Source organism: Saccostrea echinata, unplaced genomic scaffold (genome assembly GCF_033153115.1).
Source record: "Saccostrea echinata isolate AGI-Se365-2 ecotype Australia unplaced genomic scaffold, CSIRO_AGI_Sech_v1 ptg000022l, whole genome shotgun sequence".
In the NCBI taxonomy this organism is placed as follows: Eukaryota; Metazoa; Mollusca; class Bivalvia; order Ostreida; family Ostreidae; genus Saccostrea; species Saccostrea echinata.
This window is the reverse complement of record NW_026889771.1, coordinates 4,489,268-4,633,446: the sequence shown is the minus strand read 5'-3', so window position 1 is coordinate 4,633,446 and position 144,179 is coordinate 4,489,268. Positions and strand designations below refer to the sequence as shown.

The window sequence follows — 144,179 nt, the reverse complement described above, 5'->3', positions numbered from 1 at the left end:
TTGGGCAATAATATATAACAGAGTTAAAATGGTTTCTTTTTTTTCTCCTACTCTTGGATTTCTTTCTTCACATCTTCAAAAAGTTTATCAACAATCTCTTGTGGGACACACCCGACTCGAAAGTAAGAAATGACACCTACAAAAAATATGGTATTAGTTTTTTTATTTATTACGAAAGCCTAGAAGGGTCAAATAAAAAATAAAAAAAAATTTAAAAAGTCGTAATAACGAGATAAAAAGTCGTAATTACGACTTAAGAAAGTCGTTATTACGAGATAAAAAGTCGTAATAACGAGATAAAAAGTCGTTATTACGACTTAAGAAAGTCATAATAACGAGATAAAAAGTCGTAATAACGAGATAAAAAGTCGTAATTACGACTTAAGAAAGTCGTAATAACGAGATAAAAAGTCGTAATTACGACTTAAGAAAGTCGTAATAACGAGATAAAAAGTCGTAATTACGACTTAAGAAAGTCGTAATAACGACTTTTTATCTCGTTATTACGACTTTCTTAAGTCGTAATAACGACTTTTTATCTCGTTATTACGACTTTTTATCTCGTTATTATGACTTTCTTAAGTCGTAATAACGACTTTTTATCTCGTTAATACGACTTTTTATCTCGTAATTACGACTTTTTAATTTTTTAGCTCTACTGGTCAGAGACCAGAAGAGCTTATGCGATAGTAAGGTGTCCGTCGTCCGACCGTCTTTCTGTCTGTCTGTCTGTCTGTCTGTCCGTCTGTCTGTAAACAATTTTTCAAAACGCTACTCCTCCTACAGTTTTGGTCCGATTTCAATACAACTTGGCACACAAGTAGACTACACTAAGATACATAATTTAGTGCATCGGTTTTTGATTTCGATGGACGGCGTTGCCATGGTTACTAAAAATAGAAATTTCTGTGAAATTCCTTTAAAACGCTACTCCTCCTACAGTTTTGGTCCGATTTCAATATAACTTGGCACACAAGTAGACTACACTAAGATACATAATTTAGTGCATCGGTTTTTGATTTCGATGGACGGCGTTGCCATGGTTACTAAAAATAGAAATTTCTGTGAAATTCCTTTAAAACGCTACTCCTCCTACAGTTTTGGTCCGATTTCAATATAACTTGGCACACAAGTAGACTACACTAAGATACATAATTTAGTGCATCGGTTTTTGATTTCGATGGACGGTGTTGCCATGGTTACTAAAAATAGAAATTTCTGTGAAATTCCTTTAAAATGCTACTCCTCCTACAGTTTTGGTCCGATTTCAATATAACTTGGCACACAAGTAGACTACACTAAGATACATAATTTAGTGCATCGGTTTTTGATTTCGATGGACGGTGTTGCCATGGTTACTAAAAATAGAAATTTCTGTGAAATTCCTTTAAAACGCTACTCCTCCTACAGTTTTGGTCCGATTTCAATATAACTTGGCACACAAGTAGACTACACTAAGATACATAATTTAGTGCATCGGTTTTTGATTTCAATGGACGGTGTTGCCATGGTTACTAAAAATAGAAATTTCTGTGAAATTCCTTTAAAACGCTACTCCTCCTACAGTTTTGGTCCGATTTCAATATAACTTGGCACACAAGTAGACTACACTAAGATACATAATTTAGTGCATCGGTTTTTGATTTCGATGGACGGTGTTGCCATGGTTACTAAAAATAGAAATTTCTGTGAAATTCCTTTAAAATGCTACTCCTCCTACAGTTTTGGTCCGATTTCAATATAACTTGGCACACAAGTAGACTACACTAAGATACATAATTTAGTGCATCGGTTTTTGATTTCGATGGACGGTGTTGCCATGGTTACTAAAAATAGAAATTTCTGTGAAATTCCTTTAAAACGCTACTCCTCCTACAGTTTTGGTCCGATTTCAATATAACTTGGCACACAAGTAGACTACACTAAGATACATAATTTAGTGCATCGGTTTTTGATTTCGATGGACGGTGTTGCCATGGTTACTAAAAATAGAAATTTCTGTGAAATTCCTTTAAAACGCTACTCCTCCTACAGTTTTGGTCCGATTTCAATATAACTTGGCACACAAGTAGACTACACTAAGATACATAATTTAGTGCATCGGTTTTTGATTTCGATGGACGGTGTTGCCATGGTTACTAAAAATAGAAATTTCTGTGAAATTCCTTTAAAACGCTACTCCTCCTACAGTTTTGGTCCGATTTCAATATAACTTGGCACACACGTACACTACACTAAGATGCATAATTTATTGCATCGGTTTTTGAATTCAATGGACGGTGTTGCCATGGTTACTAAAAATAGAAATTTCTGTGAAATTCCTTTAAAACGCTACTCCTGCTACAGTTTTAGTCTGCTTCTAATATAATTAGGCATACAAGAAGACTATACTAAGATACATAATTTATTGCATTGGTTTTTGAATTCGATGAACAGTGTTGCCATGGTTACTTAAAATAGAAATTTCTGTGAAATTCCTTTAAAACGTTACTCCTCCTACAATTTTGGTCTGATTTCAATCTAATTTGGCACACAGTTAGAATAAACTACGATACATAATATGTATTTCTGTTTTTTTTATTTGGGTGAATGGTGTTGTCATGGTTACCGGTACTAAAAATAGAAATTTCCGTGAAATACTTTCAAAACGCTACTACTCCTAGTTTTCATTTGATTTCAATATACATGTAACTTGTCACAAAAGTAGACTACATTAAGATACATAATTCTATTTATTGTTGCATGTTGCAATGTTTCAAATCCAAGTGCTACTTTTCTTTTGTTATACAAACAGACCAGTAGAGCTACAGTCTCATCAGAGACTTCTGGTTTTTTATTTTCTTATTTGACCCTTCTAGGCTTTCGTAATTTATTAAAATTTTATACTAGTAATTAAAACATGTTTTAACATCACACTATGGTAAAAAAACAACAACAAAAAAAAACGAAGAGCATTAGAAAGCAAAGTTTAAAGGCGATATAATGCAAAGTGAAAAGGCTCCTTTTCACTTTGCCTTATACGTTTAATAACGCCTTTTCTTTCTATTTATATTACATCTTTTGAAGGCATACTAACGCCTTTATTTGTGTTTATACTCCTTTTTCCTTCGCGTTTTTATGTCTCTTTGAAAGGCGTATTAAAGCCTTTTTACTCTGCATTATTACACCTTTTGAATCGCGTCATAACACATATGTAACCCGTATTTGCGTTAAAATGTCTTGAATTCGCCTTATTATGCGTTTTTTATAATACGTATTGGTCTTTTAGAAGGGCGTAATAACGCTTTTTACTTCGCGATATTATGCCTTTTAAAAGGTAAAATAACACTGTCTTTCCGTTATCATGTATTTTTCGTGTTATTATACCTTTCTTTTTCGCGTTAGCTTTATAAGAAGTTCGAAATGTTTGTTTGTTTGTTTATTGTTTAACGTCCCTCTAGAGAATATTTCACTCATATGGAGACGCCACCACTTGCCGGTGGAGAGCTGCAAATTTTGACTTTTACTCGGCACTTAAGGCCATTGAGCAATGAGAGATCTTTTTCGTGCCAGCACCTACTGCGACACGGGACCTCGGTTAATACGGTCTCATCCGAAGGAACGGTCTCCACGTCCCACAGTGGGATTAGAACCCGCGACGTAAGGATCAGCTCCTTACTCCGCGACTCTAGAGCAAACGCTCTAACCACTGCGCCACGCGGGTGACAGTTCGAAATGTAAAGCTTAAAAACTACCTTCATCAATCTTCATGCAGTTGACCACAGTAGAAGCTACTGATTCATTTGACTCATCATCACACACCACACCAGCTAATTTCTCACCTGATGAATTAAAAATCGGAAGAATTTTTATCATTTCTTACCTGATAAGTTAAAAATCGGAAGAATTTTTATCATAGTTCATTAAACCGCTGAACATTTTAATATTTTCAAACTTCATAATAGAACTCACAGATCTCTACTTAACTTTACATCAATAAATGATTATTTCAAAACATCTGAATTTTAGATATTGTAAATTAAGGGATCATTACCTAGTGTATCAATAACAGTACTGTGATGTGTACTGTCCGGCTCCCCGCTCGGGTTGGCCGACGTTATGGATAATGGACCTGTCAGACTGACTAAGTAGGATAAAACAGAACTGTCGGGAACCCGGATGGCCACACTTCCTTCTGTTCCAACATATTCTGCTGCCTTACCAACCCCCAGGTTCTGCAGCCAATCACCTTTCTTAACAACGCACGTGATTCCTCCTGGGTAACACCTGTCCATGAATCTCCACAGTAAAGGACTAAAAAGAAACATGCTTATAGAGAAATGTCTATATCTTACTTTTGTACGTATCCTTGTATTGGACTTTTGCTTTGCATTACCTGAAGGGTGGATTGGCTGCCCTAAGCTGTTCTAGATTAGAAATACAGAGACAAATTGGTTTCTCTGGTGGTCTTCCTTTAATATGGTATATTTTAGAGATGGATTCGGGTTGAGAACATGATCCAGCGAGAGCATACACGGTGTCTGTGGGAACACATATGACCTCACCGCTTTTAAGGACCTCAGCAGCTTTAAACATGTCGCTTGCAATTCGCGACCGAAATGTCGGACAGGGCAATTTTGACATTTTTGGTTTTCTCATCTAAAATGGATAATAATTATTTTATATATTCCCATTTCACATAATCACTCAACTTTACAATCGACATTTAGAAAATCAAATGTGTCGTCACCTTAAACAAGACGTCGTTACAGTAATAAAAGATAAATATTTAAAAATAAATAATTTTTAAAAATACAAAAAATGCATACATAATAATTATTGATACAAACATTAACTGATTAATTCTTGCATTTTAGCTACTGTAAATGACATAGGTTAATTACAGACTAGTGATTGTTATTAAACTTGTATGCTATGACTTATGACATACTTATTGAAATGTTAAACATGTTTATTTCAGTAATTTTCTTAAAAGACATAATAGTTATGAGAATATTTACAAGTATACATTATATGTTACATTATGCAAGACTTCACTTCAACGCAAGTTTTAACAGTATTTATTGTCGTATAAAGTACATGTACCTTCAGCAAGGGTTCGCCCTCAGGAAACAATCTTTTATTTGAAATCCCTTTTCCGAGGTACAAAATAAATCCATAGAGACCAACCAAGCCTGTATTTAAAAAATAAAATAAAATAAAATAAAATGTTTTCAATCACTGGTACATTCCTTAATGAGTGAAGACTGTTTACATACCAACTAAAACTGATGATACCAGTGGATAATATTTAGCTTCCGCATTGTAAACCTTTGTGATGATGGATACTGCGTGAACCAGAAGAAAGCTGACCAGCACTGTCCACGTTCTTGGCATGCTGAAGGTCACTACTAGGGAGAGTGCACACAGTCCTACACTCGTGATCGCTGCTGCACTGTTCCCAGCTATCCCTGTTGCTACAATTGTAAATGCTTGATGGTTTATACTCATTATATCTCCACGACATCATATGTACAAGATAAAGAAAATAACAAGAGGTCCATGGGCCACAACGCTCAAATGAGTCCCCTTGCCCCTGATGCTCTTCATCAACAATATCTTATTTTTGCTATTTCTATGTAAAATCTTGATAAAATGGTGGACCCCACCCTACCCTCTGAGGGTCATGATTTTAACAAACTTGAATCTTCACCACCTGACTGCCTGAGGACGCTTCTGTATTAATATGACTAATTATAACTTTGATGTTCTTGAGAAGATTTTTCCTATCTATTTATATGTAAAACTTTGTGCCCTTTGTGGTCCCGCTATACCAGTGGGATCATGATTTGAACAAATTTAAATCCACACTACCCGAGAATGCTTTCATATTGATATGACTAATCATGCTTTGTTGTTGTTGAGAACGAGGTTTTTAGAGATTTTTCCTATATATTCCTATGCAAAAGTTAAACCTCTTATTGTGGCACCGCCCTACCCCTGAGGGTCATGATTTTAATAAATTTGAATCTGCACTACTTGAGGATGCTTCCATATTTTTATGACTAACCATGGCTTTGTTATTCTTCAGGGGATTTTTAAATATTTTTTTCCTATATATTCCTATGTAAAAGGTTGATCGTCTTTTGTTGCCCCGCCCTACCCCGACGTCCCTTCATTTATACATGTACAAACTTGAATCCCGCTACCCAAGAATGTTCTGCGCCAAGTTTGGTTGAAATGGCCGAGTGGTTCTGAAGAAGAAGATATAAATGTGAAGTAACCACGACAACAAAGACAGGCAACGGACGAATTTCGATCAGAAAAGCTTACCAGAGCCTTCGACTCAGGGTGTAAATTAAGAAGTTTCACAAAAAATAGACAAATGATTCACAGAAAGAGGTAAGAGTTTTATATGCTAGAATTTAATGGAGTTAAATTTGGAGGATTTTTTTTAAATATGAAAATGAAAGAAAAGTCAGTTTTGAAATATCATCCATAGACATTTGAAGTAAAAATTCAGTTTGACATTATTTGTGGGGTATGTATGATTCTAGAATATATTTTGAAATAAGTTGAAGATGGGATATTTTTACGTTTAGCTTACATTCGATGTTAATTTGATGATTAAAAATGCGAAATTCAAGTCTGTTTGCATACCGTGAAATATATAAATTGACCAGGCCGACCAAATCACACTTCCAGTCAAACATACAAAGGCATGCGAAAAACTCGCAGTTGCATATGAGTAGCGAGCATTTATTGCATTTCCAACAACACCAGCACTCAGCAGAAACGACAATGATGCTTCCTGATTGGCTATTTCTAAGGGTGATAAGGCAATGGCTGCTACCATATTGCAGAGGAAAAATAGAATGTTTATTATTTGAACTCTTTTGATGTCATCATCATCTTCTGAAGTATCATTTTCTTCTTCATTCCTGCAGATCAGAGTTTATTATTGTGTATAAATATATGAATAGCATGAGAATCTTAATAAATAATTTAAGTGACATTAACAATTATCTTACCTTTTTATTTTCTTCTTGCAACAGAAGAATAGACGTTCTTCGGACACTAACTCTGATCCAACAAATAAGACAGGTTTCTCGGCGCAAGAATTTAGTAGAAACGCAGTGGAAATGTATAATGTGAATGTCCATAACAAAACGGCAGAAACCCCAAACGTATAATACTGAATAGACTGGGGAATATGTTCTAACGACAACACTGAGGTCAAGGTTAGAAGACAATTATACATAAAAACAACAATTGGCTGGGTGGAAGAACACACTGTAATAAATACCAAAGCCAACACTGTTCCCCAAGAACCATAATAATCTACAGTTGATGTCATCTGATTCGAGTCAATAGACAAAAGATAAAAGAAGTAAGATTTCGATGTCCAAAATATAAAGTGTACCATAAACTGAACGCTATTAAAGACATCACCACGGAGAAAAGAGTAATAACTTGCTAGGAGCTGCATGAGAGAGCCACAACCGATACCGATGATCGGGACCCTCATATCCTGAAAGTACCCAAGACCAAGAAAACATACCACGGTGGCTGGTATGGTACTTCCCATGTAACCCATCCCCATTGGTTCAGCATACTTAGTGTTCTTCCGTTTTTCCTTTTTATTAGATCCCTTGACGTTTCTTTTTATAAGTAGTGGGTCTATAGGCGCATTTCCAAATCCCGGTAAGATATATCTCTGGCTTATACCCTTTGTTGTAATAACAATGACTGCGTAGATAGCTGTAAGAACTATTATAAGTTCAAATGCAACAGCAGCTTTCTTACCCCAATCATAGAAAAGACCTACAGATTCAAATATCAAGGTTAACGTCATGGCCACTAAAACGGGTGGTATGACAAAATTTACAAACAAGGAACACACGAATAGTGACAAAGCAATAGTGCCATAGGCGACAAGAGCTGGAAGAGCAGTTTTTGTAACATCGGTACTACTGTTTTTCATAACAATATTTGCAAAGCCTTGGAATGTCCATAGTGTGGCGAAAACAGTGAGAGCTGTTCCTGTCAGGTGATCATTTCTACGGAAACTCAATATTCCAGATGTTAACTGAAGGAATCCTCCAATCAGAATCAAATGGACTCCTAAAACAATTTTTTATTAGTTGTTTTCTTAGAATTACATTTAACGAGATATTTTACCAATACCCTAACTATACGAATCGTTGATATTAAAGAAAAAAAAAACACAGTGAATTTTAAGAACAAGCCTTCAGCTTTCCATAACAGTCAATTGATCTTCAATATTTAAATTTTAAAAAGGTACAGTGAGACAAGATCGATATTTAAATTTTTAAAAAAAAAAACTTCACCTGCAACAATCACAGCTAGCTCTGAAACCTCTTCCTTCCCTTGAATTATGTTCACGACGGCCACAACATATGCTGAAACAATGTTACATAATAATCCTAAAGCAACGGGCTCCGAGTACAGGACGGCCGCAAATGGCTCTGAACGACCGCTGCTCGCTGTCTTCAAATCCATTTAAATTTTTGTGGAATAATTTTAAGCGAGTTAAATCTACTGCTTAAGACATGTGTTCTTTTTCCTAGCTTTAACTCTAAGATACAGGGTAGAGGACCAAGTACATAAAGTCAATTGATAACACTTACACATGTATAAACAATAAAATTTGGAAATACCTCTCGTTTACCTTTTAAATGTGAACATGAAGTCGTTTCTAAATTAAGAATTCCATGGATCTTACTATGTTTAGTTGTCCAATGAATAAACTTTCTTGGACAAGGAAGAGCAAACTTATCCGAAACCGATAGCAAGCGGGTTAAAATAAATTGAAACTCTCCGCCCCCTAATATAGATGAATAATACAATCTGTAATTTTGCATAGCTCATACACATTATTTTTCTGTAGATCCAAACTTTGAGAGATAGAAAAATGTCTGCCATTGCGAGTTCTTTGATATCGCTGAGTATTCTTTTTGTTTTACATACTGTTAATTTTCTAACATTTGAGACGGAAGGCTTATTCTTACTAACACCACTTATTATAGGGACTGCCGAGTTGATACTTTCTGCTCTTGCTGCTTTGTGTGGTAAGTCTTGTCATTGTTTTCAATTATGTATGAATTAAAATTCAATATAACGGGGTTTTTTTTGTATTTGATGATAAGTTTGGTCTGTTTACTCGTAAACATGTATCTAACTATGACTAGTAATGTTCTCTTTTTCCCACGAATCTGAAAAGTGCTTTTTGTGTTTCTTGTTTGTTTGATTTAATTTTCTTCATGGTGAGATATGAACATTCTTTGATTTTGTTTCCATTTCTTACTGGCAATAAAAATGATTTTAAAAAAAAAAGATTTATAGAATTTCTTAATTAAAAATCGTTGCAAATAAAATTCTGTTTTCTCGACAGTTTTCACAAGGCCTTCAGTGAACACAGCAATCCCAGCCACCGTTTTACTTATCGTGTGTACCATCTGGACTGCAGTTGGTCTCTCAAATATTTCCGAAGAGATCACCCCAAAGTTATACGGAAGAAATATTTCGGTCGAAGCATATTCACAGAGAGACGTCGTACTTCCGGGTCATGGGGTTCTTGTACTTCTGTTTGTTGTTTTCTCTGTTTGTTTGATATTACATAACCACAAGAAGGATCTGGTTGTTTTCATGTTTGCGTCGTCTTTGTTATCAGTGTGTGTTATCATTAACACGTGGACAAACCTTAAAGGACATAGTTTATTATTCCTCTCATTAGCCTCCGTGACTGCCTACGTCAGTGTTAGGGCTGCATTAGAACATTTTACTGGGGATACACACACGAAATCCTCAGATAATAAAACTGAGTTTGACGATAAAAGAGTCATGAGATATGCTTTAAATATTCTTTCATTTTCCCCTTGGGTCTTGTATAGCTGTACAATAACAAAAAATACTGCCATTAGTTTTATTTGGCCATTAGCCTCTGGGTTATTTCTCCTCCTTCATGGAATATCTGGAATGAGGAGAGGTAACATAACGGTATCTACATTTTCTATTGTTGATGGTCTTTTCTGGGGCTCCCTAGGTGGATCCATGTACATAACAGTCATAAAAGGTTATTCGGAAATTCTGTTTCCGGCCGTTTCGGTCCCATTGTCTACGATTTTTCTTACGATAGCTGTTGTATCCTTGCACTCAGAAATTTTGCTATCATTAGAGTACGTGTTTCTTTCGGGTTTTATATTAACTTTAACCTTTAATCACGAGGTTTCATTAGCAACCTTTACTTGGATTTGTTTTGTTCTTTACATGTATGGGTATATTGCTGCTTTGTTGAAGTCCTTCTCGTTCAAAATTCAGCTTCCTGTTGGTCAAAACGTAATTTCAAAACTAAGACAAAAGTTTCGTAGGCAAAAAATTTTCACTGAAAACAAAGTGGATATAGTGAGCTCCAAAAACGTGTTTGAGTCTGACTCAATGCTCGGTTTCTCTAAATATGCTACTCTGGATAATATAGGCTATGTCTCCAATATTATCAGCGTCCTTTCGTTTGCCTGGGTCTCGCATGAAACAACAGTACTCTCTCTACCTTGGCATTTAATTTTTGGATGTTTCATTCAATTTGTTGTTGGGTTTATTGGTTTTTCTAGGGGAAAGACTTTCGAAAGTTCATTTTTTCTAACTTTTGCCTCGTTTTGGTCCATCTGGGGAAGTTTAAGGTCCTTAGACCTTATTGGAACTGAGTCAGGGATGTCATTTGGGGTTGGGTTAAGCAGTTTTTTGTTAGTAGGAGTAGTGTTTTTGGGCATGTCAATAACTGTGAGTAAGACTTGGATTGGGATATCTTTTTGTTTTGTTCTCTTTATGTTAGCAACTCTTCTGCAAGTGTTAGGCATATCTGATGGATTCATTTATGAGAGGACAGCTGCAGTTTTGTATTCTCTATCTCTTTTTTACGCTCTCTTATCGTCGACCTTTAATTTGTCCTTGGGAAGAGAAGTTTTACCTCTTGGAAAACCTATTCTACAAATTAGTAAGATAACAAAGTACAATGACCAGATTCTTTGGGCCTCATCTAGAAAAGCGAGAGGTGTAAAAGAAATAGCAGGTAACCCCTCTCTCTCTCTCTCTCTCTCTCTCTCTCTCTCTCTCTCATATTTAATCATTTAATCATTTCACAACTGAACATTTATGCGATATGAAACAGATATTCTGAAATAATGTTCACTTTGCCTTGTGGAAATCGTTTCCTTGTCTATAGACAAGCTGAAGGCCGGCGGTATATGTGGAATTCCCACAGATACAGTGTATGTTCTGGTCGCCTGCTGTCACCATCCCGAAGCTGTCGAGGTATCTTGAACACTACATATACACATACACAATTAACGAAGTTTATATTTACGGTCGCTTATTTAAAGTATCAAAAGATGTCGCATGCTATGAAACTTAAGCATCAAAGTTATGAAAGAGGAATTGTCACATGCACATTTGAAATTCATCGAGTTAGAACAACACAACGCTTATTTTATATATAATCTATTTTGCATTCAGTCCTAAAAGAAAAATAAGGGGGAGATGTTTTAGATATTTTAGATGCTTGAAATAGATTCTTTGTTAAGTTTTGATAAATCAAAAAGACACAGCAAACTCAGGAATTTCTTTGCAGAGAGCATACAAGACAAAAAAGCAGGCAGAAGACAGACCCATGTCATTATGGATATCCAACTTCAAACAAATAGAGGCTGCTCGCCATGAATTCAGCTCACTTCTTTGGGACTTCCTACATGAAATATGGCCTTCAAATGTTTCCGTTGTTGTGAAGAGAGGTTAATTAATTTCTTCTTTGTTTCGAAGATAAGTCTGAAAAAAATGCTAAAATAGACATCATTAAGATCGGTTGTTTATATTATAAACCAGTTATTATTTATGATATATTTTATTCGCGATGATTAATTTCGCGATTGAGAAGATATTCTACACAAAAACAAGGAAAAAGTCGTGGTATGCGGTGAGACTTATTCGAGAGTAAAAGAAGATCGCGTAACTCGCGGATATTTCTCTCACGCGAAAAAATAGTGGGTTTACAGTATATGTTATTTACCATATATAGAGAATATTACATACTAAAATCCATATCATATGTCATATCAGCCTGAGTGGCCCCCATATCAGCCCGAGGGCCGAAGGTCCGAGGGCTGATATGGGGCCCGAGGGCTGATATGACATATGATATGGATTTTAGTATGTAGTATTCTATTTATCATATATTTTAAATACTAATTATGCGAGTTCACATAAAGTTATTGAAGAATGTTTTGTGCATGTTTATGACCCTTTTCTTTAAAATCTAATAGAGCCAATTTTAGGTCTTTGAAAAAAAAATTAAGTCCACAAATGTTAGTAAAGAATTATTTTACATGTATGTTTAAATAAAATCAAGTTAATTAATTTTCAAACTTTATACAAACGTTACTTCCGGTTTGATATGGATTTTTGCACGCCGGTCCGATACGTGATATGGATTTTCGGACCGGTCCTTGATATGGGGTATTGTGACGTCACCCGTATCGCAGAGTGCAGAATCGGTGTATTTGATAATTTATATCATTGAAAAGGTTGCTTTTTTTGTCAGGTGAATGGGTAAAATCTTTGGGTCTTGGAGATTCGGAAAAGTACGTTGGTCGTTCAGATAGCATCGCCCTCCGAATTCCAGATAGTACTATTACCTGTCATCTAATTGACCAGTGTGGACCAGTGACTGTGACGTCAGCAAACCCGACAGGGGAGGGAGATACCACCCACCATCTCCAGGTTTTGGCAAAGCTTGGAATGAAAATGGTAATAAATTTATTTATCTTCTTTACGGATATGACTCTCAATCTTGTTCAAAGAAAGACATTTTAATTCCACGTGGATCGTATTTCTAATGTAAAGAAATGAAAGAAACAGCGCATTTTAATTCCTCTATAACCATTCCACCTAATTATTATATCAGAAACAATTAGGCTTGTTACCCAAAGCCTGACATGATACTTTAAATCACAAAGTTTCAGCTTTTCATTATGAAAATCAAATCATTTTAATTTAATGGAGATTGACTTTACTTAAAGCTTTATACAATTCCTGAGAGGGGCTTCAATATCAAAAAACTATTCCAAAACATGACTTTCTCAGTAGCCTTAAGGCAAAGTTAACGCTACATTTTAAAACCATGTAATGTTTCAGTGTGACGGAATCCTATGTGATGGTCCTTCTAGAGAAAACGCCATTTCAACGGTAGTGGACTGTCGTGATATAGACAATGGCAAACTCGGCTTCTTTAGAATTGGCCTCACGCCAAAATCTACAGTTTTAGGAATCCTAAACAAACTGTTGGAAAAGCGTTCTACAAAGAATGGAGACAGTCATATGAACGGCTCTGTGAACGCTGCTTTTGACACGGAAATGTAAATGGACTCAGAAACTAAAACAATGGTTTTTAACGCACTATCTGCATTGTGAATATTTTTTTTGTTTGTTTGTTTATAATTTTTGAAATGCTTTACTGTAAAATCACAAATTTTTGTGGGGGCTTAATTTTCGTTGCTTTCCTGGTAGATTCGTATCCTCCACGAAATGTGAAAATTACATACTGCTTTATAATGTTTCTCCTTTAACCACAGTAATTTTTCTTCAAACCACGAAAATTTTACCAACGAAAATAAGTGATTTTGCAGTACCTACCTTTCTAAGATATATTCTAGTTTATGCAAAATTTCAAAAGATAATTTATGTCTTAATGTATATCACCTAATATGTCTACAAACTATATTTAAAAATGTAAACTTTAATATACATATGCAAATCTTTGATGATGTAATAAATATGGTTTCACAATTGTAAACTATAGATAGAAATTCTAAATTTCAGTAAGCGTACTACATGCGGTCTGTCAATTATAGTTTACAACTCTCAGCTACAGTTTACGGCTTTCAAATATTCCAAATAAAAGAAAAATTAAGAAAATCGTTGTTTTGAAGCGTAGTTTAGAGAATGTATTACCTTGCATATTTTTCTGTAAAATTTGCATTTTACGAGAAAGATGTATAGCCTAACCCTACATTGCAACTATAGTTTTAAATGATTTTGTTTGTTTATCTTAATTTCGACTAGGAAGGATTTCAGTATCGATATATCAATGAACAATAAAGTACTGACTATCAACACATGTATATCCAAAGACAGTGAAAGGGCACTTATAATGGCATGATAAAGTTTTATTTCAAACAATATTAAACAGAAAACGGTCACCCTTGAATAATTGTGATAATATACAAAGAGAAAAAAATATATACTTTTGGCTACTCGATTTTTCTTTGACTTTACTCAAACATGAAGATTAAAACCAGCATTTTCAAAGTTTTCTATATCTAGGTAAACTGAGTCACTCAAGAAATCCAATGATCCGTCTTCATGCGTCACGTATTCTTCATGTGTCGTGCAATATGCGTAAACTGTGAACACTTTAACTTTGTACTCTGAAATCACAGAGCCAATTTAAAACCATTTCTTTAAAAAAAACGTTTATGCCCCCCTCAGGGTAGGACTTATATTGATTATAAATTTATAATTTATAAATACAATAAACCTTTGATTTTTTTTTTTTTCAAAATTGACATCTTGCAGACAAACTGTTTGCAGGATTATAAAAAAAAAAAAAAGTAGCTCTGTACCAAAAATTTTGAATTCATAATATTATCCTCTAGGCCAAAATTTCGGGTCTCGGGAGGAGGTATAGTTGTATTATATTGAAGATACATTACACATTCGAAAGGTTTTTCTTCGTTCGTGGGTTGACATCGATAGCAGGCAAATTGAGTTGGACTTTGATTCAACATGCATACATACATATGGCTTCTCGTATTCAAATGCAAAATGTGCTCCTCAACATTAACACATCAACTTATAGGATATCAATGAGTAAAAATAAAGATTTCCATAAATTCTGTGGTTTTGGTTCCAAACCACATTCCAAAATATAATAATTAATTTAAATATCATTAAGGTTCGATTCACTTTTGGAAAAACTTTTATCCACTGTACTTCCTTTTAAAAGTTGGGCCCTACGAGTACATGTATTTCAACCAAATTTTAAAATGAAGTTTATATAAATCATTCATGTGTAAAAAGGGATAAATAATGTTGTTGTCCTTATTCCCCGTGTCTTTTTTCTTCTGGGCTCTTTTCGTTGTTATTTTTGTTTTTGTTTCATATCGGTATGACAATGTTATTTTTTCGCCTAAAAGTGATATCAATAGCATTCTCTGCATAATATACACAGACCTTTACAGACATTCTTGAGATTTTCTTTGACAACACATGTGTTTCATCAAAACACACAGTAATTATAAACATGATAAGCTTACTCGATAGTTATAAACCTCGACAACAATATATAAAGAAAAAAAACCAATATAAACATAATATATTTAATACTGGAACAAAAATGTCAATTAAATTGATTCATTCGAAAAACTTGTCTATCTTATAGTTACTGTAGTAATGTAGCAGGTCTGGTGTTCCAAGAGCCAGTACTTTGCGTTCTTTTCTTATTATTTTTTTTAAATTTGACCTTTATATTATACTGGTATTATGTAAAGCATTAATTAATTAAAATGAAGTAAAAATGAAAGCAATTCTTTACAAATTTATTACCAGTACATCTAGTACAATAAAATAATTCATAGGTAAGCATATAAATCCTATATAAATCCCCCAACCCAAATAATGAAAGGGACCAACAGGGAATTTCCAGTATAGAGAAGATATTGCTAGGAAGGCCAACGTACTGTCTCTTCCAAGCGTTCTATTTTAGGGAGTGACTGATTTTAACTTTTAAAAGGCTACATTTTATAACCTAGAAATAAAAAAAAAATGGTTCATTGCCTTTTTCAAAAGGTAATTAAATTCAGAAAACGACGTTTTGTTTTAGCTTCGAATTCAAAAAAAAAATTATTTAGTCTGGATAGCTAGGAAGAAAAATAGTGAAAAAACTAAAGAAGGATTTGCAAAAATGATCTCAAGACCCTATGTATATCATGCATACTGAAAATCACTCAATTTTAGCGACACCCTATTTTCGCAAGATATTTAATATTTATAAGCGAGACAAAAATTTCATGACTTCTGGATTTTCTTGCATATATTCTATACTAATGAAAATAATTTTCGTGAGTAGACCGCCTCGTGTGCCCAAAAATAAAGTTCTCGCTAATAAAAAGAAAAGGATAACAGTATATAAGAATAAGAATGAGTTTTAACAATACTTCAATTTTTCTTTTATTTTTTACATGAGCATCTCTCTCTCTCTCTCTCTCAGAATAACCACACTTAACAATTTGGTAGTCTATTCCACGACAAATGTTTAATTTGTATAGTTTTATCAGGAGTTCCGTGATAATTTAAATGAAGTAGTTATCACAAATATGATACCACTTCTGAACCCGGAATTCTGACAATGAGGAAGCTTGATGCGATACTCTGGAACTATCTCAGGCAAGTAATCGCGTGATATTTGTTATCTTTAAATTGACAATGCGTCTATTTTGGGTCCCTCATATTGCCAATAGGCAAAAGGTGGTATAATAGGTTTTGATAATTTATTTATTTATATATTTATTGTTATCATTTCAACTTCACAAGGAGGCAATTACAAAGATAAACAAACAATATTTAAAATCAATTACTCCATGATTTCGCATTCTATTTTGATAAACGCAGATGCACACATTTTAATACAACTATGATATAGACAGAGTTTGTTTTAACATTGGTGATTTATAAGATTTGTTATTATTTAAATTTATGTGTACACCTTTAACCGAAATCGAAGATTTGTTTCCATCATCTAGCTTAACTTCGCTACAACGAGTACTATAATAACGTCATGTTTTACATATATACAAGTACAAATATTACATTAATTTTGAAAATCTGTTGAAATGCTACTTAAGAAAAAAAAAACGTAAACAATTTATAATACCCAAACAGTTTACAAATTCTTTTTTATTGCATTCTGTTCTCACCAGACAAATGAGGATATCTAATTATAAAACAAAACAAAACCAATTTTGGTATACATGCATTGGTTTCTTTAAACGGAATATATTTCAAACAGATGCCTATTAGGAATACGGTGAGTAAAGGACGTATACCACCACTGATGTTTAATAGTCATAAATATTTCTGATTTATTTCATTTTTGTTATCAGTTAAAGGTATTTGAGAGTAGCCAAAGTCGTTTTAAAATTAAGACCGATTACGTCAACATCTATATTATACCAGATACTACAGTCACAAATTTTATACCAGTTTTATACACAACATGACAAAAAGGAAAGTTTTACATTTATTCAGATGAACAAAGGCATATGTAATCAACACTATATACAAAGCAAATTTACAGTACAAATTAAAAAACAAATACTGTAATAAAAAACAAAAGTAATACAAAAAACTTTGGCATCTTGGGGGCTGCTCTCTCTAATTCAAAATCACAAATTTTATACCAGTTTTATACCAGACCCGGTAACGAGGTCCAAAAAGGTTGCAACCTACAGTGTTTGACTTTCGAATAAATATGTAGCTATGGGTAGATTGGATTGGGTCCAGTGCTAGGTTGTTGGGTATTCTGTAAAATAGTAATATGTATTTACCTTATCTCACCTATGATGTTTTAGAGGGCTGTGTTTGCTCTGCTCCTGATTTGTATTGTTTGAATGGACTTTTGAGCTTGAATACTGTTCGTTATCTCCATATTTTATGAAAAATATTTTCCAGATTTGACACTTTACTGATTTGAATAATTTTAAAGACAACCTACGTCGTATGACATCATAGTTAAGTGAACAAATGCAAGACTGTCTCAGCTAATGAATATACACAACTGTGATAATTTGAATGACAACTTTTTTGAAGGAATGCAAAATTGCTAAGAAATCTTCATTTAACTTTTATATAGTACAAATGATATGTCGTCTGATTAATAGATCTATTGATCTAATAAAGATTGTGTTTAATGTTCGTAATATCTATTAAGAAATGATATGCATTCATTTTCATAATTATTTCTTAATTATTCAAATGAATTTTGAATGGTTTGTGTATAATGATAATATTTCGCTAAAATATTTTTTTTAAAATAGAAATTTACATTTTTTGATAAATTTTCACAATGTTAATTTCAAAGTAACACATAAACATTCATTTAATCATTAAATGTGTAAGTGCAAAAGGTCAACATGAGTAGTATTGATAAAAAAAAACAACACCCATCTCTCTCATTAGTTTGCGGAGACAGGTATATATCTTAATAACTTGGGTGTGTTCTTCATTATACACTGCCACAAAGACGTTTGGTAAATAATTTCGGGTTGTAGATCGACTTAAAAGTCCTTTGAAAAATATTGAGCGCATTTGCTTATATTATGCCTGTGGATTTAATCTTTTATGTTAATTGAAGAAAAAAGAAATTGATTTTGAATAATATTTCTAACTATTGTTTAATTAATAAAATCTTTAATTGAAGATGTTTGAAGAAGTATTTTTGTGATTTTCTATATTCTTCTTATAACTATGTCCCCTAAAAATGGCTGAAAATCATAGTCGCAGTGTATAATTATCATTTTAAATTGCACCGGTTGCACTACATTTAATAACATTTTTAAAAAATGCCATTCACTTTTAATTGATTAATAAGCGAGTGCTAATTACTTATTTTGGAAAGTTTGAAAATCCTGTGACAGAGACTTTTCCGACATAGGTTCTACTTTATTAAACAGCTATTATGGAACTCCTTTCAATATACAATAACTATAAAATATATAACCTAGAAAATTCAATTTCAAGAATTTTACTTGTAATTTGTCCTCCAGTGCCTTCCAATTTATAATTGGATATTAAAGTAAATATCCCCTATTGCATTGAACTGCTCTGAAGGAGTCATTTCATTCACTCAAACAATCTGCTGGATTTCCTGTGGGTACTAATTACGACCCGTTATTAGCAGACATATTTTTGTATTTATAGGAAGCAGAATTTATTCAGAAACTTCTAAATGTGAAACATTAGTCTCTTGCTGTGGCCTTCAATACGACATTTAGATACATCGACGACGTTTTATCAATTAACAATATTCATTTTCATTCCTATGATGATTAGATATATATCAGATTTTTACTAGAGAAAGACATTGATGGCAAACTGACTGCAAAATCAGAATCTTTTATACATGCATGACCAAAAAACAGGCGGAAGATAGAGCGATGTCAGTATGGATGTCCAACTTCAAACAGAGAGAAGCTGCTCGCCATGAATTAAGCTCACTTCTTTGGGAGTTGTAACATAAAATATGGCTATCAAATGTGTCTGTTGTTTTGATTGATTGATTGATTGATTTTTCCTTAACGCCGAGTCAGCAGTATTTCAGCCATACTTCGGTGATACTGTTGTTGTGAAGAGAGGTTAATTAATTTCTTCTTTGATTTGAAGATAAATCTAGAAAAAAAAGTTCTAGAAAAAACAAAATTAAGATTCATAAATTTCTTCTTTGTTTTGAAGATAAATCTGGAAAAAAGTTCTAGAAAAGACAAAATTAAGATCAGTTGTTGTATACACTAGTATATGAATTAACATTATATCACTGAAAAGGGTACTTTCTTGAATGGGCAAAATCTTTTGGTCTTGGAGAATCGGAAAAGTACGTTTGCCTTTCAGATAGCATTGCTCTCCGAATTCAAGATAGTACTATTACCTGTCATCTTGTTGACCATTGTGGACCAGTGACTGTGACGTCAGCAAACCCGACAGGAGAGGGAGATACCACCCACCACCTTCAGGTTTTGGCAAAGCTTGGAATTAAAATTGTAATAAATTTATTTATCTTCTTTACAGAAATGACTCTCAATCTTGTTAAAATTAAAGACAATTTAACACTCCATGTGGGTTGTATTCCCAATGTAAAGAAATGAAAGAAATAGCACATTTTAAAATCCTCTGGAACCATTATGTCTAATTTTTATTGTATTTATCTTGGGTTAAATATTCGTTCCTAAGGGTAGGATTTAATTGATCAGAGTTCATACGTACATTGTATATTAAACCTTTGATTTTTTTAAACTTGACATCTAGCAGGCAAACTGTTTGCAGGATTATAAAGAACAATTAGCCCTCTACCAAAATTTTTAAATTTATGTCCTTTGGGTCCAAATTTCAGGTCCCGGGGTGAGGTTCAGTTGTAATGAATTGAAAATACATTACACATTCGAAATGTTCTTTTTTTTCTTCATTCATATTCATCTAGCAAGCAATCTGTTTGCATTAATAGTAGTATAGTAAGCACATAGATTTAAACCAACCTTAACTCAATTCATGACCCTTCTGTTCAGACCATTACTGGACACAATTTATTGGATGGTGTTCTAGCTAAACTTATATACAAAACAGTAGCAACTTCGGTTCAAATTGTCAACTCAAATGTGACTAATATGGTCATTCCTTTAAAAAAAATCAAATTCTAAACATGTTCCTTATTTCTCGACATCCAGAGTGTAAACTGTTTGCACGAGCAATAAGTGCTTATAACCTATTTTTTTCTTTCGTTTATGTTACCAGGACTTAGTCCCCAAGGTGGATTAAAATAATTGAAAATGCAATAAACCTTTTAAAAAAAACTTTTCGTAGTCCTGAGCATACAGGAAACAAACTTCATTTAACATTACACATTTAAAAAAAATCACGGTCACAGAAGTCAAGAGCGGTCAGGAGTGATCAAGAGTTCTAGTCCAGGATAGGACAAAGTGACCATAGCCTGAGAAACTCGCGAAAGCGTGGGGGCATTAAATTTCATTCGTCTGTCCGTCTGTTCGTCTGTCACAATTGTCAAATACATTAACCCTGGTCATAACGTTTGAATGAGAAGAGATAGGGCATATTCCACACGTACATTACCTGTGACAAGACATTTCTAAACATACTATGATTTTTGACCCTATGACCTTGACCTTGAAGTTTGACCTACTTTTCAAGAATTTGAACATTACTTTAAATTGGTCATAACTTTTGAAAGAAAACAGATAGGGCTTTCATATATATGTATATTACCTGTGACAAAACCTTTCTAAATATACTATGATTTTTGACCCTGTGACCTTGACCTTAAAGTTTGACCTACTTTTCAATTTTTTATTGCCTTATAACTATATCCCCTAGGGTCTCTACAGCCCAGTAACCTAGTACTTCGGTACTAGCTTGAAAATACGGATACATATTTAATCCCTGTGGTAATATTTAGAAAGGATGACTGCACTTAACGCCTGTTTTTGGGTCTTTTTCGGTTGCTTCTGCTGCTTTTATATCTAAACCTTATTTCACTTTTGTATGTTTATGAAAAAATCCTGTCAATTTGGAACCAAATTTAAATCTTAAAATGATTTTAAACTGTGATACAATAAAATGATTCAATGTTTTTTTGTCCTTACTGCTTTTCAAATATAGTGAATTTACACTTACCTGCCCTTGATTGAACATTAGATATGCATGAGAGGTGGAGCTAACATTGTAAGAATGGGTATAAAATTAGACTTGATAAATAACAATGACATGTTTGGGAAAAAAGAATGTGATCAATCTTTCCAATCTCCCTCTCCATTCTGTATGGCACAAATACACTTCTGACAAAGGTTTCAAAACGAAATTAACAATATGAGCACGTCAATCTAATTAAAGCAGATTTTATATCAATGCCAGATGACTTAACGTGTTCGAACACAATGTCCTAGTTAGCACAAAACATGCTACCTTACAAGTCACGTGACGGAATTTAGTATTCACAAAGTTACTTGAGTTAAGAAATCACGTGGTGAATTATAATATTCAACATGTCACAATCCTTGGTTACAACACAGAGAGCGAATGTAAGATGAAGCAGTTTTTTCTCTTTTTAACCATGAGCGCATGTTTGTCTATTAATCTCCTTTTGACACATTATTATTTATGCAAATATACAACTACTGTTAAACGTAGAACAATAGACAAACATGCGCTGACTATGTATAAAGTCAGTAAAAAAGTGGGCGTCCTCATTATCGAACGGAGATTCAAGAAATTGTGATGACCCCTGCCTTTGAAAACAGATTCGAAATTCGTAAATACACACTTTTATTAAACGTAATTACATAAAGTTGTAGACTGGATGTTGACCATTCTTGCAATGAAAAGAAAAATGCTTGTTTTGAAAGTTTATTTTGTCGCAAATTTCGCATGTCCTTAAGTGCAGTCATCCTTTATTTCAAAATTAAGGATTATCTCTCTCATGCATAGCTCTGATCCTTTGACGTATTTGGCTCCAGTCTTTGGCACCTCTTTTTAGCTCTTTCAATTCTTTTTATTTAAATATTTTGGATTCCCAATCTTTCGGCTTGAGCATCACTGAAGAGACATAATTTGTCGAAATGCGCACCTGGTGCATCAAAATTGGTACCATATATGATTTATATTGTAATAAAAACTGATTGTTGCCACAGAAAGTATCAATATTTTGTGCATTTTATTTGTGTTATTTCTATTCTTTTCTATGTTGAGGAATCCATTCATTGAGTTGGTCTTTGATTCAACATGCATAAACATTAATGGTAGTTTCGTAGTTCAGATGTAAACTGTGCTCCTCAACATAAACAACGGGAGATTCATTGAATTTACATTTCAAATTTATAGCATTAAAACCTACATTCTTAGACATAAGCAAACGGAGCTTAAACTTGAGTCAACAAAGCTTGAACTTAAGCCTCGGGTCCATATAACTTAGACGAGCTCACTTTGATCTCAATCTCAGTTTTACAAAAAGAATTTATATTGGAAAAGGGATCTGAACCCTGCACCCAGGTGTAATGAATTTGAGCCTTTTTGAAAGATGACTTCTCTCTCATTCTGATCAAACAGATAAACGTTTTCCTGATACATCCACAAAATGAAAGACGAGGAATTACACATTTAGGATGATTTATACAAATAGCCATGCAATGATCTAGAACTTTACAATCTTGGAAGATGGCTCATCGTTCAATTTTATCATTGAAATTTCTACTAGAGGAAATCCTGCGCAAGCGCGGGAAATTGAATTTTTACTATTGGTGACAGAACAACTCAACTTAGTAGGTTCTACTGACCGTAAAAGCAAGAAGAAATAGTTCAAATTATTCTCTGTTCGACATCCCTCAGTTACTGTCATAGCAGATGTAGATTTATATCACCCCCTATTTGAGGGGGGGGGGGTTAAACATCTGTGTTTCACATCTTAGCCTAATATCTAGTACTTACGGTAAAAATTCCAAATTTATCGATTACAGCACCCTGTAACTAGGAGTGATGATTTTCAACGTTTGTAGATGAGGACACATTGCTCACAATAATCGCGCAAAAAATAAATTTGCATGCTAGGTACATATGACTAAAGACAAAGACTTTCAAAGATATAAAGATATGTTGCACTTCATGACGAGGACTAAGTCCCTTGGAATACTAGACTTTTTGGAAAGAACATTACTCGTATACTGTAATAGGCAGCTCTCCTTCAAAATATTAAGGAGTAAAAATTAAAGATTTCCTTAATTCATTTGTTTTGGTTCAAAACTACATTCTCCGTGAACGGAAGACCGTGTGTTCGAATCACGGCCGCGACTGACCTAAGTCGATAAAAGAAATAGGTTGCAACTGTTCTTTTGCCAAGCGCTCGCGATCGGCACATTGAAGTGAAAGTTCCGGGTCCTTCGGATGAGACCTTAAAAACCGAGGCCCCGTGTCACGGTAGGCGTTTATATGAAAGTCAACTGATTATTTAATGGAAATGTGAGTGTTTTCGACGAAAAAATTGTCAAATCTAGTATGAAATCTTATAATCTATAATTCAAATCATTCAGTATCAACCAAAAATTTCAACTTATAGAAAATTGTAAAATAAGTTCTTCGAAAAAAAGATTCGATGTCTCAACATCCTCTGTCGGCGCAAGGATACACTTTTCATGAATTTTAACATGTACATCAGGCCACCTTCAATGCTTTAATAATTTTTTGCTCTTAAGGGTCCTGTGTTTTATCTATGAGTCGCTTTTTTTTTACAAAGAGTGTGTGAGAAAATTTTAAAATTTGTGATATTTGTAAAGGTTCCACATACCATTTTGTGAGTATTTGAATCGAATAGTTCTTCAAGGCGAAAAAAAGAGCCAAAAACAATACAAGAAACCCTCCTTTTGCAAGCCGAAGCATAAGTATACCCCCTCGACCCCAACGGTGTATTGCTAGACTGGATTTGAAAGCAGAGAGCAAATACTCTCTTTTAGTTTTGCAAAATTTCAAATTTTTAGAAATAAATGACCCATTTTAGTTCTACGGCAACGGCAGCTATTATTGATATTTATAAACCAGAATCCTGGAGAGACACTTACATTTCAATATTATGTACATATAGTTAGAAATAAAATTGGAGAAAAATATCCATTTAAAATGAAATTCCCTTTTGTTTCCATGAATATAGTTAAAAATGTGTCTCCAACCGATTAATTAAAACCATTTTTTTTCCAGAAACCAGTTTGACAAGATGAAAAGAATGAGGATTTAATGCTCCAAGAGAATTGGTTCGACAGTTACTCAGAAAAATGAGATTTTCAATGTTCATACTTCGTATGTTTAAATGGAACTAGTCGCTAGTTTGAAGAAGGGACACTTATATCAATGTGTCCCCTCTCATACAGTACAGCCATGATATTTTACTGGGGGGGGGGTTGAGCTCTGGGGGTAATCGCACTCTATAACTCTTACACAGAGTAGGATTTCCCCCCGAAAAATTGAATCTGGTGTGGGATTTCCGTATGGGGAAATCCTACTATAGAGTCATTTTTTCGTGGGGGAAATCCTACTCTAGAAGCTGTTTTCGGGGGGGGGGGGGTCCTACTCTAGAGCCAGCTTTCCGGAGGAGGGATTTTAGAGGGGAAACCCTACTCTAGGTTTAAACACTGTTATTTTATTCGCCTTTAAATGATATCACTAGCATTCTCTGCATAATATACACAGACTTTTAAAACTGTTCTTAAATATTTGATTTCTTTGTCAATACATATGTTTGATCAAAACGCACAGCAATAATAAACTTTATTAGCTTATTCGATCGATATAAAACTTGACAACTATATATAAAAAATGTCAAACTAAACATAACATTACTAATGCTCGAACAAAAATGAGATCGATTTTAAAAAATGGCTATCGTACAGTTTCGATAAAAAAAAAAAATCCTAGCATCTCGAGTTATGTATTATTATTTTTCTTTCTGAATTTGACCTTAAATAATTTAAATTATATTTTATAATTTGAATTAAAGTCAAAATGAAATAAGATTAACAATACTTTCCGAATTTATTATTAGTACAACAGTAATATGATGCACAGTAAGCATATAAAATTAAAGGGACCAAAAGGAAGATTCTAGCATGGAGAAGATATAGGTAGCAACTTAAGGCCAACTGTCTCTCCCAGGCATTTTTTAGGGAGTAACTGACTGTAATTTCAAAAAGGTTTCAAAAAAAGAAGGATTGGTAAAAATTTTCTTAAGATCCAATTCATATCATACACATAAGAGTAGGACTCCAAAATAGTTTTATTTTTTACGTGAGCACTGCTCCTTTTTTCTCAAAATAACAACACCTAACATCTTGGTTGTCTATTTCACGAAAAAATATTTAATTTGTACGCTGTTATCAGGAGTTCAGTGAAGATTATATTCTGAAATTATTTATTGCAAGTATCACGGGTAGCTAATGGCGTGATATTTGTTATCAATCAATTGACAATTGCTTCTTTTTGGGTTCCTTCATTTTGCTAATAATTTTGCTAATAATAAGTTTGAAATCGCAATAATAAAATACTTATTATGATTAAAATAAATTAAATGTTGTATCACTTCAACTAGAAGGTAATTACAACAGTTTTTAGAATCAATGATTCCATGATGTCGCATTCTATTTTAATAAAAGCACAGACACACATACTTTATTCCAATATGATAGAGAGCGTTTGGGTTTTTTTCTTCACTTTTTTTAATGGAAATTCATTATAATCAAAGTATTACAACGTACCTTTAACAAAAAACTAAACAAAACAAAACAAAAAACTAAAACAAAAAAAAAAAACACAAGATTTTTTAAATAACATAGCATAGCTAAATTTGGCTTAAACAATTTATATAATAACATTTCATGTGCTATAGATATATAACAAAAAATATATAGTACAACATAATTTCTTAACTCTGTTGAGATGTAACTTGAGAATTTATTGTAACTCTGTATTGCAGTAAACCATATTATTGCAGTAAATCATATTTCAAACAAACAAAACAAAAATTCGTAATACCCGGACAATTTACCATTTTTATAAATGCATTCTGTTCTCATCAGAAGGGTAAGAATATCTAATTATAAAGAACGAACAAAACTATTGAATACCTCTTTCTCTAAAAAAAAATCCAATCAGACTATAATCAACATTTATCCTTAATATGGATTTAGAAAGGTCTTTAATACAACAAATAAAATTAAAATTAAAGAGGTTAAGCAATCATGAAAACTTAACGAAATACACAAAATTACATTTTAGGATGCTTCACAAAGAAGAGTCACATATTAGGTATGTTTGAACATGGCCTTTACTTTTCTTTGGCTCCGTCCCTGTATTCAGCTCCGTTGGCCAATCGACGATATTCTTTCAATGTTTCGGTGTTTTTTTATTCGGAGTTCCCCTTCTCTGAGTCAGCTTTTACCTACGGATAGATTCCATGTAAGAAACTAGGTACTTTTGTGTGAGTGAAACAGTAAACATTATGAATCATAGTTAAACTTTTCTTTCACTTCCTAGTTGGGAGCCAGTATAGTGGATATTCCCTATCTTGATTGAAATTTGTGGATAGTTACAGTCCTGATAAATGTTCAAATCAGTACATTAAAATTTGTGTGTGTCCTTCCCAATTTAGGATGTGAAATTGTTTTATGTACCTATCTGGAAAAAAACAAAACATCCCTTGTCCTCTTTCAATATTTTGGAACTGAATTGTAAAATAACATTTTGTTGGTTCTATATTTTTTTGTGAGTCTCTCTTCTCCGATTTTGGAAAGAACCCCATCCGATTTAATAGTAGAAAAAATCACATCCACTGAATATTATGATCTTCTTTATTTCTTATAAGATTTACGGTCGTTCATCTATACTTGAACGCAACTTTGCAAGTCAAGGGTGTTCGATCCACACCGCACCCCATTAACAGTTGGAATAGCCACTGTATCGTATTCATAATGTATGTTTATTGTTTGCTCAAAACACATAAGGTGAAATATGAGGATACGATCAGTAATCAGGCTCAATAATCCATTGGAATATTACATGGGAGCAGTGCAAACACGGACCTCTTATAAACATCAGAGGGGGATCAGGTACTATGCAGGAGTAAGCATCTCCTGCCGACCGGTCACACCTGCTGTGCTCCTTGTCATGAAAGGGGCAGACGGGATGAGGGTCATTTTTCAACAGGGTTAATTTCTCATAGATAAAGCATGTAGAAAATTGACCTTAATGGTCTTTTTCTACCAAAAAAAAAATACGTTCTTCTACGGCTGTGGGTCATTTTTTCTACACGGCTCATTATTCGTCTTTACACCGACAGGAATTAATGTTGCGGCTATTGCAGAACAAATTACATTACACGCAGGTTCTGTATTTTTCTGCAACAGATGCAACATGAATTCCCATACTAACAAAGAAATCATTTATTGTTTAAATTACTTTTAAACGTAAACTTGTTATGCAATTTGTTTCTAATTTTACTTCACTGCTAGCATCCCCGTATTAGCAAATACAGAAAGACATTGATATATATTGCTTTTCGTTAAATCCTTATTAAGTATTTATATAAAGTGAAAGAAAGTACGTAAAAATAGTGTATTATCGATCCTAAGTTATGTTGTTGGAAGCACCATGAAACAATGAAAATGATTTTAGCAAAGTAACATTGTAGATGACCAAACCCAAGATATGAAAATTTGAGAGATCCATTTTTTATTGAGGAAGCAGTTCTCTATCATGAAATATGAAGATAACGAACAGTAATCAAGTTCGATAATCCATTGAAACGATACAAATCCAGAGCAGAGCAAACAAGGTCCTCTAAAACATCAGAGGTAGGGTGAGGTGCCATGGAGGAGTAAGCATCCCCTGTCACACCCACCGTGTTCTCATTGTCATGATCGGGCAAGTGGAAAAAATCAGACAATTCAGTGTTTAAATAATTGTGACAAAAAACTGCTCTTTGATTTATCGTGAGGAATGGTTGGATAAAATCAACATGTCTAATTTTTTATCATAGCTAATGTCAACCCTTGACCAATAGCAACCCTTTGACCTTCGGTGCCATGTAATTTTCTTTATTTAACTTAAAGGACTATAAAGGTAAAACATAAGATTAGTGTAAATACTTCGTTTCACACGCTTGCAATAGCGTCATTCCCTATATAGATATAGACATCAACCACTTCAGGACTGAATTATAAATATTTGCGTTCATTCATGTCTTAGTTCATATCAAAACTAAATATTCCAAAATAAATGTAAAGGAAAGGTTATTTCCCCCACATGATATTCGTACTTTATAAATAACTAAAGCAAAATAGTTTTATTTAATTTATTGCATTAAACATCATACATGTATATTACAAAGAAAATTTACAATTATATAAACAAAAATGATATAATTCCTACAGCAATTCCAAAGTGGAATCAAGATTTATCTCCCTATGGAGTGGCAGATATTTGTATTAAAGATGTTTTTAAGGTTTGTTTTAAGACTACCTCCGATTCTTCTGTATAGTGGCTACAATATAGAATTCTACATAGGATCCTCCCTGTAGATTCTTATCTTAAGAAAATCAATATAAAATCTACCGACATTTGTAAGTTCTGTGCTCAGTAAACTGAAACTTTACTGCATGTTTTTGTCAGTTGTGATCATATTGTATCTTTATGGAGGAACTTGAGTTTACATATATATACAGAACAATTTCAAAAAGAGTTGGATTCAATGTCAAAAATATTATCCTAGGTGAATTACCACTTACTAAGGACAACAGAATTGAAAACTTTATGATACTATATACAAAACAATATATTTTTTCATGTTTACTACGACCAAAAATACCTTCATTTACTGGTTTACTGAATTATTTGAAAATGAAACACAATATTGAAAGATGTATGTCTATTACCAACTCAAAACTGTTTTATTTTGAAGAACAATGGATTTTGTGGAAAAATATTTTTAAACAGATGTAAGATAATGTGACAAGTTTTTGATATTTAGTTTATGATAGAAACAATTGTTGATAAGCTGATTACTATGAAGCAACCTCCATATTAATTTAAAAGGCAAATGGATGTATGAATGGGTGTGTGAGTGCTAAATATCCATTGTAATTTTGCTGCTAATTTAACTTGATTTTGTATGTTATACAATAGATAATAATAATAATAATAATAATAAAAAGAAAGAAAGAAAGTAGAGAGTGGTTGACGAAAAAGTAGTAACAATCATTTTATTGCTCACTTAAAAGCCTCTTAGATCATCAAGAGACAATTTTCACAACCAAATTATAATCTGTCTCTGCAAGAGAAACCGTCTTTACGAGCTCAGTAAATTTGAGAGTTCGTTGGACATAGTCTTTGCAGACATATGACTAACAAGTTTAATAATTTTTTCCTGTTGGTACTTAGGGAGGAGACTAGAGTTTTCCATAAACTTCTTCTTCACGTCTGCGTCTTTCATGGGCTTTCTCCAGTGTCCATAAGGCTCTCTGCACCGAGCACTAAATTTCTCGCCATTTTTCAGTGTAACCAAAACGTCTACATACATGGTATCAAAGCAAGGCATATTGTCGCTTGGATTAATAATGGTCGTTTTCTGCAGTAAAGTATACAGATTCTTTCTTTCCACTTCAATATTTTGAAATTTAAATGTTGCAGGGGAAACAAGTCCATCAATTAGAGCTGAACAAGCTGTGAATTGAAATGAATGCCTCGCTTCGTGTTCTGTGGCTGGAACAGGTCTGTTAATGTATTTTGATTTGGGAGCAAAGATCTCTATAGATTTAACAAAACTTGCATCTAATTCTCCATAGTAATCTGTTATTTGCTTTCGGACTTGAAGTGAGGCATCAATCGCCCAGTGCATCCCAAGATGACAAGGGTAACTTTTAATGGCTATATCCTGATTATGAAGAATCAGATTTTCAGACATCTGTACTTCTTGTAAAAGGGAACATGGATCGTAGTCTGAGAAGAAAGCTCCAAATCCCGATTCCATGTCGAGAATATTTTTGTTTCCCTCAAAGTCCTTATCAGCTAGAAGGGCTGCCTCCAACCCACTTCGGGCTGATTTTCCAGCGTGGAGCGGTTTAGTAAGCGTTCCAGCATTAGCCATTGGTGCTCCAGCGAATGAAGCGGCAATTGCGAGAGAATGAAGACATTTCTTTGGACCTAGACCAAGAAGTTTTGCTGAAGCAGCAGCGCTTCCCATAACGCCTACAATGGCTGGTGGATGTAGCCTGAAATAATTTACAAAGAATGAATAAAACCTGAATGAGTTGTTTTAAAATCTTTCAATCATGCAGTATCAATGGTTGGTGCTGCTAATGATTGAGCAGTTTTGATAACAAAGAAAAAGACATGAATAATAATATTAACCTGTTTGGAATATTTTTGGATTGGGAAGAACACCTCAGTAAAACTCCCTGGATTTGAACCCCGCAGTTGAAAGCCACTAGAATGTCTTCCAACGAAGGTTTGCAATTTTCAGGAAGAAAGTCTGCCAAGGCAAGCAAAGTCGGCAAAATGGGACTACTTGGGTGAGTAGCAGGATGCCACGTGTCGTCAAAATCCATCGAGTGACAGTTCGATCCGTTGATGTAGGCCGCCATTGCTGGTGAAGCTCTTCTGTTGTTTGTGCCCCATATCAGCGCTGGTTCGCTACTGCTGATCCTGTCTGTTACCTCTACAAATTCCTGCATGTCTCTGGAAAAAACTGTCGTGGATCCAATCAGACCAACCCCGAGAATATCCAAAATCATTCTTTTACTTCGAGATTTTACGCGGTCAGAAAGATGTTTTGTTGAAAAATTGGAGACATGTTGGGCTGTCCAAGATGATAGTGAAGTCTCTCGAGCACTTTGAACTTGTACTGTCAGAAACAAAATAATTAAAAATAAATTAAAACTCATTTAAGAGTAAATTCACATATAAGATACATTTGCCTACATTTATCGTCAACAACAGACAAAAACAAAACAAAAAAGAATGCGATAATATTGACAACATTTGACTTTTTCCATATTTAAACTGACATTTGTGTAAATTTTGCTAAGGGTCTTTAATGAATTTTATTCAAAAGAATATCGATATATCTGTTCAATTATCGATGCTATGTGGAATAGAAAAAACAGACAGCAATTCGGTTCACCTTGTACCAGAGACTTAAATTTTGTGCATTAAGACACAAGGAAGTTTTCCGATATTTGCGGGGTATCATTATCAAGTAAAATCAAGAAGTTTAAAAGGGACATATAAACCGTAGAACGGTGAAACAAGTCACACACGTTTACAGTCAGAGTACACGACTTTAAAGAACACCTAAATATATTTCAAAGTAATCATGGGAAATAAACTTTAAATTTGAGAAATTCTTGCATCAGAAACCATTATGTATGTTAAAAGTAAAATAAAAGCATTTAAAAACTTTACAAATCATTGGCGGATTCAGAAGTTTGAAAAAAGGTAAATCGTTAAAAATTATGCTACACATGAACAACTTTCAAACTTTTACTTAATCAAGGTAACAAAGGGAAATTACATGTAATGTTTAACAGACAGAAATAAGATTGAGAGACAATACGTTTATATGTATATAACTTCCGTATATATTTAAATAGTTTCCGTATACAGTATATCAGGTTTTATAATTTCATGTGACAGAAATTGTCGTGCATTGCTTCTTGGTGCTGTTTCTTGATAAAAGAAAAGACAAAGTTCAACATCCTATAACACAAAATACGGATACTATGAGGTAATGAAAATTGTCTTTGGAAGTTTAATTTTTATTTTTTGTTTTAATAATGTTTACTTTGTAAAACAATATGTGGACCACATCCTAAGCATTTTTGACCCATTTATCAATGTTTATCTGATTTTAATTGCAAAATATATTTTTAACTATGGATTTCCATTGCAAATAATATCAGAAAAAAGTTTTTTTTTTAAAAAATTATTTAATATATATATATATGAAAAAGTTTTTTTAAGACATATTGATTTAATCTTAAAAAGGCACCTTGATAGGCATAAATAACACAAGCATTCGTAAACCATGAAAGAAAATCGGAAATTATGCTTCTTATCGATTGTAGTAAAACAAAATTACATGATTTATTCATATCTTTGTATGCCAAGAAGAATAAATCTGAATTTCAGAAAATAAGATAGAAATGAGGCCTACTTTGTGCTTCGGCATGTTGGTGCACAGCTCTTCTTAGAACTTTGAAACCAATGCATGACTGTTGTACCAATTTCCCAATCTGCGTTGTGCAGCTCTGTTTTTAAATCAATGCAATATCAACATTTCATTTTAGGCACGGTTACTTGAGATTTAAAAAATTAGCATGAATGGACAATTTTACATACCGTCATCTTGGATGTTTTTCACAGGACTAATCGAAAGTTAGTTTGTCGGTCGTTTTTATATAAAAACTGACATGTGACAAATTTCCGAAATCAACTTACGTCCAGGGTATTTTTAGCAAACAAGGAAGGCATTTGCTCACATCCATACTCTAATCCCTGTCCACTTATCCCGTGATTGTTTAGTATCACTTAGTGGTAGAATTTTCTTACAATAAGGTCAAAATATAACTCATAAATTCTTTTCAGTAATTGTAGATGTCAATATACCTGTTTTTGTGAGAAAGGACATTCAAAAATGAAATCTTCTTGCTTTTACACACTTTTTAAAAAAGGTTATTCGGGGTGGGCTCCAATCTGCCAGCGTTATACTCTTTTTCGAACAAAATCTTTTTATTTTTAATTATTCTTATGATAATAAATTTTTCAACTATAAAATTTCTATCCTAAGCTCGTTATGCAAAAAGGAAGTGAAATTTAAATGTAGGAATAAGTTTGGATAATATTATAATCTAACAACTTTTTATCTGTGAAAAAAACACGCCAGTTTCAAATCATTTGGTTTTTCTCATCAGTGCAGAAGACAAAAATCACGTTACTTTAAAATACCAAGGCTTATGGACGGGTTAACCCGAAAAACCCGAGTGCAGTTTGAATGCACTTTGCTCTTTCCTTTACCCTGTTGTAGTTAGTAAAAATATCTTTGTATTCCAGAGAATGTGCTCATTTTTGATCGATGGATTCTATTGGATGAATTATAAGCGGAGGTGTAAAGGTAGAAAGGGACACGTGTTTTAGAAATAACGGGATTAAATAATATTCAGCAATTGTTTGTTTGTAAAATTAAAAATAATTCAAATATTGACACTGGTTCGTTGATCACAGTTATTCATTTATAGAGAAGTGTTATGAGCAAATAGATAATTGTGAGATTTAAGTTATCTCCAATCTATCATAACTAGTGATCTAGAGGAACCAGAAGGTTAGGCTGTTCTTCAGATTTGTATCAATGGGAAAATGATAGAACTTGAGTAGTCATTACTGCTATTGAAGCAGGATGATTTTGGCTTTTATTTTCTTAGAAAGCATAACCGTCAATTACACTTTAGTAAGGAAAAACAAGGTTTCCATATGACTTAATCAGTAAACAAAGTTTGTGTTCAAAATTTCCATATTTACTATCTATACCCTCAAGAAGTGAGATATGGTATTTGAAGGTAAAGTTGAATTGAAGGGCCCTCTGTACACATCACACTAAAGAGTTCTGATTTTGTGGTATATTTATGCAAATAGAGTAATCTGCTCTTTGATCTAGAATAAAAATAAATTGAAATATGTATTACTTAATTTGTAATCATCTCAAACATTCATAACATTTTAATATGTCAAGATGAATAGATTGAACTCTTCATTCGCAGGTATTTTTCCCATTTGAGTAAACAACAGTGATTTCTTTTCATCTGTACTTCATTGTATTAGAACATTTTTGCTGGGGGTAAATGCAAAGTACCCTATGTTGAAGATGTGAGAGATAAGCTCAACATTTACATCTTTACACACTATAAGTTTTCTCAAAGTTTTTTTTGCTTTAGTGTATAGAGGGTACTTAATTAAGGAACTCCTCGTGGATGGAACAAACATGACCTGTAGTAATCAGATTTATTAGTTGCCAGCTGTCTAGTGAAACCTAAAGATAAAATATCAATTCGTTTCATGATTGTCAGTGATCAAGAACAAATAATGTACGAACTTTAGTCACCTCTAAAACTACAGCTAATCTATAGTCAAATGCAAAAGAATTGCTGACCAAGAATATGAGTAACAATGAACCAGATATAAACACAAGCATCATACATATTTGAAACTTTATGGGACCAAGATCCAGCATTAAAACCTCTGCAGAAACGCCTTAATGTGTACTCTAGATCAAAGACTGACCTAGCTAGGATCAGTATTCTGTTGCACAAAATTGACATAGGAGATTCACGACCAGTTAAACAAAAACGTGGACAACCTGGACGAATATCCCTTCACAAGAATGAAGCAGGAAGGAAAGAACCACAAAAATTCTCATTGCAAGTATAATTGAACCATCATCCAGTGTCTGGCCTGCACCGATTGCACTTGTAACTAAAAAACGGAAGCATTCTATTTTACATCAACTACCGCAAGCTTAATAAGGTATTGCAAAAGGATTCAAACCCTACACTAAGAATGGTCTTCTATCTAGACGAGATAAATGTGGTTCAGTTGCCTAAGAGTTGGCTAGTGTTACTAGCAGGTATTCGTTACTGCATATGGCTTCTACCAATTTTAGGTCATGGAATTTACCACATTCAAGAGAAAATGGAAAAGGCAATTATCTTAACATATTAAACATATAAGAGGTTGTACTGTGCGTGAAACAAGTAAGAATCGACCCAGGGCAGCCAGAAGAAAACTGGGTCAGTATTTAGTTGGCGAACCTCTGGAAAGGGTAGTGGCAACAGAATCCTTGGGGCCATTACTTTGTACGTAGAAAGGTAACAAGTATGTTTCATTATATAAATTGTGATCAACATAACTATTTCAATCTTGACCAGTGGCCAGAAAACAAACAGCGACCCATAATAAGATTAAGATGGTTAATAATGGTTAATAAGGTTAAATTACCCCATTCTCCTCCCATTCTCTAAAGGGACCTAAGGATATTTTCAATATTCGATAAGGGTCTTGGGTTTTCCCATTGACTGAGAAACTGGAAAAGGTCTTCTTCCTGGATGATAAGGATTAATCACTTGTCAGATAGAAAATAATGTGATCACCCTCATGACTATAACAACGAGAATATTCCAATAGTGGGCTCCACAGTATATAAAAGCGATAGCCTCAGTGAAGGAAAGTGCAGCCTAGGTCTTGTAACCATACTAAGCAGATAATATGTCTGTTGATTACCTCTCACTATACGATCGGGATGGCTTCATTCCTTGTGTGGACGTCCTCGATAAATTTGAGACTCAACGACTCCAAGAAAATTTTAATGAGTTAGAAAGGGAAGCAGGTAACCCGATTTCTCTTTTAAATTTGTTTCATATCTTATTTTGAAAAAGTAAAAGATAAAGTGACAGAAAAGTCAGAGTATTCAAGTTTATTCAATAAGATACGATACAATTTACTTATCATGTGATAATATTAATAGTCACTGGAGATATTCCCTCAATGCATGTCTTCAAAGTGTAATTTAATTTTCACTGAGTTAGTGAATTTTGTTGTAAGAATGATTTAAATAAATCCTACCATATCCACTGACCTAGATTTTTTTCCCTTAAATGTGCTCTGTTCAATTATAGGAAAGAAGTCTTCTCAATATTCATTCCACAACATCCACGTGAAGCACCAGTGGGTGTTACAAGTCGCCACACACCCGAATCTACTGAAGCCGATAAGAGAAATCTTAGGACCAAACATCATCCTGTTGGATTCCAGATTCATCTGTAAATATCCTGACGCAGAAATGCGTTCTGAGGGCGGAGATTCAGCATTTGTGGCATGGCATCAAGATATGAAGTAAATAATGATATGACTATGTTGATCTGACAAGGGGTGTTGATTTATATATATATATATATATATATATATATATATATATATATATATATATATATATATATATATATATATATATATAGAACAATTATTTCTGTTTTTGAGGTCAATACGATGATTTAGCCACCTGAGGAGTAAAATATTCACCGAGCCCGAAGGGCAAGGTGAATATATTGTACTTAGAAGACATTTAACATATTTCCTTACATCACGAAGTAAATGTTTGAATAAAATATTCTTTAGTACATTTTTAAATGATATGAAACGCTACAGGAATTTACAAAACAAAATTGTTACATTGTTGGATGCTTCGGATAGAATCAACTATGATTGACCGCACTTGATCACAAATATAAGTAAATGAAAGCAGTATATTATAGTGACGTTCACATTAAGCACGTAATGAAGCAATGGAAAACTCAAGTTCTTTCTGTTGGGTAGGGGAAAAAATTAAACCTTGTTGACATGTGTCATTTCAGCTTTTTTAATCTGGTCTATGGTTACTATGATGACGATGTCTTCACATCAAGAGAAAATTGTATAAATTAATCATGGATGTTGCAGGAACGACGAATCGAACTATTTTTTTCTGCATTATTGAATGAAAATTATGTATCAAGAAATAAACTCTGTGAGGAAAAGGCTGACGTTCCAAAATCGACTATTTGTCTGAAAAAAATATGATTCTTTACAGATACTGGGGAATTGAGGGTAGAGTTGTTACTGCTTGGCTCGCTGTGGATGATGCAGATGTGGAGAATGGATGCATGATAGTCATCCCAGGTAATATCATTTCCTTTCTAACGAAGGACAACTTAAATTTCATATTCTATAAGGAAGCAGCATCTTTTATATTACATTAAATGATAATAATATTATCTTTCTAATTAGGAACTCATAAGAATGGTCTTGTAGAACATGAGAATTGTATCGTTGGAGGAAATCTGCTTAGTTCAAACCAATCAATTCCTATCCAACTGGTTGATGTGAAATTAGCTCAACCATGTCCTGTCAGAGCTGGGCAAATGTCTATCCACGATGGGCTGCTCATACATGGAAGTGAGCCGAATACGTCATCAAGACGCCGATGTGGTTTCGTCATTAGGTACGTGGCTACAAGCGCCAGACCAATCCAAGACCCAGAAAGACCACGCACCTTCCCAAGCACGGTTCTAGTTTCCGGTAAAAATTACCACAAGAATCTTGAGGATAATAAACCCGACTGGTTTCAAATAACCTATTGAACATTTAGGTCGCTCTTGTTGAAGTTTTATTCTGAAAGTTGTTTTATGTAGTCATTTACAAACTACAAACTTTTCAACTGTACATATAAAATGCAAATTTTTTTTATGTAAAGTGTACATTTGTTGATTCTTGTAATAACTAGATTCAAGCCAATTCAAACCTATAAATATTACTTTGTCAATCATGTCAAATTTCTATTCAGTTTTCGGGAAGTAAAAACATATGTACTAAGTAGCAATAGAAAATATAAGTGCTCACACTTATAATAGGGAGGATAACCCTGATAAGTCATTTTATTAAAGAAATATTCACTCTTTGAAGATAGAAGCTTAATACATGTAGCTATCATATGGTATTAATAGTATTCGAATGGTTTATTTCGAATAGTTTTGAAGTCGATTTAATATTCTGTTATGTATATAATTGTAAAAGGTTGTTTTAAGCCGATTTGTTTCGTTGTTTATTTATCATTGTTATTTATTACCATTATTTTCATATTGCTTTAAACTTTACAATTATATGTACGATAATTAGTCAGTTGATCGTATTCTTCTTTATGGCAGAGGTTATAACCCGATAAACTTCATTTCTAACAGGGTACATGTGATTCTTTTACGAAGCCAGTCATATTTATTAATTTTTTTGGTGTTCATTTTATTTATTTGTAAATCATTCAATATATGATTTTAAAAATCAGCATGTTCTATGTTAATTTATAAACCTTTGGTTATATAATTTTACAGAATCCCTGACCCATTATGCATGAGGATTTTTTGAGTGCCAAATGTTTTCATTTATTTTTTTACTATAATTGGGAATCTAAGTTGTGTATTTTTAAAACTGTGATAAAACTTTTTAGCAAATGATAATAGTAATGGAAAATAAAAACAATTGAAATTTTATTTATTAAAATCCAGAGATGTTGTGATTTTTTGTTATATAATACTTTAATACAACTCAAATATTTGATTTTGCCATTGTTAAAAATTAAAGGTTTTGTCTTTATAAAAGTAAGGCAGTATAAGTTGTAATGTTGATCATAAGCTGTTTTTTATCCACTGTATTTCTGTTCTTTATCTTCGCCTTTTACGTATACCTTATTAAGACACCAATATGGTGTTTGTCATTAGGTATGTGACAACCAGCGGCGAGCCAGAGACCAATTGCAATCAAAGAGTTAAAGATACTTTCCCAGGCACGGCTCCAGTTTCAGGGAAAAATGACACGATAACAAACCCGACTGGTTTCAAATAACTCATTTATCATTAAACCCTCTCGTCCAAGAGTTTTACTTTTGAAAGTTTTAATTGTCATTTATTCCTTTTTGTGCTACTATTAATTATTTGTACATAATCCATATTTTATGTTATGTCACTATGTGTTGATTTTTCTTATAACTAGGTTTTAAAAAAATAATTGCCTTATGACCTGATGATTGATCTGCTCATGTAAATTCTGCTCTAAACATGTACAGTGTATATTACATTCTCATTCATGTCAAATTTCCATTAAGATTTCGGGAAGCCAAAACAACTGTACTTAGTAGCAATACAAAATATAAGTGCTCACAATTTATAGTTAGAGAGTGGTAACCCCGATTAGTCATTTTATTAGAGCTCCCGGTATGAAAATTTTAACTTAATAGCTATCAGTATATAATGTGTTTGGTTGTTAATTTTGAACAATATTGAAATCATTTTCAGTATTACGTTGTGTATTGCTTCTTTTAGGTTATTTAAAGCCTGATTTGTTTTGTATTCCTTGATTTGTTTTCATAATTCATATTATTTTTTAAAAAATATTCATATATTTGACAATTTGTTCGTGTTGTACTTAATGGCAAAAGCTACAAACAGATATATGAATATATACAAACAGATATATGAATAACAGGTACAGTACCTGGCCATAAGTGAGTCATAATTTTATTTTACCTCTATATATTTCATTTAAAAATCCATTTTTCTAAAATATTATTGCAATGTTATTGTTGATCATTTTTTTATGACTAAAACACCATAAAATGTAGAATTTTTCGCAGTTTCTTTTTATAATTTCAAAATAATTTTATCTGTAAGCACTGCGGTAATATCACACGTCAAATGCGAATTAAAAATTTACATCTCTAATTTGTTAAGAAATCATAGTAATTTGAGGTTAGTAATTTTTGTCTTGACGATTTAATAAATCATTCTCAATGATTAGTGTATAATTTTGTTAAGCATTATAAGACAAGAAAGTTTGAACAATTCTGCATGATTTGGAAAAAAATCATGGAAATTGAGCTAAAATTGACCTCACAATAAGTTTTTATAAAAATTGGTTTTTCAATGAAGTATATAGTGTAAAAATAAAATTATGACTGACTTATGGCTATATACTGTATTGTACTATACCTATTCTAAAACAGGGTACGTGTGATTTTTTGGCATTCATGTATTTTACCAAGCCAGTATGAATATATATATATATATATATATATATATATATATATATATATATATATATATATATATATATATATATATATATATATATATATATATATATATGTATGTATATATATATATATATGTATGTGTATATATATATATATATATATATATATATATATATATATATATATATATATATATATATATATATATATATATATATATATATATATATATATAAATTTTCCCCTTTTTTTGAAGATTCACAAGACTCGTAAAATCATTTTAATTGTAAGCGCTTTCTGCCTTTAAATGGCTTTTCAGACAAATTCATACAAAATGAATAACATGTTTGAATTTAAAAAGATACTTGAGTTTCTGATTGACAATTTCTATATGGTTTTTGAAGACCAGGTCTTCCACAATCTATTGGAATTCCCATGGGTACCAATTGCGCCCCATTATTAGCAGACCTATTTTTGTATTCATGTAAAGCAGAATTTGTTCAAAATCTTTTACGTGAAAAGAAGAAAACACTTGCTGTGGCCTTCAACTCGACATTCAGATATATCGACAACGTATTGTCAATTAACAATGGTTATTTCCATTCTTATGTCGATACGATATATCCCAGTGAGCTTGAAATAAAAGATACCGCAGAGTCTGACACATCTGTTTCATATTTGGATATTTTCTAACGACATTAATGGTAATCTAACAACCAAGCTTTATGATAAACATGATGACTTTAACTTTTCAATTGTCAATTTGCCTTACTTATGCTGCAATATACCTACATCACCTGCATATGGGGTTTATATTTCTCAGTTGATTCGATAGCAAGAGCATGCTCTACGTATGAACAATTTCTTCAACGAAGTAAGTTATTGACAAACAAGTCGATGAAACAAGAATATGAGCAGTCTCGTTTAAAGTCGTCATTTCGTAAGTTCTATGGTCGATACAATGACCTTGTCAGCAAATACAATTTATCACTGAGTCAAATGCTGACTGACGTTTTGCATACTTATTGGCAGGCCATTATTTACACACTGAATTGTCGACAGATTTTTCCGTTATTTCCCGATCACGACAAGGAACACACGGCGGGCATGACCGGTCGGCAGGGGATGCTCATTCCTCCATGGCACCTGATCCCACCTCTGATGTTTTAGAGGTCCATGTTTGCTCTGCTCCAAAATTTGTATTGTTTAATGGACTTTTGAACTTGAATACTGTTTGTTATATCCATACTTTTCATAAAAGACTGTAAGTTATAATGCTATAATTATATACTTGTATACTCCTCAGTATTTCGCTTCCGCAATCCAGTAACTTGGTTTATAAAGATGTAAATATTGATATACCAATCTTTTTTTTTTTTTAAACCTATACTATTCAAAGTGCTTAATATTAAATAAATATTTACAAAGACGTTCAAATTTTATAGTCTGATTTGGAAAGAAATTTAAACAATATGTTTAATCTTGCAGAAAGGGTTGGGGAAAATTATCTAGACGCAAACATTCAGGTAACTATTCAGTTGAAAAGAGTTCATAATAGTTCAAGTTTAATCTTGGTAATATGAGTCAGAACTTTTCAACATTTCAGGTTATTCTCTGAAAGCACAGAATTCAATGTTGGTATATTTAATTTGTTCATTTTTGGGTTAACAAAACTGCACGCTTACATTATTTAGATACCCACTTCGTAACAAAAGCACTAAAACTAAAAATGATGCTGATTGGTCACAAAAGCACTAAAACTAAAAATGATGCTGATTGGTCCGCAGATAGAAGGGTCAGAAATTCAGTTTATATATATATATATATATATATATATATATATATATATATATATATATATATATATATATATATATATATATATATATATATATATATATATATATATATATATATATATATATATATATCATGCGATACCAAACTTGTACGACAATATAAAGATAAAGCAAAAATACTAATAAGTTACATTAGAAGTTGATAATATGATAAATCAAACGAAATACTAGTATCATCAATACAATATTTAATGATAACGGTTTAAGACAAGTGGATTTTTCCGACTTTGATAAGATTGAAGCATTAAATTTGTACTTTTTCTATTTCCTTAATTGACGATTCAAATGAAACACTGCCAAACATGTATAATATATTTAATGATACAAAATGCAATGTTTTATTCTATCGATATCAAGCTGGATTCATATCTATATCAACAAGCATTCTGAGAGTATTGCATTAGCAATACTAGTCCCCTACCGGCAAGTGTAATCTGGTTCCCGTTAAGAATTGAAAATGCCATAATTCCGTCAAAAATTAATGAAGCGGGACGTAATGCAAACTTGATCTATAACTGATAAAGGTAAAGTCACAAACCAAAAATCAGCTCAATATCTACAAGCGTTAAGAAGAAAATTGCGGAAAACCCCTAAAAATTGAAAAGGCCGTAATTCTGTCAAAAATCAATGAAGCGGAACGAAATGCAAACTTGATCTGTAACTCATCAAGGTACACTCACATACCAAAAATCAGCTCAATATCTGCAAGCGTTTAGGAAAAAAGTGTGGAAAACCAAGTGGGACAGACTGACAGACAGACAGACGGACGGACGGACAGACTCAGAGGAAACCTATAGTCCCCTCCGATTTCACCGGTAGGGGACTAACAAGCATTCTGAGAGTATTGCATTAGCAATACTAGTCCCCTACCGGCAAGTGTAATCTGATTCCCTTTAAGAATTGAAAATGCCATAATTCCGTCAAAAATTAATGAAGCGGGACGAAATGCAAACTTGATCTATAACTAATCAAGGTAAAGACACATACCAAAAATCAGCTCAATATCTACAAGCGTTAAGAAGAAAATTGCGGAAAACCCCTAAAAATTGAAAAGGCCGTAATTCTGTCAAAAGTCAATGAAGCGGAACGAAATGCAAACTTGATCTGTAACTCATCAAGATACACTCACATACAAAAAATCAGCTCAATATCTGCAAGCGTTTAGGAAAAAAGTGTGGAAAACCAAGTGGGACAGACTGACAGACAGACAGAGGGACAGACAGACAGACGGACAGCTAGACAGACAGACGGACAGACGGACGGACAGACTCAGAGGAAACCTATAGTCCCCTCCGGTTTCACCGGTAGGGGACTAATTACTAGGAAAGTATCAGTATTGCTCAAAACATAGAAGAAATCATGTTGTATGGTCTTTTGTGATCTTTTCAAGGCTTTTAACAGAGTATAGCACAAAGATCTCTTTTTAAAACAAGCATTCTGAGAGTATTGCATTAGCAATACTAGTCCCCTACCGGCAAGTGTAATCTGGTTCCGTTCCCGTTAAGAATTGAAAATGCCATAATTCCGTCAAAAATTAATGAAGCGGGACGAAATGCAAACTTGATCTGTAACTAATCAAGGTAAAGCCACATACCAAAAATCAGCTCAATATCTACAAGCTTTTAGAAGAAAATTGCGGAAAACCCGAAAAAATTGAAAAGGCCGTAATTCCGTCAAAAATCAATGAAGCGGAACGAAATGCAAACTTGATCTGTAACTCATCAAGATACACTCACATACCAAAAATCAGCTCAATATCTGCAAGCGTTTAGGAAAAAAGTGCGGAAAACCAAGTGGGACAGACTGACAGACAGAGGGACAGACAGACAGACAGACGGACAGACAGACAGACAGACAGACAGACGGACGGACAGACTCAGAGGAAACCTATAGTCCCCTCCGGTTTCACCGGTAGGGGACTAATAACAAACTTATGATATAATTCTGGTTATCTTCTCCTCATCGTCGCAAGCCACGGGTTTTGTGTCCATTCTATTTCCACAAACAGAATGGACACAAAACCCGTGGCTTGCGACGATGTCTTCTCCTTTGGTTTTCTAGTTATCTATGTCAAAGGTCACAAAAAGTGATCAATCTTATAAGTCAAGTAAACAAAACGAATCGTGAACAGGTTAAAAAACTATAGACCCCTGGAAACATCAGCGGTGGAACCAGGTACTTGAAAGGGGTAAACATCCCCCGTCGACCGGTCACACCCACCACGATCCCTATGTATTGATCAAGTATACGCAGTACTTCGTAGTCTAATTTAGTATAAAAGTAATGTCTTAACAAATAGTATGAAACACGTCAGACAAAATACGACCCAACGACAGTTTGTATTTACAAACAAGGTCATTATAACGACCGTAGAATTTGAAAAATGCTGCCTTTTAACGGAGTTGAAGAAATCCTCGTAACATCAACTTATTTGTCAGTAGCTTGCTTCGGTTTAAAATATGGTTATATTCATAGTACATGTATGTTCTTGCTATCGAAACAGTTGGGAGACATAAACCCCATACGCGGGTGATGTTGCAGCATTGCTTCATAAAGAATGGAAGTTGTCAGTGGAAAAGCTGAAGTCATCCCGTTTGTCATAAGTTATATGGATTATTCAATGTATAGTTGTACTTTATTTACGGAATAAACAGGAAGTGAAGAACACAGTGCTTAAAGAGGCATTTCTGCAATTTTTGTGTATAACATTTTTGTCGAAGAATTCATTTTTCAATGACAAAATATGTAGGTATAAAACTTCTGTTTGTCATATTTGCGCTAGAAAATCTATTTAAAAGTTTAACACAAAGTTGCATTATTGTTGTTATGTGCAAAAATCGATTTCCTTTATAATATTATAAAGTGTAAAATAACTAGCTCAAATTTTGGTGGTTTGAGAAGAAAAAACATTAGTTTTCTGAAACAATACTGAAAATTGTGAAATCACTTTTTTTGTGGATAAATTTTCGTGGCTTGAGAAAATCATTCGTATGAGGCGCCGTTTTGGTATTTTTTGCCATTTAGTGATATCACCTATTTATTGCCACTTATTGATATCACCTTTTCAAATTGGTGATATCACCTTTTGGAAATGAATAGGTGATATCACCTATTCAATTTAAATTAGTGATATCAATAATTCGAATAGGTGATATTACATATTTGCATTTCTTACAATAAATAATGAATGCTTCTTTCCTCAAGACTATCTAGAATTCCATTGGAACCAAGCAAATTCGGGCTTTCCCCTGTATCTTAGTACCAGACATTTTAAATACCTTATGTTATAAATCCCTGTTAAGTTCTACTGGGGTGCTTAAAACTAAAGCTATAATCCATTTTCTCTAAGAATGCTAAGTTATAAAACGAAAGTGAAAGTAAATGAGACTTAAAGACTTCAGTCTTGGGAGCAGTTCTTATTTCATAAATAATTTGAATAGGTATTATCACCTATTCAATTAGGTGATATCCCCTATTCGAATAAGTGATATCACCTATCCAAAATGATTAGGTGATATCATCTATTCGAATAGGTAATATCACCTATTTGAATTGGTGATATCACCTTTTTAATTTGAATAGGTGATATCACCTATTCGAATAAGTGATAGCACCTATTCAAAAGGAATAGGTGTTATCGCCCATTTGAATAGGTGATATCACCTATTCGAATAAGTGATATCACATTTTCGAATAGGTGATATCACCAATTCAAATCAAAATAGGTGATATCACCTATTCAAATAGGTGATATCACTTATTCAAATAGGTGATATCATCTATTCAAATAGGTGATATCACCTATTCAGAAGCTGAGTAGGTGATATCACTTATTCGAATAGGTCTTATCACCAAGTGAATAGGTGAAATCACCTATTCGAATAGGTGATATCACTTTTTGGCAGTAAATACAAAAAACGGCGCCTCATACATTCGTTCAAGGGAATTATATATTTATATTATTAATTGTATTATATTATACAATTAAAGCAAAAAAAATAATGAAATACAAAACATCAGTTTAAAAAAATAAAATCAAAAGACTCCGTTGCAATATCAACAGACTCCGTTGCAAAAAGAAAGTCATTAAGTGGATTTACACTAGACCCCCCCCCCCCCCCCAAGGTGGATCCGGCCCCAGTGAAAAGTTAACTGACATATTAGCCTACCGTTGACTTTTCTTAAAAGTTACAAATCACGTAAACATGTTTTTTCAATATATGTAGAGCATTTCACACCGAAATATATTAAAAGCGTGTTAAGAAAATTCTTTTATCTGGAAATTGTTAAAACTACGATTTTCGGGACGCGTTTGATTGACACATATCCTTGTACTTTCACAAAGTTAACTTATCCTTGTATAATTTTTATTTGTATTCTATAATTTTTCATTTGTATTCTATAATTTTTCATTTGTATTGTATAATTTTATAATACAGTATATTTTGGTGTGAAATGCTCTAGCAACATATAAGGCATGATATTATTCATAAAATTTTTAAAATATATATATATAAGCTTCAAATCTGTGTCCCAGTCCCTTTAACTCTCTGGTTTATTAAGATCTTAGAAAATTAAGAGATATAAATTAATATCGATGATTATGTAGTGAGTATGTGAATCAAGATTTCTATGACTAGAGAGAATATAGTATAAGTGGACCCAGTTCAAAACAGGAAATTTTGTGAGTAGGTTACATTTTCACAAAACAATGAGGGGATACATTGAAGCGTCCTCGTGACATTTGCAATGGAATACACAATGACTCAGGAATGTTGATATTTCAGTCATAATATATAGAATGCTAAGAAAAAAAAATCTCAGTTTCATCATTATGACTCTGAAAATGTTTGATAGAAGTGGATCTAAGTGTTGTATTTAAAACACACATTCACATTTTCTAATCTATTAAAAGCGGTATAAATGTATTACTTTAGTTTTCCTTGTCTATGTTTTGTTCTATGATGTTTCTCATGTGTGGGATATGAGGGGGGGGGGGGCAATAGAGTGTGGGGAATGTGTGTGTGGGTGTGTTTCCTTTGATATTTTGTGTATTTGTTTGATTGGTTTGTCTGTACATCAAAATCGTTAACACTGGCCATATAGCTTTTAAATTGTAAGAGAAAAAAAAACTGTACCAAATTTGACCACCTATATGTCTGGATCAAAGTATTCTCTCCAAAAAGATTTATTACATTGTTGTCATCTAGGACATTCCGTTTCACAAACACACTGGTTACATAGTGCGAATTAGAAAAAAAAAATACGTCACTCATATCTGTATTCTAACAATTTTCACCAAAACTAGCATGTAATCTTTAAACTTTTAACATATTTTATTGAACAATTCAATAAGGATTGGGAAAGAGGCAAAGCCCATGCACACCCTCTCCTTTAGCGTGTAATCTTCTGCATTTTTTCTTGAATGTATGTATTTTTTTTTTCAAGATGTCAAATTTGGAAAATTATTAACTTGTATCATTTTTATTTTTAAAAGAATTTTATATGATGTTCTCTACAGCGTGTTTAAAAAGGTTAACGTTTAAAAAGCACTTATTTATAACATTTCATATCGCTTCTGTTTGTGACGAAATTTAACCAGTATAGAATAGGATTCGTCTTGTCGTAGCCCATTTATGTACTTGGCTATTTAAATCCAGAAATGTGTCCCTTTTATTTAAAAATCTGATGAAATTTGATCGATTAGAATTCAATTGGATTTGACGATACGTATACTTATATTTTTTGAAAATATTTGCTTATCTAGGTGGATTTTTATTTTTTCATAATCATGTGACCTTTCATAGATACTGCCCTTTTTTCACCAAGAGCCCTGTCATTTCTAATTATTGATAATTTCTTGTTTTTATGATAAATATTTAAAAGATTAAAGTGCAAATATTCTTGAAATTAAATCAGGTTGTCTGATTTTAAGACAAAGTTCTTAGGAATTTGTGAGCGCGGTTCAGATTCATTACTGATTCATATCTATGCATATGTGAAGTTTGCACACTCAGTAATTCTAAATAAATGAACAGAAAAAATCCAAGATGTTCGCGTCTAGATTACGAGCTAATAATAATTTATTACTTTGTAAGTTTTGATTGGTTTAGGACAAGGTAATTCAAAAGTTTCCGTCTTCTTGTGCAGTATTAGAAATGAGAAACCTCAGAAAAACAGCAAATGTAACTTCAGATAGGAACAATTAACCCTTAACATAAATTAGATACCTTGATATTAGATGAACATGTCCACCGACAAAATATTCGTTGAATAAAGTTAAGGGGCAAAGGATAATTTAGAATAAGCCACTGGTTAAATACATTTTGAAGTACATTTCTGGTATTAACTTGTTAGAATATTTCATGTGTCCAGTTCCTTTCATGTTTTATTCATATGTGACACGTCACTTTAGTGTCCTGAAATTTTTTTAAAAATTTGGAGCAAAAAAAAAAAAAACGAAATCATAACCAAAAGTCACACTTCCATTATATGAAGATGAATGGCCCAATATTTCTACCTGATCAGTGATATTTTAAATAGTAGCAGGACATTTGCACCGTCTATGTGTTGTCATTTTGGCTCAATATCTATAAGTACATGGCTTTTTTCTTTCTTTCTTTTTTTTTTACAACATTTGCACAAAACCTATCAAACGAACAACTACTGTGTCACCTAACGGTAATGAAGACATTGAAGGAAGGACAACTTGTACATGCATGTCGCAAAACCTGTCCATCAATCTTCATTCTTTATTCGTGACCAGAAAGCAACAGGAAGACAGGTTTACAGTTACAAAGCATAAGGTCATTGAATAAGTATAATTCCATTATAGGAACGCGTAAACCTCAGATGCTGTACGTTTTTTCTCCCTTTCTCACAATTTTGAAGTAGGATAGACCTGTACATAAATTTCAAAACCTCGTTATCTATTGACCCTATCCTCTTACTTTGTACATGTAAATGGTTTTTATTTTTAATTTTTCCCACAAAACAGTTGATAATGAAATGTGAAGGTACAGAACAGTAATCATCCTCAAAAATCCAATGGAACAATACAAACTGTGAGCAGAGCAAACACGGACATCTTAAAACATCAGACGTGGGATCAGGTGCCATGGAGGAGTAAGCATCCCTACTATCAATGTTCGTTATCTTCACCTATTTCATACGAATCTCATTTTAAAAAAAACAGTTATTAACGAATTTAACTCTAAAAAGAGGAAAAAATGAGCTCTTTCTTTGCTTTAGAGGTGAAAATTCTTGTGCACACATATACACCACGTAGCATATACATGTATGTATATACCCAAGTGTATACGACTTTGCATTGAATAAACAAGAGTATAAACAAAAATAAAACATAATTAAATGACAGTAATTCGTAACCAAATTACTAGTAATCATCACTTCACTAGCCCTGAGATGTTTACATTTGCCTCCAATGGATTTGTCTGTGCTCAGCTGATCATACTTTTCCAAATCTAACTATATTCAAACATCGTCAAATAAATTGCAGAGACCAGTTATTATTCGACCAAGTCTCTATCCTTACTCCTCACCAAAATATTAACTGCTGTGAAGAAGAAACTTCAGAAGTACTATGCTACAACATATTCAAGAGCTGGTGTAAATCGAATGTGGATTCTGACAAATGTGGAAAATGTGGAGTTTAACGAGATAGTTGAAAACCCTGAAATATACTTATTTGTCAGAAGCCTGTCTCTTTAAATAAAATTATCATACTCGGAACATGATCTTGAATATGGGAGACATAAAAACCATGTGTATGTAATCGTGGAATTGCTACATAAACAGGGAAAGTTGATGATGGAGAAGCTGATGAAATACAGTTTAGTTGTTTGTTGGCCATTGATGTCTGTAGTCATTAAAATATCCAAGTATGAAGCAAATATCGCAGACTCTGCGATGTCTTTTATTTCGAGTTCACGGGGATATATCGAGTTGACATGTGAATGAAAATAGATAATTTTTATGAGGAACTCCAGTATCTTTTCAATAACAACTTCAGAGTACTTTTGGAGATTTTTGAGAATCCACGTTTGATTTACACTACTTCAAAATGTTGAGGCACTCTATGCCTTGAGGCTCTCCTTCACAGCAGTTAAAATTTCGGTGAGCAGTAAAGGTAGGGGATCGGTTGAACATTCAAGGTATCACACCGGTAATTGACCAATAGGATACTCTCCGCGGATACAAAATTGGTTGCCAGGCTTAGTCTATTAAGGATGAAATTCTGCTTCAAAATATGCACAAAAAACTTCTGTCAGAGTGCTCAGTGTGTATTCTTGACTGCTCTGGAGTAAGGGAGATAAATGCATCATATCTCCAGCAATAATGGGAATTAGATCCTCAGACTTCAGGAAGTTAGTGACAGTTATTTAAGAAATCTCAGGTGCAAAAATGAAAAAAATCTGACAACTTTAAAGGTCCTTGAAGGTGATTGTGTAAAATCATCTACACTCATATTAAAGGCAGTTTTAATTGACATTAATTTGTACAGATTTCTATGTAAAATACTAATAATATGTCATGTTTTACCCTCAAAACTCCAAATTATGACTTTCAAAGTAGGATTATGCATCTGACATGTAGAAAGAAGTTAGAAAATGTTGGGTTTTTTTAATTTTAGATGACTTTAAACTCTGTGCACCACCTGATCGCAGTCAATTATACTGTCTACAGACTTTGCCATAAAAGCACTTTAAAATAGGCTGATTTTTTCAAGAAAAGACTAATTCTGGGTTTGTGAATGAGTTTTCAACAAAAGTGACAACTGTGATAAAATGTGAAGAAGTAAAACATGTTTTTAAGAAGTGTTAAATTTTACAGAGACTGGGTTTACTTTCATTTTATTCACCTTAAGTGATTCATTTATTACTGGAGTGGAGGAATAGAAATAATGAAATGGGTTAAATATGTCTAATAAAAGTAATGCACAAATAAAATTTATTAAGAATTTTTCAAAAATAAGAAGCTTATGACCAAAAAATGCATAAATACTGTCAGGGCATGAGAGTGAATACTTATTCTGAGTCCCAACCATGCATCACACATATAGTACAGAATGTCACTTAGCACCATGGTATGCCTGATATGGTTCTCTCGACTTTTTCCATGCTTTCGCAGCTGACATTCAAGATTTTTCAGTTTGCCGGAGAATGTTTTTTGTCATTTTACCACTTCTATGTAGGTGTTGACCCTCTCTTTTAAATTAAGTCTCAGTCAGGATGTTTATTTTAGCATGATTTGTTAAGCACATTAATGTACTGAAATATTAATAAATTACAAATTAAAGTGGTGAAGAAATTTGACATATTTACACAATCAAAATATCAGAATAACCATAATTCAGCTAATAAAGTGCCCTGTTCTTCTTTTGTCACTTCCTATAAATTTTATCAGCAGTTTTTGTACACCCACCCACCTCCAAGAATCATGGAGGATGGCCTGATATTAGTTTCTTTGTTGCATTTATTAACATTTAAAAGTGTTAAGACCCATAAAAATGTTTAAGATTTATATTTTTAAATTTAAATGTTGAATTTTTATGTAAATTTGGTGAAACAAAAAGCTGTAATCTTGAATTAATCATGAAAATTCATCAAACACCTTTGAAATTCCTGAGTAATTCAATGAAAAGAGGATAATTATGTATGTTCAATTGGAATTTCATGGCTAATTTGTGTCTGCAGAGAAAGCCAGTTACATTAATCACAACAATAAATTACATCTGAATTGTTTTCTCCATTTTCTTATCATCAAAGCAAGTTTAATGGAGTGTCAGAGCTGTCCAGAACCTCCCCAGATGCTGATATCATTTGGACAGCTTTTTAGATAAACTTCTGCATAGCAGGTTGTAGACAAGTACCTAGGCTTTATTTGGAACATAAATTGACCAGATGCAGATTTTATTATCAGCCTAATGTTTAACAATTTCTGTAAATTCCGTCATTCTTAGGAGGGTAAAATGCAATTTTGTTATGTAATAATTGCATAATGGTCTTATACTTGTGAATTATTTTTTGTTTGTTGTGAAGAACAGTGCATATACTCTCCACGGATACAAAATTGGTTGCCAGGCTTAGTCTATTAAGGATGACATTCTACTTCAAAATATGCACAAAAAACTTCTGTCAGATTGATTGATTGATTAATGTTTTACGCCGAATCGGCACTATTTCAGCCATATACCGGCGAAACTTCTGTCAGAGTGCTCAGTGTGTATTCTTGACTGCTCTGGAGTAAGGGAGATAAATGCATCATATCTCCAGCAATAATGGGAATTAGATCCTCAGACTTCAGGAAGTTAGTGACAGTTATTTAAGAAATCTCAGGTGCAAAAATGAAAAAAATCTGACAACTTTAAAGGTCCTTTACCTGATCCTGCAATATACTCAGTATTTTTACATGGTCTCTCTACTTCCCGTAGATCACTTTCGGTCTACTGAAAACTGAATGATATTAGATAGTTCGCATTTTCCTAATTAAATTGTTTAATGCGATTCTTATGAAAGTCTCCATGTATTAATGTATATATAATATACATATGTATTTCTAACCTCTTTATCCATTCTAACAGAGTGTCAAGGACCTCTTAAAATGATTGCGTTTAGGTCGTCATTTTGAACTATATTTATAGCAGCAATAATGATCTCTAGCTGAAAGACGAGAAAGAGTCACTTGATATAGATTTATTACATGTACCGTGTATGTTCTGATTAAGAAAATTTATAAAAAAATGTCTATCAATTCCTACAGGGTATATGTTCTGACATAGTTAGTGTTATAGCTTTTTGTTTAGGCCTACTTAGTAATGATCTCAAAGCTGAAGCTCTGATAAACGCATTTATTAATCCCTCTGAGTAGTAAACTCATCTGCGTAACAATTGGCCTTGCTTAGATTTTGAGCTTAAAGAAATATGAAATTGATTCATAGCAGTATTAGTCAATATGGAATTCTCTTTGAAAGTTATTAGATCCATTTTAAAATATTTTGTGTCATATGTAGAATAACACACATAATTATTCCTTTTTGAGACTGGATCATAGTCAGTCGCTCTAGTATAGTATATAGTATTTCTTATTTTTTAAGGTGACATATATTTACGAGAGTAAAACAAACAAAAAATAATAAATCTCCTTAAAAAATCTATTGAGATATTGCGTGATCAAGGATTTTCGCTTTCCTGTTTGCTAATAGCAATTTTCTCCCTTAGGAAAACAATTGTGTCATTAAAGTTTGGAACCATTAATAACAGCCTCGCTTGCTGAACCAGAATGTCAACATTGCTTGACAGAAGCATTGTCCATCATTAGAGAATGGAAATCGATGACCGCAGCAAACATTACATATCCAGCAGTAGCCTGACATCGTTCAAGGGTTCATTTCAAATACCACTAGTACAGCACGCAATTTTCCTCTCCGCATTTATTTACTACGTAAAATAGTCAACATAAACAAAAATTCCAAAAGAATTGATATATAATTAAGATTTTTCGAATATTTTTCATTGGATGCTGGTAACCATGATTACTGTGAGAAGTATTGATCTCATGCACGGGTTTGACATGCGCCGACTGTGATCTCGGCCTACGCTCGTGCTAAATCTCAGCTAAAGAGAGATGTTTGTTTAATGGTGGACCATATTTTCACTTTATTCTGAAAAAAGATTGTATGTAAGTACTAAGATACGTTTTTCCTTGCATTTTAGATTTTCTTCAACCGATTTCTGTGTGTTTGTTGACCGACGAATATATAGGATACTTAAACTATAGGTATCAGTTCTCAATGTACAAACGACTCTCATGTAAATCACTCAGAAATATTACTTACTATTCTGAAATAAATTTAAAAAAAAAATTTAAAAAAAAATGTTTAAATTACCATCTACATAAGTCAATGTAAGATGGAGACAAAATATGGAAACTTTATAAAACCCAGTATTCAACTTTTTTTATTTTTTGATTCTTAAAATTATTTGATCAATTCCTTCACATTTAAAACAGAATGCACAGGAATTGATAATCAACCTAAAAGCCTCATTGTGAGCTCTTAATATGCCATCTTATCTAGCTTTTAACATCGCTCTGTTGCTGTGATCGACTATCACAGTACACGAACAACGTTAACTCATGGAAGTTAATATATCGTCGGCAATCTTAACCAGTTAACCTTAGTCTTTGAAAATGAAGGGTTTCTTTCTTTCTTTCTTTCTTTTTGTTTTTCTTTTTTTTTTTTTTTTTGAAAATTGAGAAAATTTGAAAAAGAAAAGCAATGAAAACAAAAAAAGGGAAGATTTAGTCCAAGTTAAAACATAATATATATATATATATTATATTGTAATCTCGATAAAAATAATATATTCTTTTGCCTCCTGTGCCTTTTTTTCTTTTACTCAAGCTAAAAATTCAAGTAAATTTCATAAATATTGCAAAAAATGTATAATTTAAATTATGGTATTTTCACACAATTCTGAAACAGTAACTCCCAAACTTGGATTTTATTTTGGACTATGTACTAATTACCACTGCAAACTGTTCATCGAAGTTAGAATCTGATACAAAAATGATGTCTGCTGGTGTAGTCTATTGCGTATCATGTTTCATTGAAATCGGACCAAACCTGTAATATAATAGAAGGACTAGCAATTTATAATAAAAACGATTTTTTCACTCAATGAAAATATCTATATCGTCCTAGAATGATTTGGCAAATTTTGTAAAAAGTGACACTGACTTTTGTACTATAACTTTTGAAACCATTTTCCTTTTAATGAATTATTGGAGTAATACGTGAAGTGGTGATACATATTATACACCTATTTACTGGCTATGAGGACAATAGCAAGTTTATCGTTCCCCAAGACAGCAACTATTTCCCGAGGCGCAGCCGAGGGAAATAGTTGCTGTCGAGGGGAACGATAAACTTGCTATTGTCCGAATAGTCAGTAAATAAGTGTTTTATTATACCGAAGCAGTCTTTACTTGTGTTACGTCACAACCTGTATAAAACCAGAAGAGTTCCGAGATGAAAAGCGAGGGAAACAGAATGCTGCCGGTGAATAGTTTAGTGACTATTTCACCATGGGCAAATAGCACAAAAACTATTCCACGATAGGGGCTGTTTGGAAAAAATAGCATGTTTATTCGTAATATTTTTTATAGAAAAAATTCACAGAGGTATAATAAATAAAGATATCGTCCACACTACTTTATATGTACATAAAGGAGAAAGATTCTGTGAGAGAAAAAATTGATTGAGGGCCAAAGAGCCGAGGAGAGTCGGCAAATTGACCGATTTTCTGTTGGGTTTTTTTCCTATATAATATTGTGTTTAGAATGAACAGTCCAAGGCAAGTGTACATATATTTAGAAAACAAAATTTCGTGGAACATTTTTTTTAAACTAATGGGCAGTATCGAGTGAGATAGGTATGGAGGTACCAAGTCATTTATATGACGGTCAGGGCAAGACATTAAAGCAGCGTTTTCTCAAACATTCAAATCTCAAAGCATGCTGAATAAATTCCGTACAAGGATGTAATTCTAAACCATTCTGTAACATCCTTTTAATGTTAAACCAGAGGAATGATTCTAGCTTTTGATGCACCATAATTTTGTTCAAAGTTATGTTTGGAAAAGAGGGTCACTTCCACACACTACGTGCCTGTGTCACGGAGGGAAATAGTCGTAATGCCGGCGCCCTTTTCTTTGTTTTTTTCTTCCTTTCATTCTTTTTTTTTTTTTTTGGACAATAAGAAACCTTTGAGCTTTTAACCCTACCTTTGATTCGTGCGGACTGAAATTGTTTTATATATCATTATAAATCTATACTATAGTGAATAATAAATATTATGTGATGTGTTAAAAATTTCAAAGTCATGCACCCTTTGATGAAGTTTCTGTTCAAAGGATATTTTCTTTCTATTTTTAATTAACTAAATCCTTAAAGTCGTATTAATGGGGCATAGTCACTCTATGCCCCTGCATGGTTGATAGAATATGAATATATACAATTATTCGTGTATTTATTTGTAGGTTGTCAAAATCGTTTGGTTTATGAGTATTCAAAAGTTCTCATTATATCAGAGTAGTTCTTTCAAATTTAAAATAAATTATTCTTTTTCATGTGTTTGTCAATGAGCCGTATAATTTCTGATATAAAATGGTCATTAAATATGAATTCATACACATATATAGTGCTCCGTCACACGTTACAGAATGACTAAAGAATCAGGAAGCAGCAGAAACGGAGGGGGGGGGGGATATAGTGACATAGGATTATGGTACACATTTTAATTTTGAATTCATTCAACACTTCCGGTCATTGTGCTGTTCAATATATCATTTGATTTATGGTCATTGGTACGAATTTATCAAACAGTATAATATCAAGGTACATTGTAGTATAAGTATCAAATTGATATGATGCTGCAGTTGGAGACTCGGTTATGTGTATCTATATGAAGATGGCAGTTTAATGATGGAACCGTTTCGTGCATGCGTCAAAGACTGAACAAGTAATCAATAAAAATGTCAACATTAATTAATTTGCCACCGTCATCAATCTGAGGTAGATCACTCTGATATTAATACATCACAGACTGTGGTATATAGAATTATTGAACTGCATTGAAGGCGTAGGAATCTTTCTGGAGGTCAATATAATGGTCTCTTTTTAATTGGAATTCAGGCATTCATTTTATATATACCGATTGATTCTGATTGATTACAGGTTCGATGGTATTTCAAGGTATTACTGTTGCCTTGTTGTGATTTCATTAATTAATCTGGCTGATTTCTATCGCTATTTTTTTTTACGATCCAATACCGGAATATTGATATTCTTGTTTTCAGAATCGCATAATGCAAATCAAATATTGGTCGGAATTAAATTCTGTCTAATTGTTTATCTAGGATCAACAGCACATTTCTGGTAAATCTGCGAAAACCTTTTTTTTTCAGTTGAAGATGTAAAACGTTCTTTAACTGATTTCTCACATTGAATAAAATTAGATGTTAAGAATGCGCATTTGGGTAAATCACACATTATGGCAGGGAGATAACATTTTTAGAACAAATTTTGATACTAATAAAATGCTAGATAATTATCGAACGTCATTAAAAATTGAATGCTTAAGATTTTCATTCCTCTCTACAATCTTAATTAAGCAATGAAAGATTATTTTGCTTATTTTTTATTTATATATATTTTTAAATAAGATGTGAGTAAAAATGGCCAAGAGATAATTATGTTCTTCGTACATAAACCTATCATAAACTCTTCCGTACCTTTGAGTTTCATCAGAATTAATAGCGTGACCAATACAGTTCTTATCCCAGTGGGCATTTGAACCCTTGTGAAGTTATTTATTAAATCACTGGGTTTTTATGTGAGATTGAATACCAAGGCTTACACGGTTTTATGCTGGTGAACATTTCAGTCTTATGACTGGTTTCTAATTATTGACCCGAGTATCAACTCTGAGGTTCAACAACAGTGCTGTAAATAATTCCGGGAAGTGGCGAGTTTCACTATGCAATGACGTCAATAGTCGAAGATTTCATCATTATTACCATTTTCTAAATGTCAATCTGGTGTTGAAACTCACAATGATACTAAGTTTTGTTCTTTTGTACAGCTTGTAGCAGAAAAATTAAAAAAAATAACCATTTTCTGCGTAATTTTTTCTCGGCTCTCGCCACGACAAACAACTTTATCTTGGCATAAACGCCTTCCGATTCCTATAATAAAAAAATCAATGGCTTAATTTGTATTCCGATTGCTTCCATATCGTTTTATTAACAATAACAAAATCAAAACAGTTTTTCAATAACATTTCCATAATATCACTAAAATACAAAGACGAACACAATTGTTTGTTTTCCAGTGTCTTTTACTCAGAATTCAAAATAAACTGATAATTCATAACATACAAGTTAAATATGTCAGGTGGATGTATTTAAAAAGCATTAGTCTTTGAGATCCATTTTTGTCACAAACAAAAAATATTTTAAGTGAAAAAAAAACGATATTTTTAATTACCAGAGTAAAAACGCATTGCATGGACTTTATTTTTGTAAAATACTCATTCCTATATAGAGTAAAAAGTATAGCTGATTTTTTAATGCAAAAATAACTACCTTGTGGTAGTTTAATAAGTTGTAGGTTTTTTCCTAAAATATTTAATTCTCATATCAAAAATCAGGTCGAAATTGCTTCCTCTATTTGTAGTCCAGAAATTTTAAAATTATTACATATATGGAAAAAGCTGGTTAGCATTATTAATGGGAAGGTACATTGTAGCGTAGCAAAAGCAAAGGACCACAATAGCTTCCTCTTTTTCATTTTCCGGTTATATTGTATAGTTGACACTCGCTACAAACAAAATTATTTGAATGGATCTGTATATATCCAATTTTTGACTTATTGTGGTTGCATATGGTGTATATATCAAATCTCTGATATATTGAGATTATCATGTTCATACTTCTCCCTTTTGCTACACCCTTATAAATCCTTACACAATTTTTTTTCCTGCCCTTAAGCCGAGCTCGAGGTCTCTCAGATCTGAGACGTCCTCCTTACTGAAATCAATAGGTGTAGGTGTGGGGGTGACATTTTTTTCTTTTGTTGATGCATGGTCTTTTAAACAAAAATTATGAAACAATCCCATCATCTTCACAACGCTGTTCCATCGCAGTACACTGTATTTCCAACCAAAAAAACAGATCTGTAGCTATTTAACATCCAATAATCAATGGAATTATGCCGAATTGTAGGCGGAGGAAATTGTTAATTATGTCTTGTTTAAACCACTGTTTGAAATGTGATCTTGTTTTTCCTGTCTTTTTCTAGGCCAGTTCCTACGTAAACATAATGTGAGGACCTTTTTTCGTCGGAGACTTTTAGTGGCGTCATGTCCAAGGAGAATACGGGTCTATGTGAAGACAACCCAATCTCCCCAAAATACGCCGAGGAAAAACATGATACAGTCTCCACGCCCAAAGAAAAGAAAGGAAAAGCGTTTTTCAGCGACGATGTACTGGGAGAGAAAAAGAGAAGTTGTCCGTACTACTTCGGAGTGAAGTCCTACCTCCATAACTTCTACGACTCGGCGACATACAAGGATCCGAGCATTTATGAGGAAGATGATGACAACCGTTATCTTCTTAATCCGCATGCGCGACGCCGACGGTGTCGTCCGGTATGGTTGAAAGTTTGCATTTGGATTGGCGTTAATCTTCTGGTGTTAGGGGTACTTGCAATTTTGGCGGGATATTTCATTCCGACTAAACCCATTATCAGTAAAGGAGAAAAAGAGGATAATGTTGGTTATGTGGATGAAGATGCCGTGAAATTTAATACTACCTTGGATTTGCTTAAGCTTGTAGGTCTGGTCTTGTTCTGTGTTGGGGGAATCCTTCTAGCCGTGGCTCTGATGTTCCCTACTTTTATGTCAAATATGTGTTCCGATGAGATCGGCGAGGAAGCAATCAGAATTCAGATGGGAGAAGAAAAACCTCCATTAAGTCCGATCGAGATGACCATTCCTGCTACCTCTAAAGTAAAAAGTGTTCAGCCGCCTGGCAGTTCTAAACAGAAAATCCACTTTAAAGAAGATTCTGTGAATTTTAGGGATTGATAAATAAGTGTGCCCCTTGAATTCCCATTGATTGTCAAAATTATATCAGAAGGGAGCAGTAAGTGATATACAAAGACACATTATATATAAAAGCACAAGTTACTGTCTCAAGAAATACAATGCAACCTTACTCAATGAATTAAACATTGTAGTAAGAAATAAGATAGTTTTGTTTTATTTTCAAAAGTTCAGATTAATAAGTCCCCATCACTCTTAGGATACTTTCATTCAGTCATTGTGTATGATTTCATTTTTCAAAAGGTCTTTCAAAAGAAAAGTATTCTTTATTTATGTGTACATGAAACTTTTCCAAATCAGGGTTTCTGTCATGTGTGTGTATTTTACATTTGTGGCATCTTGCTTCAGTTCTTATTAATAAACTGATTGAGGACCAGAGGCCATGACGTCACCAAATCACAGGGCGCAAATGATATCGACACGTAACTATTATCATGTGACCATTTCAAACTAGAAGTCTCTGAAGAGACTATAGCTCTACCGGTGTGTACTTTAAAATAAAGAAAGATGTATCTTAGTATAGGGCCATTCAAAGTTTTTTCTTTGTTTAGCGTCCACCCTAAATTCGAAAACCTATCTTTCTATCCGGAAAAAACACAAACCAAAAGGGAAAAAACAACATTTTAAGCACAATTCTAGAATTTCTCATCAACATTAATTTTGAGAATTCTCCTCGCAACTTTCAACAACTAGTTAAGTGAAATAAAAAAAATCGGTATACCACATAAAAAAAGAAAGACGCCGATCCCAAAAGCATAAATTGCGTTTCAAAGATTTGTTTTTGTCGACTTTAATTGTGTGTTTTGATTTCATAACCTCTAAACCAATCTGCCCGCGGCCGCTAAACATAGTAAAAATTTGGAATGGCTTGGTCTATTTGTGTAAAGTCTAATCAGACCAGGACTGTAGGAGAAGCGTTTTGAAAGAATTCAAAGAAATTTCTATCTTTAGTAACCATGGCAACACTGTCGAAATAAAAAAAAGATATATAGAATTAGGAATTTTAGTACAGTATAGTATACTTGTGTACTAAGTCTTATTGAATTAAATTTATTGGACCAAAACTGTATAGGAGGAGTAGCATTTTGAAAGAATTCAAAGAAATTTCTATTTTTACTTACCATGAGGCAACAGTGTTTGTCGAAATCAAAAACCGATATACAGGATTGTGCATCTTCGTGTAGTCTACTTGAGTACTAAGTCTTATTTAATTTGGACCAAAACTGTAGGAGGCGTAACATTTTAAAAATTGTTTACAGACTGACGGACGGACACCTTACCAATGCATACGCTCTTCTGGTCTCCGACAAGTACAGCTAAAGAGGACAACAGAGTTAAAAAAAAAAAAAAAAAACATCAGAAAAATCAAGGTTTTTCTGACAAAACTCCATTAATTTTAAACAGAATTTATCCATACAAACATTAGAGAAGTAAATATTCTATTTCGCTGCATGTGTACAACGTAAAACTTCCGATAATGAGTGTACATGTCGTTCTGTTGTTTAAGAAAATAGGCCTATGCTCTAGCATGGTGCAGTTCTTGTCGTGCACAATAGGCTTTTAGGTACTTTTTTTTTTTTTGAAAATCTTAGAACAAGCACCAATATAGTTGCAAGCCATCTAGGGCTTAATAAGCATCAGAAGGCACAAATTAAAAAAAAATTCTCCACGACTCGAAATCTATGTGATGCCCGTATAATTATGTTAGGGAAAGTAGTCACACAATTAGACTGAGTCAACATTTCTTCTCTTTATAGACAATTCCTGAGCAATACCATGAAAATAATCAAATGTAGAATCAATATTTGTTCAAAAAAAAATATACATTTATTGACTGGGTTCGAGGGCAACATGCGTTTTGTCGGACCCAAGAACCAAACTGTTTGCCTGGGGCCGTTAGGCCGAAGGCAAACAGTTTGGTTCGACGGGTCGACAAAACGCATTTTGCCCAAGACCACAGTCAATAAATGTTTTGTTATACCTTTTATTTATATATTTTATCTTTTTTGGGGGGGACATACATGTATGTCGACCACCAACGAATGCAAATGAGATTTAGCTGACCCCGCCTATTATGTGACGTAAGCGGTCCAACATCTCATCGACAGGTCCAATATCTCACTCCGCGGTCAAACATCGATTTTTTTATGCCCGCTCAGTAAAACATTGGAAATGTTAGACTTTTATTAGTATTGATTTACATAGGAACAAATTTTTAAAGGTATAACAATAAATTATATTGACCTATCTTGTTGCTTTTCATCTAACAGTAGTATTCAGACAGTCGACAGGAAACCTTAATATACTTTAATATTTTTAAAAAGTTTGTTTTTTTTATATGGTTTGTGGCAAATTTAACCTTTTCAATAGACTGCGCTTATCTGTTCAGTATTCTCTTTAGAGAAGTGGACAGACTTTCGCCAAAAGCCTGTCCACTTCTCTATAGAGAATAATCTCTTCAGGAGAGGAAAGGTATTGAAGTTTACACTAAAATTAATTGATGCGATAATTCCTTTCTTACTGGTTTCTTCCTTCTTTAAGTTTATATACTCACATCAATACATGTACTTATTTTTCATAAAGAAAAGAAAAAAATATCAACTTTTGAAACACTACCTGTAATTAAAATCTCGTATACAATTACTTATTCTACTTATTTCTAGATCGCAGACAGAAATTACATTTATCTACGTACGTCATGTTTTCTCCAAAGGATGTTAACTTTTCAGTTACACATGATTTTTGAAAATATTAATGTCGGTTCTTGTATTCATAAATATATCAAAATAAAACAATATGACTATGTATTTGATAGATCACAATACATCAGGGATGGATCGAGCTCGTGTGGGCGCAAAGCTGCTATCAAATATTGTATATAATGCCAAACCAGGGCGTTTACCCGAGGGAAATGCTGGCGGTGAACTTTAGCTGAATAATTAATTTTGATTCTTATATTAACCTTACTTAAATAACTTTATGCTGGGCTCTGTGTCAAAGCATCAAAATATCATTCAAGATAAACCAGGGCCTTTAATTAGAAAAAAAAGCCTTTAAGAGTACAACTTTCTCCCAGAAATCTCCAATATTTTTATACAGAAAACGACACAATATTCAGAATATATTTGTGGTTTAACATATTCTGTAATACACTGAAATAGTCATGATAGTAAGAAAGATGAATGGATGGGGTGTGCTTGTGTTATCCTTTTAAAATTACTTTCATATTATTTTTTGAACTTGCCTATTTATAGTACAACTAAACACCAAATTTAACATTTTGAGTGGCATTACATGTATCAATTATCTGGTCCAAAATTTTGATTGATCTATACAATTTTACGAGAATCACAATTTGTATGGCGGAATATTTATTAGTTATGAAACCAGTGGTTTGTTTTGTTTTCAATTAAATGACCTCTAGCAGAAATAAAGATAACTCATTGTTAGTTAATAAATGTATCTTACAAATATATAATTAATTCTGTTTTTGAACACTGACTGAGCTAAGTTTTAACAGCTTCCTGACACCCTGAGTCCGCAAAAGCTTAACACATGCCTCACAGGCGTTCAGGTCTTTGTGTTTGTTTACAGATAATTGATACAACAGCTCTACACACCTGGTAACATTGGCTCATATTACATAACATTAAAGTTATATAAGCTTCAATTTTTTCGTTTATGTAACCTAAAATTTTTATTAAATTATCATATTTTATGTAATTTTTCTTATCAAAATGAAATAAAAAAATGTTTCTGACCCATTTTTTTTTTAAATGATCATACATCTATGAATATACACATGTACATCAAATAAATTATAAATTAGAATTTTCTGGTTGGGCATTGTAAAGAAATCGTATTTTTTAAATAGAATGAGTCAGTTATAAAATTTTAAACATTTTAATTATTATAATTTAACATGATTTTTCACAGTTAATAACAAATATATAATATATCACAAAAAAGCATAAACATACATGTAGTACAAAACATTTGTCAAAAAATAGAGATAGTTATTTCATAATCATGACAAACTAGAAAAAATTGACAAAAAGAGGTAAAGTTCATTTTAAAAAATGCATCTTTGATATATCTAAGGCTTTGAAAAAGGCACGCTTGGATCTAAATAGGCACCTTTATGATTAATTTAATTATATTTGACTGCAATTTATTATTTATTTTATTGTCCCTCAGTTAATGTAAGTAACGCCACATATGCATATGTCTAAATGTTTAGCAATAGATGAAGATATTTAAATGTTTAAAGGAATTTGAATTATTTTCATAAAATAGCTTACAATTTGAGAAAAATATTTCAGACTCTATTTAAAATACAATACATAAAATCATAAACTAAAACAAAAACAGCTTTAAAGAACCAATGTTGAATCTTCTCATAAAAGAAAATAGAATTTCATTTTGGAGGACAAAAAAAATCAATAAAAGCTCTTGCCATGGCTTCTGAAAGATCCTATTGTAACATATAATGGCAGCTCAGGAAATTTATGCTGAAGACATGAAATAGATCTCTGCATTTAGAGTGACTGTTTACACAAAACTGATGGATTTCTTTAGAGTTTGATGAGATGAACTGTAAATTCAGTAATCCTCCCGGAATGACATCCAATACAGCATTTGACAACACACAATTTACCAGACAGCTGGGGAATTATTCAATAACCTCCACTGTCATGTCTCATTCCTAAACTTTTGCAAGACCTTATTGTCATCTTTAAGTTTTCACTGAATTACTGTTTCATAAATAATTTTTAATACTGTTTGTTTTCAGTATTCACTCACAATTAAGAAGACTAAATTTCTTTTCCAGGACTATATCCACTTCCCTGCAGCATTGTATATAAATGACTGTTTCCCCGTCTCCACAGGACGATAATGAGCTACAAAGGAAAAAGAACAATTTTACTCTGGACAGTATTTTACTTGTACACCAGTACACAATGTACATGCAGTAAATCATTTTACATGAACAATTTATGAAAGTTACATGAATTGAATAAAAAATTCAGTGACATGTTTCAAGTAAGATGTAATTATGTAATTATTGCTTGGGTATACAGTTCTGGGACATCCAAGTTATTTTATGGGGTGGGGGGTGGGGGGGGGGGCTATACACATTACACAGTCTGAAATATTCTGATATGGCAAAAAAAAAACCAAACAAACAAACATCCAAAAAAAACATATATAAGAAATAAATTGCTGGTTTGACTGGTTATACCAGTTAAATTGAATTAAAATGCATTAATTAACTTTTTAATCTTTATTTAAAAATTATACATATACTTGGTAAACATTCTTTAGCAACAACAACAACAACAAAAGGTGAAAAAAAGTTAAAGACATTGCCAGCTTGACACATTGTAAAAAATTCCACACAATTTGCTTTTTGACCCCCCCTTCCCCCCCCCCCCCCTCCCCCCCCCAAACACACACAGACATCTTTTCAACAAATGCAGCAATGACTTATTCATACTACAAAGACACAAGAAAGATTATTAAATTTTCTGATCTGAGTTTTGGGAAATCAATATATAGCAGCTCTAGAACCAAGAAATCTGACAGCTATCCCAGCTTAAACCATCAAGAATAATGATTTTCATCTCCCAATGAATCCATTTTGAGGATTCAGTTCATAAAAACCTGCCCAGTCCTGTAGAGGTTTAAAATACAATGTATCAATCAGAATGTAACGTATATGGTTTCTACTGGAATAAGAATGAAAATTGTAAAAATATTTAAACTCAGAGTCTTTCATTTATCCTTTTTTTCCCCAAAATGTAACTGGCAAGGGGAAAATGTGACAGAACAGGCCAGGATTTGAACCTAGATTATGCGGGGAAAATTACAATAAACTAGCTGACCATGTAAGAGTCCACAAACAACAAATACGGGACCCCTCTGTCAGGAATACACCTTGCAGTGAACATTTTGATTCATGTTTGAATGGAAACTTTTTAATATTTCCATTTTATAATGTTTTGGAAAATAATGAACAATTACAGAGGGCCAAGGAAGATTACACTTTGTAAAATTATTTAAACCTAAACTAAATAACCATGTCATAACAATGAAGATGTATTGTTTTTATAAACTTTGTAATACTTTGAAGAGCCGCACAGCAAAAGTGCTTAGTGTATTAAATGTGAACTTGTTTGTTTACCTTGGATTTAATTTTAATCTAAAAGTTACCTATACCATTGAATTTTTACTACAGTTTCACTATATATATATTTTTTCCCCCACAAAAAATATTGCTATATATTCCTAAATTAATGTTCAAGGTGTATATATTTACCACTGAACACTCTGTGCCGAAATTACTGTTCAAAGTGTATAAATCTATCACTGAACACTTTGTGACAGAACATGATGTGCAGAAACTGCTCAACAGCGGCTCTTAAAAGCTTCACATGAAGACTCCATGCATACAATATTAAATCAATGGTTTATTAGGGAAGCCTTGAGGAAATAAAAGAGTTTTACAACAAATAAAGACCAATAAATGACTCTGTCATGTTCCATTTATCACAAAGAATTGCTGCTTAATGAGATTCTGTGATGATTTTGCTGAATTGGTAAATCACTCCTACACATGCTGAAGGCAGTAATCTCCTAATGTAGATCTATTGAGTCTCATTTACAGAATTTACAGCTTCTGGCATCATCATTAACTGTCCTATATTAATTAACTTTTAATATGGATCTTCTTTAAATATAAGGTACCTTCTCTGACAGTCTGCCAATTCATCAATTTTTAAAATAAAGAACTCATTTTGAAAATTAATGTTGTCAGATTTTGATCACCCAATCTCATCAACTATTTTATACTTAAGACAACTAAGTGATTCTTTTTTTTTTTTTTAATTACAAAACCATGTATGCAATTTTGATCAAATACAAATGGACTGCACAGTCAGTAGAGTACATCACTCAAACTACAAGTATGCAACATGAACATGAGAAAATTCTTTAGAACCTCTTCTATCTCCCATTAAAATATTGTGAGATTAAATGCCTGACACTGACACACCAGGGACATTCTGAGCACACAATAATCATGCAATTTGTTACAAGCTTCAAACAACATTGACTGAACTGTACTAATGCTTTAAACAAAATATTTCTGGAGATTTGGAAGATTTGTCCTGATTGCTCTCTAGATTTGTTACACTATCAAGCCTGCTGATGTTTCTTTTTTCTCACATATTAAAAAAGAACTCTTTCATGACAAAACCTACCTGGACCAGGTAAATCTCCAGCTGTTTGATTTCCTGTCCATCGACTGGTTGTGGAAACGAAAGCAGAACTAGACATGTAATGTTTGGGTGGACCCTCATAATCAACCACATCATAATTAGCTGGCCCAGGCTGTGGTGGAGTATCTGGTAAAGGCATGGCAGGAGCTGATATACATAAATAATGCTTCCTCCTGTAAAAAAAATTTAAATCAAATAGAAAAAAAGGGATCAAGTAATTGATCGAGTATTCAAGAAATAATGAAACTCATCAAAATTTAAGTACAATCTCTTAATATTAATGTTCATCAACTTCTTTAGCAATATAACCAGATATAGGAAAAAACCTGTCATTGTAAAGTCAGTGGACTTTCAATAGACTTATTGTACACTAAATGTTACTTACGGAAAAAGCTGTTTTTTGGCTGGGTCCACAGCTTCATTCGGTTTATATGCACCAGGGCCAGGAACCTTAAAACATGAGTTATACATTGAAAGTTTCAGATAAAAGAATATGACACATTTTACATCATTAACTGTATGAAATTTACACACTGAAAGTGTTTCTTTGAATAACTGGATAACCAGTTTGAATAACTAGATAACCAGTCTGAATAACTAGATAACCAGCTGATATGAAAATTCCATGTAAACTGAACACTTACAGGAGGAGGATCTGGTTGCATTTGTCGTTTTGATCTCGATTTAAAACTTGAAAATGGTATTTTGACATTCTCATGCAGAAGGTGGTCCTTTACTGAATATTGCCCTGAATGAAAAAAAAAAATATTAAAGAATATGCTTCTTACACCACAGTTAGATGCCAATATTCTCCAAAAGAGCAAATGGTATATATTTACAATTCACTTTTACAAGTAAAGGTGAGATTAAATATTGTAATAACATTTGTAGGGGGTCTACTATTTTTTCTTGGCAGGAATTGCTGTACCTGGAGCAGGGTTATTGGCGATATCTTTTATTGTGATAAGCTCTCGTTTGCTCTTTGATTTAAAAGCAGCATCAGCTGTTACATTGTTGGTCTTTCCAGTTTGTGCCTTTAAGACCTAAAAAAAGCAGTTTTCCAGAAACTTGTATGAGAGCAGAGGTAAAAGGGAATGTGAATATCTAAGTCAGTTAATCACTCTACTAAATCAATAACATAAATTTATAATACTTTAAAAATATAACTTTTTTATAATTTTTATTACCTCATATTGATTCGGTGCAGGACGTTTTTCTTTTTTCTGTGGTTCTGTTGAGTGTGCAATTGGTTTCTGAAACAACCTTCCTACTTCTGATCGATTAAAATCATTCTGAGTCCTAAGCATGCTTGGAATGCCATAGACACCTGGTCCAGGGGCGCAAGTACCAAGATATTTTAATCCTTTTTTAGACTTTAAATGAAGACAAATATGTCATGAAGTACATGTATATCTTTCTGAAAGATTCTTATACTGATTTTTTCTCCTCAAAATTATAGGTGATTTTTTTCTATCATTAAATTTTAAAATCAAAATTACATAAAAATTTTAAAATCAAAATTGCAATAATAATTTTATTTTAACAAACATATTTAACTTTTTGCTTATAGACATTTTCTACTTCTTTTTCAATTATCATTGACTACCTTTGAGGCGAATCCTCCTGTCCCTCTCTTGGAAAAAGAGACACTGTTATTTTCTATTGAAGTGTGTTTAACGTAGTTGCCAGGCCCAGGTGCATCTGTCTGTACAGGCCAGTACAATGATTTTTTAGGAAATAAATGTATGAGGTAAGTATATGTACTTCAACAATGTACACAAAGTGGATACATAAGAAATAGAAGAGAAAAACTGAGCCAGTTGGATGAAATTTGAATATTCAAACAAAATCTCTAGACAAAGGTGTACAGCTTATACAATCTGTTGTTAATTTACTTCTTTTTCTGGTACAGAATGTTTAATTAAACAGGCATGCATGCATCATAATGCTGGTATGTGCATGCATTAAGAATTTTACTCCCCATCTGCATACTGTGAGAAAATACAGGCAAATTTAAATTTATATGATAAAAAGGCATGATAAAATGAAAATTATAACTCAGTATGCAGCCTCTCATATATTCAAACTAATTTGTAGCTTCTTATATTCAATCTTATTGGGAGTCAAAAATGACTATGTATGAAGTTCTATAAAAAGGGTAAATACTGTAAGTCTCTATTTCACACACCATGGCATAGTCTGATCGGAAACGCTTTGCTTGGGCACTGAATCCTTTCTTGTCACTATTATCAGTCACAATTGTTTGGTATTTACTAGGTATTGATGCTGTTGCTGCCACAATGCCATGTCCTACAACAAATATTGCCATTGCAATATTACAATGGATACTTCAAACTTCCTGACAACGTTCAAAAGCAATTATGGACAATGTCATATTTTTTCTACACTATAAAGTGTTACTTCGGAATATGAATAACTCTTTCCGAATATAAACAGAAAAACATACTGCAGTAACTAGCAGAAATGAAAATTTGAATCTAGGTTTATAATCTGAAGGGTTTTTTTTTTATTTTCACAAGAATTCATGTGTTTTAAAAATATTTCTGTTAACTTTTTTTACCCTTGTGTAAATGCCCTGATGTTGTTCTACTATGAATTCTCTTAACATAGTCATCATCCACGACCCGAATGCTATCAGTGGCCGCCATATCTAAACAATGACAAACAACGGCTTTCCGGATGTACGTACGACATAAAATAGTAAATAATTCAAAGAAGGTTAAATGTTTTGTTTCATTGCTTATATAGTCAAATTAAGTTTCATACAATTATTAGTATAATTTCATACATATTCAAGGAAAATATAGACCTAAGAATGCTTTAACAGAATGTCTTAGGCATGAATATTTCACCGAAAATAGTGCATAGTTGCTAATGAGAATATGGATTCATCCGTTATGAAGGGGTGCACGGCATACTGTACAGGGTTTTCCAGGTCAACAGTTGGTAAAAGTCAAATGTTGTAAAAAGTTTTCATAATCTACAGTTATTTAGTAAACAGGTTTTACTAATAAAAAATGAATAGAAAAATGACCTCTTGAATGAATGCTTATACAACATCATTTGGAACATTCCATTTTGTCCAAAGAAAAGTATGCTGATTGGTCAACTACATATTGGCGCGGTACTTATAAAACGACTATCACGATCTTTGAGGCGCTGGAATCTCATTGTCATAGCGAAGAATAACTATACCTGACTTCACAATTTTTTCAAGTACTTTACAAAGATGTTGTCCAGTCGTTCACCAAGAGCAACCCAAGAAATAACTGCACAGCTGAGAAAAACAAAAATTAACGACGAAAATGAGGTAAGAAATGTTGGCGCTAAAACAGCTATGCTCAAGTTAAGTTCTTTTTTCGTAGTGTTGCATTCTGCAGTTTTGCACACGGAAGATATTGTAAATAGTCCTTTTTTTTCTCCAAAGAACTCTGAATTCGAACAGGTACAATGTAATTTTTCTTTGCGTTGCATGATTTGTATTGCTGATTACGTAAACAACACTTTATAACAAAGGGTAAAAAATCTTCAGCAAAGTCGGAAGTCTTAAATCCAAAATGTGCTCAATTGTTTTAAAACGGTATTTTTATGAAATATTTATAGATTTAAATTATTTAACTCTGAAAACCCTATTTATTTAATATTGATTCACATCCAGTTTAAATCTTATTTGGAGGGAACTTGCGCAACATTTGAATCGAAGCGCCAAATTTATTATTTTTTTCTTTTATAATTTAAATCAAATCATTAGGACGAAAACCTCATTTGTCAACAAGGCATTTCATTGTATTTGAAGAACTGTGAACATTTGTCAAATGTTTTCATCATGTTCATTGACAAATATTACCTCCAAATAGCGGATGTAAATGGTTTACTACACAGGGAGCGGTTTTCAATCAATGATTTTGTAACTTAAAGGGACTTGAGATGTCAAGCTTCTTAAATTTTATTTTTTTTTTAATTTATGGTTAAAGATTCCGGAAAACCTTAAAAACACAGCTCTGAGCAACAGAAAAGTACTAGGAGACAGTAATAAACAAGTAAGTTCATATATACATATACATGAGAAATGTAGGGACAGTCATAAACATTTATTTCTGTAAATTGTATAACCAGGTCCAGCACAGTCTCTTGATTTAGCTACTATATAGCTTGATAAAGCTGTTTCAATACAGGTTTTCACAAATATTTTTTTCTTGGTTAGCAATAGACAAAAATGAACTAGTAAGTGACAAGTCTTATTTGTACTATTTGGAGTATTTAGAAAATTTTGAACGCTGTAAGCAAAAGATGTATTTCCATTGTTCAGGTAACTGTATACCACAGTGCAGTGAGGCATGACTAAGTATGATTACTTCACATGATTAGTAATTATCTTGTTGACAATAACTGACCACCTTCAAAAATTCATTCAAGAAATAACTGCAACTTTTAAAATTTTGAATGCATATTAGTCTATCAAGGAGATGCAATATAATGAGCATTTTTCATGCATCATGTTGAGTTCAAAATTGTAAACATTCACTGCACCCAGGTACTTTTTCTTTAAATGTTAAGGAAATTGCACATTAAAGAAAAATGTATAATAAAATAGCTAATTCAAGCTATATGGCTAAATCAAGATATTGTGCCAGACCTCTTTGCTATTAATTGATTCAACATGCATGTAGAATTTCAAACTAACATTCTTGTATTTTAAATGATTTCAACCATGTTATGTGCAAACAAAATCAACAAGGTGGATTAATATAAGTTTCTAACTTTTTCTGAATCCTTTGTGATCTTCAAATGCTGTAAATGCCTGTACAAGTTATTTTCAAATAAATATGGTTTAAAGTGAAGTAATAAATGAGCAATTTCATACAAGATAAATAGCATTTGAAGACTATGAAAATTCAAAAATAATTGATTTTGATTATAAAATGTATTTAAATGGAATTTCATGTTTTGCAGAACATCATAGAAGTCAAAACAGTTGAGGTAAGGGGTATTTCTTATCATACAGTAATTTATTTGTATGTAGCTCTTTTTGTTTGCTTTGTCATGACCAACACTTTTGAGTGTTTGTATAATAAAAAAAAAAAATCTTCATAGCCAATCAAGAAAATAACAAGAAAACCAAGAAAGGTGGAACCACTGCTTGAAGACAACCCCCGACGATTTGTGGTCTTTCCTATACAGTACCATGACATCTGGCAAATGTACAAGAAAGCTGAAGCCTCCTTCTGGACAGCAGAGGAAGTTGACCTCTCCAAAGATTTAGTCCACTGGGAAGCTCTGAAGGACGATGAACGCCACTTTATCTCACATGTTTTGGCTTTTTTTGCTGCAAGTGATGGAATCGTCAATGAAAATCTGGTGTGTAAAATAGATCAATTTTCTAGCATTAATTTAAGATGGTTTGTCTCAAAAATTCTGCATTGAAAATGTAAGATAGGTTTTGTAAAGTAAGTGGTTATGTTTCAGGTGGAGAGATTTAGCAAAGAAGTGCAAGCCACTGAGGCTAGGTGCTTTTATGGGTTCCAGATTGCAATGGAGAACATCCATTCTGAAATGTACAGTCTTCTCATAGACACCTACATCAAAGATCCAACAGAAAGGTATTTCACTGATTTATGTAGCAAAAAAGAAAATCACTAAAAAAATTTGTTGCAGGTAAAACATGAAAATTTTAATAGTGTACTATTAAGTCTTAATAAATTTAAAAAAAAAAAAAAAAAAAAAAAAAAAAAAAAAAAGAAATAAAGCATTACATTATAGCAATTGATTGTGCAATACAGTAGTAATGCTTAATGTTGCTGATAAGATTTGAAATTTTACTATTAAAACTTTATTTTGTTCCAGGGAATATCTTTTTAATGCCATAGAGACAATGCCCTGTGTCAAGAAGAAGGCAGACTGGGCCCTGAAGTGGATCGGAGATCAGGAAGCTGACTATGGGGAGAGAGTTGTTGCCTTTGCTGCGGTAGAAGGAATTTTCTTCAGTGGAAGTTTCGCTGCCATCTTCTGGTTGAAAAAGCGAGGAATCATGCCAGGGCTGACATTCAGTAATGAACTCATTAGTAGGGATGAGGTATGCTACTTTTTTTATGTGTGTAAAAATTTAAAATTTTTCACTTGATTCTTGTAGAAATACACATATTGTAATTCAAAATGTTTTTTAAAAAAAAAAAAAAAAAAATTACTTTTTAAAAAACGCAAGATGGGGAAAAAATTGTTAAAAACTTCAATAAATGTTGCAATTTTCCACATGATGCTGCTTTCTGAATAAAATTATTGTATGAATTCATGCATAACTTGTTTTCAGGGATTACATTGTGACTTTGCCTGTCTGATGTTCAGCCATCTTATAAACCGTCCTTCACAACAAAAAATCTATGACATTATCTGTGATGCTGTAAAAATTGAACAAGAATTCCTCACTGAAGCCCTGCCATGTAACCTCATTGGAATGAACTGCAAACTCATGAAACAGTACATTGAATTTGTTGCTGATCGACTTCTTCTTGAGCTGAAATGTGAAAAGGTACTCTTTCAATATTAGGCTTTTTTATTTTTTCTTGTGTATTCAAGGCACAGATTTTAAGCACCGCCTTCAAAAATACCTGGTCTGTGTACCCCTGTCAATTAAGTGCATTAAGGTACTTCATTGACATTTACTTGCTAGTCCCTGTGTATACACTGTACACCTTATTTGGCACTCATGGTGACCTTCAAATTAACTTTTGATCCTTTGATATTTACCACACATGGTATAAACAATAGAGAAGCTGTATTACCATGGTTACTATGGAATTTTTATTTTATCTTGATGATATACTTGTATATATACACACACCTTTAGTATTTGAAATAATTATGATATTCTTTATGATAATCTATATCAACATTTGGTATAATTTTTTGTCAAAATTCAACAAATACTTTGAAAAATAATTTTTTTAATGGGTGTGCTTTTACACACATTCAATTATAAATTAATAAAAATTATTGAGATCAAACTTTATTTACAACTTTTTATTTCTAATTCAAAATCATCTCAAAATCCCAACACAGGTAAAGTTTGACTTTTTGGGCACTCTACTGTGTATTTAATCACTTCCTGTGTATAGGGATTAGGAGACAAACGACCACAGGTAGACTGCTAGCCCTCAAGGCATTCACATCTGTACAAAATAAGCCCCTCCCTTACCTGAAAATTACCACCCGGTAAAAAAATCTCTGCCTTTCAAGTTCTGTTATGAAGATTCCCAAAGATGTTATTATTCAAACAATTATTTATTTTCCTAATGAAAGATAATTAACTTATTATTATTTTTATGTCCCCTTTCGAAGAAAGGATGGCATATCACTTTGCTGCTGTTGGTCTGTTGGTCCACCAACAGTTTCCGTTCATTTTCTTCGCAGAGGTTCTGAAATGAAATTTGGTATACAGATTTATCATAAAAATATCTAGGACAAGTTTTGTTTTGGGTACGATCGAGCAATTTTTGACAGAGTTTTGGACTTTGAAAAATTCCAGGGGGGGGGGGGGGCATAAGTGTTTCACAAACATCTCTTTTATTTATTTGCTATAACAGTTGAAAGATAAAATATGTAATTTCTTTCCTTTTCTTTTTCAGGTATACAATGTTGAAAATCCCTTTGATTTCATGGAACAAATTTCTTTGGAGGGAAAGACAAACTTTTTCGAGAAGCGAGTCGGTGAATACCAGAAAATGGGTGTCATGGGAGGAAATGACTCATCAAGCCACACATTTACTCTTGATGCAGACTTCTAAAATGCTCAACTGAATTGCGTACTTGATATAGACTGAAAATCCAATTCAAAATCCAATTCATTTTATGATTCATTATAGGAACAACTCTTATCATGTATTTTTTAAGTACCATGCAAATTTTTTACTGATATTTAGTAATATTGTTCAAATTTGTGTTCAATGTTTTTTATTGAATCTTTAGGCAAATAGTTTTAGTTTTAATTTCTGTGCAATGAGTAATTTTTTACGAACTCATACCTCATGTAAATTTTTATGTTCTGAAAACTTCATTTATCATGTATTGTATTTTATTTGTGTGCCATTTTTAATTTTTAAAAAAAATGATGAAGTACTGTACAGTGTATTTATAAGTGTGCAAGTGAACCTTAGTGAATGTTTGTTAGTGTTTTATGAATGACTCCAAATAAATGTATTATAAAGGTCAATTCTTTTTTCTTTTTTCTTTTTAGGTCACCTGAGTCACTCAGGTGACCTATTGCTATCCGTTTTCGTCCGTCGGCGTGCGTCGTGCGTTAACATTTGAACATTTTCAGCTTCTTCTCTGAAACTGCTCAACCAATTTCAACCAAATTTGGCATATAACATCTATGGGTGAAGGGGGACAAAATTTGTGAATTTCATGGTCCCTGCCCCCCTGGGGCCTGAGGGGTGGGGCAAAAACCACTAAAATTAATGCAATCTTTAAAAATCTTCTTCTTTACTCCTGGACATCAAGCAGTCAAACTGTTAGCATGATTGTAATAAGCATTGAGCCCTCTACCAAAATTGTGAAATTCATGGCCCCAGGGTAAGGGGTTCTGGTGCTAGGGCGGGGCTATATAGATCATATAGTAAAAGTGCATTATTTCTTCAAAAATCTTCTTCTCTGCTCCTGGGTATAAAATAAACTAACTAAGTACACAGTTATGATAAGCAAGAATGCCCCTTCCAAAATTGTGAATTTCATGGCCCCTGGGTCAGGGGTTCTGGTGAAGGGGGGGGGGGCTCTATTGATTATATAGTGAAAATGCATTATTTCTTTGAAAATCTTCTTCTCTGCTTATGGGTATGAAATAAACTAACTAAGTACATAGTTATGATGAGCAAGAGTGCCTCTTCAGAAATTTTGAATTTCATTGCCCCTGTGTCAGGGGTTTTGGTGAAGGGGGGGGGGGGGTTATTGATTATATAGTGAAAATGCATTATTTCTTTAAATATCTTCTTCTCTGCTTATGGGTATTAAAGAAATTAACTAAAAACATAGTTATGATGAGCAAGAGTGCCTCTTCAGAAATTGTGAATTTCATGGCCCCTGAATCAGGGGTTCTGCTGTTAGGGTGGGGCTCTATTGATTATATAGTGAAAATGCATCAATTCTTTGAAAATCTTCTCTGCTCCTGGGTATTATTTAAACAAAGGAATTGCATGGTTATGATAAGCAAAAATGCCTCTTCCAAAATTGTGAAATTCATGGCCCCAGGGTCAGGGGTTCTTGTGAAAGGGGGGGGGGGTGGCTCTACTGATTATATAGTGAAAATTCATAATTTCTTTCAAAATATTTTTTCTACTCCTGGTTATAAAGCAAAGAAACAAGTGTATAGTTATGATGAACAAGGATGCTTTTACAAAATTTTTAGGTCACCTGAGTCACTCAGGTGACCTATTGCTATCTCTTTTCGTCCGTCGTTGTTCGTCGGTCGTAAACTTTTGAACATTTTCAGCTTCTTCTCTGGAACCAGTGAACCAATTTCAACCAATTTTGGCATATAGCATCTATGGGTGAAGAAGAACAAAAATTGTGAAATTCGTGGCCCCTGGCCCCCTGGGGCCTGAGGGGTGGGGCCAAAACCATCAAAATTAATGCAATCTTTAAAAATCTTCTTCTTTACTCCTGGACATCAAGCAGTCAAACTGTTGGCATGATTGTAATAAGCATTGAGCCCTCTACCAAAATTATGAAATTCATGGCCCCAGGGTCAGGGGTTCTGGTGCTAGGGCGGGGCTATATAGATCATATAGTGAAAGTGCATTATTTCTTTGAAAATCTTCTTCTCTACTCCTGGGTATTATTGAAACAAATTGAATACATAGTTATGATGAGCAAGAGTGACTCTACCAAAATTGTGAAATTCATGGCCCCTGGGTCAGGTGTTCTGGTGTTAGGGCGGGGCTATATAGAACATATAGTGAAAGTGCATTATTTCTTTGAAAATCTTCTTCTCTACTCCTGGGTATTATTGAAACAAATTGAGTACATAGTTATGATAAGCAAGAGTGACTCTACCAAAATTGTGAAATTCATGGCCCCAGGGTCAGGGGTTCTGGTGTTAGGGCGGGGCTATATAGATCATATAGTGAAAGTGCATTATTTCTTTGAAAATCTTCTTCTCTACTCCTGGGTATTATTGAAACAAATTGAATACATAGTTATGATGAGCAAGAGTGACTCTACCAAAATTGTGAAATTCATGGCCCCTGGGTCAGGGGTTCTGGTGCTAGGACGGGGCTCTTTTGATTATATAATGAAAATGCATTATTTCTTTGAAAATCTTCTTCTCTACTCCTGGGTATTATTGAAACAAATTGAATACATAGTTATGATGAGCAAGAGTGACTCTACCAAAATTGTGAAAACAATTTTTTTACCGTATATTTTTTTAAAATTGATTTTTATTACTTAAAAAAAGAGGGAGATAACTCTTCAACAAAGGTCAAGTCATAAATTAGGACACTTCCATTCTTTACTGTTAATAGTAATAAATGTAGATTATGTCTAAATATTCTGAGTTTTCCACCCGTACACATCTGTTATGTATTCAAATTCATTGAATCTGAGGCTATTAGGGATGGAATACCAGTACCTTAAATGTTCATCAAAGACCAAGAGTCTTACTCAGGCCAATGTAAGAGATTTCCACAAGGAATTAAAAGAGTACAGAAGCACTGATAGTTTCTTAATATACTGTCTGGTGAGAGTGATAAATGGGGAACAGATTAGAACCCAATTTATGAACTTTTAATGAATACTAGACTAATTATTTTGTTAATCCTGATCACCCTATTTTTCTTGCTTTTGGGCAACAAAGCTTCACCTTTCAGTTCATTTTATACTCTATGGATCCTCTAAATTGTTGTATTATACTCAGGTGACCGTTAAGGCCCTTGGGCCTCTTGTTTTTTTTTGTCATTTATTTCATTTATGACAGCTTTGTGTATTAGCTATATGCTTTTAAATCCAAGTTGCAAAGTGGATGATTCTTGTAGATAACGGGGAAAAAATTTTGGTCTCTTGATACTGCAACCCACATTTTATGCAATAATGTAGGTTACTCCAGTTCTCTAATATTTTCACTTGCAGGCACGTTTTTAAGGAAAATCATACAAGATCATTACCGAACCTTTGCTATTCAGGGTGTAATGAGTCTGATAGGACCAAGATAAGAAAATATAAACTTGTAAAGGACGTATCTCAAAGAGTGAGGCCCTCATATAAGCTTATTTGAGGTACACATACCTATAGATAAATCAAGTGTGAGCTAAAATAAAAATGCTTGAAATATGGCCATTTTGGATAAAGCCTGTAAATTGAAATACCTAGAAAATTAATAATGCATATCTAGCAAGAAAATGGTCATTTTTAAAAGATATATAAAAAAGGATACAAGTGATACTTCACAATTTTTCACCTATAAAGGAGATGGGTGAACATGACGAGCGATACACCTATAGTGTGACAAACATCAAGATGAAAAATTAAATTTCAATTATATCAAAATTTTCCTTGATATTTCGTCTAACATTAAAATATACTTTATGTAAAATCTCTACAATTTGCAAAAATCCCTCAAAGATTGAAATTGCCTGTGAAATATTAGACACACACTAAAGCGGGCAAAAAGAGTCATTTTCTCAAACTATAACACTATTTTTCGATATGAGTGGGTCTTCGCTCCACCTTTTTGAAAGTTAATCCTCAAAGTTTGCGTAAAAATATACTTTTTTTGGTTACCAAAAATATGGAGCAATGACCCACTGTACCTTAAAAACATACTTTTATGACATAACATTCGCATCTTTTCGAGAAATACTTGAAGTCCATTAAGTCAAGGGTCATATCACAAACATGATTTAAATGCCACTGTTCGTCAGGACTTGTTGTAGTGTAGTGGTTAGCGTGCTAGTCTCGAAAGAAAATGATACTCAGGATTTTTATTGCTAGGGTTCGAACCCCACGAATACCACATTAATTTTTTTAATAAAAGAATAAATTTTGCCGAGAAAATTTTCTTCAGAAAAGTTTTGTTTATCGCAATTTCATAAACTTCAATAATCATATGAGAACTTTACTCTAAATATTAAATTCACAAACTGAACATGATTTTTATATTTCTGAAGCTATAGGCTTTCTGCACGCTATGTTCGCCCATCTCCTTATTAAATAGCTTTCAGCTTAAAAAGCTTACCTGGACTGAAAGCTCAATGAGCTTTTCTGATTATGAGTCTGTCCTGTCTTTAAACTTTTCACATTTTTGACTTCCCAACCACTGGGCCAATTTTCACCAAAGTTGGCACAAAGCATGTGCTGTTCAAATGAAGGACCAGGCCCTATTCCAAGGGAGATAACCAAAAATGGATTGGATCAATAAGAAAATCTTTCTAATAAACCTCTGGGTCAGAAGAAATGAAACATATGGAAGCTTTCTGAGGTTGTAAAAATTCTAAATTGCTCAAATCAATATTCCTGGGGGTAGGGTGTGGTCACAATATGAGATTGAAAGTTCTACACTGAAATATGTAGGATTTTTTTTTTAAGAATAACTGCGGCACAATAGTTGAAATATGTAAAGCTTGCAGAGATGGTGAGATGTAAATTATTCAAATCATGGTCCTCAAGAGTAGGGTGGTGCCACAATTAAGGGGATCAAAGTTTTACATAAAATATATAGGGAAAAAATCTTAAGAACCAATGGACTTAATAGGGTGATATTTTCCCACTTTTCAATAGTGTAGCGGGAAAATGTATTTAATGACGAGATGTTTATACACATGTAGTGTGGATTGGTCGGAAAGTGACCAATAGAAATTGTTTTGATATTAGTAGAGAACTGGTTTTAAATGTTGGTCACTTCTAGCCGCGGACTTCAGCGAGCAACATCAAAGTTTTCATAATTTGTAGACATAAGTAAATTTTTTTTATTAGGTTTACATGTAGGTTGTGAGGTCCCTCGCAGCTATTTTTGCATCCAGCGGTACTTGGCAATGGATACAGGTTTCTATCATAACTTTTCAAAAGTTTTCATGTTAAAGAATTATAATATATGCAGTAATTTTTGCAGATTTGATGGTTTTATTTCTTCATATACAATGTATTGTATTTATATATTGATTTATTGTTTTGTGGAGACTGTCAATAAAATACGGTGTCCAGCGCACACTCGGCTGGCTGTCATGCATAGCACATGTCACAAGATCGAAGGTCAAGGGCCAATCTGGACATACTAATACTAGTATATTGACAGCTTGATATCTTTAAGAAACATTTTGATTAACAGATGTCAAACTTGGTACACCGGTATCCCCTGGGAATAGATGACCATTTCTTATTTTAAATCAGAATGATTTCTCTATATATATAATTTGAAATCTTTGACCCACTTTTTGGGAATCAATCTAGCACTAGCTTGGGGCCATGATTGAACAAATTTGAATCTACATACATTAAGTATGCTTCAAGACCATCGGTCATCTTTAAAATATTGTTTGTTTATCTTCTCCCAATCAACTGGCTAAAAATGGCACATTTAAAACTTTTTTTTAACTCCAAGGAACAATTTTTTTTTTTATTCATTTCAAAATTTTCTCATCCCATTAAAAGCTATTTTACTTTGAAAATTCAGCACTGATGTTGAAAATTTCCCCACCTACCTACATGTACCAACCCCATTGTTTTAATCCCAAGTCAGGGAAGGGCAAACAAACATTTTAAAATGGCCTAACATAAGTTTTAGACAACCCCACCCTATTTTTAGGTCACCTGAGTCACTCAGGTGACCTATTGCTATCCGTTCTCGTCCGTCGGCGTGCGTCGTGCAGTGTGCGTCGTGTGTTAACATTTGAACATTTTTAGCTTCTTCTCTGAAACCGCTTAACCAATTTCCACCAAATTTGGCATATATGGGTGAATGGGAACAAAAATTATGAATTTCATGGTCCCTGCCCCCTGGGACCTGAGGGGTGGGGCTAAAACCACCAAAAATAATGCAATCTTTAAAAATCTTCTTCTTTACTCCTGGACATCAAGCAGTCAGACTGTTGGCATCATTATAATAAGCATTGAGTCCTCTACCAAAATTGTGAAATTTATGGCCCCAGGGTCAGGGGTTGTGGTGTTAGGGCAGGGCTCTATTGATTATATAGAGAAAATGTATTAATTCTTTGAAAATCTTCTTCTCTGCTCCTGGTTATTAAATAAACTAACTTAGTATATAGTTATGATGAGCAAGGGTGCCTCTTCCAAAATTGTGAAATTCATGGCCCCAGGGTCAGGGGTTGTGGTGTTAGGGCGGGGCTCTATTGATTATATAGTGAAAATGCATTAATTCTTTGAAAATCTTCTTCTCTGCTCCTGGGTATTAAATAAAGTAACTTAGTACATAGTTATGATGAGCAAGAGTGCCTCTTCCAAAATTGTGAATTTCATGGCCCCAGGGTCAGGGGTTGTGGTGTTAGGGCGGGGCTCTATTGATAATATAGTGAAAATGCATTAATTCTTTGAAAATCTTCTTCTCTGCTCCTGGGTATCAAATGAAATACCAATGTACATAGTTATGATGAACAAGAGTGCCTCTTCCAAAATTATGAATTTCATATCCCCAGGGTCAGGGGTTCTGGTGTTAGGGCGAGGCTCTATTGATTATATAGTGAAAATGCATTAATTCTTTGAAAATCTTCTTCTCTGCTCCTGGGTATCAAATGAAATACCTATGTACATAGTTATGATGAGCAAGAGTGCCTCTTCCAAAATTATGAATTTCATGGCCTCAGGGTCAGGGGTTCTGGTGTTAGGGCGGGGCTCTATTGATTATATAGTGAAAATGCATTAATTCCTTGAAAATCTTCTTCTCTGCTCCTGGGTATTAAATAAAGTAACTTAGCACCAAAATTAATGCAATCTTTAAAAATCTTCTTTACTCCTGGAAATCAAGCAGTCAAACTGTTGACATGATTGTAATAAGCATTGAGCCCTCTACCAAAATTGTGAAATTCATGGCCCCAGGGTCAGGGGTTCTGGTGCTAGGGCGGGGCTATATAGATCATATAGTGAAAGTGCATTATTTCTTTGAAAATCTTCCTCTCTACTCCTGGGTATTATTGAAACAAATTGAATACATAGTTATGATAAGCAAGGGTGACTCTACCAAAACTGTGAAATTCATGGCCCCAGGGTCAGGGGTTCTGGTGTTTGGGCGGGGCTATATAGATCATATAGTGAAAGTGCATTATTTCTTTAAAAATCTTCTTCTCAACTCCTTGGTATTATTGAAACAAATTGAATGCATAGTTATGATAAGCAAGGATGCCTCTTTCAAAATTGTGAATTTCATGGCCCCTGGATCAGGGGTTCTGGTGTTAGGGTGGGGCACTATTTTTTATATAGTGAAAATGCATTAATGCTTTAAAAATCTTCTTCTCTGCTCCTTGGTATTATTGAAACAAATTAAGTACATTGTTATGATAAGCAAGGATGCCTCTTCCAAAATTGTGAAATTCATGGCCCCAGGGACAGGGGTTCTGGTGCTAGGGTGGGGTCATATAGATCCTATAGTGAAGGTGAATTATTTCTTTAAAACTCTTCTTCTCTGCCCCTGGGTATTATTTAAACAAACTAAGTACATTGTTATGATATGCAAGGATGCCTCTTCCAAAATTGTGAATTTCATGGCCCCAGGGTCAAGGGTTCTGGTGAAAAAAAAGGGGGGGGGGCTCTATTGATTATATAGTGAAAAAGCAAAATTTCTCTGAAAATATTCTTTTCTGCTTCTGGTTAAAAAGCAAAGAAGCTAGTGTATAGTTATGATGAGCAAGAGTGCTTCTTCCAGAGTAGTGAATTGCATGACCCCTGGGTCAGATGTGCTGGTGTAAGGGTGGGGCTCTTGATAATATAGTGAAAATGCATTAATTCTATTAAATAATCCTGTCTGCTCCTCAGTGTTAAGCAGATAAACAAAGTGATTACTTATGATGTGCAAACTTCTGGTCCCAGGGTGAGAGGCTCTGGTGTTTCTCGAGGGGGGGGGGGGGGGGCTCTATTGATAATATAGTGAATCTGTAGTAAAAATGCACTATTTCTTTAAAAATCTTCTCTGCACCTGGGCATATCAGAGGCAAAAAAGAGTAAAAGTTTTAATAAGGAAGGGTATTTTTACCAGATATTTGAACATCTGGACCATTTAGTCAAGTGTTCTGGTCCTCGCTAGGGCACTATTAATTTGTAATCTACTGAGAGGAGTTATTCTCCTTTGCCATTTACTTTTGATAATTAATCACTGTAAATAATGTACTTGAAAGGTTAATAGAATAAGAGAATTATGCAAGAATTTTTATTGTATAATACAAAAAAGTACTTTCATAGTTTTAATGATCAGGTAGACTTGTAAGTAATAGATAAATAAAAATGAGACAAAAATAACTTGTCTTATTAAATGTTCATCAAAGATCAAGAGAGGCCAATGAAAGAGATTTCAACAAGGAATTAAGATAGTACAGAAGCAGTGATAGTCTGTTAGTTTACTGTATGGTGATAGTGTTAAATGGGGAACAGATTAGAACATAATTTATGAACTGTTAATGAATGCTTAGACTAATTATTTTTTTGATCCTGACCACTCTATTTTTCTTGCTTTTGGGCAACAAAGCTTCACCTTTCAGTTCATTTTATACTCTATGGATCCTCTAAATTGTTGATTATACTCGTGACCGTTAAGGCCCTTGGGCCTCTTGTTCTTTTCCTTATGCCCATGACAAAAGATGTGACGCCGCCATTTCAAAAAATCTCCATCCAAAAATGCTTTGTGGAAACTTTGTTTGAACAGCTGTTGAAGGTGGCCCTGTGATTCTCAAGAAGAAGAAGAAAATTTAAAATGTTTCCAATAACAACAGACACCAGACAAGCTCTGATCAGAAAAGCTCCCTTATGTGCACTGAAAGTCCATCCTAAATGAAATCATAATACCAGTATGCAAATGCAATTCACAGAACTTTATTTTCAACAGCACATTAACATTTCTTTTTTTGACCAGAAATATATATCACAATAAATATATGCATTATAACTAGCACTTGCTGGTGGCAGAGTTTCATAATCATAGCACATAAACATACAGGAATGAAACAACATTTACATACAATATAGTCTGATCCGTCACTGGACATTAATGCAATATATTCAGCAATATCATATGGAACAAAAGAAAATAACATGATGATGTAGCTTATATAATAGAAAATTACACAATATATGTGATATAGAGAAAGGCAGAGCACTCAATAATTTCAATGATTGGTACATTTGAAAAACCGCATGGTCTTAAAAACATACCCCCTGGATTTTGTTGAAAGAGATGATGATATTAATTCTCATGCTATAAAGGAGATGGGCGAACATAGCGTGCAGAAAGCCTATAGCTTCAGATATATAAAAATCATGTTCAGTTTGTGAATTTAGTATTTAGAGTAAAGTTCTCATTATTGAAATTTATGAAATTATGATAAACAAAACTTTTCTGAGGAAAATTTTCTCGGCAAAATGTATTCTTTTATTAAAAAAATTAATGAGGTATTTGTGTGGTTCGAACCCTAGCAATAAAAATCCTGAGCATCATTTTCTTTCGAGACTAGCACGCTAACCACTAGACTACACAAGTCTTGATGAAGTGTGGCATTTAAATCATGTTTGTGATATGTCCCTTGACTTAATGGACTTCAAGTATTTCTCGAAAAGATGCGAATGTTATGTCATAAAAGTATATTTTTAAGGTATAGTGGGTCATTGCTCCATATTTTTGGTAACAAAAAAATGTATATTTTTATGCAAACTTTGAGGATTAACTTTCAAAAAGTGGAGCGAAGACCCACTCATATCGAAAAATAGTATTAAAGTATGAGAAAATAACTCTCTTAGCCCGCTTTTGTGTTTGTCTAATATTTCACAGGCAAATAATTTCAATCTTTGAGGGTTTTTTGCAATTTTAGAAATTTTACATTAAGTATATTTTAATGTTAGACGAAATATCAAGGAAAATTTTGATATAATTGAAATTTAATTTTTCACCTTCATGTTTGTCACACTATAGGCTTACCGCTCGTCATGTTCACCCATCTCCTTTATGAAATTTGTCAATAGTAAAATAAGGTCTTATTTGATACATGATCAAGGAGAGTTTTCTGTAACAGGAGAGGAGAAAATGAGACAGAGACCAGCATTCGAACCAGCCCCCCCCCCCCCCCCCAAATCTCCAGTCAGGTGCTCTACCAACTGAGCTATCTGACTACTGGCAATCAAACCTGTCTGACCTCCACATTTCTCCCTTCTTAAAGGTCTTTGGCCCCCAAAACCCAACCAACCCCACCTCCCTCCCCGCAGGTCCCTCACCTGCCACCCATGGCATAGCACGCCACCAAATATAACAGGAAAAGAGAAAGATGCGACGGACCAGATCAGGATTCGAAACTGGCCCGCCTGAATCTCCAGTCAGGTGCTCTACCAACTGAACTATATGGCCACTGGTGATCAAACCTGTCTGACTGCTACAGTTGTAAACCTAAACTGACTTCTAACTTTGACCTTGATCATAACTTCTTCAAGCACAAATGACAATTAAAAATACAAGAACATAAGTTAACAAACTACTTTTGCTTTGCAAAACACTATTTTCCTTAATGGACAATAGGGTAAAACCAACCATTAATCTAAAATTTGAAGTGCCATAAGTGACAAGCACTCACATTCCAAGTGGCATGCCAGAACAATATCTATGAAAAATAATATCACAGGTGTATAATACAAAAATACATGAACACTGAAACCAACATTTGGACAGATTTTAGTTAAAATTGTCATCATAAGATGTGCTTCTTGAATTAGTTTTAGTAATTCAGTATAAAAAAAAAAGACTACTTAATTACTTCTTGATTTATTTCTTACCTTACCTATAATTTATCATAGAAATTTGTTACCTGTAATTTATTATAGAAATTGAGCTGAAAATTATATACTGGTAAAACATGTTGTACAAGATAGGATTATGTAATTTAACAAAAATAGGTTTTTCCTAGAAGGCCTTAACAGATATAGTAGAGAATGTCTCTGTCCATAAATTTATTGTTGGGTTTCATCATAAACAAATATCAACAAAGCAAAGCTTTACGCACTATAAAATAAAAATATACCCAATAAATCAATATCAGAGTACAACTAGTATAAAAACAGAAATAAAGCACAACAAATACTGCAGCAATAAAGGGCAATGCTGTCTACACAAAATAAATCTCTACAAACACAACAACAAATGGAATGACACGGAAATAATCTGTTAGACAGATTGTTTGTTCAACTGACATGCATTAAAAAGTACTTATCACAGATAATATACAATAAACATTGCGCAAAACTATTACATTTTGCCAAAATGACTGGAAAAAAATCCTTCTTTACACCAATTAATGAAGCATTTTTCCTTTTGCTTTAATTTTAATATTCTTTATGGTACTGAGGAATGATTAACTTTTAACTATATCCATGTATCAAACTTTACAAGCTTTACATGATAATGTGCACTGTATGACAAACAAATCTCATTTTTTCACCATATTAAGTATATCCTAATTACATGCATACAATTTTTACACCTTTCAACAATAACAAGACAAGATATCATATTAAATAATTATACTTCAAAAAATCAACATTTAACTTTGGCATGTAAAATGATAGGAAAGTAGGGCATTTGTAAATTCTACAGTATAATTTTAGATGCAAAAAATTATGGTAAAACACACTTGCATGTACTGGTTAGAATAAAATTCTAAAGAAATTTCCGTGGTAAACTATTGTCATGTGAGAATATATAGGTCCCCATATAGTTTTTTTCCTGATTAGTCTGAAATGAACCTAAAGAATAACATATATACTTGTATGTACATGTACCTGTTATCCACCCCATATACCCTGATTTTTAAAAAAAAAATAAAACACACACACACACACTCCTCACTCAAACAAGATGATAAGATGTCCTGACAAAATGAAAAACAAAAAAAAAACACAGGTGAATATTACTTTGTTCTGTGTCATTGATAATGCAATTAGAAGAATCAAAGAAACGATTCACCTACAATTCTAATTTTCAATTTTGTAAAGTTTCTATAAGAAAGTCTGTACTTTGATGAACTTTATCCCTAGCCTTTAGAACAATAATACATAAATACCCTGGCTTTACTTACCCTGATATATACATGCTATTTCTACAGTTGTAATGGCACAAACAGTCTAAAACATGTTTGGAGACATTTTTCACCACTGAGACCTTCTGAATACAATGTACAATTCATGTAATGATGATGTATTGACATTTTTTGAGATATTTTACAGTTATGTTTGATAAGACATTTTTTTTATAACAATAACCTTTAAGGCAAATAGCTACATCAAGTCAAACATAATATCATTTTTCATATATATATATATATATATATATATATATATGACAAATTTTCTTAGCACAACTTTCCATTAAACCTTTTTCATATTTTCCCACCATTGTGACAGAGATACATGTAAAATATATTAGTATACAAAGTTTTCCCTTTGTTTGTTTGTTTGTTTGTTTTTTTTTCAATGGCTCCACTGAGTTTTTGATGTCACAAGTTTAATTCCATTACCATTTCCTTGTACATGTACCAATGTAAATGAATCATTTGTACGCTGTCCTTAATTCAAAGAAATCATCATCACGCTGTCACAACATCGATGACATCATCATCCTCTTCACAGCACTTACAGAGCTTACACTTACAGCACAGGATGCAGGGTGCTGCCAGGAGTAGGAAGGGGGAGGCAACCAGGAGCAACACACCAAAGCCAGCAAAAATTCCCACAACCTGTAAAAGAGTTAACTGCCCCTTTATAGATTTGACATGAATCAAGACTACATGTATGTTTCTAAACCCTGATATTTTATCTTCTTTTCATGATTCTTAAACTTGTAATTTCACTAAAACTTCTCAAACACTGCCAGACACCACATTTTTAAGTATCTGTAAACTCTGAGTGCTTTATTTCTAGCTCATTTTTGTACCTAGTTTATGGTGTTATGAAAGAACTAGTCAGCAGGGTTGTAGTTAACATTCTCCAAGTAGAATAATTACTCACCTGTGTTCTGTGCCAAATAACAGAGGCTCTTGAATGTCCAAGTTTATTTTTACATGGTCCCTTGTCATAATGTCTGAGAAGAAAGTCATGCTGCCAAAAACAAAAGAATATGGTCTAAATTTTAGTGTACAACAAATTAATGCACCAAATACCCACATTGTTATAAAACAGTTAAGTATTCATTATTTTTTAACAGTGCCCACTTTTGCTCTTCCTATCAATTACAGTATGAGAATACTTACGTCCAATGAGGCTAAGCAATACCAGCAAAACACATGTTTACAGCGTTTACACATCATCTGTGCACAGCCATCATTACGTTCTATTGGGACGCGGCATACTGGGCAGCGCTTTATTAATGCATCCTCTCTGCTGTGGTAGGGAATGCTACATGGAGAAAAATTAGTAACTTACAGATACCGGTACATATATTATGTATTTCACCAAACTCGATTTTCAAATTATCATTACCGGTACATGCATTTGACATTTTACCAGTATTAACATGTAACTTTTAATTTACACTTTCTTCAATAAATTTGAGTTTTTAAGTACTATAAATGTACTTTTTCAATGGGGTCATTGTTCCATAGAATCACAATTTCTGTTCAACCTGCAGGTCGAAAATTACTCAGATTTCTTGTATTGCCATTGTATGTCTTGCATGCACTTAAAGCATGTTATGACAAAGAGCAATATAAGACAAGTGTCTTAAATGGCCCCTTAAAATTAATATCTTAATTTTTCTTTATATATAGCTTTACTTTGCACAGCTATACATGTGAACTTTATTTGTAATTTTTAATTTGATAAAAATGCTGTCAATTTAGAAATATGACATCACATAGTTCACCTTTTCCCGCCATTTTAGTATATTTAATATAAAAATGCTTATTTTCATGTAGTTTTTCTTCCAGAAAATATTGAGTGCAAACTCGAAAAAACTTTATATTTTTACCAAAGATGTATCTATCCAAGACTAATTACTGACAGAAAAATTTTGCATGTTCTAAGCTGCGTTCTTTGTTTCCCATAAAAAAAAACGTCAAGAAAAAGGTGCATTTTTGTCTTATTTTGATTGGATTGTAAAAAAAGCATCATTTCTGACATCATTTACAGCATGTGAGTGCCTTTAAATGTTAAAAATATATTGGAAACATCTCTAAAATAATCTCTTCTGCAAAATAAAAAAAATTATACATATCTGAATCATATTCTGAAATGTTGATCTTGGGGGCCCAAATTTGACTCTTATCATATATAGTCCTTTCCATGGAAATTGGTGATACATAGTGTAAATTAATCCCACACCAAAAAAAGTATGTCTACATTATGTTAAGGTAAGAAAACAAGCAACTCATTTAAAACACCCATAAATGTTCTTGTGTTATTGGATGGAGTATAAAAGCAGTACTGATTAAAACAAAAGAGTAAACTGTTTTACCCTGCATCTTCACGTCTGCCACTAAACATTACATCATCACACGTCATGGCTCCATGCCACTTTGCCTTACACACTGAACAAAACTGGAGACCACACTGCAAAAAACAAAATCAATTCATAGCACTAATAAAAAAAACTATAGCAAATCTCCTCACATTCATTACATCTAAATTCTATGTATCATATAAGCATTCACAACCTCCCTATGAAGGTTTCACATCTTTAGCAACCAAATTTGCCAAATCAAGTGATTGAATACATGTATGCCTTAATACTTTTTTATTTTGTGAATCTGGACTTCTACAGCTGTGTTAAACCATTAAAACAAGATGTGTTTGTGAACACTGATACCCGGGTATGACAGCTCAGGGTTCTCAAATGTAAGTCAAACTCCAAGGTCAAGGTCAAGAGATCAAAACTTTTGGTACCCAAATAAAGTTTGCAGCAATCGTTCAGAAATGATGGTCAAGGTTAAAGTTTTTTAAAAATAGGTGAAAGACCAAGGTCAAGGTCAAAATTGTTGATACCCAAAGAAAGGACTTCTCACAAGGAATACTGTAAATCTGGAAATTTTTATGTCAATTTATTTTTGCGAATCTGGGTCCAAAAGCTGTTGATTTTTTACATATCAAAATTTTGAGAAATGACATTGGTGCTTAAATAAAAAGCGCTTAAAATTTTCATAGCAGTTTATAAGTTACGCATGTAGTACATGCAATAAAATACGCATGTACATACAATATTAAATGATGCCAACATTTAATAATCAGATTATAAATTATGCATGTACATACAATAAATCACACATGTACATACAATACTAAACAATGCCAATGTTCAATAATCAGATAAAAATATTAGAATTTAAGAGATAAAACATCTAAACTATTTAAAGTTTTCATAACATTTTAATAAATCACGCATGTACATAAAATATATAAAACAATGTCAGCTTTAACTAACCTTCAGATAAAAAACATTTGTTCTTAGATAAAACAACTGGCCTCTCTTTCTTGGAGAAATAATTTAAAAGAGACATACTGCCTGTCAAACCATCAGACGATATTGAATGTAGTGAAGACACTCTTACCCACGGATTATCATGGGTTATTACCTTGTAGTATAAACAAGTTTCTTAAAATGACCACTGCTTACAAACACCTGTTCATCTTGTTAAAAATAGCGAAATTTTTTTGTTTTCATTTTTGTTGTTGTTGTTGAATTATTTTTAAGAAATATATTTTTGCGAATGCAATGCATGCGCAAATTTGCTTAATTTTTATCTACAGCAAAAATATCCAGATTTACGGTATACATATAAAGTATGAAAGCCCTAGCTCTAACCAATTAAATGTTATGGGCAAGGTTAAAGTTTTTGCGAACAAACGGACAAACAAAAACAATACAATATGTCCTTAAACTTTATATTACAGGGGCATAAAAAATGCTTCCCCATCATCCCTACTGTCTCTCTCTCTCAAATAAGTGGATGATACATTCCCTACCATGGTATTGCATTCAAAAACCATCAACAAAAGCTCTGCCAAAAAGAGAGTTATAGATTTGCATCAGATACATATCTGTTATTACCCTGTAGCAGGTATAGAAATTTTATACCTCCATGTACAATACTGAATTTTTGGTGATATTTCAATGGAAAAAGTATCAAATTGATACAGGAATACTATTACTTTTTGCATATAAAAGAAATGAAGTTTTGAGTAAAACTTTTACCATTTACATGGATTACAAGGTTATCTGGGACTAATACTGTAAGACTAGACAATAACAGTGACTAATACTGTAAAACTAGGCAACAACAGTGACTAATACTGTAAGACTAGATGATAATAGAGGTGTAAGTGTGTGACAAAGATTGTCAAAGAAACCAAAATACTGGGTAGAGATTGCTTTAACTCTGACTCTTAGAAAAAATAACTTTTGTAACCCTTTCTGTTATAAGGTAATATTTTAATACATAGTTAATACCTCAGGACAGTCTACAGGAATAGGACTATAATGTTCTCCTGATGAAGTACTACAAACGTGACACACCGCCTCACACCCGACCTCTGGACAGAACGTACGATTAGGGTCCAACTCTATCTCTGAAAAAATCCATCATCAATAAGCACTTCAAATGATTATCATTTATTCCTTTATCAGCCTTTAAAAAGATTTTGATGCCTGGACTATTTTTGCTATATCCTGATGTCATTACCCATACAACTTATAACAATAAAAATAATGGTTTCATTTCCCGTTAACGTTATCTTACATGTATATAGAATATACATCACAAAATGAGAATCCTTTAATTTTTTTTTTACAAGTTTGAGAAATTAAACTGATTTTACTGTGTTAACTTTATACCTTTTTGGTGTCTAAGCCTATGATATCTTTCAAACAGACTAGCATCAACAAGTGATTCAATCTGAAAACAAAAAAAAAAAAAAAGAAATCCTCTTTATCTTTTTAGACGGTGGCTATTTATAGCCACAGGCTATTGCTGCTGGTCTGGGCGATGAATAAACAACAGTGTAAAATCACAGGGACCCTAGCGGTGATTTTTGCAGAGACAAAATAATGAAAGTGGGGTTGTTTCGATGTTCGAAAATAAAATGTACATGGTTCTCAAGTTATTTCAATGACATTACCTAATTCATACAGTAGACAATATGCAATAAATTCATGTGATTTTACTTCAGATTTGCAAAATAATTTTTTTTTTTGTATCTTTAATTTATATATTAAAAAGATGAAAGTGGACCATTGTTGTTTATTTGTTTATATATAGTTAATGGTCAATGGTGTAACAATAATACAGTACAGTTTTATGATATGATTCACATAATATTTTTATCACATTTTGGCTCTAATTCGAAATTTGTTTTTGTCCAATAACTCCCATAAAAGCATAAAGAAACATCTAAAACTTTATTTCTTGTTTGGTAAGAAATAACTTCTAGGCTTGGGTAAATAATACCGAGAATTTAGTAATAATATAGAATCAAATATTTCTTGAATTTGATGAAATTAATTATTATATAATTCACTATACAAATTTATTATATAATTTACTGTACGATCATATTTGATACTGAAGGGGATGAATAAATATATGTATCTGTATCATAGAAACTCATACTGTGACATAATAATTTATCAGAAAGTCATCCAAGCCCTTTTCTTTATCACATGTAGCATGCAAATGACTTGTAAGATTATAATGATTAATTCACCTCAGGAGCTTCAATCCTTCCCTGTTTTTTACACTTGGCATCTGGACACGTTATCTTTAAAATACTACCATCTGTGATTAACACATGCAGATACTGTCGCACACACTGAAAAATAAATTGATAAAGTAAGACTCACTCATATATAATAATGCTGTAGAATTTAAAATAAAACTGTCTTTTTACAATTATATCTAGAGCCTGAGAGAAGACTGTACCTTTTCACAGTAGAGACATTTACAGTCCTTCAGTTCATACATTTCCTGCAGTGGGCACTCCATCAGACAGAGGCGGCAGGTAATGAGTGGGTCTATTGCAAGATCCACCGAATTATTTCCTGCGGTGTAGGCAGCCATGTTAAACAAGGTCTATAAAGAAATTTTTGAAACCAGTTAAACACTTGAATGTTTCAAAGAACATGCATCACCTGTGATTGAAACATTAAAGGTATATCACAATGAGTACGGCTTTTGCATTTCATGAACCATTTTAAAATAGGTTAGACAAAGTATATAGACATAAGCAGTTCAATTTTCAACACTAAACTTGCATTTTGGATTATTCTTATGTTTTGATAAATTTGATAAAATATTTTTTATTACAAATTCAAAATTAGCATAGAGTTTATCTTTAAACATCCATATTTATAATAGTGTGAATTACAGATCATTTTTAAATATCATATTACATGTATGTTTGTGCTTCATTTTTTGAAACTTTTTTCTCTGCTCGAAAAGTTACTCACAACAAGTATATAGTCAGGATTAAACTTATCCCTACAGTGCAACAGCATAGCTCATTTTGCAAAACTAAAGATATAATTGAGGAAAATCAAACTGGAATCTGTACATCAAATGTTGTGTTCTTGATCCCAGGATTCTATAAAATACTTTCCACAATACCCTGCGGTCACTGATTGTCGCAGACAAAACAAATAGGACACCAAGATTTTGTTCTTACAGACAATTGGTTATATATAGATATGTATATATATATATATATATATATATATATATATATATATATATATATATATATATATATATACATATATATATATATGAAAAAAACTGTCAGATATCCCTGTGTTGTTACCTTATTTGATTCCGAACAGTCTGACCACAGTAATCTTACAGTCAGTTCATCAAACAGATGACTTTGTTTAAAACAATTAAGCTGTCCTACATCGTCATCAGTTTGTAAGGTACTGCAGTACTGGCATTAAGATGATGAATATTTAACTGCAACAATTTCTTTTCCAAAAGCTGAAAATGCAAAATGAGCAACACCAGTTGTCAAAAATGATCTGCGTCGTTCAAACGCTTTATTTAATAAATCGTTAGACTACGAATTTTGTCTCTTTGGAATATTATTTTATATTAAATTATACATCTTTTTTGCACCAAATTTTTCATCAACAATCTTTAATGAGGAAAGCAAAAGCGATGTTATTACTTTAGCCATAATTTACCTTTGGAAAGACATTAGACAGGTCGTGCCGAGAATACTCCTTTTGATGAAGACGATTTGTTAACTCAATTTTGATTGGACACCAATGATAAGCGCCATTTTGCCGCCATTGTGAAAATTTAAACCACAAGCATCATGTCAGATACAGAAAACGACAAAGAAACAAGTGTGGAAAACATGGTAAATTTATCCTTTCAAGTATAGGAAACCTGACCTTTGCTAAGTTGTATGCAATTTAAATTTAGCCCTGTTATCCACTGAATTTCTAGATACGGTTTTTTGTGTGCTTGTTTACATTTTTTCCCTCGTGATTTTTGCTGTTTATGCACTTGCTGGAATTATTCTTTATTTTAAAAAAAAGTGAGATATGATTATGTTAACTTTGTTGCACATATAGAAGTGCAAACACTTTGGAACGCTGCAATGTACTCTCTTTCACATTCTGCAAGTTTGGCCAGACCTTGTTTTGCCCCCCCCCCCCCTAGTCATAGCGGAGTGCATCACATACAAAAGGTTATATATATTATATTTAGAGGTTAGAAGTCAGGTACACCATTTTTAGACTGTTTCATTGTATAATTTACATGTAATTATGATTATTTACACCCAGACAATAGTTGTTTTCTTTGTTGTACCTTTTGTTTGTATTTTTGTTTGAACCTTTAATTTCATTTTTCCTTATGTTTTACTTGCAAATAGATCTAACCAAAAACCTAAATGGGATGTTGTTATATTCCACATTCTTAGAGTTATAGATAAACCATCCTTCAATGTGTATTTTGGAGAATGTTGATCAACAAGATTTTAACCCAGATGAAGTCGTTTTGATTTTTCTGATACAGTCGTTTTACTGGTAACGAATATTTGCCAATATCGAATAATTTTTTATTTAATTAATCTTGAAAAACATAATGACGGCTTTAAAAATTTCTTACCAGGTAAATGCAATAAAAGGATGAATATTCTACCCCTGAGTTATGTCTTTGTAACTTTTGCATGATTATTTTCCACAGTATTTACAATTTGAAACAATGACCCAGATTTCAACATGCGCAAGTGCAAGTCATAGAAAATGAAAGTGTGTGAACAAATGCGTCTTAAGGCTTAAGTTTTTTTTCTTTTGGTTTACGATTCCGCCGACCCTAATTTTCACCAATTATGAAAATAAAAATAATGTCTTTTTCCGACATATTTTTCGGGATTTTTCTCAGCTGAACTGGTGGGTTTTAAATTTTAGAATGCATCTTAGTCGAATAAGCGCTTATCAACATATGAGACCTTTACAAACATTTAGGTGACCGTAAATAAACACATGTGCAGACAAAAATGGCGGTTCTATCATGTAACAAGGTAATTCCTCACTGAAAGCAATGACACACACTTAAAGAACTTTTTCTGCATGGAAAAGTGAATAAAATCTTGGATGCAGGATCCCTTTTTCCATTTGCAATGTCTCAATTGGCTAAATTCATACCGTAATATTGGAGAGTGTATGCCCAACCCTGATCGACCTAGCAGACACGGATACACCTATAGATAACAGGGATTTATCAGTGCCTTCTCAGGGGTCGAAATTTGGCCCCATTCCCAATTGAAAATGACTGTTTAACACTGTACACTTGTCGAGACGAGATGTAAAAATGTGATTCCTTTCATCGCGAAAAGTGGCGAAAAATATTTTCGCTCCAGTGGGAGCTCTGAAAATGAGTTCAGTTTTTCCCAATTTGGCAGTATGTTTTGCTAATTGGTGTACAATGCTTTTATTTTTAATTATCTTGAAAAAACACTAAGTAATTAAAATTGTCAGACTGTCTGTAATTTTCATCTATTTAACTCATTTAGCAAAGCTACAGTCATAACACATGTTTAAAAACACTGTAAAAACATCACCAACTTTTAATCCGAATTTCCTCCGTTTTTCTAAAAATGATGATATTGTGTAATTATTTAGATTTCAGCGTTCGAAATTCACTATATACAACTCGCAAAATGCAAGTTAAGATTCCCAAATTGCGAATTTAAAATTTGGTTACTCGCAAAAACTTGCGAGTTGATTTATAAAGGCTTTTATATGAAAATTGCGAGAAGTCTTGTGAAATTGCGAGTTCACTTTTTTGGTACTCACAATTATTTGCGAGTTGTAATTTTAGGGAGTTTCTACCCCTGGATTTATTAAGTTATTTCCACCTACTCAATTGATCTGCGAGTGAATGGTAAGGACTTTAGGCATTATTTCAGATAGAAAAATATATTTTCAATGCATTAATACATATTAAAAGAGAACTTTTAGAAAATGTGTACTTAGTATAATTTTTTGCAGGAGGTTTATAATCTCCAGAAACAGATACTATATGACCAAAATTGAAATCTCATACACACATGTACAACCCTAAGTTGTATAAATCCTTTACACTCATTGAAGTCCAATTTACTTTTATTAGTCTATTATTCATAATTGATCTTGTATGATGAAGATGGATCATATTTAATTGTCGTTTGGTTGCCCAAATTAGAGTTCATGCTGAAATGTTAAATGAATTACCCCTGAATACAGGATTTAAGTAACATTTTAAAATTTTTTCCAATTTCATCAAATAGCCATTTATTCCCAATTCCCCAAAAATGGTGTTTACCAAAACAGGCTGATAAATCCATGGATTAGGCCAATTTAGTGTTGAGAGATACATCTTAGTTGAAGTAACACTGACCAGTATTTCACTGGATAAATTCAAATGTGTATAAAACAGTTGTTAATTTATAGAAGTAAATTCAATATACAAATCTTTGCAAATTTCATACTCAATTGAGATCAAAGCCCTTTGAATTACTAAGTAAATAATGAGCATTGCCTACTGTGCAGATACATGTATAACAAAAATTTAAAGAAGGACTTCATTGAGAAATATTAGGCTTTTGTGCCGCAGGTTGAACATTAAATTCGATAGCTGCATGATCAAATTATTATAACCTTTATTTAAACGTCAGTTATTTTTTATATTGTTAAACAATTAAATTGTATTTTTCTTCAATCTAAATTTAATTTAAATTTGGATCCTTATTTTTAGTTTGTGTTGATACCAAGGTTTATAACACATCACATATCACTGAAGAGCACAAAAAGAAGTTGAACCAAGCACTGATTGACAAGCAAAGATCAGAACTATATGTAAATGAAAATGACATTCAGTCTAAAGTTAGAAATGAATCAAAATTAAAAAGAGTTATGTGATCTAGACAATAAAACTTAAAAGTACTATTAACCTGTATTATTTTTATTAAAATAAACATTGCTGGTATTTTAAAATGAAACTGTTGAATCCTAAATTATTTTTATTTTTATTTTTCGACCACCCAATGCAATTTTTTGAGACAGAAAATCGTAAACCAAAAAAAATAAAAACTTTGGCCTAATCAAACTTTTCAGTGTGTTGTTGATCGAGATGGAGAATGTTATCAATATTTAGGATAATTGTAACAAGTTAGAATATTAAAATAAACAATAATTGACTTTTAAATGAAAATATAACATCCAAACTAACCACGTATTGTTTTCCTAGTTTCGAATCATGAATTTTCTACGTTCAAAAAATGTCATTTTACAGGAGGCAAAAACATGAAAAGCCGATAGTAGTGAAAATACTACCAAAACAAATTACAAGCAAAGATATTCCATGAAAATTATGTCTCAGTCTCTCAGAGATGGTTGATTTAATTTTAATAAAGCATATCACGAAAAGTTTATCATAAAATGCAAAAATATTCAAACTGTTTAGTTTTAGGGAGAAAAATCATGTAAATCAACAAGTAATGTTCATATACTTTATGTACAATTTTCTTGAAGGCATATTTCAACAATAATTTCGATCTGCCAATTTTATTTATTGGGTCGGCAATAGTAGAGGGCACTCGATTCGAGATTCGATACTGAAAAATCAATTCGAAACTAGGAAAAGAGGGGGGTGTTGTAATTGACATGTCTGTGCCTGTACAATTTATATTTTTGGAATTTTGGTACCACTTATTTGAAAAGCATAGAAATACAAATTAAACAACAACCAAGAACATTTGGAACTTTGACCATGTAGGTTGCGTGCAAGGCATAACAACCGATTCGTTACCGGTAAAATGACTGTAAAGTAAAAAATTAGTTTTCTATGGGTTTTTTATCGAGAGAAAAATTATGCATCTTTCATTTATAAGTGTGTGTCCACTTTGGCATGCTTTCATTGGTAGCTGCTTAAATAGAATGTTCCATCATTTAAATGATATTGTCCTATGGACCTGGTTTAATGATAGAATGTGTTCTGTGTATTGGTTATGTAGCAAAGAAAATAATCTAACAATCCAGAGAGTTCCGAATGTCAATAAGGCGGGTAAATTCAAAGCGTGAAAAACGTTGAGAAAAAGATTGATTTTTCGTCTCTACTTGGAATACTTTTTAGGTGAAAAGTCATACACAACCTCAAAAAAGGTTTGTTATAATTAATTTGGTAGTTATTTTCAGTGCAAATTCTTTTGTATTATTCAAAATCGTTTCAGAGTGATTCTGCAATTTTTTGCTACATTGCGAGTATATATGGGAGGCAATCTAACTGTGGTGAGGGCTGGTACTGAGACACAGTTAGATTATTCTATGTAGTTGCTGCTTCCCAGTAATAATGCTACCTGCTGCTGCACATCCAATTTTCAACTTATTCACACTTACCTGAATCTTGATCATGATATCATGATAAACTGAAAAATAAACAGATGCCTCTGCGTCTGTTGTTCTCTAAGCAACAAGGTATTGACACTGCTAGGGACCTAGGGTAAAATCATCCAGCTGCATTTGATTGTTGTTTGGGTGCAAATTCTCAGTACAAAATTCTCTGAAGCAACAAAATCTTGGTGGCCTACATGTTATTTTTTTTTCCTATCATTATCCATGTTTGCAAGGATTTGATTGCAAATTTGTAGAATTTTGAAAACTGAAACACTAAAATTGACTGAGTAATTTGCAGATTTCAGTTCAGATTTCCTTTGTTCTTACAAATTAACCATTAGAGCTTGCCGAGTTTACTTTAAAGGAAAAATTATATAGTTGTCTTAATTTGTTGTTCTTGACTGCAAATTTCATGTTTACATTCAGTTTTGTTTAATGTTGATTAGAGTTAACTGCCCTTGTTTATTTTGCTACACATAGGATACAGTTTGTTTGTTTGTTTGTTTTCTTGTCCTATAATAATATTAGAAATCTTAACTATCTAGGAAGAAGATGAAGAACCTGTTCAAGATACACCAAAGACAGAGGAGTCATCTGAGGAAGAAAAAAGTCCAGTGAAATCATCTCCGAAAAAGACAATAAATGAAAACAAGAAAGAAGAAGAAAGTGATGAAGAAGAGGAGGAAGAAGAAGAAGAATTGCAGCGTAAGACTTTTTCTGATTTGCATTCTGTTGATTTTCAAAATCTAAACCTAATGTATGACAATGATGTACCTGTACATGACAAAAGAGATATCAGTTTACAAGGAAAAAAATATTAATCTTTAATTTCATAAGTTTGTAATCAATATCAATCATTGATTAATCATGTAATGTGTTAAATGTATTATTAAGCATGTGCATATTTCAATGAGAAATACATTTTGTTTTCTACAGCTGGTCTCTTAGAGCGCCCTGTAATCATTGAATCTGGTAAAAGAAGGGAGAAAAAGAAAGTTGAACGTCTGAGTATGCAAGAACCCGCTCCAAAGGAAACAAAGAAATTTGAGGTGGGAGATGGCTCTGGAGATAAGCTAGGAGATTGTGCACGAAGTAAGTTCCGTCAATTATAACTGTCAAATTTTCAAATAACTACAAAAATGTCTCATCTGAAATTGTTATTATCTGCCACAAATCAGAAAAGCTTCAAAGCAATTCTGTTTGAATTAAAAATCTCAGTATTTGAATAATTTTGAAACATGCATGAAAAAAAATAAATATTAATGATATTGACTGCCCTGGACATATTTCTTTGAGAAGGAAAATTAGAGTGAATCTCAAGTATTCTCAGATCTTGTTATTTAGACCTACCTACTCTTCAAATTTACTTTGTTAAAAAATCACTAATAATCTTTTTTTTAATCATATTATTAATTTAATGTGTACTGTTTATGAGTAATAGAAACTTAGAATATGAAGTTAATTTAAAATTCTATTACAGTTGAGTTTCACATCTCAAAAGCAAAGGTGGACGATTTAAAAGCTTTGCACAGGCTTTGTTTCAACAGAACTGGAAAGGTATGTTGGTTTAATTATTTATTTATTTTGTATTATATTCTGTAAAATTTAATTCAAGAAGATAGGATGTACACTTTGCAAACTACTGAGCAAGTATTGATTTCAGTCTGTATGCTATTACAACTTTATTTGCAGGCAACTCTTATTAGGAAGAATTTACGTCTATTTAATGGATTTGCCTTTAATAAGAATGACGATGAATACAAGAAGAAATTAGCAAATCTTAAAAAGTAAGTTATTATAATACCTTATTCTATTGTTCACTCTCAAATATCATGATATGAATTACATACAATTTTAAAGTATTTAGAAAAATTCTTCTTTATATTCTCATTGATGTAACGTGTTCAATCAAGAGAGAATTGAGAAAATCAAAGCAAAAATGAACTTTAAAAAATCCCTCTTTGAAATTTGGATACAAAATAATAAAAAAAAAATGTTTATCGTGCATCAAAAAGCATTCTTTTAAACATACATGTATGTAGTCATGCATATGCTTCAGGAATGTTTATAACCCCAGAGCTTGACTCAAAGGTTGGTCACGATTAGAGGATATGTTTGAACATATACATGTGCTAAGTAATCATAAATTTGGAGAACTTCAAGATTCTACTAAATGACAAATTTCTGATATTAAATGAATTAGGCAGTTTTTTTTTTTTTTTTTCAACATCTGTGCTATGAGGTGTAGGGTTGTGACGGTATTATTCCCATTAGGACAGTTCTAGTTGGACAATCTAAGAGGGAGATCTTATGCAATAAATTTGTAAAAATGAAATATGAGAAGCATATTACCTATAAAGATCTAGGTTTGGATGAAATACTGCTGAAAACTGGAGCATGCAACTTAAGTTCTTTTGTATAACTTACCTAATGATGTTATTTTTTATTCACTTGAATTTTTTTTATTCTTTGTTTTCTATTTATAGACAAACTGTGGCAGTTCTAAAGAAAATATGTGAAATTTTAGACTTGGAAAGGAAAGGAGTGCGTGATGAAATAGCTGAAAGAATAATAGATTTCTGTTTGTGTCCAAAAGACTCTGGAAAAGGCATCCCTGCCTCAAAAAAACGAAAAAGTAAGATGTGATTTATCTTCATGCTAAGATCCCCCACCTCCCATCCCCCAATTATCCAAAAGGGGGAGAGAATAACATGCAGAATAAAAAATAATACAGTGAAATGCCGATGAAGGTGAATTTACATGTAATCACATAAAGTAAAGGTAATTTTGATCATATTTAGGGAAGTCAAAATCAGGTGGAAAAGCAGAGGGTAAAAAGAAGGCTGTCAAAAAGGAAAAGAAAACTAAAGCTGCAGCCAAAAAGAAGAAATCCTCCTCAGATGCTGAGGACTCAGAAAGTGAAGAGGAGTCAGAAAATGAGAGCAAAGAGGAGTCGGAATCATCATCGTCAGAGGAGGAGGAGGAGGAAGAGGTATTATAAAGTGACAATGGAAATATTCAACATGTATCTTAGTGCAAGCAAAATATTGTTAGCATGTTTTGCATTATGTACTGTTTATTTCCATTTTTGTTATAAACATTAGGGAAAAAAACTTATTAGTATTTTTTTTTTTAATTCCTAAAACTGTAGACCAAGTATTATACATGTGCAATAAATCTCCATGTGTTTCCTGAACAACCTATGCTCGAGGATATTTATCACCGCGAACCAGTTGTTCAATAAGTAAAATGATTTCATGCTCACAAAATTCATTTTCAGGGATTAGTTCAAATGAGCAATTTAAAAATAAAAAAAATGATGCATTTAATACTTAGGTTACAGTACATTGAGTTATTGGAATATCATCTGGAATAAGAAGAAAGAGAAGTTGCAGCAATTTTGACTTTTACACATTTATTGCTATGGAAAATTATTTCAGACTCCACCTGCCAAGAAAAAAAAGACTGAAACTCCCAAAAAACCAGCTGTCAAGAAGCCTGCACCCAAGAAAGAAGCAAAGAAAGAGAGGAAAGTTTCCCCCAAGAAGGCCGGTATGTCAGATTATTTACAGATAATTAGCAGTGATTAGTTTTTCCGACCATGAACCATAACCAAATTAGTATTGATTTCATTTGACTTCACACAGAATCATCAGATGAGGAAAGTGACGAAGATTCAGATGAAGAACCACTTGTCAAGAAAAAAGAACCCCAGCCTCCATCAGTATGTCTACAGTATTTATGTTTTTAGTCCCACAGCTTTTACATCTTCTTAGGAAACATTTACAGTACTTACTAGTGAAATTAATTTATGCTTCACTTATCAGATTGATGGAGATTGTACTCTGTTGATATTCAATACAATTATTTTAGGACAAAGAATTGAAGGGATTGATTAAAAAGATTCTGGACAAAGCAAACTTAGAGGAAGTGACCATGAAGACAGTGGTCAAACAAGTAAGGGAACTGAACTTATATACACTGATACAACACTGATACATATGTAAAATGTTCATCAAAAATATGAAAAACTGCACACACACAAAGAATAAATGTTTGGAGCACACTGCAAATGCAAGTGGTAAATGATATTTAAACTGAACGGAAGTATTCCTAATCATTTGAAATAGGACTTTGATGGACTGTAAATTTGAATTTGACATCTCAGAGACTATGACTTGTAGATCTAAGTTAGTGTCCACAAAAATATATTTCTTGAGACTGTTTGACTTTTAATCTTATACTAAATTTTCAAGGAGAAAATTGAATGGATAGCAAAAATATGTTGGTAGTAGTCTATTAGATTTTGAAAGGCCTGACAGTGTTTTGTAAGCATTCTGTAGTAGACAACCAATGCTAAATGAAGTTGATGCTTCATGTAGTTCTATCATTTTCATATATCTTGCCACACAATGTACTGTACTCATTTGCTTGTACATGTATCTGTTGGTTTCTGTAATCTTCACATAAAAAGGTTGATATCACCTTATATGTACAGTGATTCATTTTGAAAATGGTTATCATGGGTCCAAAGGACCCTACTTAATGACAACAATGAGTCCCGTGCCAAAATCAATGCGTCCAAATCCAAGGATACCGTATATTAGATGTTACAGAGGAAATTCTGGTGAAATAAAAAAGGGTACATGTATTGCACGAAAGTGCAAATGTTTTATTGTAGTTGTGAGTGACTTATACTCTTACTATCAATTGTCTAAGTAAGAGTACATGATTTTGTGTCATAAAAATAATATATTGCCCACTGTGCACTTTGGTTCTATTTTTAGATCGTACGTACGATCTCACACATAGTATCAGTCATAAAATGCACAGAAGCAGAATGAATTAAAAAAAAGTTTAAGAAGTAATGACAAATAGTCAGAAATAAAAATGATTAAATTTTATACTTCTTAGCTTGTAAGGAAAAAACGAAAAAAAAAAAACGAAAAAAAAACAAAACAAAAAAAACAATGATACAGGTTAACTACAGCTTAAATACAAAGGTATAGTATTCACTTCAGAAACGTTCCATGGAATAGACATAATCTGTGATAATCGATCTATGCTATCTAACTTTCAAATATGCTTTTAAATGCAGTTGTGAAATCTGACCTGTTGTTGGCAACCTTATACCTTGTAAAATCATTCATGCATATCGCTTAGCACGTGGATATGATGCAATCGGTCAAGTTTTGAATCTGACTATACCGAATTAATTTAAAATAGTACATGTCCTTCTATAAATTTATTGCGTCCATTGGGATGCAGATTTATTGAAATAATGCGTCCTAAGCAAAATTTGTGCATAATTTACGCAGGACGCACACCATAATGAATCACTGTATGTACAGTATATTAATAGTCCAATTCTTTTTTAGGTATATGCTAGGTACCCTACATTTGATTTGTCAGATCGTAAAGATTTCATCAAAGAAACAGTTCGAGAGGTTTGTTACTTATTGTTTTTTTTTTTTCAACAAGCTCTTAAAACTTCCTTTGCTATTCTGTATTAGAATGAGCTTGAACGGTGTGCATCAAAATGAATTTTTAGGACTAGACCAGTCAGCCAAGCATTTGCAAAATTTTACTAGCCCAAATCACTTTAAACTAGCTCGGTAAGCCATGTTAAAAGTATGAAAAGTAAAATGATAGTTTTGTTTCATTTCTTTGGATTTATTAAAAAAATGGTTCATTATTTAATTTCAAAAAATTAGATTTCTTTGAACCCTCAATTCTGTCATTTTATTGTCGGTTACTTGCAATTGATCCTTTAAATAAACTGTTTTTCAATTCACCATTAACATTTCATTACAATGTATTCATAATGACTGAGTTATGGCTCACTGGCGTCACTGCCCATCAATCTTTCCATTTGTTTGAAACTGGTGTGTTATAATTCAAAGCATTTCTTAAAGTCAGTGACAGTCTGGTCTCAACTTTTTTCTTCATGAAAAATTATAAATAGTCAAACCAAGCATGGATAGAAAGACAGAATCATTGAGAAAGTGGAAAATTTCAATGAAGAATATAAATCTTTTCAGTCAAAAATTGTTCAAAATACTGAGATGGAAATGAAAATACAGCTGAAAATTCTATTAGTCTGATCAGGCTAGTACCGACCTGCATTCTACTTCCCGACAGAATTTTTTCTAGTGTTTGGGACTCAGGCCAGTGTTTTTGGGCACACTGCCTAAAAGATGTGAACTTCACCATACAAGCAATTATAAACTAAACTTGAAACGATAAAAGCCATTTGGAGAATTTTACATTTAATCAGTTATAGTGTAATTCTTTAGAAGTTCTGTTATACATTATAGCTTTTAAAAAAAAATATACCTCTGTGTGCATAAAAATGTACCTGTCCTGTTTGATCTTTGTAGATGATTTCGTGACCGTCTTTCTGATCTGCAATTTCAACACAAACAATGGCAGCAGGATGCGTGGAGTATGATTAAGGGGAGCTAACAACTTGCTGTATATGGCTTTCCGTGGTCTCCGTGCATCTGTGATTTCTGGATACAATCCATAATTCTTTCTCTCATTAGCCTCAGCAGTATGCTGATCAAATTTGTCAATAGATCATCACAAATCTGTATTCTGTTAGTTTCAGGATACTTTTTCTTTCAATCATTAAGAGTATTGAGAATGATTGATTTACATGTAGATGGATCTAACGAGTAAATTAACAGAAAAATTTTTAATGTTGAAATCATTATCAAGTATGCTTGTGTGTGTATCTTTAGAGGTTTAAAAATCTCATGTAAGAAAATTAGTTACATTTCTTCTTTCTTGATACTTTGGTGAATGATATATGCATAAGGAAATTAATATATGATACTAAATTAATTTTTTATCCAGTATGTGGTACTATATAAAATGGATACCTTGTTTTATTTATAGAATTTATTTTAGGCACTGGAAGGTTATATTTCTCTTGGTAAATGCTTTCTTTTTTGCTTTGGTAATGATTACCATAAATTACATCAAGAAATATTTTTTTTTAAATTGTAAATTTCGTGGGCTGGAAGTGTCTTGATTAATATTTCCAAAAACATCTAAATAAGTGAATATTTATCCTCTTTTTTTTTTAAACTTGTAGCATTAAATTAATTTTTTAGTCCTCTTTTTTACATGATGGATGGTGTCTTTTTATGTGCAGCACAAATCACTGCATTACACATGATAGGAACTTTTATGCAGGGGATTTGTGTTTGTGTTGTACTTTTCTTATATAAACTAAACATCCTTTCATCGTTGTACATGTTATCATATCATGAATAAAATTAAATTTGTAAAATAAAATGTTAATGAGGTATTTATTGGTTTAATTTACTCTTAATTATTGGATAATTCTGGTAGTTAAAAAGAAGTAACATACATGGTATCAGAAGAGCAGAGAAGAATTATAATTATCAGCTGCATGACACAACATGACTTAATTATGCTGTCAGGCCATCAAGTGCCCATATATTGCCTATAGATATGTCCTATAAAATCCCTGTCTTTTTAGGTCACCTGAGTCACTCAGGGTACCTATTGCTATCTGGCCCCATGATCATAAACTGAGAACAGGTTTAAGTCAAAATTTTGATGTTTAATATCTTGAGTTTCATTTAATGATTTTGCTTAAAAATTTGCAGTTTTGAATAAAATTAAGTCTGTTCTCAGTCTATGGTCTTGGGGCCTGTTGTTTTCCGTCGCAGTGTCCGTCATGCATTAACATTTGAACATTTTCAGCTTCTTCTCTCAAACTGCTGAACCAATTTCACCCATTTTTGGCACATAACACCTATGAGTGAAGGGAAATAGAAATGATGAATTTCATGGTCCCAGCCCCCCTTGGGTCTTAGGGGTGGGGCTAAAACCATCAAAATTAGTGATGATCTTTAAAAATCTTCCTCTTTACACTGAACAGTCTCACTATTGGCATAATTGTAATAAGCATTAAGCCCTCTAATGAAATCGTGAAATTTTTGGCCCCATGGTCAGGGTTTTTGGAGATTGGGTGGGGCTCCAATGATCATATAGTGAAAATGCATAAATTCTTTAAAAAATCTTCTTCTCTCCCCCTGTCTATGAAATAAACCAAGTATATAGTTATGATGAACAAGGGTGCCTCTTCCAAAATTGTGAAAATCATGGCTCCTGGGTCAGGGGTTCTGGTGTTAGGATGGGGCTCTATTGATTATATAGTGAAAATGCATTATCTTTGAAAATGTTCTTGTCAGCTCCTGGATATTCAGCAGATAAATTAAGTGCATGGTTATGATATCAAGAGTTCCTCTTCTAAAATTGTGAAATTTGTGGCCCCAGAGTCAGGGGTTTCGGTGGTAGAGTGGGGCTATATAGATCGTAAAGTGCATTATTTCTTAGAAAATCTTCTCTGCTACTGGGTATTACTTAACAAACTAAGTGCATGGTTATGATGAGCAAGGGGATCTCTTCCAAAATTGTAAATTTTATGGCCCCTGTGTCAGGGTTCTGGTGTTAGGATGGAGCTCTGTTGATTATATTATGAAAATACATTAATTCTTTGAAAATCTTCCTCTCTGCTCTTGGGTATTATGTAAACAAACTAAGTGCATGGTTATGATATGCAAAATTGTGAAATTCATGGCAAAGGGTCGGTTTTCTGGTGAAGGGGGGAGGGGGAGGAGGGGGCTTTAATCATTATATAGTGAAAATGAATAATGCCTTTGAAAATATTCTTTTCTGCTCCTGGTTATAAAGCAAAGAAACTAAGTGTAAAGTTATGATAAGCAAGGGTGCTTCTTCCAGTTTCCTGGGTCAGATGTTCTGGTGGAAGGATGGGGCTCTATTGATGATATAGTAAAAATGCACTAATTCTATTAAATAATCTAGTTTGCTTCTGGGTATTGAGTAGAGAAACAAAGTGCATAGTTATGATGAGCAAGGGTGCTTCTCCCAAAATTTTTAAAACTTTGGTCACAGGGTCAGGGGTTTGAGGGATGGGGGTCTACTGATAATATAGTGAAAATGTGTTAATTCAAAATCTTCCATTAAGTGCATAGTTATGATAAACAAGAGTACCTCTTCTAATTTTGTGAATTTCATGGTTTTTGGAGTTGTGTGGGACTGTGTTGAATCTTTGGTGAAAATGCATTATTTCTTTGAAATTTTCTCTGTTAGTGGGCTTCTCGAAATCAGAGTAAAAGTTTTAATAAGCAAGGATATTTTTACAGATTTGATATTCTATAGACCATTTGGTCAAGTGTTCTGGTGCTGGTCAGGACTCTATTAATTTGTATTCTACTGATAGAAGTTATTCCACTTTGCCATTCACCTTTGATAATTAATCACTATAAATAATGTATTTGAAAGGTTAATAGAAAAAGAAAATGATCAGATAGACTTATGAATAATAGATTATTAAAAATGAGACAAAAATAACTCATCTTATTAAATGTTCTTCAAAGACCTTGTTCTTCAAAAGATACTTGTTTTATTTAAAAACCTGACTGCAGATTCTAACTCGTGTTCAAATCAAATCAACCCAAAGAAAAAATGCAATAATTTGAACATCTCCTCTGCTCCTGTGTATTACGCAGACAAACTAAGTGAATAGTTATGATGAGAAAGGGTGCCTCTTTCAAAATTGTGAAATTCATGGAACCCGGTTAAGAGTCAAGGGTTTTGGATTTCAGATGGTATGACACACAAAACATTTAATTAACGGATGATTAGACTATCCCTTTTGAAATACTTGTATGACTTCATAAAAGACCAATTTAAGCTCTGAATTATTTTACATGGATTTTTTTGTGTGACTTTTTTGTGATTTTTCAGAGAAAAAAAGAAAAAAATTCTGGTTGCTTATAAGACACTGAAGACCTGAAAGTTTGCTTTTTGTTAACGTTTAACATTAAAATATAATAAAACACATCAAGGAGAGTCATTTTTCTATTATTTTTTTTTTCAATTTCAGTTTCTTCTTTTCTTCATTGCTTCATGTTTAAAACGGTTTTTGAAGATTTCATCCAAAGATTTAATAAAATATATACAGAGTACATGTGTATATTGATAATTTATGCTTTTGTTTAATTCATGAATATCTTTTTTAATTCAAAAATCAACAAAACAAAAGTTTCAATCTGACTCTCTCTGACATGTTATATTAGATTTTTATGCTTTGCATTAATTAATGGCCAAAAAAAAATCTCCGACGTCTTATTTGCAACCAAAGCAATTTTTATATTTTTCCTGAAAAATATTTTTAAAAATCTTAGGTCTATAAAATATTTCATCTTTCAATGATGAAATCATATGTCATAAGAGATACTTTAAACATCATACTACGTTAAAGCAGAGCTTATAATGATCATATCTGAATTCTCTTGAGTATTTAGTAGATAAACATTTAATTGTTATGATGAGAAAGAATGCTTCTTCCAAACTGGGGACATTCATGGCCCTTGAGACAGGGGTTCTGGGGTTAGGGTGGCATCTATTATTAAATATTTAGAAATATTTACTCTGCTTTAAGTGAAGTTATTCCCCTTTGTAATTCACTAATGATAATTAATCAATGTAATTGATAGGTAAATTGAATAAAGGGATTATACGAGAATTTGTAATATATAATATAAAAGGTATACTTTTTAATTTTATAGTTTTTAATAGTCATGTTGACTTGTGAATAATAGATGAATGAAAATGGGACAAAAATAACATTTTTCATGGGAGAAAAGAAGGAAAAATTTTAAGAAGAAACAGCAGGGTCAAGGTTATTCAGGTGAGCGTTGTGGCCCATAGAGCTCTAATCATTTCATGCATACGACATACAGCATGATGCCAAGGCAATGCTGAAGATTTGTGGAAGATATTTTAAGAGCTTAACCGAAGTTCCCCAGAAGTAATGTAGATGGTTTGTTATTGGTAAGCGATCACACAAATAGACACATGTATGCCTGTGTTATGGTATTTAAATAGGAAAAGAGGAAATAGAGAGAACTATCCCTATAATATTCGTATAACTCAAAAAATTGTCCTATGATACCCTATTTTTCCAAAACTAGTCCTATTTAAAAAAACAAACACTTAAAGCCCAGTGATTTCTGTGATGAAAGCAGTGAGAGACTTTAAAAATGATAGGAGAGGTTTATACTTATTTAGGAAGAGATGCTATCTCAAACTTTGACAGAGAGAGGGTAAACATGCAGTGAAAGCAAAAAAAAAAAAAAAAAAAAAAAAAAAAAAAAAAAAAAAACTTCATGAACAGAAGAAGGGAGTCTTGCAACAAACCTATTTAAAATATGCCGTATTTTTTTTAAATTCCGTGACGTACCTCCTTTGGTGTGGGGTTGGGGTTAAAAGTCTTTTTTAGATTGCTGATCATTCTTTCATATGAAGTGATTATGTTCTCCAATACTAGTTTAAAACTATATATATATATATATATATATATATATATATATATATATCGATTTTGATGTATACTAGAATTTGTTACACCAATAATACATCCCACCTGATGAAAGCAAAACTACCGTATTCGTACAAATTTTATGCATATGGCCAATCAAAAATTAGCAAAATATCAAAAAAAAAAAAACAAAACAAAAAAAACAAAAAAAACTAAATATATGAAAAGGACAATACGTTTCCTGCAGAACAGTCTGTCGTGTGAATATATATTTTTTTCTATTATATATAAAGATGAAAGAACAGATTGAAAATTGATTTTTAGCTCACCTGAACAAAAGGTTCAAGTGAGATTTTTTTTCTAAAATAGTCCGTCTTCTGTCTAGTGTTGTTTGCAAACCATTTCATATTTAGATCTTCTCCAGAATCATTGGGCCAGTCTCAATAAAACTTGCCGCAAAGCATCCTCTGGTGTAGGGGATTAAGATTAAATGAAATGAAGTGCCACACACTTTCTCAAGGGATGATAATTAAAAAATAATGAAAATTTAGCGGCATCTTTTAAAACCTTCTCAAGAACCACTGGGCCATAAAGGATAAAACGTGCGCAAACAAGTGAAGCTTCTATGTGTATACCAGTTATGTAGATATTAAGTTTGTTGAAGTCATGGCCCCAGGGGCTAGATGGGGCCAAAAAGTGGGTCGAAGTTTTCCATAGAAATGTTAAGAAAAACCTCAAGACTAGCAGAGTCATGCTTTGTCATCTTTTTAATCCAGCATCCCCAGGTAGTGTAAATTTATATTTGTTCAACTCCTAGCCCTAGGAGCAGGATGGGCCAAACTAGGGAATAAAAGTTTACAAGAGAATATATACGAAAGAAATCTGATAACGAAAAAAGCAGGGCCATGTTTAGTTATATAAAATGCAAGCATCCCCAGGTATTGCAGATTTAATGTGGTTCAGATCATGCCCCCCCGGGTAGGGCGGGCCTTCCAAATGGGGTCAAAAAGTTTTCATAGGAATATAGAAGGTAAAAAAAAAAATCTTGAAAATCTAAAGAACAATAGGGCCAAGGAGACTCAGGTTAGCGTTGTTGCCCATGGACCTCTTGTTAACTCACCTGAGCCATTTCTTGTGATCTTTTCTGATTGAAGTTTGTCAAGCATCCATCGATATGTCGAGTGTTGTCTGTGCACTTATCGTGTCTTATCCAGAAGCACTGGGACAATTTCAAGCAAATTTTCCTCAAAGATATACTTGAAGGTGATCCCGGATTTCAAATAAATATCTTTTCACTCTTTCAGGGGAGGTGATTAAGAAATAATGAAAATATAGTGGTATATGTTATAGATATCAAGAACCTCCAGGAGGGAAACAAAAGTAATAAAGAATAAAAGCTTCAGTTTTCGTTTGTACAGAATCATATGTGTAAAATTTGGTACATGTTCTATTAGATGTTTACCTGATATAACAGGTGTGCTACAAGGGTCGATCGATTTTGGTCTTTCCTTGTCTCTATAATGTATCAATTAATGACTTTCCGTTACATGTCAATCACTCATATATACACGTAGATAATTTTGGGAATGATGCTTCTCGGCATGTTTATTATTTGTAATTTATTATTTGCAACGTAAAGAAACAGAACAAAGTTCTGATTATGAAGAAATCAAAAAGTGGTGTCCACAGAACCTAATGATTTAAAAATTGATAAAACAAAATTTAAGTTTATGTTTACACAGCAAACAAAAGCAAATCAAAACTTAATAATTCCCAATTTGCATGTTTATAACAAAATTCTGTAAAACGTCGAAACTGAGAAATACTTGATTTTCATATAAATCAAAAACTTAATTTCAATCATTACGTCACTCTGTATGTAATTCCCTAGTGTATAAACTGTATAATTTACATAAAACCAACAACGCAGTTTCTTCTGCTGAACTTTTCAACACTATAGAAAATTGTTTTACAAATGCGTATATTTTAGTATCTTTTTAATACTTTCTAACTGGAGGAAATGCTCGTAAAGTATGGTTGAAAATATTCATAAACCTTAAAAAGGGAAAGAAAACAAAATTTGTAAATCTATACATATACCTCCTAAGTGAAAAAACATTAGTACGTTAAAAACATCTTAATCTTTTTCTTACTCTCTGCTCCTGGTATTTAGCAGACACACTAAGTGCATGGTTATGATGAGCAAGGGTGCTTCTTCCGCAATTTGGCGACAGTAGATGGTGTGGCTTCATTGCTTAATTGGCATAAAGCTAATACAATGTCAGGTGAGCTGTGTGCCCCATAAGCCTATTGTTTTCGATCGCAAAACACAAAAGCATAAGTAAGTTCAGTATGTAAAACTGACAAATTCTAATATTTCGATCAACTGCTGCAAGCAGGAAAATCGGTACCAACATAAGACGCAAAAACGTACATTAGTTCTACCACAACTGTAAGATATTATTTTAGCGGCGAATTCAGAGTCAGAAGCTTCAAGCTACGTTTATTCAACAGTAAGATTCATGTTTTATTATGAAAGTGTCAAATCACCAGTATTTTCGCTTTGACTTCAAGTGAAACACCAAGCTTCAATCAAACCTTCTTAAACTGGCCTTCAGTATTTCTTTTCGGGGGAATCCACCCCCACCCCTATAAACTGATTTAGTCCTATATACTGGTAGCCCGTAAGTAATTTGTTTGTTTGCTTCAATAGTTCAATTTGTTTTTTGTTTTTTTTCATTTCTTTTAATTTGTTCGCATATCAGCTTTGAGTCAATCTATAAATTTCAATTCAAATTACGCGAGATAATAATAAACAAAAAAGAAGAAGAAAAATAACATCCTTCCACTACGATAATTTGATTGCTATTGAAGGAAATAGTTTTTCTTTCGTTTTCCGATTATAATCGATTAACATGACGTATCTTTACATAAGTAAATAAACCAGCCATATATGGCGTCGAATAACATGCGTGCATCGTTGTATGATAGGGGAACTTGTATATGGCATGGCAAAGGGCTCTTATGTTGTCGTTTAAATCATGGGCAACAGTGGGTTTATTTGGTTATTGATCAAACAAACGCAAACTTGTCTCCGAAAATCGACTTTCTCTCAGAATATTCCTTCTCCCTTAATAACCATCCCTTTCTCTATCCATCTTCTCTCTGATTGTCAAACGAAAACTAATACCTATACATGTACAGTCCATAAAATGCTTCCAAATATATATTTTTTTTAAATTGACTACAATCCACAATCCCCATTTTTCACAATTTTCTTCACAGTATATTGAATCAACTTGATCTTTCTTGTCTATAAAGAAAGTAACTGGTTCACAAAATTGGTTTAAATAACCAATGTCAGGGTGTCAGGACGGTAATTTCTGCGTAAAAACAGATTTTTTTTATCAAAATTATTTTATTTTATTAATATTTTTTTTGGTTACGAATATATATAATTTCTTTTTATTTTTTTTTGGTTTTGATGTGTTACATTGCAGCGGAATTATTGTATGACAAATAAGACAAGAACATCGACCTAGGGGGAGTCCTAATACTCGACAGAAACATCCGAATACCCTATATGTACAGTAGAGGAGATAAATCATAAATCTCTGAGGAGTCTCCAGCTCTACTGGTTTAGACGAAGTGGGTTAGAAAATGAGTGCTCATGTCCTTTTCTGGCTAAGCCTTCATTTGTGACTCCTGACTGAGAAAAGACATAAAAATGGTGAGGATTCATTGGTCATTTATTGAAAATACATCTGTGAAAGCCTGATCTCCTCTACTCAACATGCTTAAGGACATTATTTTCAGGAGCAGAATTGTAAAATTAATATCTAGAAAAATTTAATACCGGTAATAGTGTAAACACTTGTTCACTAAAATCTAAAACAAAAAAAAGGGGGGGTTACATCGCTCAACTGAACGGTCCTCAAGTTAATTATTGTGTCGCCTGCAGAGCAGAGCGACACTAAGGGATCACTTTACCCGGAGTCTGTCCATCCGTCTGTAACACCCTATATCTTGAGAACTGTATGAGGTATGGTATAATATTTTGCACATACATAACTTGCTACTATGGCTATTGCAAAATATCAAGGTTACCCACCTCGTGGCCTTTGAACTTGACCTTTTGATATATTTTTCAAAATAATTCATAGAACCAACATACAGATTATTTTTTGACAATAAAGAGGTAAGCTGTGCTATTTAGCATATGCGCTGATTGTCATAAAATATTCTTTAAAAAAAGCGTGAAAATCCACTTGACCTTTGACCTCTTTTGCAAAAGGACTTCGAACGGTTAAATCAAAACTTATCTTTTGAATTTTAAGAAGCAGAGTTTCTATAACAAGCTTATATATCACATCTGTATGAGCTCGAATGATACTGTACTTTAAAACTTAATAAATTATTATTAATAATAATAATAATATACAGTTACCAAAACAAATTGAAATTTAAATAATATGAAAATACATCCTGCATACATCCTGACTGGTATACCAAAATAGATCGCACATCATATAAAGTTTTTACTTTTAAACTGACAACAGACTGAAATCTCTCTCAATTCATGACTCTGGGGAATTGTTGGTTAAATAATAATTATTTCTATTTTCTAATCATTATTCCTTATAGCTTTGAGGGTTGGGGAATCATGTTTTTATGTAATTGTCACATTTCATATGATTTTGCTATTCTATGAAAGTCTTCCTATATCCGTTGATTTTTTTATGCAGGCAAATGCATGAACTACGATATACTAGTAGCAAATAAATACTGACCACTCTTATATTTATTTACATCTTTAATGATGCTACACAGCAGACATACCTTGGAACACTCTAAATAATTATATTCCTTGCTATGTTTTTTGATATAAAAATATGATCTCCCAAGAACTGGCTCCGCGATGGGGGGGGGGGGGGGGGTCATGATTTAAACAAATTAGAATCTTTACATGTACAGGTAGCTTTATGCGAGAAACATCTGAAATGATGATAATTGTGACACGAACACAGAAAACGGGTTCTTTCTGTCTGAAAAAGTGACACAACTCACTTCAAAAGACTGTTCTATACACAAGTTTCTGAAAAAGCCAACTGACGGTATAATATGTCTTCTCTAGGAACGATTTTACCTCTTCTTCCATTGACTGTCTTCATTGTTCTCTGTACATTGACGGAATTTTGATACAGTGGATCCTGGAACTTGTCACGTGACACATATTCATAATAGTAGTTCGTAAACTCAGCCTCCTGCTTTTCCCGTCGTAAATACTTCACCATTAAAATCACAATACTTACAGCGTAAAACATCAATACTGTTATGATATAAAACAAAGCTTCTTTGTCATTTTTCATAGGCTGTAGATCCGCCACATTCTTTGTTTCTTGTGACGTCACAGAAATATCACCAAACGGAGTCACATTACTATTGGGGTCGCTGGTATTGAGCGCCAACATGCTGCCACTTGTTGCCTTCACTGTCTTGGAAATGAATTGGATTTCCTCATCTTGAAGACTTCTTTTGAGATGAAGTCCTGCAGAAGAATCCTTGTCAATATTGATTTGACAGATAGATGTTCAACTCATCCAAAACTATATCGAGATTTCTATCTGGTCCAGATCACTGCATATACCTTTTATGAAAACAGATTTTCTACAAATCACTAAAACGCAGGCGGTTCAACAGACTGAAACTTTAATTTTAAAGTCTTTGTGGTTTTCAATCGCCGTCCTCTGGTAATTAACTAGTTTTTTTTTCCTTTCCAGTGATATACGTTTTTATCTTCCGTACAGGAAAGTTGTGTTTTATATAATTTGAATCTGGTTGATTTAAATAGAAATTCCAGGAATTTATACTTTAAGATTAGGATTTAAGAATTTTTAGACTACTCAACATAAAATAAATGCTTAATTTAGCAACAAATTAAAGCATTAAATCGTAACTTACTAAAAAGAACAGCTATCTCTTGTCCTTACCCATGGGAAACCTGTAGTATCCAGCGATTATTTAGCTAATCGATTCAGGGCATTTCCTAATTAATTGCGATACCAATTCATCATCCATGCGCTTCAAAACCTCTGGTTCTCACACTTTCGCGTTATACAACAGAGAACAAAACGTTCGCTCCTAACCAGCGTTTGCGAGCTGGCATCAACAAGTATTATATATCGAACGTGATTTTGAAGTTATAGTGACTAGCCCATTAGCGACTTTTAGTTTTCCCTTCAGCGTTAAGCGCTCTTTCTTTTCTCGCCTCGTGTTAATAAACTCCTGTTCAGTAAGCAAGTAATGGAATAGACTACACAAATACAATTCATCGAGTATATCAGTAGAATCTACGGAAGTAAATACGTCACAAGTAGGTCCTCGCCTTTGAATCGACCTTTCTCCAAAAGTACACTCTCTCGCTTCTTGGCGCACATCAAAAAGTTTCTGTTATAGAGGCATTTTTGATTTAAAAAAAAGGAAAAGAAAAAACGAACAGTTCGATCGATGGACATTTGACGAATTATTCATAAACATTTTATTGTTTTGCTATATAACATGCTAAAATCCATCAAGGGCGACAAGGAGGATTCATACACTTCAAGATATTTGACTGACATCAATAAATCTGAGGCTTTATCATTTCCGTTCTTGGAAAAAAAAGTGAAATTGCAGCAAAAGAGCGTTCAAAATTCAACGAAAAGAACTATCAGTATTTTTTTTAAAACGTAAATCAACATGAGGAAATTTAATACTACAGTACTTAGAGTGATGGAAGTTGGATACGCTCATGCTGTACTAAATAGCTCCGATATAACGGAGGAAATGTGTGATTTCCACACAGATTCAGAATAAATACAAAGCTAGGGTGAGATAAATTTCGATGAATTTCATAGCAATGATTGCAATGAATGATACACGTTTTTCTGTAAGTGTCCAACATCTCCCGGATTTCAGTTTATAATTTGTTAAATATTTTGTTCAGTAAATAAATGTTAAAATCTAACTTTCTTCCACTAAAGATGTTCTTGATTGGTTGAAAAAACTATCCAATAAAACACCGACACACTGTTTGGACTTCTGCAACCACGTTAAAGTAATTCATCGATTTTTTAAAAATGCTTTCAATTCAGCCCAAATTAGAATCTCGTTTTATCGGTTGTTACATTCAGAAAACAAATATCTCCCTCATAAAGTTTCCTGTGCTTCAAAATGTAATATCTGCTTGCCTACCAAAAAAAAAAAGTCATTAATCAGAAATTTATATTTTATTTCCAAATTAATAAAGCTACTTACGAAATAATGATTGGTTTATATGCGTTTCTGTCCGTTTGTGTAGACGCTTGTGGAACCGACTGTGTTTATTCCTGTCTTGTATTATATGTCTCCTTTAACTTACCTAATTTTGAATCGAGTTCTGTATTTTTTTAATTCATAAGATTTGATCTGCAACTGCACATCCAATACACATATTTATACTGTATTTTACTTGCATGGAAGTGATAGAACTCAAATTAGAAAGCAAACATAGAAGCATTCTTGCAGATTTTATTGGTCAACCCTAATTCTTCAGTCTGTGTTGCATTTGAAAACAATGATGTCATGACATCCAAGAAGCTATATCAATATTTTCTAAGCAACTCGATTTACATGTATTTCTTACTCTGTTATTAATCCTTAAAAATGTAATCTTATTATTCAATTCTCTAAGGAAGGGGGAAGGGAGATTACTTAATTAGTAACACCATCCCTTAACTTTTCAGACTGTGTCCTAAAAAGAGATCAGAAATCTTATACAGCTTAAACTTCTATGGTAATCTAACAAAATTGATACAACTCGTGAACACTCAAACGATACGTCTACGGTTTCTCTCCACTTTTGCTGTCAATCTCATATTTACCCTGCACACACAGTGAGGTCAAGGTCACAGCTCATCCAATCAGAATTTAATCTGATCTGTGCAATTCATTTCTCAACATTTATGCAAGTTCCATATCGGTCAATTTCTACTTCATAGCTTGTAGAAGCGCTGCTGGAAGAATCTGTAAGTGACGATGTGTTCCAAAGTTATCTTAACTGCTGTTGTGTTTCCAATATTACCACCGTTTTTCACTGCAATATCAATTAAGCTTCATTGACTAAACAAATTACTGTAGGCCAACACAATAAAATGATTTCTTTGGTTGTTAGTATGGGAATTAATATTGCAGCTGTTGCAGAAAAAAATACATAACCCACTTAGAACCCACCTAAGTGGGTTATGTAAATTTTTTCTGTGATAGCTGCAATGATAATTTCCGACATAACAAACAAAAAATTGTTTTAATGTTTATATTTTTGTCTATATATATGATCATATAAATATGTAGTTAACTTCAATTTCAAGATGACGGGCAAATTCTTAAAGCATGTCACCATCAGGTCAATAAAGTTTCTCAGTTAACATTCAATATGCTTTGTAAATTTCCCAAAATCTTTTTGATGGATTACAGGATCTTTACAGGAAATTTCCCTAACTCTTGTGGTTTATACCTCAGATGACTAGGTACTGGTGCATAACTTGTCTGGCCAGAGCCTCAGACCCACTTGTTTTGTAGATCAAAACCAGGTTATAAGCTAGCTGTCGGGTCAGGTCAAACCGATTCTGTTACAAGAAAAATAAAAAATTATCATATTAAAATTAATAACATACTAATCTCAAAGTTCTTAACATTAAAAAAAAAATATACGGTGCCAACAATTACTGGGGACATAATGTTTCTATGTCTATGTTTTGAAAGACATACAGAAAGATAATTCTTATTGCAAATCACAAAATATGAACAATATTCCTACAAGGTGGGAAAATTTTTTCCTGAAAAAATTTAACATCTATGCTGAATTTTTAAAATATATTAAAATCAAAGGTATTCCTAAAATCAAAATACATGTATTGTTAACAGGAAAAAATTCCTGAATTAATAAAAAAAAAAGTTTCTTGGATGTTAAAAAAAGTTCTGTGTAGGGCCATTTTTAGCCAGTCACTAGGGAGAGGGCAAACAAACAATTTTTTAAAGATGGCCTAAATAAGACAAAAATGATTTCCGCCAACAGCACATGAATGATATCAAGATTGTAATGTAATTTCTGTGTAATATACAAACCTCCTCATCCTCCACCATTGGGGGAAATGTAAGACCTTTTTTGTAGTAATGGACAGCAGCATAGGTCAGTCCTACAAGAATCAAAATACATGTACCGGTATTATAAAGTTGACTGTATACAATTTACAGTGTCAGCATCAGTAAACAGGCACCAAATCAAAAAACAAACAAACAAACCACTTCATTTTCTTCTTTACAAAAATTGAAGAGTTAATGATTTTCTTTCCTTCCTCTTTCATGATAATTTGCAATGAATTCTTTGTAATTTTATCAATTTTTCACTTCAATGACATTGTCTGTAATACTGCATACAGGGAAATTTTTGCCTCCGTTTTAATTTTGCCCCTTTCGTCCTACTCACAGGTGGGCGAATTTAAAACGGGATGAATTCAAAAAACACAGTATAATTTTCTAAAACTGAACTGTGATTGGGCGAATTTAAAACAGGGCAAAATTATTTGCAGATGTGAAAGGGAAAAAATAACACGAAACAAAAATAACCCTGTATACAGTAGATAAGCCTCTATAAACTTCTTCATCACATAACAAATAACAAATATTTTTCCTACCCAGCTGATGTAGGGCTCTCCCGATGTTATAATAAGTCTCCTGGCACTCTCCCCTCAGCTCTTTGTAGTTGTTAAGAAAGGAAAGACCCTAAAAATAAAGCAATGCAATACACACTAGTAAGTTATCACTACAAATAAATGGTCTTTCTGAATACTGTTGCCCTTGTCATATGTGTAAATAGTCTAGGGGCCAGCAGCTAAGCTAACCACAATTTAAACTGCAAGTACATCTAAATATTCATGAATAGAAATTCTAACATTTTTTGTTCCAGAGAAGAATTTTCAAAGAACTCTTTTTTTTTCTTTTGTACAAGTACAAATGTATACTGAATTTAAGGTATTCAATGTATAACGACCATATTTTGTATCTAATAAATGAATGGTCCTATATTTGTAATTATGGTATCATTTTGATAGTGTTGTGAAATAAAAATACTCCACCAAAGAAATTTAAATTTTTTTTATTATTGTCAAATTAATTGCACTTTGAATTTTACATTAAAGTCTATGGGCAATGCATGAGTTATTAGAATATTGTAAAAAGTATTTAGAATATTGTAAAAAGCTCTTGGTGAAAATATGCATACACTCTCTCATTATTAAAATATGAAATAAAATTAATCATTTACCACAGATATTTTGACAAAATTAAAATTTTCTTCTTTGCATCAAGGGCAGATAACTCTTCAAAAACTTTAAAAGTGCAGAATGACCAGCTTCTTATATGTTATCAGTCATGTGAATTTGGTTCATTGCACTTTCATCGTTATCTAGCAATGCAATTTAAACTAGTTTAAAATGATTCAAAATTCTTCAAAATCCCTTCATTATACATTGAATACCTTAAACTACAGTGACCCTACTCTAGCCCTTTATTTCTGCAGTATATAGAAATGTTAACAATTTTATATGTACTTAACATGAAACCATTGATATTCTCAAGTTTTTTTTAAATAGAATATTTTATGTTTGAGAATTTGTACAACCTATTTGCCCAATAATTGCTCTGAATTGAACGAGGTTGAACTGCAGTACAGGTACATGGAGATCCTCTCCCATTACACACATATGTGTAAATTGACACAACTTTCTGTTTTTGAAAAAAAAAATAAATAAATGAAAAATGCTTTTATTCACCACCATGTAAATAAGTGAACCTTCCACTGTAACCCAATTCTACACTAGAGATCATGATTTGACCAATTTTGAATCACCTCTACATAATGATCCTTACACATGAATATGAATTTGACAAATTTCATCACTGTTCTGACTTTTCAAAAGAACTCTCCGATATATTCTTGTGTTAAATTTTAAACTCCATTTGTGACCACATCCTAGCCTCAAGGATCAGGATTTGATAATGAATTTATCCTATAAAATAAAGCTTTAAAGTCTGGTCATGTCTGACTTCTAGTTCTAGTGTAGAAGATTTATTATTAAGCCAACCATATTCATTGTTTTCATCACCTCCCCTAGGAGGGGGTCTTGGTCCTCTCCTAGGTGGGGGCCTTGGTCCTTTATTTGTACAAACAGAATAACCTTAAGTTAACTTAAGAATGCTTTGTTCCATTTTGATAGGAAAAAAAATTGGCCAGATGATTCTGGAGAAAAAATTGAAAATGCGATAAAACATATTACAACATAGAGAAACTTTCTTGTGAGCTAATAACAGAACAGAAACCTACCTGAGTAAACAGGGAATGCTTTTTAGAAGAGAATTTTTGGCCTGCCAGGTGGATGAATGTGAGGCCTATAAGGAGGTTCACAAGGGGGTCTTCAGGACAGTTCCTCAGTACAGCCACATACTCTCCTGGAAAACCCATTATGTAGTACATCAGTCAACGCTTGATAATATCACAGATTACTGTATGTGTAACCAGTATTTAAAAAAGCAGGCTTCATATTTTAGTGGCTTTGACACAGGCAAGGATGAGATAATTCACGAATACTGTTAATAAAACGTTAAATGAATACAATACACGATGCGAAGATCTTTAGTGCTAATTCATGGTTACACCAACCACTCCATACCAAGTTATTGTGCTAAATTTTGAATGCTGTAAACATACTTTTTTCCATGGGTCACACAGGGTTATAATTCCATGGAATCACAATTTCTGTTACATCTGCATGTTGACAATTACAGTGATATCTTACTTTAAGTACACTGGGACAAGTTTAAGCAGAAAATTTGTGCTATGAAAAAGTCTTTCTGTTCAATATCAAATGTTTTTTTTCTTAATATAAGCCTATGTGTTTAAGGAGATCCAACTCCATCTATTACAGTTATATGAACTTATTTGCTTTCATAATCTGGATAAAATCAAACGAGCCTGAAGCAGAAATACAAGATATAACCATTTTATGACAATATGTACATATACAAACATGCTATATGTACCTTTTTTTGCCAATTAAATTTCTCACTCACCAAGAGCATATTTGTAGGTTCCTGATATTGCTGCATTATGGCCATTTAATAATTCAACTGGAATATGATCTGGATTCTGAAAAATCATTTATCTATTAAATGATCTATTAACTAAGAGTTCTACCATGTTTGAAAAGATTTTTATAAAATAAGTTAGGATAGCACACCATTAAACTTTCATAAGTAAAAGTATGACAAAATAATAATAAGAGGTAAGTTTTATCAAGGTTTATAGCATTTAAGTAAAACTAAGTAAAATTCTGTTTAATTTACTTGCATACATATATCTCACTACACAAATTGTGTGTCTAGTTGTAGTAAGAACATTTCATACTAACACTTAAAAGATATCGGAGACAAAAGCGATTATGTCTGTTCTCTGTTGATATCAGTAAAACCTGGTTAAGTAAATTCCACACTTGATTCTTGTTCCCTTCCTACAAAATAACACAATAAATTACTCACAAAATAACACAATAAATTACTCACAAAATAAAACAAATAAATTACTCTCAAAAAGGACACAAAAAAAGAAACGTAACTCAAAAGTTACAGCAGCTGAAGAAAGATTTTTCTTACCTTAATACAAATTTCCCTCATATGACTGAAGGCAAAGTGTTCATTTCTGGTAAGTATACATGCCAGTAAACACATGAACTCTGCTTGCTACGAAAGAAAATGCAAAATAATTTATCCTTCTTGACATTAATTTTTTTTCAGAATGGTAGGGGCGGGGATACTAAATCTATAATATGTGAATATGTCACTTTATGAAAAAGAATTTATTCCATATGGTTGCATACACAAAGCTTTATATTTGTTTTTTTTTTTCATTATTGCTTCATGAAACATGCTAGCATATATACAAAGTTTTGTGTTATATCTTTGTCCTATAATATTTATATTTGAATAGGTTCATTTGATAAGGGTTATCGCTCCCCTTGACTGATGAAGTGAGTAGATTTCAGGTTACCTTGAGTTTCCTGGGTTCAAACAGAAAGTAAGGACAGGACATTCCAAGGGTGGTTACTTCTAGAAGGTCCTCATACTTCTTATTGTTAAACAACATCTCACACAACTATTAACAAATATATAAACAAATAAACATGTACATTTACATGTATCCTAATGGCATTATAGAAAAAAAATCAATTTTTTTCCATTATGGTACTGTAAATCTCTTATTTATTTGTGAAAACTCTATTTTCGCATAATAATCAAGACCAACTGCTTGCGAAAAATTCATTCTCATGTATATATTTTTTAAAAAATTGATTGTATACAAGAATTTGTGTTTTTGTCTCACTTATACATGTAAATACCATATGACTTTCTCGCAAATATAAGGTGTCATGAAAATTTGGTGATCCACAGTATTTAAAATTTCACTGCATATAAGTACATATACATTAAATGAAAAGTATTTAAAATATATCTATATTTCCAGATCCTACCTTTACAAACAAGTCCCATAAATCATCAACAGGTATATCTGACTTCATGCTTTCTAAAAAAAAAATTTTTAAAAAAAGATACCATGGGGTTGATGAGCCATAATACTCACATGTTACCTTATTTAAATTAAAATATACCTGTATACACATGTGTATTTTCTAGTTATGCTTATATGACCATACATACATAAGTAATTATATATGTCCAGTATATGATGGGAACATATTCTTTTACTGTAATTACAGATATTCATCAATAAATTGCGAGAATTAAAGTCTTCTACTTCTTTATCAAAAGGATATTTAAAATGAATTTAATCATTTGTCAAATTAATACATGTATAATCCAATCCAATCCAACTCAATCATGAACTTTAACTTGTGTATAAATTAAGATGCCACTACACCATATAACAAATTGGAATATCATATTGCATGTAACACTTTGTATCCCCAATTGTAGCCAAAATTTGGCCCCTAGGATTGTGATTTGAGTTCATTTGTTATTTACTTTAGTCAGAAATGATCTCCAGATTGACAATTTTTAAGCATTTAAATTAGAGACAGAGGAGGAAAGCACAAACAACTACTTGAATATGAAATCATATCCAATCAAAGAGCAAGACAGATCATATGTATCGTTAATTTTCAACGTATTCCTCTTATTTACCTTTAAATCCTGATTTGAAATGATCGTTAAGAGTCTCTATCCTGGTTTTATTAGATCTGCAACAATACACAGCTGAAATTAAACCAAATACATGCAAATATGATTGTCTTAGCGTACATTATGATTCCATACATTTTAAATTCTATTAATCATGACTTTTTATTAGTGTTGTCAACGAGTACCCGGTTAACTGTCCAATGATGCGAGTATCGGTTAGTAAAACTGCTACTCAGTTACTCGGATAAATAGAATTTTACATATTAATTATATGAATCGGTAGGAAAAATGTAATTTTGTTTATAAATTTCCCTATTTAATTTAATGTTATTTAACTTCAGACTCTACCTAGCGTTTTACAAATATGATCGACTTGTTTTGATTATTTCACAGTTTATCTAATTGGTGGCTTTGATTGCCAAAGGGTATACAGTTTTGAAGAATTGAGTTAATTATAATTATCACACATTAATCTGTGCTACATGATTAAAGAGGATGCCGCCACATGCATTAAAAACGTGGATATATTTCAAAAGAATGGCTGATTTAAAATCCGTAAGGCGTAAAATATTTGAAATGAAATTAACATACACAGGTGGGACAACAAATATGCTAAATCGCCTCAGACTAATCTCTGCAAAAAATTACAACATATGAAGAATATCCCGCAAAACAGCAACCTATTAGGGGGTGTTCGAGAGCAAATTTATTTAGAAGATATTGTGTATTTTTAATTATAAATAAAGCTAATATGCAGTGCACTTGTGTTTTACATGTATAGAAATTGTAACATTGTTACATATATTTCAGTTACCATTGAGTATATACATCGCGAACAAGGATGTTTTGAGGTCTGAAGAAAAACCATCCGAGTAACCAGTTACTCGATCGGAAAAGTAAGCGAGCAACCGGTTACTAAAAATCGTCTGATTTGACAACACTACTTTTTATATTTATTCCCACAATGATTCAGAATGCTTTCAAACTAGTGTAGTAATCAATGTCTAACAGATTCCACAAATATAATCCTACTCAAAAGTAAAGCATAGCTACTTAAAACAGGTAAAGGCACCAAAACAACATACAAATATCTATACCCTGGTACAAATATTTAATGAGGAAACACATATCAATTTCTTTGGGGGGGGGGGGGGGGGGGGGGACTCTGCAGCAGTTTTTCACGTCTACCTCTCAATACATGTAGGTGCACCTACCTTTGATGAAATCTGGGTCGTTCAGATCCTTGAACATGTTAAACAGCAGTAATTTACAAGTATGATGAAATTCATCAAACTTTCCCTGTGCATGCAATAGCATACACTTGTGCATCAGCAGAGATTTCTCCTGAAATTCAACAAATCAATTTATTATTATAAGTTTGAGAGTTTCTGAACAAATTTTAGCCAAAATATTGCACTTGAGGATAGATATCAAAGTAATTAGTACCTGTTTGGTTAATAAAGCATCCGATTCATCTGTAAAGAGAATTAGATCACATCAGTTTGATTACAGCTTATACTGTATACTGTATACACTGTCTAATACATGTACAAGCTTGATGAACAAAACATACACATGTACGTTTTTAAAAAGCAGAGTAGCATTGCTTTGCTTCTCAAATGAAAAATTTTCAATCCTTTAATAACCTACATAGAGTACGAGGGTTGTTAGAAAAGTTCACGGACACGGTGATTTATGGGAAATTCATTAAAGAATGACGTATTCTGTAAACCAACTTTTATTCGCCTGCGAGAAATATTTGCGAGTTTTACGACCTATTTTAACTTGCGAATATGAATCGCTGCGAAACATTTATTTTGCTTTGTATTTGTAGAGAATGTTTCCTCAGTCGCAAAAATTAATCGTCGCAGATTCATTTCAAACTGACGAATCGCTAATAAAAGTTGACGCGAATAATAGTTCGTTTACAGTATTTGATTAAATTATTATCTTTTATTGATACATCAAAAGTTTACAAAAAATCGGGGCTATTTATTAAAGTTTTGAAAAACACACAATGCTTTTTACTTTGCAGTCATAGGATTCAGAGCAACCACTTAAAATTTTAGTGAAGTAAGGTGACGTGACAACCTGATTCCAACCTGTCAATCTTTTACACTTTTGAATATCTTTCAAATCTAGACTATTCATGTCCTTTTCCCATTTAAAAATGCATTACTGAGATAGCAAGATATGTTACTTTTCCTTTTATAAAATGTCATTTTTGGGGTATCTGATGTCAGTGAGATCCTGAAATCACTGTCTACGCACTTTACCGTTCGTGTACGGAAACGATGCAAAATTCATACAAGCAATGTCCAGGCAATAAGTGGGATATCACAGGAGTTGATTTTCAAAAAATTTCAATCATTATATCCTTGAAAAGCTGTTACAAGTTGAACACTTTGGTACTAGGTACATTTAGGCAATTCCCAGCAGTGTCTAAAAACATTTTAGTCTCTTTTGGGCATTTTGGGCAGTTTTAAACAGCTTGCTGCTTCAAGACGTTCAATGACGTTGCCATTCTTGACTCTATTTTTATGCATTGATCATGATTAATTAGCTATAAAACAATCATAACTTCTCCAATTTAATTCAAATTTTTTTCAAATGCTTTTAATAAATATCATAGTAACAGATGAAATATCAGAAATCTTTATGCACTAAAACTGTGCAATTTTATAATTTCACAAAAATGTTATATAATGAAAAAGTGCAAAAATGTGACTTGCTCCAAGAGGCATATTTTATCTTAATGATATAGCTGTATATTTTTTAAAGATCATCGGAAAAGATCAAATTTTTGTATATCTATGGGAAAATACAAATATTTTTTTTTTATTTGCAGTGTAACTGTTCTATTGAATTCATGCTAACAGCATGCGTACAATATTTGTCCGAAAAACTTTTCCAACAACCCTCGTACATCTGTACATATTGCATCAAAGTCCTTTCTCCATGTACTTCTCTTCTAACTTCTAGCAGTGACTTTGTCCTATTTAAGTCTTTTAATGTTCTTACCCCTGTGCAGCGCTCTTAATGCCTCCTCATGTTTCCCTAGATGTTGCTGTAGCGTAGACAGAGACATCCTGGCCCCGATGTGGGAAGGAGCCATCTCAACAACTTTACTGTAGGCCTCCTCTGCCCTCTCTAAATCACCAAGGGAGTTTAAACACTCTGCAAGTCGCAACCACACAGCAGCCTTTAAAAAAAAAGAAACCACCCAGCTGCCTATTACTAAAAAAAATTGCATCCATATAACAGCCTAAAAATACTGGGGTTTGTTTTACAAAAGAACTTACGACTAAGGCCTAAAGCTTCAGGTGATTGTAAAATCTTGCAAATTAATGATTTAATTACAAAATGCCAGCATAAATATATCTTTCTAAATTCTTTTTAGAAAGATTAAAACCCATTTTCAAATTTAACAAAAAAAGGAAAGATATTTGCAAAATTGCATTTTGGTCTTAGTCCTATGTTCTTTTTTTTTAAAACAGGGCCCTGGGACATTACAGCTGCCCTAAAAAAAACACATAGTCAAAACCATCTCAACAGGATAAGGGTTAAATTACTTTGTATTAGCTCTGTGTGAACGCTAAGCGAAGCCAATTCGAATTAAATTTGGACACATGCGTAATGGCAAAATTAAGTCACATGCCACATGTCGGTGGTCAGATATTGGGTACTTATGCTATTTTTTAGTGAAAAACAAAGGAAAATTATGTTAATCACTGAAATGTGTACAGACACTATGACAGTATGTCAAATCTGATCTGCTCTGAACAATGCAACATGATTTGCAAATGACATCATAATAACATTACTGAATAGTCTTACTGTAGAAATAAAATTTCAATTTGCATTAGTTTACTTCACATTAGCTGTCGTGTGAACGCAATTTAATTTGCATTAGTTTAATTCACATCATTTTACTTTGCATTAATTTACTGCAAATTAAACTCTCCGTGTGAACAGGGCATAGGTTTAATATCCAGTATGTACATATACATATATGTTGTGCATGTAGTTGTATGTTATACATTTACACACTTACCAGATTATAATTTTCTGAGCAGACCAATCTCTGTAGAATGGGTTTTGCTTCTGCGTAATAGCCCTGGTCAATGTAGGCTTCTGCGACGTCTAAATATAGATCTCCTACGTCCTCCACTTCCTCTTCAAACAATGGAGTGACAACAACCTACAGGTATAAACATTAGCAATGTTACAACAACCTATATGTAGAAATGTTCCATCACTTCCATGGTGAAATCGTCTAACAATAGAGTCACAACAACCTACACATATAAATGTTACATTTGTAGCATTGTTCCATGGTGAAATTGTCTAAATGACACATCCCCATTCTTAGTACTTGTACAATATATATCCATCACTTTAATTTTTGGACTTCTATTATAGAAAAAATTTTCAGAACATTTTCAAAAGCAAAATTTTGTTTGGACACCACATCATAATGATCACAACCTTCTATAAGATACAAGTTAGTTTTCGAATGATATTGCTTAAAGAAAGAAATTTCCCACTATAAATTTTAAATAACCAAACTAGAAGACATGAAAGGAAATTTGTCTGACACTGAATATGAACATAATGAACAGTACATTTTTACCTCACATCATATTATTTTTACAGAACTGATATACTGTCAGTGTTAAAATATATTACCTGTGCCATACATCATTTTATTTTTACAGAACTGATACACTGTAAGTGTTGAGATATATTACCTGTGCCACACATCCTATTATTTTCACAGAACTGATATACATGTATTGTAAGTGTTGAGATATATTACCTGTGCCACACATCATATTATTTTTACAGAACTGATATATTGTTGAGATATATTACCTGTGCCAATGTATCCAGTTTGTTCTGTATCAGACATATTCCAAGTTTAACCCTCAGGTCAATGGGAAGTAGTTCTGGTATACTTACTCTAAATAAAAGGGGTACGTTTGTTAGATAACCTCTCTTAACATTAATATTGATACTTCAGACTGATAAAAACTATTATTCAACACCCCCCCCCCCCCCCCCCCCATCCCTACCCCTTTCCACTGTTAAAAATTTATATGAATTTCACAAAGGTTTTTTTTTAAACTAGTTATTTAAAATAAAATACAATCTTACGAGGCAATTTGGACAGCACCATTTTCTATTAGTGAGACATTAAGAGCAACCTCCCTGCTCCATTCTCTATCAATGTTTAAATCAAACACAACACCACAGTGGTTCACCAGCACCTGATCAGTGTAACAATCAAAAACAAAAAAACTTTCAATACAGTTAGAAAATGCAAATGGGGACTGTAAATGTAAAAACATTTGCATGGGAGCAATGTACATCAAAAGTACTCTTTCATATTTTACATGTTTAATATTAACATTTTTGCCTCCTTTATATCTCAAAAAGGAAAAAATCATATGATAATTTAATAGGGAAAATGCATAAAAAATAATCTTTAAAAAAGTATACATACATGTATTAATATAAATTATAACCTTGAACACTGTACTTTAACAGTGTGTTTAAACAATTACAGTTAAATCTATAAAATTCACACATTTCTAAAAATGTACCTCTATTGCTTGAAGAAACATCTTGTGTGCAATCAAGAGCTCCATAAATAAATTCACATCTAAAATAAACAATATCTGCAAGGCTTCAATTACATTCAAGACATGGCATTATCTACCAGTAGGGTACTGGTATACATTTTTTTTTCTGATGGCAAATTTTGTCTATTGTCTGAGGAGTAACTGAGGAGTAACTTGGATTTGTTTTGCTTTTATTTTTTTTAATTTTTTTTTTAAGTTTTTAAATTATGTAAAGTACTGTGAACTTTTCTGCTTTATTTCTTGAAACATTGACACAAATTGTGTGTAATTCAGAACCTACTAAAGACAGAAAACTCACCCTCTGCTGCAACACTTTCTGAGTTGGCTTCAAATGCATTCTTCATGGTTTCCATTGCTGACACTTTATCATCATCCTCATAATAATGCTGAAAATTTTAGGATTCAAACTGATATACATATTCACATACAATACATATATGTTATACATTGTACAATGTACAATATTAATGTTCGTCAAGTGTAGTTTAGATCAATGTTCTTCATAAAAATCTTTTATTAATCATTCTGTTATGAAATATTTTGCTGCATGCAGTTTCTATTTTCATAGTTTTTGTTGCAGATTGAAACAATAAATTTCTGACCTGTGTTTGACTTAACCTATATAATGAACAGATAACTTTTAAAAATTTAGAGAGAGTGAAATTAACAAGAGGCTCATGGGCCAAAATGCTCACCTGAGTCACAATGACCTTACTGTTCTACATCAAATTTTTTCCAACATATTCCTATTTAAAACTTTGATCACTATTGTGGCCCCATCCTATTCCTGGGGGGTCATGATTTAAAAAAAAAAACAAACATGAATTTGATCTACATTACATGAGGATGCTTCCATATCAATATGACTAATCTGTTATCATGACCTTGATTTTCTTGATAAGAAAATTTTAAATGATTATTCCTATGTAAAAATTTTGATCACCTATTGTGGCTCCACCCTATCACACAAGGGCTATGGTTTGAACAAACTTGACGCTACACTATATGAGGATGCTTACATATTGATATGACTAATCATGCCTCTGCTGTTCTTGAGAAGAAGAAATTTAAGATTTTTTCCTGTGTATTTTTATGTAAAACTTTAATCATCCAATGTGGCCCCACCCTACCCCGGGGGTCATGATTTGAACAAATCAAAATCTACATTATATAATGAAGCTTTCACATAAGTTTCAACTTTTCTTGCCTAGTGGTTTTAGAGAAGATTTTTTGAAAGATTCCATTAAATTTTCACTAATTCTTAATTATCTCTCCTTAAGAGAAGGTATGGTCCTTCATTTGAATAAATGTGAAATACCTTCACCCAAAGATGCTTTGTGTCAAGTTTAGTTAAAATTGACTCTGTGGTTCTGGAGAAGATGAAATTGTGAAAAGTTTACAATGACAACAACAACAACAGACAATGGACAAATTTTGATCAGAAAAGTTCATTTAAGCCTTTGGTTCAGGTGAGCTTAAAAGTAAGAAAAAAAAATTGTTTTGACATTTAAAGTTTAAAAGTAACCATGACTGAAATGAAACTGTAAAAGTAATGCACCCATTATTTAGCCCTACCTTTGTAATTGTTCTAGCAATTTCCATGTACCGATCCCCATCATTAGGGGGAGCAATTTTCATCATGGCTTTGTAACCCTCTAAGGCCTTCTTCTTTTCCCCTAACTCCTCATATAACTGACTTCTACTCCAGTATATGTCAATGTTAGTGGGATCCTGGGGATCAGCTCGTATTGCTACAAGATCAAAAGTATGTCATATAAAGGCTTGATATGATGTAAATACAAATGTTTTATAGAGGGACCCAATGTGGAGCTTATACATGTATCATTCATCCTAACTTCAGTCAATTTGAAGTGAGAAATGCAATTCATTTGAGGAGGAAATAGTCTTGCTTTGGAGTTGACACAAATGGACAAAAATAAGATGAATAGAACCCCATCCTACTTTCTTTAATGGAAGTTCATCTAAATAAAAATGCTATAGACAATGTTAATGCACTGACAGAGAATAACCACCAAAAATAACTAGAACTGTTCTAATAGGACTAATACCGCTGCCGGAAAACCAAAAAAGAGCTCACTTTAAAATAACTTAAAAAAGAACTCTGCCATCTTTCTAAATCTTTCTTAATCTTGTGGAAATTTTAAAATTGAATGGAGGTTGTAACACCTCTGAGTACAAAAATCATGCATAGTCCAAACATAAAAATTTCATGGCCTAAAGAACATTTAACTTCTCAGTTGGGTGAATTTGACTTTATGCAAACAATTTTTGCATAGAATCATGACATGGTCACATGCCACATATGACATGACCTTGTCATAATGACCTTTGATCAGGGTCATGTCATATCCTATGGTCATTATCAACCCTTAGGGCAATATGATCTTTGGAAATTATTTCATAATAAAAGTATGTAATGGATAACAATTTCATATTTCAAACCTTGTGACCTTGACATTGTCCAAATGACCATGGTATAGGGTTGTTACACACTCTTTCGTCACAAACAACCTTTGTATTCAGATTGATCAGCAAACAGACAGATGGGGTGATTCCAGTATAATACTGTACAAATTTGTTGGAACTTTCCTCTGAAATTTAATATTATTTAAATAAGAGCTCTCAAAATAAGCTGATATTTTTACAAAGTCGCAGTACCTTTACTATAACAAATGACAGCCTGCGATTTATCCTCCAGTTCCAAACTCAACTCAGCCAACCTTATCCAGCTGTCACGGTCCACTGGGTTCAAGTACGCTGCTATTAAACTATACTGAAAGTGAAACCACCAACATTTACATAAATGTTAGTTAAAGTAAATCTGTATTTTTAACCTTCATAGAAAATTAACTTTTTCTCCCTTCAAAATTGTAGTTGATAAAGTTAAAAAAAAAAATAACTGAAAACCTGCAGAGATTTCTTGAGATCCCCTTGATCTTCGTAAATCATGCCTAGTGTCTGAAAAGGCAGGTGTGCCTCTGGAGCTAGAGTTACATGTAAATAACAGATCTGTATTAAATCTTCATAAATCATGTCTAGTGTCTGAAAAGGCAGGCCTGCCTCTGGACTGAGGGTTAAAATATCAAATCTTTATTAAACTTAAAATTCTGAATGCTCCCTTTGGTAAATTCTTGTGTTGTAAAACATAAATTTTATAAAACTGCCTAACTTTGCTTCATCTTTTTTGACAATGAACTGTTCTAAATAACCCTGATAACTTTAAAGAAGTAACATGTAATCTTAAGGAATCTTGAATTTTTAGTATTATATAAACATGAAAGCATTTTTCACTTTCAGGGTTTTTAAATGACTTGAAGTCCTGCCAATTTATAACAAACTTCTAGTTAAAAGCTGCTAAGATTGAGCTTTATAGAAACATATTATATTCTCCAAATTTGGGGGGAGGGAGTTAACATTACATGTACAGTGTTTCAAAATTGTTAACAAATTTTTCAGGAAATAAAATACATTTGTTAGGTTTCAAATACATTGTACGCTGAACAAAGATAGTACCCATCCTTATGATGTCCAGACAAATTGAAATGGCTTTCTCGTGATCTCCTTTTGCGTAGGTCAGGTTAGCTTCTCCCATGAGCCCTTCCAGATGTGCTGGTAAATCACTATATTTCTAGAATAAACAAAATATATCAAAGGCGGGCCTATTAATTAACTTGAATGGGAAATTTTCATTTCGAGATGTCTTAAGGATGTACAACACACCTACCCCAAAAATTTCCTGTCGTTTAATTTTCGCTATTTTTGTATATCTTATACATGACAATATCTGCTATGTGTATGTACATTTTGGTCAAAATCGTTCAAGCCGAATTTGAACAGGAAGTTCCTAAAGTTACCCCCCTTTGGCTGATCACGAGTACAAAAAAAATTCAACAAACTAACTATAAAATCCCTTATTTTAAAATATTTGAGGTTAGCCTAGCTGTCAAAATTTGCTGAATCGTTCGTTTAACTATTAAACACACAAACAAAGTGAATTTGTAAAGGTACACTTCGAGAAAAACGATTTTGAAGAATTTAAACTGAAAAACTATGGTTCATTTTTGCATTGAAAAATGCGTGATTTTCAAATGAAATATTTTTTTATGAAAAAATCTGTCGTTTAATTTTGAAAAAAATTATTACTTCTTGTAACTGATGATCAAAATGTTCTTGATAATTTTTTGAAAATTTTTTAAACAACGCGTTTTGAATTTATAGCGGAAAATCTACCCCCCCTCTCTCCGTAAGTTACATTTCTCACAGCGTCTTTCAGACTTGGGACGAAAACAATGCTATGATTCTACAAATACAAATAAAAATTCCTATAGCTGGAAAGAATATTTTACTTAAAAAATGTAATGTACATTATATTTATCACAAATATAAAACTTTACATCTGCATTTAAATGAAGATGAATAAGCAATTTCTTCAATTTTAAAACCCCCCCCCCCCCCTCCATTCTTCTCTGCAATGCAGTATCTTGGAAAAAAAAAAACATCGGTTACGTCTGCATGATAAATATAATTGGCATATTGAACTCCTAAAGTAATGTCCTTTATTCGTGTATACAGATTAGATATTGACTATATACTAATATTTTTTTATTCTAAGTACTATTTTTTTTTTTTTGTATTTATATTTAGTAAAACCATTTTTCTAAGGATTTTATGACCACGTGTCCGGTTTGGAGTTCATGCACACAGGTGCAGTTTCAAACCTTTATATGACCTACTTGCATTGAATATTATTTTTTAAGTGAACCAACAGTGGTGTATGTACAACTCTCTTGTGATGAAAATGGAATATATGTACATTTAGGTTTTAAATTATTTCTGTTTTCAAACGAGAGGGGTGCCCCCACCCCCCTCGGATATTGTATCCTCCTGTTGTTTCAATGAATGGAATGGAAATGATGTATTTGTCCATGTTAACTTCAATCGTACCAAATTGTAAATTATTTATCAGTATTAAAATTTTTCATGTTAATCATCTACAATGGTATCATCTACATTGGTATCAATCGTTTTGTTTTTATTCGAGGAAATGCGAACTGATACTGTTTACAGTAAAAGATTTTCTCAGTGGGATGCAACCGTTGTATTAATTTCAGTAAATAATTTTAAACTGTTGATACTTACTTTAATTTGTATAAACTTTGGCTTTTAGTTCTTGTGTTCCTTGCAACACACTGTAAAATCTTTAATATATCTGTGTATTTGTGAGGGAAAAAACTCATAATTCTTCGGAAAACAGGAGGAATAACTCAGCTAAGGGGAGGAAAGACATTTTTAGAGTTGTTTCTCTTTGACTGACCTTCTGAAAACGGTTACTCTTTTTCATTTTTTTTTTCAAAGAAAAGAAAAGAAAGAAAATGTTTATTTTCGTAATATGATAATATTTAAACATACCGGTAATATTTATTCTCAATGTTATGCGGCCGATTGTAACGGGAAAAAGCAATGTAGAGTACCATTAACATTTTTAGATTAAAAAAATGCCTTAGTGTATATCATAAATACAATATTAAAGAATTAATTAACTAAATTTAAATTAAAGAAGTTTAGGGAACCTGTCCTTTTTTTCTTTTTTAATGGAGGGGGGGGGGGATTTATTGCAATTGCGCAAATGATCAAGGATAGGATTTGGTATTCCTAAAGAAACCACAATAAAAAAAATCTATTCTATTTTTTTTTTTTACATTAATTACATCAGGATCGTATCGCTCGTCATTTTGACGCTTCGTAATTAACGTCAAATTTAACGTTATGTTAAACATTTTATTGAAATCGCAAGAGTTATCTCCCCCAGTGTGTTGTACGTCTTTAAGTCAATATGGTTGTTAAAATCTTACCTTTTTCTTTTTACCTGCAATAAAAAGACAAAAATCTCTTTTAGTAAGTATAACAAAATTTGATTAAAAAATTATGTAGAACTAAAGCAATTTTTCTTTGATAGAGCTTTTCAATATTTCATTTATAATACCTTAATGAGTTGTAGACACACCACATCATCAATACATGTATCAAAATTAAGACATGATCAGTAAAACATGAACTTTTTGAATTTTACAAGCAATGTAAGGTTATTGCTGCAGCAATATACAGTTGAACTTCAGTATCTTGAACACTGATATCTCGAATACCATGGATATGTCAAAATGATTTGGAAGTCTTAATATATTTTACCCTCAATATCACAAATCTTCGGATATCTCAAAGTTTTTGCTCGGTTCTATCGAGTTCGAGATAGTGAGGTTTGACTGTATGTCTTCAACAGACTCAATCTTGACAGTGGTTACACTCACAGAAGCTGATAAGATACAATAAATTTCTTCCTAAGAATATGCAATAAGCTACTTTAATTATAAAGTACATGTGATCCTGAGGTGAGTTATAAAGAAATGTTCCTCCTCCCCATCACCTTAAAGGTAAACAACTTCACAGAAACAAAGTCACTGGAAGACAGATAAATGGACCCCCCCCCCCTTCCTTAAATCTCCACACTAGATAGGTAAATAGTAAAATAAGTATACACACGAGTTTTCTTTTTTGGAGACTTTTCATCAGTGTCCTCTGATTGACTGGTGCTCTCTACTGGTTTTTCCTCCTGTGTTTCCTGTTTTGGCATGACAACATCTGTCACATGGATTGTCTGTATGACATTATCTAGGTCAACAGGAACATCTTGATCACCAGATTCCATCAGTTCACTGAACTCAGCAAAACTGATCTTTCCTGAAACAACCAACAAAATTTGTTCAGTATATAAAAACCCTTGTAAATCAAATAAAATGTAACAAAATATCAGTTTATGTACAAAAAATTAATCGGCATAATTTCAAATACTTACACCATAATTATTATTTGTTTGTTTTTTTCTAATTAATAAATCTTACTTAAGTAAATATGTTAACTCATTTTTACAATATTTTTGAGTTTCTAGAAAAGCTCTATGTAATTTGGCGGAATAAAATCATTTTCTGTTCATTGAGTAACTGTAACCATGGTAACCTGTCAGGTATTGTAATGTTGGTTCTATTCCTGGCATACTGAAATTGGTTTCTTGGCCATCATTGGCCTGCACAAACTGATAACTGGAGGGTCCTGGTTCTGTCACTACACTGAGGTTCTGCAGTTCATCAACTGTTGTCATTTCTATAAACTGACCAGCTTCATCTCTAGGCTGGTCAGATGATATCGTTGCCAGCAGCCCTAAGTTGGCTAATTGATCAGCTGGTACCTCTAAAAACTGTACATTCTGGAATGGTCAAATGATGATATGTATGAATACTAATAAAATTATAATGATATACTGTTATATCAGGGCTCTTTGATTCTTTAAAATTGGAGTTCATATAGAATCCAAATTGCTGTGTTCTCTCCATTTGGATATATACACTTAGTTTTTTGATGCCCCTATATTAGAGGTTAAAAAGTTATCTATATTAGATGTAACTTAAACAGGTCTAGTCCAAAGACTATTTCTACCTACGTAGCTATTAATAGCTACGTAGGTATTTAAACCTACCCAAAGTAGCTATTTTTACCTACTTTTTGCATTACTTGCATTTTGTGGCCAAACGGCCGAACGGCGCAACATGGTGAGTACCAAATTTCTTGATGTGGTCACACTGATGATGAATACAACAACATTTTGGCCAAAAAATGATTACTTCGTAAATTAACAATTTTGCATTCAATACTATGCAAAATTGTTAATTTAAGAAGTAATCATCTTTTGGCCAAAATTTTGTTGTATTCATCATCAGTGTGACTGTATCAAGAAATTTGGTACTCACCATGTTGCGCTGTTCCGCCACAAAATGCAAGTAATGCAAACAGTAGGTAAAATTAGCTACTTTGGGTAGGTTTAAATACCTACGTAGCTATTAATAGCTACGTAGGTAGAAATAGTCTTTGGACTGGACCTGTTAAAATACAAAGTTTAGCAAGACAAACAATTGGTTACAACAAAATTTTATCTTAAGGTATGTCAGTAAAACTCAGGCCTGACCTCTTATCTATTTTGTAGAAGAAGAGTATTCAGTTCAATGGCTTAATCAAAATATTTTACATTGCTTATTTCAGAGCTTCATGTATGATCAGAAAATACCTCTGCCTGAAAGATGTCTGCACTTATATTGAATTCATTGTTGTCAGTTGATTGACCAGCAGTCTCAATGATAGTATATGTCGTTAAAGGTTCTCCAGATATTTGTGGGACACCATCATCAAAATTTTCTATAGAAATATGAATGGGTTTTCTTTCATCGCCCGCCATATTTACATCTCACATGCGGAACATCGAAAAGGTTCCCTGGATTCTAATGAAAAGTCAAGAGAACATTTTTTAATGTTCTTGACCCTTGCTTTAGTAATTCGTTCATTGGTTATTCGCTTAGCATGTGCGCCGCTTCAGCAAGAAATTTAGTTTCTTTTCTTCTTGTTTACGCTGATTTAATCACGTCATTAACTGATGACCAGAAAATAAAGATGACTTCAGCCAGATTTCTGTAGCTTGTGGAATGAGATCTCGATTTTCAACACAAAACATTACAAAAGAAATCCCTGAAACAAAATTGAATCTGCATCACATGGAGACGTCGTTAACATACATGTATTTATTTTTAGTAATCATAGTTCTGTTGCTGTGTTAGGGTTTATCAAGGGATTTTCCTTTTTTTCATTTTGATCTACCTTGAAATGCTTATACATGTACATAAAAAATTGACATCTGCAGGTAGCCCTGTCGTTGTTTATGATTTTATATAGTTATAAGTTTCATCACTGTTTAAAAATGATTCTTTAGAACATGAATGACACATAATACTGTAAAAATTATCTCCCCTTGGTGAAGGACATGAACATAAACTTGAATGCCCATCGCCCAAAGAGGCCCAATGGTTCTTAATACAAAGTGAAAGCTATATACATGTATATAAGGTTGTGATGACACACAACAGACAGACAGACGGATACGCCAGGCATTGTTCGATTATAGAGAGAGATCGAGAGAGGATCCTTTTGCTTATGGAAATAAAAAAAGAAAGCGAAGTTTAAAGAAAGCATAATTATAACATTAGAGATTAGGTGTAGTTCGATGGACATGTTTTCGAAAAGGAGTGGGGGTGGGGGCAAAATTTGAAACGCAAAAAAAAAATCTAATCCATGCTATCAGTCCAAAAAATTGCTTCAACAAACGATTTATATATTTTTAAAAAATCCCATCCAGCTTGAACTGCATGTAGGAATTCTTATAAAATGTTTGATATCTTTTACTGATTGTATAGTAAGGATTAGACGAACGTGTCACATAAAAAATAATAATACATGTAAAGGCGAGTCGAAAAGGCCAGGGAGTCTTCAGAAGGGGGGTATACATTAAATTGAATACATATTCTGATGACCAAGACATTTTCATTAATCAAGGACCGAGAGCCTAAATTTAATCGTTGTCGGTCTTTTTTTTTTTTTGGCAAGGTAGATAAGAATTCAAACTTAGATCAACGAAAATATTGGGATGGGGTGGGGGTGGGGATTAGTGCGAAAAGGAAATGCCACACTCAAGTCGAAATCCTTCAATGGTGGCACTAAAGAATATTTTGTAGATTTATATATATATATATATATATATATATATATATATATATATATATATATATATATATATATATATATATATATATATATATATATATATATATATATATATATATATATATATATATATATATATATATATATATATATCTTCCACAAATAATTTCCAGACATTAAAATTTTAGGAGATTTCTCTGTAAAATAGGTTTACTGTACCTGTTTACATCTTACAATACATTAGGTAAAGTAAAATATTTATTTTTTAAAAGACTTCAAAGAGAACCAATTCAAAACTTATAAAACTAAAAAACTTAATTTTAAACTTGAGGACCACTTATACTCTACAATAATTATAATTATTATAAAGGAACATCAAATACTGTTACATGTATGTTGTCAAAGCAAAAACTCTATATAATGCTATGATGCAAAACCGTAGAACCACAAAGCAAACAACTTACAAAGTGATATCTATAAATATTAAATCAGGTATAGACTATTTTATTTGATGAAATGATATCGATAGATAGACAGATTGTCTTCCGAATGGCTAATAATAACAAATGCAAATAACTGCGGAAACACCATAAACCCTATGTTACTCAATGTAAACAACACAGATTTTATCCAAAGGTCTGTACGCTCTCAGAAATTAGAAGCTAATATTATAGAGGCATTGTTTATAACATAGATTTTAACTAGTTTACGAGTTTACATCATCAGTACGTATTGTTGATTTAAAAATATACATGTACATGTGTAGTTTTAATATATTTCACATTCAAGGCATGTAATTTATAAAACTAATATCAAAATATCTACTTGTGTGATTAAAAACGTGTACAATACAAAATATTTTTATCACCCCACCCACCCACCCCCGAAAAAAGGACAAAAAGCGACAAAGATTTGAAGTGAGTCAGCGCATGACAATTGTTTAAAAAACCAAACAATTGCATGGAGGGTCCGAAACGCTCGCCTGTATCGCTACCAAAGTGGGATCACAATTATCTTGAAAAAAAGTAGAGTAAAATCAAAGGCATGAAAGTACTCATAGTGCAAAATAAAGTAATTAGTTACTCATCACCAAATATTAAATTATAAATTACAAAAGCCAAACTTTAGAAGTGGTTCCGACTATTTAACTTTTTGAACCAACATTTTACCCAGAATAAATACGGATCTGGCATAGCTAACTACTTTCCTTAATATGGCTACCGCAGAGGAAGGGTTTTATTAGTGTTTCATTGGCTCAGTGCAGCGTGAAATCTTTCACCTCTGTTGGTAGGCGCCATTAACAGAAATGATTAACATGATTCAAATGCATTTGAAAACTACAGATTCATAAAACTTTATACAGCGCATGCTATGTAAATCATATCAGCAGTTTGGTATTGGTTATGTTTACGATGGTAAAATACTATTAATTTCATCTGGACTAACTGTGTGCTTTGATTGTTTTGTTAGATATTCATTTATTTCTACTCTAGTTCTACCGATCAATGTGTTTCCGTGTACTGGGAAAAGATCTCCATATCCCGGAATCAGAATCAACGCCACCTGCCTCGCCAGCTACAGAATTCCGCCACCCCATTTCAAGTGGTCCAAGGGAGTGGATGGAACTGATCAAATACATACTACTATATACATCCAACGGCAGATCTAGCGGTAAGTTTGGCTTTAATAAATAGCCCTGGGTTTGAAATAGCCTTTAGTTAAGGCGGTATCCATCATTTAAATAAGAACTTGTAATTCTAACTTTCTACACCATTTATAGAGAATAAATATAAATTCTCGTAACATTAATCAAACTGTTACAAAGCCCCTTTTTGGATATGGAGACCCAGCGAGCACAATGACATTGGTTCTAAATAGTAATGACAAGAATTAAGAAATCAGGTGCGAGACCGCTTATGACGGTTGAGAGAGAGAGAGAGAGAGAGAGAGAGAGAGAGAGAGATAGTTATAAATCATATATAATTATTTTGATAATATATCTAATATCTAAGATAAAGATTTCTAAGTCTATCGCTAAAAGCTTAGGGATTGCTTGCTGTTGTTTGTTGTTTGCAGTCTTGACTTCAAGGGTCTACAGTACCCTGTGCCAGTAAAAGGCTGTGTGAACATCTACGATTCATAATATATGTTACATTTTGAATCTTCAATTTAACAAACACAAGAAAAAGATACAGACAAGTGATTTTATCAATTTGATGCATGTATCCATAAGATTCATTATGTACAATTACCAACTAAAATATTAAACAATAGACCAAATCTTAAACATTAATGAAAATCAGCGAAATTTCTAAATTAGGTCATTTTTAATACGTTGAATTTCACAACGTCAAAAGCCCACATTAAATGTTCTTAATGATCTCCTCTTTTTCAACTACAAATGAAAGTTGCTTCTCGAGATTTGTATAACCTTGTCACTCATTTCTGCTTATACACTCCTCATTTGAAGGTTTATGTTTCTTTTGAGCTCATTCAGTATCCGCGGTCTAAGATTGTAGACCCTATTCCTAAGGAACCCCTACAGAAAAGGCCTAAAAATTGAGATTGGCGAATGCAGAGATCAAATTCTTTTCTTGGCTTATTGCATTATTGAAAATTTTTTTACGCTGATAACTTCATATCATAGTTCAAAGTTCAATATATGCTGGAAATGCTGATATTGCCAGTATCAATTTTCTGAAAGCATCCATCTGAGACTTTTCTCAGGAGTTTGCTAAACTATCTAAGAGTCTCCACTTCACCAATTAAATCTTCGGTTCTTAAAGTCCTTAGGCTTTCTGGAGTACCGTGTCATTTATCGCATAATGCCCGTCCCTGTCCTTTAACCTTGTTACTAGCCTTCTGATAAGCATCCTCAAATCTTCTATTCTTTTGGAATATTTCCTTTTATCACCATCTGAATGAATGAATATTGGAGACACGTATTGAAAAAAAAGCTTTACAATTCAGCAATATGTTGATAAGTTTAGTCCATTTTGGAAAATATTCAAATAATGACATCGGTGTTTATGTCACAATTAATCATTGTAATACCATGATTTCCTTGACTTTTTCACATGGAACAAAAATGCAGGATTTGTTGTTTAAAATGGTGTATAGTTTGTAATAGATACATAATAGGTAAGAAAAATAATTAGATTTAAAAATGTAACATGTAACATATATTATGAAACACCCTCTGCATTCGCCAATCTCAATTTTTAGGCCTTTTCTGTAGGGGTTCCCTAGGAATAGGATCATTTTCTTAGAAAAAAAATTTTGATCTATTACTTAGACAATTTTTTTTTTGAGTTATCTGAAGTAAAAATAGATTCCCTTAAATGTCTTAAAAGAATACACCAGCGAATGAAGTGTATAAAATTAATGATAATCATATTAAGAGAACCTGTTAAAATTCAGTGAATTCTAGTCGAAGGATAGAGAACAACAAAAATAAGTGTCTTTCTAAGTCACTTCAAATGACTGATTTTGACAAAAGATGTTTGGTGTAATTTCATTACATTTGTTTTCTATGAGATTATTTATATCATATGCTGTTTATATGCCTATTGTATATTGTTCAATAAATGTAAAACAATTTTTTCCTGAAATTTTATCTTTTTTTAAGTTAATCTGCATGTATTTCTTCAGCCTCATCCTTCTGTCTCGGACAAAATGTTCATCATTTTCGCCCTTTCTCCGAGTTTGCATGTTTATATGTTTGGGTATATTACATTTCGGGGGATGGAATGGAAAATTTTGGTTTCAGCAGTTAAGTAATTGCTTAATTAAATATTGCTTATATAATGAGTTCAAAAGATGATAAGAACAATCAACATGAACTAAATGAAATGTACGGACAGAATCCTTTAATTAATATTCAGTGTTAATTATAAGAGTTAACTCCCCTTGAAAAATGTGTAAAATATTACTTTCTCTTAAATTGACCTGTGACTTGTGGATTTTAATTCATCAAATTAGATAGAACATTTTTGTGGATCTCTTCACCAAATGTTTTTTTCAAATATTTTGTTTCTTTATAATTTATTTATGAAAATTATGCTTTTCCCACAATCGGTTACATTTACTAATACAAGTGAGGTCAAAGTTAGATATACATACATGTGTATATATGAACTTTCATTTATAATTAACACAAAACCTTTACATTTCAAAATTCGTTGAAACTTTCTTCCAAAGAGCTAATTTAACTGTATCTAATTACATATATAAATCAATGTTACTCAATACAAACAGTGCGATTTATTGAAGTTAAGAATAAAGTTCGCAGAAATTAGAAGCTAATTACAAAGGACTTATGTATCACAAAAATGCTAAATAGCTGTCT

General features: G+C 32.7%; 11 protein-coding genes across 11 annotated transcripts in view; 6 read left to right on the top strand and 5 right to left on the bottom strand.

Moving 5' to 3' along the window:
* LOC133190267 (uncharacterized) overlaps nt 1-8,506 on the bottom strand; it is an 8,587-nt gene extending 81 nt beyond the window's left edge. The window contains exons 1-9 of the mRNA XM_061325779.1: nt 8,331-8,506; nt 7,011-8,103; nt 6,640-6,920; nt 5,259-5,456; nt 5,086-5,174; nt 4,376-4,638; nt 4,034-4,293; nt 3,735-3,821; nt 1-136 (exon numbers count right to left, since the gene is read on the bottom strand). The exon at nt 1-136 is cut by the window's left edge and continues 81 nt beyond it. Of these exons, the coding sequence (XP_061181763.1) occupies nt 48-136; nt 3,735-3,821; nt 4,034-4,293; nt 4,376-4,638; nt 5,086-5,174; nt 5,259-5,456; nt 6,640-6,920; nt 7,011-8,103; nt 8,331-8,502 (2,532 nt within the window). The 5' untranslated portion in view covers nt 8,503-8,506 and the 3' untranslated portion in view covers nt 1-47. The remainder of the gene's footprint in view (nt 137-3,734; nt 3,822-4,033; nt 4,294-4,375; nt 4,639-5,085; nt 5,175-5,258; nt 5,457-6,639; nt 6,921-7,010; nt 8,104-8,330) is intronic.
* Nucleotides 8,507-8,914: 408 nt separating this feature from the next.
* On the top strand, nt 8,915-13,912 carry LOC133190266 (uncharacterized). Its single transcript, XM_061325778.1, has 6 exons — nt 8,915-9,071; nt 9,395-11,068; nt 11,222-11,310; nt 11,627-11,786; nt 12,593-12,798; nt 13,186-13,912. The coding sequence occupies exons 1-6, from the start codon at nt 8,915-8,917 to the stop codon at nt 13,408-13,410; spliced, it is 2,511 nt and encodes an 836-aa protein (XP_061181762.1). The 3' UTR covers nt 13,411-13,912.
* A 15,735-nt stretch (nt 13,913-29,647) lies between these two features.
* On the bottom strand, nt 29,648-32,766 carry LOC133190653 (cis-aconitate decarboxylase-like). Its single transcript, XM_061326345.1, has 4 exons — nt 32,761-32,766; nt 32,576-32,669; nt 30,772-31,264; nt 29,648-30,632 (listed from the first exon to the last, which is right to left on the bottom strand). The coding sequence occupies exons 1-4, from the start codon at nt 32,764-32,766 to the stop codon at nt 29,711-29,713; spliced, it is 1,515 nt and encodes a 504-aa protein (XP_061182329.1). The 3' UTR covers nt 29,648-29,710.
* Nucleotides 32,767-35,653: 2,887 nt separating this feature from the next.
* LOC133190808 (phytanoyl-CoA dioxygenase domain-containing protein 1-like) lies at nt 35,654-37,632 on the top strand. The gene is made up of 4 exons (XM_061326497.1): nt 35,654-35,797; nt 36,087-36,303; nt 37,037-37,125; nt 37,234-37,632. Exons 1-4 carry the CDS (start codon nt 35,677-35,679, stop codon nt 37,584-37,586), a joined length of 780 nt encoding a protein of 259 aa, XP_061182481.1. The 5' UTR covers nt 35,654-35,676; the 3' UTR covers nt 37,587-37,632.
* A 21,133-nt stretch (nt 37,633-58,765) lies between these two features.
* Nucleotides 58,766-59,720, top strand: LOC133190807 (neurensin-1-like). Its single transcript, XM_061326496.1, has one exon. It carries the CDS (start codon nt 58,829-58,831, stop codon nt 59,552-59,554), a length of 726 nt encoding a protein of 241 aa, XP_061182480.1. The 5' UTR covers nt 58,766-58,828; the 3' UTR covers nt 59,555-59,720.
* Nucleotides 59,721-63,598: 3,878 nt separating this feature from the next.
* Nucleotides 63,599-69,570, bottom strand: LOC133190806 (O(6)-methylguanine-induced apoptosis 2-like). The gene is made up of 9 exons (XM_061326495.1): nt 69,434-69,570; nt 69,041-69,162; nt 68,459-68,557; nt 68,040-68,225; nt 67,781-67,895; nt 67,497-67,600; nt 67,238-67,302; nt 66,835-67,025; nt 63,599-64,473 (listed from the first exon to the last, which is right to left on the bottom strand). Exons 1-9 carry the CDS (start codon nt 69,519-69,521, stop codon nt 64,406-64,408), a joined length of 1,038 nt encoding a protein of 345 aa, XP_061182479.1. The 5' UTR covers nt 69,522-69,570; the 3' UTR covers nt 63,599-64,405.
* A 467-nt stretch (nt 69,571-70,037) lies between these two features.
* Nucleotides 70,038-75,079, top strand: LOC133190265 (ribonucleoside-diphosphate reductase small chain-like). Its single transcript, XM_061325777.1, has 8 exons — nt 70,038-70,183; nt 70,848-70,913; nt 71,827-71,853; nt 71,968-72,231; nt 72,340-72,473; nt 72,718-72,946; nt 73,181-73,399; nt 74,496-75,079. Exons 1-8 carry the CDS (start codon nt 70,103-70,105, stop codon nt 74,652-74,654), a joined length of 1,179 nt encoding a protein of 392 aa, XP_061181761.1. The 5' UTR covers nt 70,038-70,102; the 3' UTR covers nt 74,655-75,079.
* Nucleotides 75,080-87,399: 12,320 nt separating this feature from the next.
* On the bottom strand, nt 87,400-94,013 carry LOC133190805 (E3 ubiquitin-protein ligase RNF144A-like). Its single transcript, XM_061326494.1, has 9 exons — nt 93,841-94,013; nt 92,964-93,113; nt 92,749-92,853; nt 91,880-91,940; nt 91,496-91,614; nt 89,507-89,601; nt 88,305-88,449; nt 88,063-88,152; nt 87,400-87,791 (listed from the first exon to the last, which is right to left on the bottom strand). The coding sequence occupies exons 2-9, from the start codon at nt 93,099-93,101 to the stop codon at nt 87,642-87,644; spliced, it is 903 nt and encodes a 300-aa protein (XP_061182478.1). The 5' UTR covers nt 93,102-93,113; nt 93,841-94,013; the 3' UTR covers nt 87,400-87,641.
* A 266-nt stretch (nt 94,014-94,279) lies between these two features.
* On the top strand, nt 94,280-105,367 carry LOC133190264 (protein DEK-like). The gene is made up of 12 exons (XM_061325776.1): nt 94,280-94,395; nt 99,463-99,622; nt 99,854-100,009; nt 100,398-100,474; nt 100,610-100,704; nt 101,404-101,552; nt 101,719-101,909; nt 102,358-102,469; nt 102,565-102,641; nt 102,791-102,874; nt 104,296-104,364; nt 105,298-105,367. The coding sequence occupies exons 1-12, from the start codon at nt 94,351-94,353 to the stop codon at nt 105,307-105,309; spliced, it is 1,227 nt and encodes a 408-aa protein (XP_061181760.1). The 5' UTR covers nt 94,280-94,350; the 3' UTR covers nt 105,310-105,367.
* Nucleotides 105,368-117,834: 12,467 nt separating this feature from the next.
* Nucleotides 117,835-138,525, bottom strand: LOC133190262 (general transcription factor 3C polypeptide 3-like). The gene is made up of 27 exons (XM_061325773.1): nt 138,348-138,525; nt 137,246-137,492; nt 136,772-136,969; nt 136,087-136,100; nt 133,748-133,862; nt 133,142-133,218; nt 132,893-133,007; nt 131,789-131,964; nt 130,512-130,599; nt 130,175-130,233; nt 129,726-129,838; nt 129,444-129,531; nt 128,623-128,769; nt 127,590-127,770; nt 126,015-126,043; nt 125,783-125,912; nt 124,572-124,643; nt 123,902-123,954; nt 123,421-123,525; nt 123,027-123,113; nt 122,786-122,884; nt 122,448-122,523; nt 121,702-121,826; nt 120,014-120,101; nt 119,445-119,515; nt 118,834-118,945; nt 117,835-118,413 (listed from the first exon to the last, which is right to left on the bottom strand). The coding sequence occupies exons 1-26, from the start codon at nt 138,513-138,515 to the stop codon at nt 118,835-118,837; spliced, it is 2,832 nt and encodes a 943-aa protein (XP_061181757.1). The 5' UTR covers nt 138,516-138,525; the 3' UTR covers nt 117,835-118,413; nt 118,834.
* A 2,811-nt stretch (nt 138,526-141,336) lies between these two features.
* The window catches only part of LOC133190583 (peroxidasin homolog), a 5,236-nt gene continuing 2,393 nt past the window's right edge, over nt 141,337-144,179 (top strand). The window contains exon 1 of the mRNA XM_061326281.1: nt 141,337-141,502. Coding sequence (XP_061182265.1) covers nt 141,337-141,502 — 166 coding nt within the window. The remainder of the gene's footprint in view (nt 141,503-144,179) is intronic.

Excerpts from the sequence above, each read along its gene's own strand:
- LOC133190266 (XM_061325778.1), top strand. The coding sequence starts at position 8,915 with ATGTCTGCCATTGCGAGTTCTTTGATATCGCTGAGTATTCTTTTTGTT. Across the intron at positions 11,069-11,221 it reads AGGTGTAAAAGAAATAGCAG|ACAAGCTGAAGGCCGGCGGT; the intron begins GTAACCCCTCTC and ends CCTTGTCTATAG. Across the intron at positions 12,799-13,185 it reads CAAAGCTTGGAATGAAAATG|TGTGACGGAATCCTATGTGA; the intron begins GTAATAAATTTA and ends GTAATGTTTCAG.
- LOC133190653 (XM_061326345.1), bottom strand. Across the intron at positions 31,265-32,575 it reads CCAACATGCCGAAGCACAAA|TACAAGTTCAAAGTGCTCGA; the intron begins GTAGGCCTCATT and ends TGTTTCTGACAG. Across the intron at positions 30,633-30,771 it reads TCCAAAAATATTCCAAACAG|GCTACATCCACCAGCCATTG; the intron begins GTTAATATTATT and ends AAATTATTTCAG.
- LOC133190808 (XM_061326497.1), top strand. The coding sequence starts at position 35,677 with ATGTCTGTTGATTACCTCTCACTATACGATCGGGATGGCTTCATTCCT. Across the intron at positions 35,798-36,086 it reads TGAGTTAGAAAGGGAAGCAG|GAAAGAAGTCTTCTCAATAT; the intron begins GTAACCCGATTT and ends GTTCAATTATAG. Across the intron at positions 37,126-37,233 it reads ATGCATGATAGTCATCCCAG|GAACTCATAAGAATGGTCTT; the intron begins GTAATATCATTT and ends CTTTCTAATTAG.
- LOC133190807 (XM_061326496.1), top strand. The coding sequence starts at position 58,829 with ATGTCCAAGGAGAATACGGGTCTATGTGAAGACAACCCAATCTCCCCA.
- LOC133190806 (XM_061326495.1), bottom strand. The coding sequence starts at position 69,521 with ATGGCGGCCACTGATAGCATTCGGGTCGTGGATGATGACTATGTTAAG. Across the intron at positions 69,163-69,433 it reads ATCAGGGCATTTACACAAGG|GACATGGCATTGTGGCAGCA; the intron begins GTAAAAAAAGTT and ends TATTTGTTGTAG. Across the intron at positions 67,896-68,039 it reads CTGCACCGAATCAATATGAG|GTCTTAAAGGCACAAACTGG; the intron begins GTAATAAAAATT and ends TGCTTTTTTTAG.
- LOC133190265 (XM_061325777.1), top strand. The coding sequence starts at position 70,103 with ATGTTGTCCAGTCGTTCACCAAGAGCAACCCAAGAAATAACTGCACAG. Across the intron at positions 70,184-70,847 it reads AAATTAACGACGAAAATGAG|ATTCCGGAAAACCTTAAAAA; the intron begins GTAAGAAATGTT and ends TTATGGTTAAAG. Across the intron at positions 72,232-72,339 it reads GAATCGTCAATGAAAATCTG|GTGGAGAGATTTAGCAAAGA; the intron begins GTGTGTAAAATA and ends GTTATGTTTCAG.
- LOC133190805 (XM_061326494.1), bottom strand. The coding sequence starts at position 93,101 with ATGGCTGCCTACACCGCAGGAAATAATTCGGTGGATCTTGCAATAGAC. Across the intron at positions 91,941-92,748 it reads GAAGGATTGAAGCTCCTGAG|ATTGAATCACTTGTTGATGC; the intron begins GTGAATTAATCA and ends TTTTGTTTTCAG. Across the intron at positions 88,153-88,304 it reads ATTGCTTAGCCTCATTGGAC|CATGACTTTCTTCTCAGACA; the intron begins GTAAGTATTCTC and ends TGTTTTTGGCAG.
- LOC133190264 (XM_061325776.1), top strand. The coding sequence starts at position 94,351 with ATGTCAGATACAGAAAACGACAAAGAAACAAGTGTGGAAAACATG. Across the intron at positions 100,475-100,609 it reads GTTTCAACAGAACTGGAAAG|GCAACTCTTATTAGGAAGAA; the intron begins GTATGTTGGTTT and ends CTTTATTTGCAG. Across the intron at positions 100,705-101,403 it reads AAATTAGCAAATCTTAAAAA|ACAAACTGTGGCAGTTCTAA; the intron begins GTAAGTTATTAT and ends TTCTATTTATAG.
- LOC133190262 (XM_061325773.1), bottom strand. The coding sequence starts at position 138,515 with ATGGCGGGCGATGAAAGAAAACCCATTCATATTTCTATAGAAAATTTT. Across the intron at positions 128,770-129,443 it reads AACTGGATACATTGGCACAG|GTTGTTGTCACTCCATTGTT; the intron begins GTAATATATCTC and ends TTATACCTGTAG. Across the intron at positions 119,516-120,013 it reads GAGAGCCCTACATCAGCTGG|GACTGACCTATGCTGCTGTC; the intron begins GTAGGAAAAATA and ends TGATTCTTGTAG.